The sequence below is a fragment of the Micromys minutus genome (genome assembly GCF_963924665.1).
Source record: "Micromys minutus genome assembly, chromosome: 29".
Lineage (NCBI taxonomy): Eukaryota > Metazoa > Chordata > Mammalia > Rodentia > Muridae > Micromys > Micromys minutus.
The window spans coordinates 13,531,718-13,665,815 of record NC_137964.1 but is presented as its reverse complement, the minus strand read 5'-3'; the positions used below and the strand labels follow the sequence as shown (position 1 = coordinate 13,665,815).

The window sequence follows — 134,098 nt, the reverse complement described above, 5'->3', positions numbered from 1 at the left end:
GTACACTAGGACACAACAATACACAAAGCTGTGCCCAAGAAAATAGGACTGTTTGAAACCCAGAACAAGCAGCTGAGGTGACCATTTAACATATTAAAGTGAATCTGGCCTCCAGCTTCTCCAGACCTCCCTCAGTCCCTGCCTGTTGCCTGGAAAGGCTAGTACACCCCTGTCCTCTAAGAAGAACTGTCCAGCTGATGGGTGGGAAGGGGGGCTGCTCTTCCCCCTGGGACTCTTCCCTATATAATCCAGACATTTTGTTTACCCACCCCTTGTTTTGTTCCTTTAGTGCCTTCGGCTCCTGGCTGGTTCTCTCTTCCTCCCCCTCTCCCTCTCAGCATATGGTTCAGGGTCATAACCACTCTGGACTTTTCCAGATGTGTCTGCCTCCAGCTATGTCTCCCTTATATCTATTATAAACTTTCTCCTTGGCCATACCCAAGAGCACTCATATCCTTTCTTTTCTTTTTTATTTGTTTTACAGTGAACAACCAGAATTGGTTTTAATCCCAGCACCAGGAAGGCAGAGGCAGGCAGATTGCTATGAATTCCAGCCCAGACAGGGTATCTCAAAGATGAATGAATGAATGAATGAGTGAGCATGAGAAAGAAAATCAAATATAGAAGATCCCACTACCATATAAACCAAATGTGGTGGCACACACATATAATTCCAGTGCTCCAGAATGGACGGAAGATCAGAATGTCATGTTGTCCTTGATTACATAGCAAATTCAAAGTAATTATGGTATACATAAGATGCAGAAAAGAAAAGAAAAAAAGAGATGAGGGGAGGGGCTGGAGAGCTGGATCAGTGGTTAATCTTCCTTGAGTCCCAAGTTCAGTTCCCAACACTAAGTCTACTGGTTTATACATGCCTGTGATTCTAGCTCCAGGGAATCCTTTTCTGGCCTCCTTGGACACACACATGTAACAAACACATAAATAAAAATAAATCTTGATGCCAGATGTGTGGAGCAACATTTGTATCCCAGCACAGGAGGCAGAGGCAGGCAGATCTCTGTGAATTTAAGACCAGCCTGGTCTACAAAGCAAATTCCAGGACAGCTGGGGTTACACACAGAGAAACACTGTCTCAGAAAAAAAAAAAAAAAAAAAAAAAGCTAACAAAACAAATCTTGAAAGAAGAAAAAGCTGGGCACAGTGATCTCAGCACTTAGAAAACAGAGGCAGGGAGATCTGAATTCAAAGCCAGCCTGGTCTACAGAGCAAATTCTAGGAAGGCCAGAAATACACAGAGAAATCCTGTCTTGAAAAGTCAAGCGAACAAACAAAAAGTTTTAAAAATCCAACCTCCAGCACCACACAAAAAAGTACTTTCAGCTGGGTGACGGCACTTTCATCAAGACACTTGGGAGGTGGAGGCAGGTGGATCTCTGTGAGTTTGAGGCCAGATTGTTCTATAGAGTGATTATAGTTGAGAGTACACAGAGAAATCCTGTCTTGGAAAAAAACAAAAGAAACAACAACAAATCAACTTTCAACTGGACAGAAGGGTTTTTTTTTTGTTGTTGTTGTTATTACTGTTGTTTTTTATATTTATGAGTTCACTGTAGCTGTCTTCAGACACACCAGAAGAGGGCATCAGATCTTGTTACAGATGGTTATAAACCACCATGTGGTTGCTGGGAATTGAACTCAGGACCTCTGGAAGAGTAGTCAGTGCTCTTAACCTCTGAGCCATCTCTCCAGTCTTGGATAGAACTTTTAAGAAAGATTCTATAAGGAAGTCAGCAACATTTCCAACTAAGGCCTTATAGACAGAAGGAAGCTGAGGAGGCAGGAGGGAGATTGCTGGCCTTGCAAACAGGGCTTTACCTTGAGCACAGCACCTACATTTAAAAAACAAACAAAAACTCTGGATGTGGTAATCCCAGCCCAGAAGACAGAGAAAGGTAGTTTCACTGGGGTTCCCTGGACAGCAAGCCTAAACATAACCTATGTAGCAAGTTCCAGGCCAAGAGAGAGCTCCTGTGGACACCTGTAGACCAGGCTGGCCTCACATAGATCAGCCTGCCTCTGCCTCCCTAGTGCTGGAATCAAAATCATCTACCTGGGACATTGGGACAGATTTATTGATAAGTTTTTTTTTGGCTGTCCAGTGTTTTATGAAATTCTAGTGGGGTCAGGACTCAGAATATAAGAAACATTCAGTAACAGGCTAAGTAATTCAGGAGTTAGGAGGCAGGGCTGCAGTTGGATGTTTTCAACGGTAGTTTTTACTCTGCTGAGCCTGCCACCCAGGGTCTCACATTGATGTTCCCCAACTCAATCATATTCTCCCTCCCAAAAAATATATTTTTCATAATCACATAGCTTCTCCCCTGCCCAGTAACTAAGTCATTTTTAAATACTAAATAAAGCCTCTTTATTATTTTCCTGATTAATTTTGTTTGTCTAGTTGGTGGGTTAATTAGACCGGTTGTGGTTTGTTTTTCCAACTTTCCCTTCTATTTCTTAAAATCCTGATTTTTTTTTTCTAGTCTGAGGTCTGGCCTCACATAGTTCAGGGGAACTTTGACCTGTGTAACCAAAGATGATGTTGGATATAACCTATAAACAAAGGATAACTCCTAGCCATCTGTGTGCCTCAGGTCCCAGAATACAAGGGTGACGGGTGTGAGCCACCACACCCTTCACAAGATATTTGAACAATGGTAGAAAATAGTCAGATCCGAATATTGCCTTCATCATTAATGAAGAATCAGAAAGTATCACAGGACCTGGTAGTTCGAAGCATGCAGAACATGTAACATCAAGCAATGAATGAAGAGCCTGGGGAGATAGCTCAAAAGCTAAAAGCATTTGCTGCTCTTGCAGAGGACCCGGGGTTCAATTCCCAGTACCCATATGGCAGGTTACAACCATCTGTGACTCCAGTTCCAGGGAAATCTGATGTCCTCTTCTCACCTCCACAGGCACACATACACTGCACATACACACTTACAGGCCAAGCACTCACACACAGAAAATGATAAATAAATTGAACATTTTACAGCAGTGAATGACGCAGCCATGGCAGCAAACCCCTCTAATCCTAGCATTTGGAAGACTGGGGCAGGAGGATTGTCCATAAATTTGAGACTAAACTCAGCTACGGAATAACTGCCTGTCTCAATATTCCAAAACAGATGGGCTGGAGAGATGGCTCAGTGTTTAAGAGCACCGGCTGCACTTCCACAGAACCTAGGTTCAAACTGTAGCTCCCACATAGTGGTTCACAGCCATCTGTAGCTCCAGTTCCAAAGGATCTGACACCCACTTCTGACCTCCATAGGCACGAAACACACACACGGTACACAGATATATATGTGAGCATAACACCTGTGCACATAAAAGTAACCCAAAAAGAGGGCTAGCAAGATGGCTCAGTGGGTAAGGGTGCTTACCACCAAACCTGACAAGCAGGGTTCAAAGTTCAATCCCAGGGACCCACATGATGGAAGAAGAGAACTGACTCCCATAAATTGTCCTCTGACCTACAAACACACACACACACACACACACACACACACACCAGTGCATGTGCCCCGTCATAAACACACAAAATAAAGTACAGAAAGAAAAATCCAAATCAGGAAAAATAAATGAATGAATGAGATCAGTGAGTGAATTCACTTTTGGGGTGCTGTTCTGCCAAGCATGTAAGGGACAGACCAAATGGAGAGAAATTCTAGTGTGCTCCCCATCTTCTCCTGCACAGGATCTGGCCTTGTCTCTTCCTCTACAGTAACACCAGGCAATAGTCAGAGCCTAGTGTTAAAAAAAAAAAAAAAGGAAACCTTCCCACTTCCTCCTGCTCTAAGGAAGCCTCCTCAGAGTCACCCTTTTCCGGGTTGATCCTGATCCAGTCTGTTCCGGTTCATCACCAGAGCTGCTGGAGTGTCATTAAACAGGCCAATAAATGAAGAATGGAGGTATGTAACAAACACACTTGTAATACCAGGAGTTGGGAGGTGGAGGCAGGAAGGTCGAGAGTTCAAGGCCAACCTGAGCTACACAGTGAGACCTTATATCAGAAAAGAATTAATTGATTTATTAATCGATTAATTTAAGGACATCTAGACTGACCTGGTCCTTATTTCAAAGTAAAAGGGGTTTTTATTGTTTGGTTGGTTGGTTGGTTTTTTAGTTTCTTTTTTTAGATAGGCTGCCTTCCAGCTCTCTATATACCCTAAGCAGACCTCACACTCCTGATCCTTCCCATAGGTCTTCTTCCCACACACTGGTTTAAATAAATAAAGTCTTTACCACCAAGACAGGCTTTAAAGAAAGACAAAAGAAAAACCAAGGGGGCGTGGAGTAGGGAGTGGGTCAGATAGCTCAGTGGATAAGGGCACACGAGAAAGCTTGTCAATCTGAGTGCGGTCCCAGAACTCATTTAAAGGTGGAGGGAAAGAACCCACTCCACAAGAGTGTTTTCTGGGCCTGGAGAAATGGCTCAGTGGTTAAGAGCACTGACTGCGCTATTTTCCTCTCTCCTATTCTCTCTCCCCCTTGTCTCCCTTGTCCCAATAAATCACTTTCACATGGGGGGGGGGAGGAAGCACTGACTGCTCTTCCAGAGGTCCTGAGTTCAAATCCCAGCAATCACATGGTGGCTCACAACCATCTGTAATGAAATCAGATGTCCTCTTCTGGTGTGTCTGAAGACAGCAACAGTGTACTCATAAATTTTTTTTTTTTAAAGTATCTTCTGACCTCCACATGCCACACACACACATGTGCACACATGCATGCACAGAGACATGCACAAAGACATACAGACCATAGACACACATGCAGTTAGCACATGCAAGAGTGCACACGTACACACTCATGCACTATTAAATAAATATTTAAAACTTAAAAAAAAAAGAACACTGTGAGTGGTAGCTGTCAGCGTGTGTAGGGACCATGATCTCTCTGAGTTCCAGACCAGCCAAGGCTAGAATGTGAAAATCTACGTTTAAAAAACAAAACAAACAAACAAAAAAAAAAAAATCATGTAGTTCAGTAGGACCTTGGACTCCTGACTCTCTTGCCTCCACCTCCCAAGTTTATAGATGTGAGCGGCCATATCTGATTTACATGGTGCTGGGGCTTAAGGCCAGGGTCTCATGCATACTAGGCAAGCACTCCACCACTGAGCTCCATGCTTCTGGGCTCTCCTCCAAGCCCTCTTCCTGTTCTTCAGACTAGAAGGCAGAGATACAGTAAGGCTATACGACCACCTGAAATTGTCACAGGCGCTGACTAGCTGAGTTTGAAATATAAAAGCAGGCAGTCCTTCTGGGCTCCTTGCAACAGCCACCGACTCATGCTCCAGCAGTGAGGCCTGATCTATCTTGGCATGTGCTCAGAAAAAGAGGGAGGAGCCTTGGCTGTGTAGACCATCCTGACACAAGGGCATTGACTATCCTTCTCCTACACTGGAGGACATGACCTTCTAACTGCATCTTCTCCGGCTGAGTTGGCAGACAAGCAGGTCAGCCATGGAAATCAGTGGTCTTCAGTCTTAAACCATCATGGCCCTGTCCCCTGACTGCTGGTTTCCTCCTGAGACTAGAGACATCCCCGGATTAGTGCAAAAGAGGGCAGTGGCAATGGCAGCAGCATCTTTGACGGCAATGTACCCATCCTGTTCCCGAGACTGCTTTCACTGTCTTTTCCCTAACATGGGCAGCTAGCCCAAGGGGCAGAAACCACCACAGTGGGAGAATCTCAGCGGGCAGCCTCTCTAGTAGGTCCTAGATGAGCAGAAGAGGCCTGTGCTGAGAGGCAGGACTCAAATGTTCAAGATCTTGACTTTGTCGTTGAACTTCCCAGATGACCTTGGGCTAGTACATTATCTCTCTGGGTTTCAGATTCTGAAACGGTAAGGAAGAAATTGGATATATAATCATTTTTATGCATGTGTCTATATGTCTGTGGTTTTGTGTGTATAGGTATATATGTATAGACCAAAAGACAACTTTGAGCATCACCCTTAGGAAAGCCATTTGCCTTCTTTAAGACAGCTTTGGCCTGGACCCTACAGATAAGCCTAAACTGGGTGGGCAACAAGCCCCAGGTGTCCAGTGCTGGAATAGCAAGGACACACTACCACCACCACCATAACTACCACCACCACCACCGCCGCCATACCTAGTAGTTTTTACATAGGTGCTGGGGATTGAACTCGTGGACTCAGGCTTGCAAGACAAGCCCTTCAGCAAATGATCCATGTTCCCAACCTAGATGAATGCTTCTTAACATAATCCCTTATAGTGGGCCATAATAATGCCTGCCCGGTCTACACAGTGACTTCCAGGCCAGCCAGGATGACTTGGTGAGACACTTGCCTTTAAAAACAAAATGAACATTCTAGGGTCTGGAGAGGTGATTCAGTGTTGAAAGCACTGACTGCTCTTCGCCAGTGCCAGAATTAAATTCTCAGCATCCATGTGGCTGCTCAGGGTGGTCTGCAACCCCAGTTCTAGGGGATTAGATGCCCTCTTCATGCCTCCGAGGGCACTGTGCACTTGTGATACCCAGACAGATGCACATGTAGACAAAACACACCATACAGCTTAATAAAAATAAAATACAAAAATATTCCATTCTATTTAATTCCAACTCTGGGAAGGCAGAGGCAGAGAGTGAAGTCTGGTTTACCAAGGCAACATAGTGAGACTAAAAATTAAAATGGTATTCAATTTGGAGCTAAAGTATGACCACCAGAAACCACATATTATGGCTTATGTATACACACAAACACACACACACATGCACACACACACACACAATAAGAATAATTATAAATACAATTTAAATTTTAAAAAGAGGATGAAAAATGGTGTTACACACCTTTAATCCCAGCACTCAAGAGGCAGAGATAGGCAGATCTCTGTAAATATGAGGCCAGCCTGGTTTATACATCAAAATCTAGGTCAGCCAGGGCGATATAGTGAGACCCTGTCTCAAAAAAAAAAAAAAAATAATAATCTTTTTGATCTAAAATTAGGCTCACACCAGTAATCCCATCATTGGAGGGGCTGAAGCAGGAGGATTGCTCTAAGTTCAAGACTAACGACTACATAATAAATTACAAGCCCGGCTCGGCTGCAGTGCAATATTCTGTCTCAAGCAGCAAAAACAAGGAAATCCTCTAGTCTAGGCCATGGTTCACATCTGTGGTCTTAGATGCTAAGGAGGCTTGAGCAGGAGGATCCCTGGAGCCCACACGGTTCAGAGAAGTTGGCTACATGGCAAAACCAATATGGAAAAGAAGAGAGGAGAGGAGAGGAAAGGGGAAGGGAGGGGAGGAGAGGGGAGGGGAGAGGAGGAGAGGAAAGAGGAGAGGAGTTTTGCCATTTCTATAAGCAAGGTTTGCAGCTAAGCTCTGAGTATCTTTCCATCTGCCTGAATAGAACTTCTGAAAGGTCTTTGAAAATGTACGCTCTAGCTTTTCCATCTGTTGCTTTGGCTGCTTTATACATGCCATGCCCATTGTGTGGGGGCCATACAGTCTGCTCTGTCATCTAGGGGAACAATTAGGTACCTGTCATGGAGACACACACCTGTAATCCCAGCACTGGGGAGGTGGAGGTGGAAGGGTGGGGCTACATAGTGAACCAGCTCTAACAACACGAGACATTGCTTTAAAAAAAGAATACCAATTACAAAATGGGTGTGCTGACTCACACCTATAGTCCCTGGGCTTGAGAGGTAGAGACTGAGAAATTGAAAAGGCTGTTAAGTCACCCTAGGCTCCTAGGCTACAAAACAACAGGTTGTCTCAAAATCTCTCTCACACAGGTACACACACACACACACACATGCTGTGCTGAATGTATGCCATCACACTAAGTAAATAAATGTATGCAATAAAAAGAAATACATACTAAACTGGCCTCAGACTAGTCTTGCTTCTTCTGATCATTGGGAATGATCATAGGCAGGCTGCTTTATGTCCTGCTCTGAGTGTGGGAGAAGGGAAGGGAAAGAGAAGGGAGGGGGAGGGGGAGAGGGAGGGAGAGGAGAACATGTGGAAGCAGTTCTCTCTTTCTACCCAGTAGTTCTGGAGAATTGAACTCAGGTACTCAGACTTGGCAGCAAGCACTTTTACCAGTGGATATACCTCACAAGGTAGATCACAAGCCCTGCAGCCTCAGCATCTTAATAGTGAGTTCCAGACCAACTAGAGCTACAAAGTAACACACTGGGTAGGAATCAAAGAAAATGGAATAGGAAGAGAAAAAAAAAAAAAAAAAAAACAAAAACACACTGCCTCAAATAAAGAAACAAATCAATTCTTTCCAGGAGGCAGAGGAACAATGTAGCCTGAGCTAGAAACTTCTTCGCAAATGAGCTATCTGAGCATGGGCCAAGAGCTTTACCAATGTAGATCTTTGGTTTCCTACAAGATTCTGTACTAAGACCACACCCTTTTCCTCCCTCTCTCTCTCTCTCTCCCTCCCTTTCTCTCTCCCTCCCTCCCTCCCTCCCCTCCTCTGTGATTTTGAGACATTATATTGCTTTATAACCTAGGGGCCTCCCGTGGCCTTAAACCCCTTTCAATACTCTATCTCTACCTCTCAAGATGCCTGCAAATCAGTTTGATGTTGAGTATCTTCCTTTAGCATTCTCTACTTCAGCTTTCGAGGCAGGGTCTCTTCTGAACCAGGATCTCACTGATTGGCTAGGGGGGCTGACTATCAAGTTTCAGTGGTCCTCCTCTTTCCACCTTCCCAAGGGCTAGGCTTACAGTTCTGCGGATTTTGGGGATCTGAACTGACGTCTTCATGCTTGTGCAATGAACTGTTTACCCACTGTACCGTCTCTTCAGTCCAGTCTCTACAATGGCAGTATGGAACTTGGAAAATAAGTGTCTGAAATGAAAATTTGGTTTGATACTTGAAACTCCCATAGACAGCCAAAGACTCCTGGGAGAGAGAGCTACAGTGTTGGGAACAGAGCAGCCTGCTGACCACAAGCAGAGAGACAGGTGCTTGGTGTGTTTAGAGCACTCCTAACTGCTGAGGATTGGTCAATTTCAGTCCAACTCAAGTAATTTTCATTCCTATATATACAGAGCAAAATCAAACATCTAATTGATAAACTAGGCATGAGGCTAGGGTAGAGCTCAGTAGGTAGAGTGTTTTCCGATCATACAGGAAGAAGCCCTGGACTCACAGAAGCTGGATGTGGAGATGCACACCCACAATCCCAACACTCTGAGATGGAAAAACAAGGCTAAGAATGTGAGAGTCATCCTTCACTACATAGTTCAAGACCAGCCCAGACTACCTGAATATCTTAGTTAGGGTTTTACTATTGTGAACAGACACCACAACCAAGGCAAGTCTTATAAAGGACAACATTTAATCAGGACCGGCTCACAGGTTCAGAGGTTCAGTCCATTATCAAGGCAGGAGCATGGCAGCATTCAGGCAGGCATGGTGCAGGAGGAGCTGAGAGTCCTCCATCTTCATCTGAAGGCTGCTAATGGAAGACTGGACTTCAAGGCAAGTAGGGTGAGGGTCTTAAAGCCCACACCCAGTGACACACCTACTCCATCAGGGATACACCTACTCCTCCAACAGGGACACACCTTCTAATAGTGCCACTCCCAGGACCAAGAATATACAAACCACCACACTGAGACATAAGGAATACTACAATGGGGAGCTGGGTGTGAGGGCACACACTTGGATCCCCAATACTTGGGCTGCTGAGGGTGGACTATGAGCTGGAGAATAGTCTGAGCTACACTGGTAGAACAATTTTTAAAAAACAACAATAAAGATAAGAAAGGAAGGGAAAGAGGAAGGGGGGGAGGAAACAGTCTATAACTTTCAATGGTCCACTTATTCACAAAGACATGACTCTCTCAGCTAGGTCCCATGGAAAAGTACCACAGCCCCCCCCCCAAAAAAAAACCCTGCACTGTTACACAGGGGAAAACAAGTGTTGAAAATATGAGCCCGTTGCAGGGTGTTTCTGATTCAAATCATAGCAGGGGGTGTCCCTGAAAGGAGGCCAGGCTGAGTTACCTGGAAAGAAATCCAAGTGGTCATAGAATCTCCTGGAAAGATGAGAGGCTTGGCATTGGCCCTTGTTCTGCAGAGTCAGCCCAGCTCTAATGCTTGCAGAGTACAAATCCCACTTGGTCATGTAATAGGAACGCTGGTGCTGACGCAGCATGCAGACGGGAGCCCGGGCTGCGCCAGAAGCAGGAGGGAGGCTTGGACATCAGCACCAACTCCTTGCTCTGAATATAGGGATGGGCAAGGACAAAAGGCACCTATTCAAGCCTAAGCCTTCTGTGAGTCAACATGACTCAGGAGCATGGAGCCCGGTCTCCTTCCCTAAAGTCTCAGAGCCAGGCAGGTGTCATCTCTGTCCTGTTGGGAGCTGGGGGTTGGTTGGTGGGCTGGATGGGACAGCAAGAGGAACTTGTTCATCCAGAATAGGAAACCCCTATGCAGTGTAGCAGCCCCAGCTGGCAGACTTCCAGCCACAGGCGATTTGTCATTTTGGGGGTTTTGTTTAGTGGAAACAGCCTTCAAACAGCCACACCATTGTTCTAGTGGGTATTCATGGTGATCTCTGGTGTTACAAGAAAAAGGATAACTCTTCTTCATAATAAAACCAGGAATGTGTGAATCCTTCTTCCTCTTCCTCCTCCCTTCCTCTCCCTTCCTCCTTCTTCTCTTCCTCCTTTTTTCCTTGAGAAAGGGTTTTTCTGTACAGTATTGGCTATCCAGAAACTGACGCTACAGACGAGGCTGGCTTAAACTCAGAGATCCACTTGCCTCTGCCTCTCAAATACTGGAATTTGTGTGTGTGTGTGTGTGTGTGTGTGTGTGTGTGTAGCTATGAATAGAGTCCATGGTCTCAGTCATGCTAAGAAAGTATATGGATACTCAACTACACTCTCCAGCCCCTCACTGGGGGATTCTAGGCAGGAGCTCTACCACTGAGCAACGCCCCCAGCCCCTCACTGGGGGATTCTAGGCAGGTACACTATTAATGAGCAGGCTCTCAGCCCTATGTGAAGCTTTTTTGTCTCCACACTAGAGAACTGGACAAGAGGGAAGTAAAAATTCTTGCCCTGCTTCTTCACCTTAAAAGGGGTCTGACGTGGCATAGGCTAACCTCAAACCCACTATATAATGAAGGCTCGTCTTGAATTCCTCCTGCCTCAGCCAAGTTCTATGCACCACACAGCTGGCCAGGCTGTGTGCTTCTCTCTGTCCACAGTGCATACTGCATAATGTGAATGGAAAGACGGCCAGGACATGGGGACTAACCTGGTAGCTCCCATAAACTCCTCTATGTATACAGCCAGGTATGATTATGGTGGTGGTGGTGGTGATGATGGTGGTGGTGGTGGTGGTGGTGGTGGTGGTGTGTGTGTGTGTGTGTGTGTGTGTGTGTGTGTGTAATTCTACCACTGAGGAGACTGAAACAAGAGAATTGCTAGCCTGGGTTACAGAGAGAGAGTTTCCATCTCAAAAAGCAAATGAAAAATTGTAAAAGGATGAGATCTACAAGCCTGATGAGTTCGATCCCTGGAACCAACTTGTCATAGCACAGGCACATGCACAGAACACACACAGAACACACACACACACATTTCAAATGTAATAAAACCATTTTCACGGGGCTGGAGAGATGGCTCAGTGGTTAAGGGCACGCACAACTCTGAGTTCTGAGAAACTGTCTGGCACCCACATCAGGTGACTCACCAGCACCTAGAACTCCAGCTCCAGGAGACCCAAATCCTCTGGCTTCCATGGGCTCCTGTGCACACATGCCCATACCCACACAACATGTACATATAGTTAAAAATATTTAAATTAAAAAAATTTTAATTTAAATTTAAAAGGAAAATGTTTAAAACCAGGTATGGTGGCATAGACTTTTAATCTCAGCATTTGGGGAGGTAGAGGCAGGCAGATCTCTGTGAGTCAGAGATTTATAATACTGCCTTGTCTCAAAAAACAAAATTTTTTTAGGAGCTGGGATGCAGTTTAATGTAGTATGCTTGCCAATCCTGTGCACTGGGTTCAATTCGAAGCACTGGACAAACAAAACAAGTTTATTTGGCTCATGTTTATTGAGGCCGGAAAGCCCAAGAGCCTAGTGGCTTGGAATCTGGTGAGGCCCCTCCCCCCACCTGCATTTTAATGGAGTCTCAATGGTTCAGACAGGATCAGTATGCTAGCTTGAATCTCCTCCTCTTTCTCCTCTGCCCCTGTTCCCCTTCATTGTTATTATTGTGGTTTTTGTTTTGAGACAGGGTCTGGCTCCACATAGCCTAGGCTGGTCCTAACTGGGATTCCAGGTGTGAGCCACCATTCTGGCTTCTCCTTTGGTACCACTAAAGCCAGCATCCACTCCTAATTCTCCCCTTAAAGGCCTCTCTCTACCAAACATTATCCACATATGGATTAGAGGGCTGGGTGTCTACCGTTGATTATAGCCAGAAAAGGCCTGATTAACCTCCAACAAAGGGCTTGAGTTTCTGACCTCAGCCCCTGTGTTTGAAAATGACACACCCGAGACCGAGTGGTTCAGAGCAAGCCATTTGGGATAATGCTAAAACAACATCCGGTGTTTTCTTGCCTTCTCCCCAGATCCTTTGAACGCCAGTTGTCCCATCCAGATCAGAAGAATGACAGGGAATCCTGGGGATTTTCTGGCTCTTTCTTGCCTCCTGGGAGATTTCCTGGGTTCCAGGGATGGGGGAGAAGCAGATTAAAAAAAAAAAAGTCCCAGAAGGGCATTAAGGGTTGCAGGCTTCAAGGTAGCTACCATCACTGAGGGAGTCACACCAGCCCTAAAACGATATTTATTACTCAGATATGGGGGAGGCATGAGACTCGAGTCTACGGTGGGCCCTGGCTGAGCCTTGAGATTCTTCAGCAGGAAAAGCTGGAGCAAGGGCAGTGTGGGGGCAGGCTTCTATTTCACTTGTTTATTCTTATTTTGCTTATTTTGGGTTTGTGTGTGTGCACATGCATGAAAACCAGAGGCTGAATTGTGAGACTCCGTTCTCACCTTCTACCATGTAAGTTCTGGGGACCAAGCTCAGATCGTCAGAGCTCCAGGAAGGAGCTTTTACTGACTGACCTATGTTGCTGGCCCTAAAAGTTTATTATATGTGTGAGTATGTTGTGATATGTGTATTAATATGTATGTATTATTGACATGCATACTGTGATATATGTGTGTCTGTGTGTATTGTGATATGTGATATTGTGTGTTATGCATGCTAGTGGTATGTGTATGTATGTTAATGTGTGTTTCCGTGGATGGTTAAAAGATTATGAAGTCAATTCTCTTTCCATGTTTAGATGGGTTCTCAGGATTTGCCAGATTTGCATGGTAAGGATTTTACCTACTGAGCAACCTCACCTGTTCCTGCACTAACTTTTGTGCTGTATTGTACTTATTATGTTATATTGTATGTATTGTATTGTGTTGTGTTGTATTATTTAGTACAGGGTTTCTCTGTGTAGCCTTGGCTGTCCACCAGGCTGGCCTGGGACTAAGATCTGCCTCCCAGTGGTAGGATTAAAGGCATGTGTCATCTCCCTGACCTTTCTTCTCTTTCATTTCATGTGTATTGGTGTTTTACCTGCATGTGTGCCTATATGGAGGTGTCACATCTTGGAGCTACATACGGTTGTGAGTTGTCATGTTGGTGCTGGGAATGGAACCTGTGACCTTCTAGGAGAACAGTTAGTGCTCTTAACCACTAAGCCATCTCTACAACCATTCCCTGCACTTTCTTTAAAATAGGGTTTCATGTATCCCAGGCTAGCTTTGAAATTACTCGGGAGCCAAGATTAACTTTAAACTCCTGATCCTCCTGCCTCAGCCTCCCAAGTCTTGAGACTGTATGTATGTACCAGCTGCTACCTTTTGTGTTGTTGGTTTGTTTGGGTTTGGTTCTGCTATAGTGTCTCTAAATGAAGCCCAGGCTGGTCTTGGACTGGTTCTGTCACTCAGGCTGGCCTTGATCTTGTGATCCTCTTGCCTCAGCTTCCACAACACTGCTGGTAAATGTACTGGGTACAAAGTATGACAATATGAATTTGATCCTTGGGACCCATATGGTAGAAAAGTCAGCACTAGAAGGAGTCCTCTGACTTCTATCTGTGCTCTGTAATGGGAGCACAGCTACATATATATAACCACACACAACGAAGAAACAAATGCAAGAAAACACAACAAAACCCAAGAAATAAAAAGATGTAAAATAAGGGTAAAGATTTGGAGATAACCTGGTATGGACCAGGCTTGTAATCCCAGCACTCAGGATTGCTGAGTCAAAAGGATCAAGAGTTCAAGGCCAGTGTGCGCTACATAGTGAGACCTGGTCTTAAATAAAATATTAATAAAGAATTGAGGTCAGGTGTAGTGTAGCAGGCCTTTAATCCCAGCACTCGGGAGGCAGAAGCAGGCAGATCTCAGAGTTTGAAGCCAGCCTGGTCTACTTAGTAAGTTCCAGGACAGCCAGAGCTATGTGGTGAGACCCTGTTTCAAAACAGAGAAAGAAAGATTTGAAAATAAAGGTAAGAGTCTGGAGATAATCAGGCAGGAGGGTTGGGGTAGCTTGGTGGGGGTGCAGGTGGATCATCTGAGGTGGTCAAAGGGTGGAGCATCCTGAGAGACAGGTAAGTGGGAGACACTTCAGAGTGGACAGCTGAAGGTTCCTGGGAACCTGTTTCTCTTGAAAAGAAGCTGGAGTCAGTTGCTGAGTCACTGCAGGAGGAGGGGCAGAGGCTAGAGAACAGGCTGCTGGTTTCCGGGAACTCCTGGAGTGGATGGGGGTAAAGGATCACAAAGACTCACCAGTCCACAGTCATCTGGGCCTGGAGGCCATGTTCTAAGGAGGCAGCCATCTGTCCAACCCTGAGGTTTCCCCCTCTAACAGCCCTAAACTGTATAGACCAGGGGCTGAGAAAGTGAAAATCTGAACTCCAGAGTAGACAGGTCCAGCATGGCTGTGGGATGGGAAAAGGGAACTGAGTTCGGATATGGAATAAGTGAGGACATTGGTCTAGTCTCTGGGCAGGGAAGGGAAGAGTCAGCAGGGGACTGGACCCTTGGGGACACTGAAGACCAAAGACAGAACATGAGGGGATTATTACCCTAGACGACAAGAGAACATTCAGGATAGTGGGGCTGACCTAGACTGGCGTTGGGGGTGTGGTTCAGCAGTAGAACACCTGCCCAGAATCCCTTAGTGAACAAAGTGGAGGGCTTGGCAGTGAAGTGTCCACCTAGAATCCATCAGGGAGGAGCTGTGAGCCCGGCTCAGAGGTTGAGCCTATTAAGAGCAAGGGCTGAGCTCCATGCCCAACGATGCAAAAAGAAAATAACTCAGGAAAGGAAATAAACCACCTCAGGTCCCAGAGGGATGAAGTCAACAACTAAGTTTTCTGAACAAAGGGACAGAAAAGAGATACAAGACTTGAACTCCAAGTGAACCTCAAGGAACAGCTTTTCTCTGACCGCTTTGGAGGAAGCCACACGGTAGTAAAGTGGCCTTGAGACCCACACAATTCCTCTCTCCAGCTCTGCTTCTAACATGGTTCAGCAAGCTTCTGGGGCTTTATCATAAGGAAGTAGGGGCTTGATCAGTTTGGACCTTGACTGTAGTTGTGTGATTTTCTTTTCTTTTCTTTTCTTTTTTTCTTTTTTTTTTTTTTTTTGAGCAGATGTAAAGAAACATCTGTTTGACTTAAGCTTAGTGTCATGGTACCTGTAATCGCTGCTATGGGGAAGTGTGGGGCTGGGAGGGGGTGGTCAGTCAGGAGGATCAGGAGTTCAATGTCAACCTTGGCCACGTCATGAGTTTCAGGCTGGCCGGTGATATATGAGACTTCCGAGAGGGGGTTTGGGGAAGACAGGTTTGGGAAGGGGGAGGGAGAGGAAGAGAGAGAAAGAGGGAGGGAGGGAGGGAGAGAGAGGCGTGTGACAGACTAGCAAGCAGGAAGACAGATTGCTGGAGACAGAGACAGGGAAAGGGAAAGAAGGTGCTGAGCAAGCTGGTCAGATGCCAGTGTGATCCTGGAAGCTGCTGGGCTGAACCCAATCAGGGCAAGATGGATGGCCGCTTGGAGAACGCAGAAGTTACCAGACTAGGCAATTGGACTGTCTCTTCTCTCTGTATGATCTGCAAGAGAAGTCCAGCCTGGAGCAGGGCATGGAAGTACAAAGGTGCCACTGAAGTGCCGGGTAGGAGAAGCAGGAGGATTACGGATTCAAGGTCATCCTTATCAACAGAGAAAGTTCAAGGACACATGAGACTCCTCTAAAGGCCAATGGCTGAGCAACACTGGAGAGACGGCTCAGTAGCTGAGATCACTGACTGCTCTTCCAGAGGACCTGGGTTCAATTCCCAGTACATACATGGCAGCTCACAAGGATCTCTTAACTTCAGATCTTGACACCCTCACACAGACATACTTGCAGGCAAAACACTATTGCACATAAAATAAAAAAGGAATAAAGAAAAAAGAATTCTGTAAAAAGTGGAGGTGGGCGGGGCTAAAGAGGTAGCTCTAACTTTAAGATCACTGCTCTTTTGGAAGACCTGGTTTTGAGTCCCAGCACTATATATATATAAAACTCCAGTTCCAGGAGATATAACAGGTTTTCTAACCTCCAAGGGCTCCTGCTTATACACGGTACACACATATATACTTAGGCACACACATATAAGTAAAATAAAAGAAAGAGACAAAGACAGCTCATGGTGGGGCAGGCCAGCCCTAGCTCTAAGCATGTTTCTCCATCTGCCAAGACTGAATTCCAACCAACTTGCACTGGACTGGCAGGGCCAATCTTCAGATGACAGACACTCAGTAGGGGTGATGCTACACATGTAATCCCCTGTGGTTTCGCAGGCTGTGTTAAAATTCTCAGTCTAACCCACCCAAGGAAGCTCACATCTGTAAGACCAGCCACTGGGAGGCTGATGCAGAAAAACTGCTTGAGGTCCAGGTCAGCCTGCACTGCAGCAGGAGATCTTGTCTCAGAGGCAAGGGAGTCTAGGAGTTTGCGTTCATCTCTGGCTACACAACTAATGTCAGGGCCGCACAAACTACACTGTCTTGTCTCAAAACAAAACCACAACCACAGAACCCCCTCAGTTAATTGCTCCTGTTTGCCAGAGGTAGGGAACCTTTTCCAGTTCTTCAATTTTGGTTTGTTTTTGAGACTGTGTCTTGTGTAGCATTGGCTGGCCTTGGATGGGCTGTATAATTGAGGGGTGACCATCTGTCTGCACCCCTGGGATTTCAGGTATGTGACAGCCACCTCACTGAGGTTTTTTTGTTTGTTTTCTTTTTTTGAGTCTATTTTATTTTTGTTGTTAATGATTTTAAAAATTTGACATTTTATCACACACACACACACACATGCTAAGAAAGGCAGTTTATAGAGATTAATTCTTTCAACTATGGCTGCTGGATTAAACGCAGGTCATCACAACTTGACGTCCTATACCTTTATCTATGGAACCCTTTCTCTGGCCCAAATTGAGTTGGGGGCTGAACATAGAGCTTTCTGAGTGCTTAGCAAGCCCCCTTAATCTTGGTTTTATTTATTTATGTTAGCTGGGTTTTTTTTGTTTTTTGTTTGTTTGTTTGTTTTACACGATTGTGCCACCACACTCTATCCCAATTCTTGTTTTATAATGCTAACCATCCCTTGTGGGTTAAAAGTCCTCGGTGAAAGCTGGGTGTTGGTGGCAGGTGAAAGCTGGGTGTTGGTGGCAGGTGAAAGCTGGGTGTTGGTGGCAGGTGAAAGCTGGGTGTTGGTGGCAGGTGAAAGCTGGGTGGTGGTGGCAGCATCGCATGCCTTTAATCTCAACAAGCAGATCTTTGAGTTGAGGCCTGTCTGGGCTACAGACTGAGCTCCAGGGCAGATGATACTGAAAAACTGTCATGAAAAACCTAAACCACCCAGCCAAATTGTCTTTCATGAAAATATCAGTAGAGGGGTTTAGGATATAGCTCAGTTGGCTGAGCGGCTCCTCAGAATTGTGTAAATCAGCAGTGGTGGCGTACTCCTGTAATCCCAGTATTGGGGAGGTGGGCAAAGGAAGAAATAAAGATCAAAATATCAAGATCGTCTCTGCAATGTGTTAAGTCGGAAGCCACCCTGGCTACATGAGACCTTGAGTAAAACGTTTTTTAAAAGGGGAAAAGCAGTCTTATGGTGAAAAGGTTGTTGTTAGTAAATGCTCTTTGTAAACGGCAAATGTCTGCAGGGACTGAAAATGTCGCTTCCACTCCAGTCTCTTGGGAACGGGTCCGCTTGACCTTCCTTCCCTTATATGGGCTGTGCCGGGGACTCCCTTTGTCAGACCAAACCTAGAACTCTCCACAAACTGACCCTCCCGGAGGAATGGAAGGGTCTGGAAGAGGGCGACCCCACCCCCAGCCCCAACTAGCACCCTGCAGTTTATGGCGACTGGCTGAACAAGCTACCCAATCAAAATTCTTCAATAAGAAAGGGGCGTGGCTTCGGTTAACACCCAGGGCTGACTCTCTTTTGAGCTCCTGCGGTGACTCAGCAGGAAGGCGCGGCTTGATGCTGCCCGGAAGTGCAGAGCTTGCTACATCAGGTCCTATCCTCTCCAGTGCTGTTCATGTCCTGGCCATCGAGGCTTATGGGGTCTAGTGGGAATCCCAACACCTGGCCCCTGATGTTATTTAATGACCCAGCAAAACCCTGGACCTTTCACTGATCTTTTGTTTCCTCCATTGGCACAGTAGGTAAGAACACTTCCCGGGGCAGTGCATGAGTGGGAAGACCCTGGAAGTTTGGAGTTTGACCTTACAGGAAGTCAATCCCAGCTGCCTTTTTTTTTTTTTTTTTTTTGTGCTATTTGCTCAGTCCTAAATGTTTGGCTCCCCTTTGGGTTGTCAGGCAGGTACAACAATACATACACAATGGAAGCTAGGTTACTGCACTTTGAAAACCTCATCAGAACTTCAAGTCAAACTCATGAACATAGGGACAAGGACATCATGTCGCCACGATGGTATAGATGAAGATGTGGGCCCCAAGGCTGTCGCGATGGCTCAGCAGGTAAAAACACTTTCTATCAAGAATGTCTGATACGGGTGTGGTCCGGAAGGAAAGAACTCTTGTGATGTGTACCACACACATACTCAAACATGCTTGTATTAATTTTGTTTTAATTAAGAGGGGCCTGAAGAGATTGCTCAGCAGTCAAGAGCACTTGCTCTTGCAAAGCACCTGAGCTCATTTTCCAGCACCCACATGGTGTGGTTCACAACCATCATAACTCTAGTACCAGGGGATCCAACGCTTGTGACCTTGGTAAACACAAGAGTATACTTGTGGTCAGCATATAGCCATGTATGAAAACACTTCTACAACAAGCAAAATAAAAGTCTACCAGTAAAATAAGAGGCTGCAGAGGTGGTTCAGTGTGTGAGAGTGATCACTGTGCAAAGTTGAGGACTTGAGCAGGGATTCCAGCACCCAGGAGTAAAACCAGACTGACCAGGAATGCCTGTAACTCTGGTACTACAGAGACAGAATGGCTTCAGGAGCTTGCTGGCCTTTATAGCCTAGCTCGGTGTTTGGGGAGAGACTCTGCTCCGAGGGAATCTGAGAATGATAGAACTGGGTGCCCTGTATCATCATCATCATCATCCTCTGTTAATTTTTCAAGGCATACATACACACACAGGCACACACAGTAATAAATCTCTTTGGGACAAAACAAGAAACCGGAACTGGTGGAGTTGTGGGTGTGGCTCAGTGATCGAGTACTTGCCTTCCATGAATTAGGTCCTAGGTTTAATCTCCAATCCTGCAAAAGTAAAACAAAGCAAGCAAGGAAACAAAACAAAAACAAAAAAACCAAAAAAAACCACCTAAAAACCCAAGCAAGCAAAAATGGAGTCGAAAGGAAGCATCAGAGAACAGCAGAGGCTTAAAGAGGGCAGAGATGAATGAGAACTAAGTATGACTCACACGTGAAAATGTATGGGTAGTGGCACACACTTTAACCCCAGCCCTCAGGGGGCAGAGGCAGGCAGGTCTCTGAATTCAAGGTTAGCATGGTCTATATACTGAGTTCCAGCAAAGCTAGGGCTATACGCAAAGGCAAAAACCTGTCTTGAAAAGCAAAACTCATGTAGAAATTCATGAGCAGGGAAAGGGAGGAGGAGGGATAGCTTTTCTTGAAGCTCAGGCTGCCTTAAACTCCCAACCCACCTGCTTAAACATGTAGGTGCTGGAATTACAGAGCTTTGCCATCATCAATTCAGACAGGGTCTCCCCACCACACACCCACAAAACCCCTGCCTCCAGGTATTTTGTAGTCTGAGCTTGCCTTGAGTGGTTATGCAGCTAAGGATGACCTTGAACCCTTGATCCCCTTCCTGTGACTCCTTTAAAGAGGTCATATCACAGGTGTATTTTACCAGAGGAGACTTTTGTTATTTTCTGGGTCTGTTCAGTTAGCTCTCTGCAGTGCGGGCGGTCCTGGAACTCCCTCAGCACGCCCTTGCTCAGCACCCCTAGCGCAGGCATTACAGACATGCACCACCATACCGTACTTCAATTCTCCTGGATCTAGGTTTGTGTGTGCATAACAGAATAGAGATGACCAGAAGTTCCTCTAAGGAGCCTGAGGCATGCCATGGTGATTCAGCATTTCCAGGCTCTGACGGGCCGTGGAGAACTGGATGATGCTCTTGGACCACAGCCTCTCATCATCTCTATGTCGGTTTTCTCCACAAAGTCCTTCCTGGAATCTTTCCAGCTGCCTCAGTACAGGTTCTCAAACAATGACCTCAGTGAGAAGATGGTTAGATTATGCTTTATTGACTTGGCACCTATGAACAGTGGCTATGGCCTCCAGGCTTCTTTGCTATTGCAAAGTGGAGGCTCTGTGCCAGGGCAGAGGAAACCAGAGAAGCTGCAGGAAGGGCTCTTGTCCCTGTCTTGGCCCCTGCAGCCCCCTTGTTCAGCAGAGCACCATCTGAGTCTAGGACCTCACCCAGCAGGGACAGTGATGATCTTCTGCAGTCCCCTGCCAGTCTATAGAAAAGAGCACCCCAACCCCTTCTGTCTCCCCACTTTTAGGAGTGAGACCAAGATAGGTCACTGGAAGGGTTTGAAGGCATTTACAGAGAGTCTAAGCCTCATGGATATGGGGAGAGAGAGGAAGTATCAGGGGTACAATATAATAATGAGTGCCCCCAAAGAGAAGTGAATCATTCTCCCACATTTTCTGTTTTGGCTGATCAAAACATTATATGCTCACTGTAGTGGGCCTTCAGCAGGTGACAACAGTCTCAGGCCATACAGTAAGGGGATACAGGCAGATATTGCATCTCTCCCATGCAAGGGGAGGAAGGGGCACCGGGAACTGGAGCTACCATAGGAAGGCATCCTGGAAAAGGAAAGGCAATTACCCATAGGCTCCTTTGATATGATATGGAGTACAGAGCCATCTGGGTCACAATGGCTGGCATAAGACACTGGCATCCTCACTATGGTCACAGTTGTGGACATCCCAGCGGATATGAGAGCACAGGAGCAAGGTGCTCTCATCTCCTCGGCATTTGACATTGTCTAAGAGGATTGGGCCTTGGCCTGGTCCAAAGTGGGCCTCCCCTGGGGCTGCCAGCGCCTGGCCACATCCCAGCTGACGACACAGGACAATGGCTGCCCGTAGGTCCCAGGCGTCATCGCAAACAGTGCCCCATCGTTGTCCTAGGAAGAGCTCTACACGCCCCTCACATCGGTGGGCTCCACTAGCCAGACGGAGGTGCCCTGTGTTGAAGATAAGGTCCTGGGTCAGAAGAGCCCATGGGCTCATGGGACCCAAGAGATGGCTCCATGGTTGAGGGCACTTGCCACCAAGCCAGATGACTTCAGTTCTATTCCCAAGAACAACTCTCAGGGTTGTCCTCTGACCTTCACGTTTGTTCATACTGTTTTGTGTTCACGTGTGTGTGAACACAGGCACGTACATACACTGTTACACAGACACAAATAAATAATGCTTGACAAGGTGATACACACCTTTGATCCCAACACTAGGGAGGCAGAGGCAAGTGGATCTCTGTGAGTTCCAGGCCAACCTGTTCTAATTAGCAATGGTCAGCCAGTGCTATATAGTGAGACCCTCAACAGACAGTCTCAGCCCTTTAGTCACAGGCTGTTTGCAAACTATGACCATGTTTTATTCTGTCCCGCCCCCCAAAGTGTACTGTCCCCTCTTCCACACCTGCATTCCCTGGGCTAATTTGTTGTTTGTTTTTCCCTGAGGTAGAGCAGTTGCATGTGGCTCAGGCTGGCCTTGAAGTTACTGTCCTCTTGATCCAAGTCTCCAGAATGCTGGGATGAAAGCCACAGGCCACCATGCCTTTCTGCATTCTCTCACTGTCTGCTTCAAGATAGGAGTCTCAACTCTTCAAGTGCCAAGTGGAGAAATATCTAGGTTGCTGTGGTGTTTTTAATCACTCCAGTTCCATCTTATCCCTTAAGTTTCAACCTTATTTTCAGTGGCAGTAGACACCTACCATCTCTGGGACGAGGACTGGGCATTCGAGTGGTCCCAGAACCATCCTGCTGGACCTGGAGTCCCAGCTCTTCTGGGCCTGGCACAGCAGGGGCACAAAGAGAGATGGCTGTCATGGTGGGGAACATGCTACCTAGAGCCAGATCATCTCTCCTAACTTTCCCAGCTTGTACAGAAAGACAGAAAGAACCGCCAACCTAAGGTAGGAGAGTGGAAGGGCCCCTAGGCCCGGGCATCATGTAAAGGTGTTGATACCACTATCTAAAGCAAGCAATGAACAGAAGGGATTGACAATGTCCTGCCAGACTTCGGGAACGCCTTTTTTCATTGGTAGCCCTGAAAAGTCAAAGGCTAGCTCTGGGAAAGCTGTCCGCCCCTCCTGCTCCCTACCAGTCACTAGTAGCTAGTAGGGAGCCTTGACTCAGCAGGGAGAGAGTGAACAACACAGCCCTTTATGAGTTGCATTGCACAGCACCAGTCCTCCTTCAGCCGCGCCCTATTCTCGCCCTGCAGAGAACTCGCCCTTCCGGTTACGCCTCTACGGATCAGCCGCGGAGGGCTGGGCATCCATCTACCACCGCTACGCGTAATACTTCCGCTGCAGTGCAGCAGGAGAGTGCCACGCCTATTCCTCCATTCCTCCTCAAACCCTGTCTAGCCCTCACCGCTGCGCCGGCTATGAGGCCCCGCCCGCAAACCCTGCGCTCTGCTTCCCTCTTCCCAATCTTAGGGCAGCAAACTACGCAGCTTCCGCTCACACTGCAGGGAGCTCCTGCGCACGACCCCACCCATGCCTCCTCAGGCTCAGCCCCAACCCCACCCACTGAGGCTCCGCCCCCACAGGATGCTCCTCCCCTCTCCTGACCCAGCCCCGCCCATATGTCTGGGCGCATGCGTACTGCTTTGCTCTCAGCCCTCCCCCTGCTAGCGCTGCTCCGCTTTTGCTTCAGATGGGCCCCGCCCACTCCTCGGACTCCACCCCTCCCGCGCCACAGCTTCACCTGCGCACAAGGCTCCAGCGTCTTCGTGATGGCCGCAGTTGTGCTGGCCCCAGCCCAGGTGGAAGCAGTCGCTGAGGCGGGCCTCGGTACCGGTGCAGCCTACGTTGTCCAGCAGCACAGGGCCTCGGCCATAGCCAAAATGACCAAGGCCCGTGGCGCCTAGCGCGGGCCCGCAACCCGCCTCGCGACAGGCCACGCGCGCGTCCGCGAAGTCCCAGTCATCGTCGCACACGGTGCCCCAACCCCCGGCGTACAGCACCTCCACGCGGCCGCGGCAAGGGCTCGGGCCGCCTACCAGTCTCAGCCTACCGCCTGCGGGGCACACAGGCTGGATGCCCCAGAGTGGATGGCCTGGGACAGCAGGCTCCCTATTGCAGCCCGCGCCCCACCCGTTCCCACCCAGTGCAGGACCCGGGCAGGACCACTTACTTTTCTTTCCCGAGGCCCAGGCTGCTGTGGTAAACCGCACGGTATCCCTGGAAGGCAGGTCACCAACTCCTGTAGCTGTGGGGACAAGGGAGCCTTAGAAGGGGGCAAGGCCATTTACCACACCCACACTTCACTTTGTCTCAGTCCCAGAGTCACCATACTGTCTGTCTAGTAATAAACACCTTTTAGAATTTTCCTCCCTGTTTGAGGCAGGCTCTCAGTAGGTAGCCTTGGCTGGTCTTGAACTCACAATGTAGACAGGGCTGATCTCAGACTCACAAGAGATCTGTCTCCCAAATGCTATGATTAAAATCTTGGTTTATTTGAGGCAAGGTCTTGCTGTGTAGCTTCAGTTGGCTTTGAACTCCAAAGCTCCTGCCTCAATTCAATACGACCCATTAATTTGTTGCTTCGGATGGAATCCTTGGGCTAGTTTGTGTGTGTGTGTGTGTGTGTTCTTGTTTATTTAATGTATGTCAGTATACTTTTGCTGTCTTCAGACACCAGAAGAGGGCATCAGATCCACTACAGATGGTTGTGAGCCACCATGCAGTTGCTGGGAATTGAACCCAGGACCTCTGGAAGAACAGTCAGTGTTCTCAACGGCTGAGCCATCTCTCCAGCACCTTGGGCTAGTTCTTGATAAACAAGCAGTAACCTGAGTTACACCCCTCAACTCCTGAATCTTAAATTATCATTATTGTAATTTTAATCACACAGTAATACCTGAAGATCTAATCAGATTCCAAACTTACCTCTAACCTTGAGTCCCAATTTGAGTTCTTTCACATAGGCTTTCTATCCCCCACCTCAGCAGCAGCCCCTAATTTAACTCAAGCATTTTAAAGAAATTTTTTGGAGCTGGAGAGATGGTTCAGCAGTTAAGAGGACTGACCTGTTCTTCCAGAGGTCCAGAGTTCAATTCCCAGCAACTACATGGTGGCTCACAACCATCTGTAATGGGATCTGATGCCCTCTTCTGGTGTGTCTGAAGATCTACAGTGTGCTCACGTACATAAAATAAATAAATATGTTTAAAAAAAAAAAAAAAACTCTTGCTGGGCAGTCATGATGCATGCCTTTAATTCCAGCACTCAAGAGGCAGAAGCAGGTGGATGACTGAGTTAGGGACCAGCCTCATCTACAAAGGGAGTTCCAGGGCTACAGAGAAAGACAGCTCTTATCTACCTTTAATTCTTCAGAGCTCTGGGTGTCATCCATGCTCCCATCCGCTCATCTCTTCACACCCCATCTCTACCATCTACCCCAAAGCCCTTTCCTGTGTCTCCAGAAGAGCTTCCTTGGTTCCCACCCATACCTGTCTCATCCCAACCCTTCCAGCTGGGACAGCGGGCTCCTTACCTGCTGGCTCAGTGTGCCAGGCCCAGTCTTCTTTTGTGACAGAGGGAGGCAGTGCTGTGGAAGTTGGAGGGCTTAGAACTAGAGCAGGAGAGAAGAGACAGAAGGGTCAGTCACAGGGCTAAGGGTGTCTTCCCCAAAGAGAACTGTAGATTCGGGGCTCGAATACAATGAGCTCCGCCCAGCTTTGAGCTCCACACAGCTTTGGCAGTCCGTCCTTTATGTGAGGTACACAGATGCATGCAGGCCTACTACATGCTTTCATTCCTGTGTCCAATGTTCTTCGAAGTCTAGTGTGTACAAAATAGAAAGGTGCAGAGCTTTTTCCACCAAGGACCCCCATGCTCATCTCCGAGGCTTTCACAGCAAAAAGACTCCACCCATTTTATGGTTTGGAATATAGTTCAGCTGGTAGAATGCTTGCCTAGCATGCATGAGGCCCTAGGTGCATTCTAATATCACATAAAATGGGCGTGGCTGTACATGTCTGCAATCCCAGCGCTGGAGAGATGAAGGCAGGAGGCTCAGAAAAGTAGGGTCATCCTTTAACTACTGAGTTCAAGGCTAGACTAAAATAAAAGACTGAGGAATATTTATCCTACAACATCAATAAAAGCGAGGCTAGAAAAGGGAGGGGGCAAGGTCAATTGTGATCCTGCCAGGGCTCCTGAGACCTCTCAGGACCTCGACTTTCCAGTCTGTAGACTGGGAACGATGGCTTCTGGTTTGCTACAAACCCGTTCCATCTAATAGAACGGAGTCTATTTGAGAAATGGTGTAATGGCTCCATGAGTCTTATTTGCTGGGCTATGGGTGTATTTAGCACAGTGGTAGAGTTTACATGCACAAAGTTCTGGGTTCGATTCCTCGGGATGGAAGAGGAGCAATAACCCATCTGTTAGGCTGGGTATGGTGGCTAGTGCCTGCAATACCTGCAACTAGGGAGGCTAGCCTGGGCTACAGCAAGACCCTGCATCTATTTTATTTTACATTGAGACAGAGTCTCACTCAGTAGTTCTATCTGGCCTTGAACTCAAAGAGCTTCCCATTGCCTCCTAAGAACTGAGATTAGAGATATATACCACTCGGCCCAACATTTTTTTTAGGCAGGGTTTTAGCCCAGGGGGTACTAGAGCTTGTGTGGGGTTGGAAATGAAACCCAGGGCCTCATGCATGTTAAGTAAGCACCCCATTAAATAAGCTACATATTCTGCTCCAACGTCTACCCTTAATTTGCTGAAAACACCTCCCAAATTGGAGAGGGTCAAATGGGGGAGGGGTCTATATTAGATCTTCAGGATTAGAGAGAGCTGAACAGAGGTCTGCAGTTAGGTCCTTTGCAAGTAATCTTTGAGGGTACAGTTCTAGAATACCATTGCTTTATTCTGAAATCATCCATGAAGAATACCTGGAAATTTCTAGAAAATTCTGGAGGCATTCCTAATAACAGAGGAAATACCATGATATTCTATGTAGCTACAGAAAAAGTGTGAGAATGAGTTATCTGAATTGCTTCCCCAGAGCAGGCCTGATAGTACAGGTCATTTCAAAGCCTTTCTGGAGAGAGCTGGAAATTACAGTTAGCCAAACCCCTGTTCCCACTCAGCCCTTAATTTCTTCCAGTTCTCCTACCCGACCTTTACACCTTCGAAAGGCCCCGCCCCTCTAGCCCGCCCCCGCCGCCCCTGGCACCTGCACAGAGCACCCCAGCATCCTCGTGGTGTCCACAATTGTGCACGCCCCAGCCTAGGCTCTGGCAGGCTGCTAGGCGGGGCTCGCCGCCTTCGCAGTGAACGTTGTCCAGCAGGATGTGCCCGGTACCATAGCCGAAAAAGGCGTTGGTGGTGGCAGCCAAGGCGGCCCCACAGCCCAGCTGGCGGCACACAACGGCAGCATCTGGCAGCCCCCAGTCATCGTCGCATACAGTGCCCCAGAGGCCACCATGCAGAATCTCCACTCGGCCTTGACATGGGCTGGCGCCGCCCGCCAGGCGCACACTGCCCTCACCTGGTGACAGTGGACAGAGAAGGTGGGCAAGTAGCATTTTACAGGGTTACGAGGAGGCGTTTTCATCTACCTCATTAATGTACTGGTCCTCCCCAGGGACAGCAACCTGGGCTGCGGGACCAAAACCCCATAGCAGAGATAAGTTAGCTAGCCCACCCCCTTGGCCAAGCCTTCTGACAGTCCAGAGAGTTGGATTGTGGGTCTCAGGATAACCAGAGTAGATTATGTCATCCTGACCTAAAAACCAGCCTTCTCTTTCTTGTCCTTGCTCTACTGGCTTTGTAAAATGTGCATGTTTGTCATGGACAGCTGCCCAAAGAAAAACCTCACTTTGTAAGATGTAGCTGTCACACCTCTTCTTCCACAGAGCCCTCCCTCACTTCCTGATTGATGGGACCTGCCTCATCTAGGCTTCCACCCTCTATCTGTCCCTTAGAAGGGCGTCCTTGTTCTACACTGCAGACATGACCTTGAGGCACTCACCCCCACTACCCTCTAGCCTACCAAGGGCCCACACTACCATGACTTACCTTTCCCATTTTGGAGGGCTGTAGGGGGTGCTATACTGGTCAACACCTTCCTTGTTGGGGGCTGTGTGTGCAAGAATTCTGTAGAGAAAGCAGGGTGGAAGCAAGGTACAGGATCTTTCTGTTCTTCGTGTTCACACACAGGACACCTAAGATACCTGCTTTCAAGACCAAAACCCTGGACTCTGGATATGGGAGCCACTATTTGGTCCCCCAACTTGCTATGAAGGTAAGGATAAGTTAATGCTGTTATTTAAGGGGTGTGAAACTGGGCTGGAGAGATGGCTCAGTGGTTAAGAGCACTGACTGCTCTTCCAGAGGTCCTGAGTTCAAATCCCAGCAACCACATGGTGGCTCACAACCATCTGTAATGAGATCTGATGCCCTCTTCTGGTGTGTCTGACAGCTACAGTGTACTCATATACATACAATAAACATATCTTTAAAAAAAAAGGGGGGGGGTGTGTCACCATGCCTAAGGCCCAGATTCTCTAGTTTTTGATGTGTGTGTGCATGTGTGTGCCCGCACACGCATGAGCATGCTTGAAAGCACTTGAGAGTGTGGGGAGAGTGTGGGGAATATGTGGTACGTCAATGTTTGTGTGTGGGGGTCTAAGATATTCATGCATCAGATTAGAGGCCCGTACTAGGTGCTCTTCATTTATTGATTTGTTTTTTAATAATTTTCTTTTAGATTTATTTCATGAGTCTATGGGCTTGGTGTGTATGTATGTTTGTATACCATGTACACGCCTAGTGTCTGCAGAGATCAGAAGCGTTCTAGATGGTTGTGAGCCACCTTGTGGATGCTGGGAACTGAACCCAGGCCATCTGTGAGTACTACTAGTACTCTTAACCACAGAACCATCTTGGCAGCCCCTTTCTTTTTTACTTTGTAGTGCCTACGAAATCCAGAAGAGGGCACTAGGTCGCCTGAATCAGGGATGATTGTGAGCCACCACGTGAAAAAGCAGTAAGTGCTCTTAACTACCTAAGGGACTGACTCTAATACCTTAAGCCCAAATCCTCATACAGTTGACAACCCCAGGGAACTTACTAGAAACATGAAATTCATAGACCCTACCTCACACCTGCAGAACCAAAAAGTCCAGGGTCCAAACCACAGTTGATGTTTTCGTAAGCCTTGCCGACTAGACATAATTGACTTTTGAGTTTCTGCTGCAGCTCTAAGCTCAGCAGACCTTACGATCAGGGCGACCCCAGTGGTCTGGTTCATAGGGCAGCGGGGGGCTAAGCCCAGTGTGATGCTACAATGCCTGTAATTCTAGCATTTAGCAGGTGGAGGGGGGAGAATCAGGTGGCCTATATGAGACTTGTGGCCTATATGAGACTTCATCTCAGATAGATAGGTAGGTAGGAAGGCAGGCAGACAGACAGACAGACAGACAGAGACAAATGGAGGGAGGGGAATACAGCTCATTGGTAAATCACTTGCCTAGAATCAGCCAGTGGCAGGTTGGGCATGTGGCTCAGTGGTAAAATGATTTCCTAGCATACACGAGGCCGCAGGTTCAATGCCTAGCCATCTGTGCTTCAATCAAGCCCCACATGGAACCCCGCTAGGTTCTCGCCCCCACAGCCCCACGCCCGTCCCTCACCATCACACAGGACTGCCACATCTTCATAGTGAAAGCAGTTGTGGACACCCCAGCCCCTGCTGCCACACTCGCTCAGAGAAGCTTCCTGTCCACGGCACTCCACGTTGTCCAGCAAAATGGGCCCTCTGCCCTGGCCAAAGGCAAGAGGCCGCGGCACCGGCAATGCCAGGCCACAGCCCAGCTGACGACACACCACGTTGGCATCTACAACGTCCCAGTCATCGTCGCAAACGCTGCCCCAGGAGCCGCTGTACATGACCTCCAGGCGTCCTCGGCAGCGGCTTGGGCCCCCTACCAGCCTCAACTCTGTAAGAAACGGAGACAAGCAAGCCGGTGCAGTGGGGAATCCGGAGCCCAAACTACGGGGTGCCACGGGAACCTTCTATCAAACTGGTGTGGCTGGGCCATGCCAGCTTGGAATATCAGTTGAGGGGAAGAGGCAGAACCTACCTGGGAAGGGCCGTAGACTGGGCTGGAGGGCACTGGCTGAAACAGAGAAGACGGGGAAGGACGTGAGTCTCTGCTCAGTTCCGGAGGACTGGTCTTTTCACACAGCTTCCTCTCCCCAAGGGTCTCACCGTAACCCCCCTGCTCGCTCTCCTCCAAAGGCCGCGCATCTCCTCTTCCCGGGACCACACTCCATCAATCTATCCCAGTGCTCCCCGGACCCATTACTCAACAGCAAAATCTCATGAGCACTCTGACGCTCAGAGTTTTATCCCCTGAGGCTTCTCAACAAAGCAGTTATAGCTTTTTCTCTTTTTTACGAATTCATTAATTTCTTCATCTTGCACACACTCCCCTCCCCCCTTCTCTTTTCCAAACAGGGTTTATCTGTTTAGCCCTGGCTGTCCTAGAACTTGTTCTGTAGGCCAGGCTAATTTCGAACTCAAGGGATCCACCTGCCTCTGCTTAGTGAGTGCTGAGATTACAAGGCACGTGCCACCGCTGAAGAAATAAAAATTTTAAATTGCATCCCTACGTATGTATGTGTGTGGAGAGCAAAAGATCACTGTCATTCATTGAACGTAGGTGGTTTTAGCAAGTGCCTTTATCCGCCAAGCTACCTGACTGGCCATTTTCGGATTGCTGTTTTTAATTTTAGTATGTGGGCGTTTTGTTTGCCTGCTTCTGTGCCCCACATGCAGTACCAAAAGAGACCAGAAGAGGGCACCCGATCCCCTGGAACTGAAGTTAACAAATGAGCCACTCTGAGGGTGCTGGGAATTGAATGTGGGTCCTTTGGAAGAGCGGCCAGTTCAGTGCTCTTAGCCAGTGAGCCATATTCTCCAGTCCCTTTTTAATTATTTCCTTTTTAAAGATTTATCTATTTATTATACATAAGTACATTGTAGCTGTCTTCAAGCACACCAGAAGAGGGTATCCGATCCCATTACAGATGGTTGTGAGCCACCATGTGGGTGGGATTTGCTGGGATTTGCACTCCGGACCTCTGGAAAAGCAGTGAGTGCTCTTAACCACTGAGCCATCTCTCCACCCGTTTCATGATTTCTTAAGATAGAGTCTCATAACCCAGACTAACCTGGAACTTTCAGTGTAGACGAGAATGACCTATCCTCCGGCTCCTACTGTGTGTGTGTGTTTGTGTGTGTGTACATTCATGTGTCATGCACATGAATGATGGACATGAATCCTGGTGTGTGCGTGGCCTATGACATGTGTTGAGGCCGTAGGACAACTTTCATTAGCTGGTTCTTTCTACCGTATGGATTCCAGAGAGACCTACCTCAGGCGCTCAGCACCCTTACTGCTTAGACAACTTTCCTGTCCTAGTTTTTTTTTTTCCCCCTTGGGTTTTTTGTTTTGAAACAGGGATTCTCTGTGTATCTCTAGCTGTAGACCAGGCTGGCCTCAAACTCACAGGAATGTGCCTGTTTTCTGAGTGTTGGGATTAAAGACCCATGCCACCACTGCCTGACTCATTTTTGTTGTTCCGAGACAGGGTCTCATGTAGCCCAGGCTAGCCTGGGACCTGATATGTAGCTGAGGATGACCCGTCTGTTTCCACTTTCCAAGTACTGGGATTACAAATATGTACCATCGTGCCTGGACTCACACCATAGTTGGACAGTGTGGGAAACTGAGAGCTAGAAAGAAGTAGCAGGGAGTGGCTGGGAACACTTACCCAGTGGGAACAGAAGAAGGAAGGACAGTGCTGGGGAGAGGGGTAAGGGAGCAGCACCCCCATCCCCAGGCTTCCATCCCCTGCTCCACTCATCAGGCTGGGGGACAATTTGCATCTCTGCTTCCTTGGGTGTCCAGCCAATGGATGGCCTTTCAGACGGTCCCATCAAGTATCTGAGAAGTCACAGCTGGAACATCTGCAAACTCAAGATCCTTCTTGTTTACTTCCAGCTGCACAGGGAAGGACATATCCACATGGGGTTGACATTCCTGGTGGAGGCAAAGACAGGTAGGTGCAAGAGCCAGGAGATGAATCTGGGCCGGGACGTGGTTCAGTAGAACACTTGCCCGGAATTCGCTATTGAGAATCTGGAGGTCTGGCTCAGCCGTAGAGAGCCTACCCAGAATCCCCTGTTGGAGAGCTGGGGGTTATTGCTTAGTGGCAGAGTCCTTGCTGAACTCACACAGGCTCTGGGTTCATTCCCAATACCACACAAGGGGAAGGGAGAAGAGGAGAGAAACTCATCATAAGGGGCTGCATTTGGCTGTAGCCATGCAGAGAAGACAAAGGATGTCAGATGGGTTCGGCAGGGCGCTGGGTTCCGACCACAGCAGAACCTACGTATCCATGAGTGTGGTTGGTGCCAAGGGCGGTACTTAAATAACCCAGTTAATTTTAAGGAGTCGTAGGTCTACATTTAGATTTTATTTTATTTTTTAATTTAATTTATAGTTATCACTATTGTTCTCTTGTTTGTTTTTTTTTTAAACAGAATTTCTCTGTGTAGCCCTGGCTGTCCTGAAACTCAGATATCTGCCTGCCTCTGCCTCTGAGTGCTGGGATCAAAGGCATACGCCACCACCGTTCAGTAGATTTTATTATCATTGCTACTATCTGTCTGTGTGGGTTGGGTCTGTATGTATGTCTGGGTATCTGTGGGCATGGGGGTGTGGGGGTGTTTGTGTGTGTCTGTGTGGGCCTGGGTATGGTGGTGGGGCATAGAAGTGGGATTCACACGTGTTAAGCAAGTGCTCTACCCAGCGACATGGCTGCTTCTTTTCATTGTTTAGACTGGCTCATGTAGCCCAGGCTAGCCTTCAGTTTGTTTTGAAGCCAAGTGTGATCTTGTGACCCTTTTGCCTTCACCTCCTGAGTGCACAGATGATGCCCCATTTTATGTTGGGGATTAAACCCAGGGCCTCCTGCAAGATGGGCAAGCACCCTAATAACTTAGTTAATTACCTTCCTACCCTTTTGGAGTTGTCTGTTTAATATAGTTTTACTATACAGCTCTGCCTTGTCCTAGAACTGGCTATGTCAACCAGGCTGAGCTTGAACTCACAGAGATCTGCCCCTGCCTTTGCCTCCTACATGAAGATCCTATATAAATGAGATGCAGAGAATAATTGTGGAAGACATCAGACATCAACCTCGGGTCTCCTGTGTATTTTATGTGTGTGCATGCCTGCAATGCCAGCAATCACACACACACACACACACACACACACACACACACACACACACACAGTAGAGCCAGAAAGAGTTCAGAGTTAGGCAGAAGGGATGGCTCAACAGTTAAGACCACTTCCTGCTCTTCCAGAGGACCCAAGTTCATTCCCAGAACTCACATGGTAGCTCACAATCTCCCCTAATTCCAGTTCCAGGGGAGCTGATTTGCTCTTCTGACCACCATAGGCACCAGCCAGAGACCCTCTCTCAAAAGTCAGACAAAAGAAGAAGAAGAAGAAGAGAGGAAGAGGAGGAGGAAAGTTATGGTGATTCACTGGCAACAGGAGGTCTGTCACAAGTTTGAGGCAAAACCTAGTTACCTACTGAGTACCAGGTCACCTTGAGCTACATATACAGAGACTGAAACCCAGGCTTAGCTCTCAATCCCCTTCAAAAAATAAGTAAGTAAGTAAATCGAGAAATCCCAGAGACAGGCAGATTTCTGTGAGTTCGAGAGCCAGCCTAAAAGAATTCCAGACCAGCCAGGGCCTGTTTGAAAACAAATACATGGGCTGGAGAGATGGCTCAGTGGTTAAGAGCACCGACTGCTCTTCCAGAGGTCCTGAGTTCAATTCCCAACAACCACATGGTGGCTCACAACCATCTGTAATGGGATAGGATGCCCTCTTTTGGTTTGTCTGAAAACATCGATGGTGTACTCATACATAAAATAAATAAATCCTTAAAAACAAGATTGTCTTTTTTTTAAAAAAAGAAAGAAAACAAACACACGACTAACTAATTAATAAATGAAAAAAAAAAAAAAAAAAAAAAAACTCCACCTGTGAATCTCAGTGACAGTTTACATAGGTTGTGCGCTCAGCACCCCAGATGGCCACACAGGTGTGTCCCTCTCCCTGCAGCCTTCGGCAGGAGTGTGAATCTAGGGCGTTGAGGGTTTGGGCCGGGGACAGATAGAGGCTGTTTTGGAAGCTGATGGGGCTCTCTGGACTCCAGATAAGGAGAGTCAGGAAAGAAGTGGGCAGGACCTGGCTTGCGCTTGCGTGGGCTAGAGAAGAGAAGCCCACCTTGGGGGTTGGCACGGGAGGAATCTGTAGAGGAAAAATGGTCCTGTGTAAGGACCCTTGGAGTCTGAGGTGCCTAGGGCCATTGTGCCCCTCCCTGGAGAATCTCTCCCCGGCTTTTGACTCCGCTCTGGCAGGCAGACAGCGCATGAGGTGAAAACAGATCTGGATGTGGACACAGGGTTTTCAACGTGCCATTCATGGAAGCCTAGGATAGCCCCCAGCAGAATAATCATCTTTTGTGTTCCTTCTGCCCTGACTGGGGACAGCTGGGACACGGGAACCAAGAATTTTAAGAAGGATAGCAGCTACCAGCCAACATTTTCTGGTGGGGATACATAGTTTCCCGGGCCTTCCCATGGCTCGAAGGCCATCCACTTATAAGGGTCTCCCCTCCCCCAGCCGGTTCCTTTCCCTCCCTGAGGGATCACTATTTTCCAAGGCCCCTACCAGACTTCCTCAGCTTCACCTATGTATTCCCTGATTCTGCAGCCTGGGAGCTGGAAAGAAAGCCACTTTCCCCTGGTAAAAGCCTGCAGAGCTGTCAGACCCCAGGCAGCCTGACTCTTTCCATGCATGCTCAGGGAATAAGGCCTCAGCCCCACAGCCTTCAGCTTCAAACCGACTCCTAGACTTCAGTCCTGTCCTATTCTCAGGGGACAGAAGTAGAGGTTGCTTCATCCCTGGCCATGGATTTTGTTTCTTTGTTTGTTTTTGAGAGAGGCTTTCAAATGCCTATGTAGCCAAAGACGACCTTGAACTCAGTTCAAACCTCCCATTTCCACCTCCGAATGCTAGGATTTTTGGCATGTGCCCCACCACATCTGCTCTGCAGGGTTCTTTTAGATATTTGTTTTCTTCTTTTATGGGTATAGGTGTTCTGCCTGCAGGTATACATAGGCACCACATATATACCTGGTGTCTGGGAAGGCCAGAAGAAGGCATTAGATCCGTTAGTGCTAGGGTTATAGACCCATAGGAATTGCCACGTGAGTGCTAGGAATCGGACCCTGGTCCTCTGCAAGCGCAGTTGTTCTTCACTCTTGGCTCAGGGTTCTTGACTGTTCTCAGAATTCCCTTTAGTCCTGATGGATTGGGTAATGAGAGCCTGTCAAACCTCTTTTCTTACTTGCAAAATGCTCTCTCATATTCTTTCCCTTATACTTGTTGCCACATTAAAGCAGTAATGTTTATAAAAGGTTTATAAAAATCGGTAATGTTTATAAAAGTCTTCTCTAATGTGCTAGCTATGGTTACAAATGCCCCGAATGCCCCCGTCTGCCCTTCAAAACAACAGCCAGATCTCATTCCATAGTTATACATGGCATAGGATGCTCCGGAAACATTTGTTGATTGGCTGATTGAAATTGTGGCTATGAAGTCATGGTATGAAAGAGAAGGGGCTGGAGAGATGGCTCAGAGGTTAAGAGCGCTGACTGCTCTTCCAGAGGTCCCGAGTTCAAATCCCAGCAACCACATGGTGGATCACAACCATCTGTAATGGGATCGGATGCCCTCTTCTGGTGTGTCTGAAGACAGCTACAGTGTACTTATATGTAATAAATAAATTAATCTTTAAAGAAAAAAAAAAGAAAACAAACAGAAGGTCTCAGGAAGTGAATTGGCTGTGAAGGTGATTGCTGCCAAGGCTGATGACCTAAGTTCAATTCCCAGGACCCACATGTTGGGAGGAGAGAACACTCTTGCAAGTTCCCTGTGACTGTCACTTGTGCATGCCTGCACACACATAAATTAATTAATTAATTAATTAAAAAAGAAAGGTCTCTGGAGATCTTCAAAGGAAACTGCTATCACACACACACACACACACACACACACACACACACACACACACACGCCTGAAGGATTCATACCTGTAGGGATGTTCTGGATTCTTTCTGTCCCTTGGTCTCCAGATAATCCAAGTTTCAATCACTGCCTCTGCTCCGGTAACTTTAGAAGGGGGAAGGGCCCCCCAAATGCAGACCAACACAGATTTCTCTTCTTTTCTTTCCTTAGCTAGGAGAGAACAGGCAATGTCCTTGGCCATGGAGCTGCTGGTGGCCCCAGCCTGTCCCCACCTGACCTTTGGGGCAGAGAGAGGCTAAGGGAGAATGGAGGTGGTCCGTAGAGTTGTGAGCAGCCCCAGAGGACGGCACCAAGGAAGAGGAGGAGCCAGGAGGCCAGGTGGCCCCTCCCTCCCCTGCCAGCCCTCCCTCCAGGCTCAGGTTGCGGAGAAACCTGAATGGTTCTCTCCCCCTTTGCAGGGGCAGCTCAACATCAGGCATTGGTGATGAAGAGGCAGCCTGGGTTACATTGTGAGATGAAAGTTATCCTCAGCTACCTAGTGAGACCCTCCTCTTGTAGCATAAAAAAATGAAGGTGGGATCGAGGTAGGGGAGGGATCAACATTCAGAGCAAGCAAGATGGCTCAGAGGGTGAAGACATTGGCTGCACAAACCTGGCAAATTGAATTCAATCCTCAGACTCCACAGAATACAGAAAATCCAGGCCTAGGGACACACCTTTAATCCCAACACTTGAAAGGCAGAGGCAGGTGGATCTTTGTGAGTTTGAGGCCAGCCACATCTACATAGTGAGTTCCAGGACAGCCAGGGCTATGTAGAGACTATGTCTCAAAAAACAAATCAAAATAAGACACCAACCAGAACAACAACAACAAAACCTTGTTTGACTAATTAAAACTTTCCCCCTTTGTGTATTTGCTTGTATATATGCCTGTGTTCACACCCAGTGCCTTTGGGGGTGAGAGGAGGGTGTTGGATCTCTTGAGACTGGAGTTGCAGACAGTTGTGAGCTGCCCTGTGGGCGCTGGGAACAGAACCTGGGTCCTCTGCAATAGTAGCAATTTCTCTAACCCTCTCTCTATATTTTATTTATGTATACGTGCTGTTAATTTGATTTCTCGGCTCATGCCTGGACAAACCACACCAAATCAACACGGTTCCACGTGGAGAGGTTTAATAGAACAGGGACAGGACAGGGGTCAGGGTCAAGGGAAGAGAAGAGAAAAAGAGGAAGAGGAGGAAGGTTTTTGTTTGTTTGTTTAAACAATTTATTTATTTTAGATTTATTTATTATGTATACAGTTTTCTACCTGCATGTTTGGCTGCAGGCCAGAAGAGGGCACCACCAGATCTCATTACAGATGGTTGTGAGCCACCATGTGGGTGCTGGGAATTGAACTCAGGACCTCTAGAAGAGCAGGCAGTGCTCTTAACCACTGACCTATCTCTCCAGTCCCCCCCGGTTTTGGTCTTTTGTTGGGTAGTGACGTCACTTGCTCCCAGGTGAAGGTGGGTTTTTGAACCGATGTCATCTGGGAATGCTTTGGCTGTTTCCATGGCGATGGATGTGCCAGGTTCCTGTCACCTGTGGGTGGAGCCATCGCGGGGGTGGGGGGGAAGGGGTTATCCTAATGCCAACAGTATGTATGTGTGCCTGCATAAGTTTATGTGCATCTTGTACCTGCTGGAACTGGATTTACAGATGGTTGTGAGCTGCCATGTGGGTGCTGGGAACCAGACCAAGGTTGTCTAGGATCATCAGACCTTCTCACTACTGACCCTTATCTCCTGCCCTTTTCTCTGTGTAGCCCTGACTGTCCTGGAACTCACTCTGTAGCTCAGGCTGGCCTCAAACTCAAAGATCCCCCTGCTTCTGCCTCCAAGTACTGGGATTAAAGATGTGCATGCTACCTGCTGCCACCCTACTACTCAAATATTTATCTTTAAAGGGTTATTTATGGTAAGTGTGTGCAAGTGTGCATGTGTGTATATGTGTGTATATGTATGTGTGTGTCTGTGCATGTTTACATCTGTGTATATGTGTGTGTCTGTGTGTGTACATCTGTGTGTATATGCATGTGTGTCTGTGTATGTATTTGCGTGTGTGTCTGTGTGTATACACATGTGTGTGTGTCTGTATATGTGTGTGTGTGTGTATGCCCTGTGCAAACGAATGTTTGAGGAGGCCCAAAGAGGTCAAATCCCCTGTAGCTGGAGTTACAGGTGATTTGTAAACCACCCGATATGGCCACCAGGGAATGAACTCAGGTCCTCTGGAAGAGCAAGAAGTGAATTACTGAGCTACCTCTCTATAGTCTTTCTCCCCCTTCCGTGGATTCCGGGGATTGAGTGCAGATCCCTAGTCTCTATGAGGCAGGCACTTTTATCTGCCGAGTCATCTCCACAGCTTCCCTTGTTTCTTTGGAGACTCCCTCTTTCTACATAACCAAGGCTGGCTTCGAGCACGATCCTCCTGCTTCAGTCTCCCAAGTACTTTTCAGGATTTCAGGAGTGTGTCATGATCCCAGCCTTACAAATCTCTGGCTTTTTCCCCTCCCTGTGGTCCTGTTAGGGAGGTTACCCCAGTTGAGGGAGGAATGGGGATGTGAGTTCAAAGCACAGGTTAACGCTGATTGGCCACCTCCAACCTTCCTCATTCTGTTCCCAGCACAACTAGCAGACAGACTGTGGGTAACAGGCCTGCCAAGGCCAGGGTCCCAAGACTTGGACCATCAGCCCTTCTGTAATTCCTGCCGGGAGAGGTGCTGTAGACACCTGCGTCTAATAGCCATCCATTCCCTCCTCCCAAACCAGCACTGGCCACATCATGTTTGAGCATTGCTAATTCTCTCACACACCAAGGCCAACACCACCTTAGCCTAACGTCCTCAGGGTCCTCCTGCCTGGCCTCACCAGCCTGCTAGGCTCATCTCCTAGGATTTGGGCTTGAGGAACTAAGCATTTCTGCAGGCCCTGCAGGCCCACCCGAGTGTCCTCCATCTTGGCTCCTTGCCAACTTCCTATAAGATGAATGGAGGGAGCATTGGCCCTGAGATGTATTCAGGTGAATAATTTGCCCTTTGATATCGGTGCCAAAACGTGCTAAAGACAAAGCCTGCACAAGGTCCTGGGCTTCATTCCCAGTGTCTCAGAAATAAAATAAGAAATCAGAGAGGGTTAGGGTGGTAGCCTGCCTGTAATTTTAGCCCCCAGTGGGCAGAGGGAGGAGGATTCTGCAGTTTGTTTGAGACAGGATCTCACTATGCAACTCTGGCTGGCCTGGAATTGACCTCAAACTCACAGAGATCCACCTGCCTCTGCCTCCTGAGTTTATGGAGTTTTATGTTTGTTTACTGTAGCTGTCTTCAGATACTCCAGAAAAGGGCATCAAATCCCATTACAGATGGTTGTGAGCCACCATGTGGTTGCTGGGAATTGAACTCAGGACCTCTGGAAGAGCAGCCAGTGCTCTTAACCACTGAGCCATCTCTCGAGCCCTTGTTTGCTTGTTTGTTTTTGAGATAGAGTCTCACCATGTAACCCTGGCTAGCCTGGAACTCACAGAAATCCACCTGCCTCTGTCTCCCTTGTGTGTGTACCTTCACAGCCAGCAGTGGGAGAATTCTGATTTTTAGGCCACCCTAGGATACACAGTAAGACCCAGTTGCCCTCCGTGCCCAATAGTTTACAGAAGTATAGCCACTGGGGGGAAATGTTGAGGCCTAGGAGGGTGGCAAAATATCTGGAGGCTGAGACAGAAAAATTACTCTAGCCCAGTTCTAAAAAGTAAAACAAAACAGAACAAAAGTTATAGTCAGGTAGCATAGTTGATCCATCCAAAGTAAAAGAGAAAAAAGAAAGAAACACTGAGGCTGGAAAAATGGCTCAGTGCATCAACGCACGCGCTGTATGCCCAGATAGATGAGTTGGACCCCTGGGACTCACAGACGGAAGGAGAGAACTGACTTCCAAACGTTGACCTCTGACCTCCACATGCATGCTGTGGCGTATGCACACTCCCTCCATACACACAAAACAAACTTAAAAAAAACATCAGTTAAAATAAAACAAGATGTGGTGGCTTATACCTTGCGATCCTGGTATTAGAAAAGCTAAGCTAGAGAAATTGTTATATATTTAAGGTCAGCCTGGGTTACACAGCAAGCTCCTGTCTGAAAGTTCAAAAATCAGTATTTCCCTGGTAGAATAAATACCATGACCAGGAATGTGTGTGGGTTTTTTCTCCTTTCTTTCTTCTTAGAAAGGAAGAAAAGAGAAAGAAAGAAACAAAAGAAAAGGCTGGAGTTAAATTTTATAGGGCTTACCTATCATCCCCCTGTGAGGGGCTGGGGGCCTGACTCTTTGGTAGAGCATCAGGAAGCTCCACAGGGAGGAAAAAAACTTGAATAGGAGCCTGGTGTGGTGACATGTGCCTTTAATCTCTGGAGGCAGAGGTAGGCAAGTCTCTGAATTTGAGGATGGAGCAAGTTCCAGGACAGCCAGGGCTACCCAGAGAAACGCAGCCTTGAAAAAAAACCAAAACCAAACCAAAACAAAAACCCAACAACAACAACAAAACTCCAAAACAAAAACAAAACAAAAAAACCCCTAAACAAACAAATTAACTACAACAAAACCCCCAACCAACTGAACAAATAAAAACCTTGAATAGGAATCACGTGGGGGCATCTTTCCAACTAGAACCCAGATTCTGATCGTTGGTCTAATAATGTGTTGATGATGGGCTTCACCCGGGACTGAGAGGAGGAGAGGGAATTCAGGTGGGAGCGTGGTCCATTCAGTGATATAAGAACACCGGTGGGGTCAGCTCCTTACTCTGCGCCCAGCTGTACTGGATCCAGGCAGCACCATGAAGCCAAGTTACCTCCTCTTCCTTTGTTTCCTGCTGTGCGGAGGACCTGAGCTGAGCTGTCCCCAGACTCTGTGGCTTTTGCCGGATGGCACTCCCACGCCGGTGGGGTCCTCATCACCTGTGAAGGTGGAGTGTAAGGAAGCTGAGCTAGTGGTGACTGTCAGCAGAGACCTTTTTGGTACGGGGAAGCTCGTGCAGCCCGGGGACCTCACGCTTGGTTCGGAAGCCTGTGAGCCCGACGTATCCGTGGATACTGACATGCTCAGGTTTAGCGCCCAGCTGCAGGAGTGCGGCAGCAAGGTGCAGGTGAGGCGCGGTATCCTTGGGCTTGCTTAGGGGAATAGAAGATGGGAGGTGGTCAGGGGATGGAGCTGTTTAAGGGATAGGGTTGTCCCCTTTCACCGTGGCTAGGAGTGGTTATTGAGGGAAGATGGTTCTGGTAGGGACTGGGTGAGGTGACGGCGACCCAGGCTCTACTGGTGAGTGAGTGGAGGGCGGTGGAAGTATATGTGATCTTGGGACCACTCTGATTCGTTTTCCCCTCTGGTTTGTTTTGATTTTTCTTTTTTTTTTTCTTCAAGATGAGGTTTCTCTGTGTAGCCACTGGCTGTCCTGGAACTCAGGTTCCTTTGCCTCCTGAGACTAGGTTCTCATTCCGACTCTTGACTTCTGAAGCTGGGTGGGTATTGGAAAGGGACACAGAAAACGCTTGCCAGAGGCATTTACAAATCCTGCCAAAGCCACTCCTGCCTAACATGTGCACACAATTCCAGCACTTGGGAAGTAAAAGAGGCAGGAGAACTGGAGTTTAAGGACAGCCTCGGCTACATGTCTCTGGACAAAAAACATAAAACAAAAACAATAACAAGCTGGACTTCGTCTCTGATAGAGAAAATCAGTACGGGTGCCGGGGATTGAATCCAGGGGCCTTGCATGTTCAAGACCAGCAACTCCACCATTGAGTTACGTGCACCCTGGACTTGGCTTTTTGAGAGAGGGTCTTAGAGTAATAACCCCAGCTTCTGCTGGGGCTGGGTTTACAGGGGTCCACCACCATGCCTGGAAGCCTTGGCCAAAAAGACGTATGGGGTAGAGGGCATTATGACCATCTTTATTAACATAAAGACCTCATTAAGCATTTCAGCCAGATTGCTAAACGCAGCTCATCTAGCAAGCGTAAGGCACCGAGTTTGAGCCTAGCGTCACAAAACTAGGGTGTGGTGATATGTGCCTGTAATGCAGCACTCAGGAGGCAGAGGCTGTAGAACCGGAAGTCATCCCAGATGACATAGCAAGCTTAAGGAGCTCCTCGGCTACATGAAGGCCTGTTTAAAAAAGGTTCAACTGTGGTGGGGTGGTTGGTCCAAACACATGAGCAGGTCAGCCTTGGATAACTCTGGCTGGATCCTGGCTGTTTCCTCACCTCTCAATCGATTCCTCCCATACCTTCCCGCTAGCTGTCTATATATAATTCTGCCTTGGGCTCACAGGGTCTAGGATTGTGCTAAAACATATAATGGGAAGATGAGAGTGGGGCTGGGGGGAGGGGTGATTCCACGCAGCTGTAGGGAAGTTGTCATCTATGCCAGGGTATGTTTCCCTGGGGTGTAGCTGCTTTAGAGGTCACCCACACTTAGTGCATAAGCCCAGTAAACTCATAGGTATCCTAAAGTAGTTTGGTCTCGTACACTGGTTTCTAATTCAACTAATCCTCTTTGTGAGTTTGAGGCCAACCTGGGCCCAACCTATTTCATAAAACCAATAGCAGCTGTTAAGCTCTTTTTTTTTTTTTTTTTGGAGAGAGGGTTTATGTGGCTCTGGCTGTCCCAGAACGGTCAACCAGCTCGCCTCGAACTCCGATCTACCTGCCTCTGCCCCTCCCAAATAACTGAGATTAAAGGCATATGCCACCACTACCTGGCTACTGTTCAACTTTTTAAAAGCTTTGATTCTGATGTGTGCCGGTGTTTGCTTGTGTGTATGTGTACCCTGGGGGTGGCTGTATCCCCTGGAACTGGGGTTGTGGACAGTTGTGATCCACTATGAGTGCTCCTTATCACTTGGCTTGCTCTTTGTAACCTAGATCTGTAACTTCTTTACTGGCCAGCAGAGGGCAGGCTGACCTGGGCCTTGTCTGCCTTCCTAGGCCGGATTCCCGGTACCCTCCCACGGGGCCAAGCAAGCATCCACAGGGTATGTGGTTTGGATCTGATTAACACTATTGCTTCGTTTCAGGTGACTGAAGATGCCCTGGTGTATAGCACCTTTCTGCTCCACGACCCTCGCCCCATGGATGGCCTGTCCATCCTACGGACTAACCGTGTGAAGGTACCCATTGAATGCAGATACCCCAGGTCAGTGTGGGTTGCAGATATAGCTGCCTCCAAGTAGGATGTTTGCTAGGACAAGGACAATTTTTTTCTTTTTTCTTTTCTTTTCCCCTGGCTGTGCTGATAATTGTCCCATGTGTGAATGTTTAGCCTCCTAAGGGAAAATCTGAGTCCTTTTGGAGGAGAGAGAGGAAGTCGGGACAGGCTTCTATGAAGCCCAGGCTGGAATTCAGATCCTTCTGCCTCCCCCTCCTAAATGCTGGTGATATACCTCAGCCTCTCAAGTGCTTGGGTTAAAGGTATTTGCTGCCACTGCCCGGCTACAACAGCTTTTTAGGTGGACTCTAGGTGACGATCTCTTGTCCCAGTGTCGAACATCCCTGGCCATCTTACAGTCTGGCCATGACTCTGTCCTAATATCATGCCTCAGCCTCTCCCTCTCTGGAATTACAGGTATGGGTTATGTCCAGCACCGATTCCTCTTTGAGCTCTAGACTGGGACACTTCATTATGTCTGCTTGTTCTTTTTTTTTTTTAAGATTTTTTTTTTTTTAAGATTTATATATATGTGAGTTCACTGTCTCTTCAGACACACCAGAAGAGGACATCAGATCCCATTACAGATGGTTGTGAGCCACCATGTGGTTGCTGGGAACTGAACTCGTGATCTCTTAACCACTGAGCCATCTCTCCAGCCCAACTGTTCTCATATTCGGTGATCCCCTGTCTCTGCCTTTCTGAAGTGCTGGGATGATAGGCCTCTGTACTACAATTATGTAGGGGCAGGGCTTTTTGGTTTTGTTGACTGTTATGTTTTTGTGACAAGGTTTTACTATCTATACTTTATACTTGGTTAGCCTGGCATTTGCTTTGTAGACCAGGGTGGCTTTGAACCTGTGATCCTCACTGCTTGGGCCTTCTGAGTACAGGCACATGGTCTGTGATGTACGGGGGATGAAAAGTATGCTAGGCAAGCACTCTTATTGTCCCCAGCATGTCCTTTTTGAAATGGAGTCTGAATGGGGCACTCCTGGTTTTGCCTAGGCCTCTAGAATCTGGGTGTTAACAGCCCTGCCACTTCCGGCTTTCACCAGGGCCTAAGTTTATGAGATACCGGATTCCAGCTTACTAACGGAGCATCAGCCCTGTTTATCCATCTCTGTCTCCACGGTTGCTGTCTGGTTGCTCTTAGACATTCAGAGGGTTCAGGAACCAGCCCAGCCTTTGGGGACCTTGGCTCTGCTACTGAGTTTTATCCATCAGAGATTTCTGTAATAAGGTGTGATAATATCCCAAAGCCCACACAAATGGCTCCAGGATCGGGTTATGTGGAAGCAGCAGGCGTTTCTCTCACAGGCAGGGCAATGTGAGCAGCCACCCTATCCAGCCCACCTGGGTTCCCTTCAGTGCCACCGTGTCCTCAGAAGAGAAACTGACTTTCTCTCTTCGCCTGATGGAGGGTGAGTGGCAGGGGTGGGGGGTGGGGTGGGGGTAGGTAGGGGGGATGGAGGAGTTGGTAGCGGGGATACAGCTGCCTCCAGGCTGTCTCTAGCCCTTCTCTGTGCCCCTTCAGAGAACTGGAGCACTGAGAAATCGTCTCCCACCTTCCACCTGGGAGAGGTGGCCCACCTCCAGGCAGATGTCCAGACTGGAAGCCACCAGCCACTGCAGCTGTTTGTGGACTACTGTGTGGCCACGCCTTCACCTTCACCAGACCAGAACCCCTCCCCTTTTCACTTCATCGTGGACTTCCATGGGTGAGGCCTGGCCTACTTTCTAGGGAGTCGTTTTATTGTTCTTTGCTTTAAGTATCTTATTAGCATTTACTAGCAAGTGACTTGGCTGTGTTATGACATTTGCTTGTGTGCATTTTGGTCAGATTTACCCTTTTTTTTTTTTTGAAGGCCACTGACTTTATTAATTTAAAAATCTTATAAAGACAGTGACTGTTTTTGCCAAGAAGAAAAGGAGCCAAAGGGTATCCAACAGATAGGGAGGGAGAAAGGGACCAGGAATCCATTCAGCAAAGCTGGTAACTGTTGCCATGGAACTGCAGGGAGAGGTGGAAGGGGAAGACATGCAAGGTCAAGAAATCCAGAAAAGTTGAAATGCTGAGGGGGGACAACTCCCAAAGACCCTGGAGTACACAGGAGGTGAGGGTGAGAACAGCAATCCTTTCCTTCATGGAGGACAGGGAGGAGCCCCGCCCTGCTGCAGACTCGGGAGACTGTGCTGAGGCTGGGGGACTGAGGGGTCCCCAGAGAACATTACAGGAAGGCATCACACCATTCTCGAAGGCACCCAAAGCGGTCCCGGGACTGCTTGGCATTGGTACCACATGCGTCTTTTAGCCATTCTCGAAAGAGGTCTTCATCTTTCTTTAGCACCAGAAACTGGCCAAGGACCACATAAGCTTTGTCAAAGCCCCTTTCTTCTAGCTTCTTGCCCAGGACTTCATCAATACCAGCCAGGCTCCCCACTGGCTTTTCCTCCATGGGCTCTGCCAGGAAGTCTTGGTATTTTAGGGACGTTGTCATCTTGATCAGATTTAACCCGCAGCTCCAGCTCTGGTAACGGCTTCTTGCGCCACTCCCAATACCTCAAGCTACTAGAACGTTCTTCCCCTTTTTATCTTTTGCTCTCCTCCTGTTGATCCTTTCTCTTCACAAAGTTCTTCTACTTTGTTAGGGAAAAGGTCCTTGTCTTAGTCCTTTCTGAGTGTTGGGATCACAAGCGTGAGCCACTCTGTCCGGTGTGACTGCTAATCTTGGTTATGAACTCGATACACTTGGAAAGGGGGGGGGCTCAAATGAAGTAACTCTGTGGGCATTTTCTGAGTTACTAGTCGAGGTCTGAAGTAGGAGGATCCAGCCTTCTAGAGCAGGTAGGCCTGGGCTAGAAGAAATGTAACTGGCTGGAGAGAGGCTGGGCCAGCAGTTAAGAGCACTGGCTGCTCTTCTGGAGGACCCTAGGTTCAATCCCCAGCACCCAATCCTTAGACAGCTCACAACTGTAACTCTATTTCCAGGGCAACCAACACACATGCAGGCAAAGCACCAATGCACAAAAAAATCATTTTTTAAAAAAATGTAACTTGAGCAAGCCTTGAGTTGCTTTCCTTCTGGTCTGCACTTCAGTCCTGAGTTCCTGACCTAGGTACCTAAAGTTCCTACCTTGGCTTCCACCGGTGATAAACTGCAGCCTGTAAGCCAAACAAATGCTTTCCCTGAAAGTTGCTATTGCTACTGGTCAGTTTTTTATTAAGACAGGTTTTGTGTGTGTGTGTGTTGCCTTGGCTGTCTGGGACTTACTCTGTAGACTAGGCTGACCTCGAACTTAGAGATCTGCCTGCCTCTGACTCCCCAAGTGTTGGGATCAAAGGTACGCACCACCACCAGCTTCTATTGGTCAATTTTTAAACTGCAGCAACAGAAAGCAAACGAAGATCCCTGGCTTTCTTTAGTAACGAGGTAGCCTTAGTGGCTTACTCTCTTCACTTCTTCCCTTCCAAGTTGCCTTGTGGATGGTCTATCTGAGAGCTTTTCAGCCTTCCAAGTCCCTAGACCGCGGCCAGAGACTCTGCAGTTCACGGTGGATGTATTCCATTTCGCCAACAGCTCCAGGAATACGGTAATAACTTTGTCCCACAGCCAAGCGTTAGCCTGAACCTCTAGTCCACCTTCATGTCCCTGCTGTGCCCACGCTTCCTTCCTTTAAGCAAATGGCTTACCACGGTGGAAATTAAGGAAAGCAGATGAAGCTATGGGTTCAGAGAGGCTCTCACAGGTAAGGGTTTGTGCTGCTTAAACCCGAACTGGGTAAAACTGGAGCTGGAGAGATTGTTAGTGGTTAAGAGTCCCGGCTGCTCTTTCGGAGGACCACAACCCACATGGTGGATCACAACCATCTGTCACTCCAGTTCTAAGGAATCCAGTGTTCTTTTTGGTTTCCTTAAGCTCCAGGCATTCGTGTAGCACACGGACATGCATGCAGGTAAGACACAATACGATAATAATGATGATGATTATAATAATAGCTGGCACAAATACAGGAAAAGGTAAATAGCTGGGTCATGCATAATATTAATGTCACCGCTCCAGAGGCAGAGGCAGGTGGATCTGAGTTCAAGGCCAGCCAGGTTTACAAGTGAGTTCTAGGCCAGCCAAGGAAACCTAGTGAGACCCTGTCTCCTTCCCACCAACCCCTAAGACACCTAAGACAAGTTCAGTCCCAAAGCATGATGGGATGGCTAAGAACCTCCTGTGGAAGACTGGACTTAGCAGGAGCACAGTGGGTCCTGGAACTATGAGTGACGTCTCAAAAAAGGCGAAAGCCAAGCTGTGCCTAGAACTCTGTAGTAGTGCTGTGGAGACAAGGCTCTGGGCTTGATCCCTAGCACCATAAACACAAACCGGGCCAAAAGTTAAATTTTAATCAAGCTCTTCATCTCGTCTTTTTTTCTAAGACTGGGTCTCACTATGTATCCTGGCCGGCCTGGAGCTGAACTATGTAGATCAGGCTGGCCTTGAACTTGGGTCTGCCTACCTCTGCTGGGACGAAAGGCAGGTACCATCACTGCCTGGGTTTTGTTTTGTTTTTGTTGAGACCAGGACTTATGGCTATGGCTGGCCTGAAACTTGCACTGCAGTCCAGGCAGGCCTTGAACTCCGATCTGCCTGCCCTGCCTCCTGAGTGCTGGGCCATCATGACAAAATTCAAAAAGTCACTGACACCTCTTCAAACTCCGCCTGCTCACAACTTTCAGATTTACATCACCTGCCATCTCAAAGTCGCTCCAGCTAACCAGATCCCTGATAAGCTCAACAAAGCCTGTTCGTTCAACAAGACTTCCCAGAGGTGAGGAGACCAGGCTCACAGCTGTGTAGGCACCGGGAGGCTATTCATATATTCTCTGTGAGCTAAGTAAGCCTTTTGTTACTCAGTTGGTCTCCAGTAGAGGGCGATGCTGACATCTGTGATTGCTGCAGCAATGGCAACTGTAGTAATTCAAGCTCTTCACGGTTCCAGATCCATGGACAAAACCTAGCTTCTCGAAACCGCAGGCACGGTATGTCGCAGGCACGGGACACTTATTCCTCTTCCTCTTTAAGGCATCTGCTGTCACTTGCCCTCCATTGAGATGGCTGACATAGAGAATGTCTTTCTGGCTCTGATAAGATACTGAATCTCAAGTGGGAGGATGCTTTCCTATGGCTTGTGTGGGGTGGTTCTGCCAACCCTTAGATTCTCTCAAGACAGTATGGTGTAGAAAGACTGTGGATGATCAGGTGACAGCATTATTCAATCCGAGGCAGAGCAAATTTTGAATCCTTGGGAATTGGACTTGAGAGCTGAGAGTGATAGCTTACATCTGTCATCCCAGTCCTGGGGAGGTTAAGACAGAAATCATAGTTCAAGGACAGCCTGGGTTACATAGGGGAAACCCTGTCTCTCAAAACCAAACATGAAAGGCTCAGTGTTAAGAGCCCCTGCCTAGAATCCCCCAGTGAGGGGCTGGGGGCGTGGCTCAGTGGTAGAGCCCCTGCCTAGAATCCCCCAGTGAGGGGCTTAGAAGTATGATTCATCCAGTAGAGCTCTTGTCTAGCATTCCTGAGGACCTTGGTATGATTCTCCAGCACTAAACACAAAAAAACCTTCCCCATGTTCTGGTCTTTCATAGTGACCGATGAAGCAGACGTCACTGTAGGGCCCCTGATATTCCTTGGAAAGGCAAATGACCAAGCTGTGGAGGGCTGGACCTCTTCTGCTCAAACCTCTGTGGCTCTTGGGTTAGGCCTGGCCACAGTGGCATTCCTGTCCCTGGCTGCTATTGTCCTTGGTGTCACCAGGAAGTGTTACACCTCTTCCCACCTTGTATTTCTTCCACAATAAACTCCATTCTGAGTATGTTAGTGCCTTTGTCTGAGATGGGGCGGGGTGGGATTGGTGGTGGGTGCATCGGGGGCAGGGTGACTGGACATCACATTGCACATGTGTGCTAAATGACATGCAGTAAGAACAGCTGGACCTCTAATGAGCAGCCATCTAGATAGCAAGAGGCTAAGCTGATTTGTATACTTCAGTAGTTCCTGCTTTGGTCAACATACCTGACCAGGAGTTGCTGTATGATGTGACTTCAAGGAGATCAATATGGAGATGGGAGCTGTTATAAAAAGAGGCTGTTAGGCCCAGCCAGACTGACTTCTTAGGGTATCAAGGAATCTTGTAACGCTGGCCCCACAAATCTGATACTAGTGGGGTAGGAATGGAAAGGGGACCTCTTGTTCCCTTTCTTCAGGTCAGCAGATGGAAAGTTACCTGTCTAAAGCCAGGAGTGGTGACTCAGGCCTTTCATTTCCTCCCTTGGAGGTAAAGACAGAGGTAGGATCAGGAGTTCAGGGTCGTTTTTGGTCTTTAAGCAAGTTGGAGGCTTTTCCTAGGGTGAATGCATGACCCTATTTTGGATAAAACGGCGATTAAGAACACTGCTGCTCTTGTAGAAACTAGGGGCTCAGTTCTCAGCACCCACACAACGGCTCTCTCAGCAATCTATAACTTCAGTTCCAGCAGATCCGATTGGTTCTCCTGACCCCCGTGGGCCCCAGAAATGCACATAACGTGCACACTTTAGTGGGAGCAAAGCACCGATAGGCATAAACATAGGTGCTGGAGAGATTGTTCAGGGGTTCGTATTTGCTCCACTTGCAGAGGACCCGATTTCAGATCTCAGCGCTCACATCCTTTGGTTCACAGTGTATGCTGGGGTCCATGTGTACCTCCAGCTCCAGGTGATGTGATGCCGCCCTCTGGCCTCCATGGGCACCTGCGTGCATGCGGCCTATATGTAGAGATACACATATTAAAATCTTAAAACTATATAAATTTAAAGCCGAAAAAATATTGTTCCAATTAGGTTGTTAAAATAATTATAGTTCTGGATAGTCACCGAGAGGGGTGCGGTAGAATTTCTGGGGGTTCATGGTTGTGGGGTCTTTGGTAGCTGAAGGCCTCAGGAAGGGTGACTGGAATTTCCTTTTTCACTAAAAGCTGCCTCAGCATCTCTTTATTCCTAAATCCACTGGGAAGAGTTACTTCCCTCCTTCAGGGTTTGAAACCCCACTCAGTGGGCCGACTACCACTTTGCTGAGCTGACAGTCTTTTTGTGAGAGAGGGCTTTGATACATGCTAAGCAAGTGCCCCCCACCACTGAGCTATACTTCCAGCCCCCTTTCCTTTGAGACAACATCTTTTGTAGCCCAGACTCATAGCTGAGGACAACCTTGAGTTTCCTGTTCCATTTGCTTCTTTCTCCTAAGAGCTAGGCCAAGTACTTCTTCCCATGCTCCAAGGACGCACCAAGCTTGGCAGCTGCTCAGCCTTTCTAACAACTTGACGTGACACTCAAGGCTTTAATGGGCCAAATGACCATGTGCCCGCTAGGCACAGTCATTAGGTGTAGGCCTATGGGAACCAGAAGATGCCGGAATATAGCGGTTGGGAGGGGGCGTCACACTCAAGTAAGGTGCATGACTCGTTTTGGGCTGGAGCTGTGGTTAATCGCAGAATGCTTGCCTAGCACGCACAAGACTGATTTCTCCGACTTTTTGAGATGGGTATCTCTCAAAACCAAGATTATCTTTAAACTCCTGAGTTCCTCCAACCTCCACCTCTACCTCCTAAGAGTTAGTATCATAAACCTGTGTGACCACAGGACTCTAGGTGTCTGAGTAGATATAGAGCAAGATTTGATAGTCTAAGGAGGGGAAGACCCTGATACTCAGGTATTGTCCAGAAATGTGACTTATAGCAAAGGCTGAGGAGGTGTCAAAGATTAGATCAGGCTGGGGAGATGGCTCAGCTGGCAAAGGTACTTGCTGGCAGATAGTTCAAGGCCAGCCAGGTCTACAGAGTACGTTCCAAGGGCTACACAGAGAAAGCTGTCTTAAAGAATAAAATAAATGTATTTTTGGATGCAGTATTTTTGGAGGACTTGCCGTGATGTATAAAAACCTGAGTTAGGTACCAAGGACCCATATGGTGGAGAATCGACTGCTCCAAGTTATTGTATGACTGACCTCTCTATATGTGACCCCCATATATAAAAATATGCAGAGAAATATTTTTTCAAAAAATATGAAGAGGGTATGGTTGTGAGCCACTGTGTGGATGCTGGAAAGCAAACCCAGGTCCTCGGCAAGAGTAGCCTGCTAAGGACAGAATTGGGCATTGCATTTCCTGAAGCTGGAGTTCCAGATGGTTGTGAGCTGCCCCATATGGCTGCTGGGAGCCAGACTTGGGTTTCCAGAAGAACAGAATGTGCTCTTAACGGCTGAACCCTCTCTCCAGGCCCCAATAGGCACTGTTCTGTGAGTGTGACCCCCCCCCATATTGGAGACCATTTCTTTAATGAAACTCTATCTGTTCCTTGTCCTCAAGTGTCTGAATGTTGTAACCGGCTGAGAATGTCTTTCATTCAACTCTTTCATTTCCTCATAACAAAGAGGAAGTAGCTGTGCCTGGGGTACAGAGGAAGTTCCACAAGGATTTAAGCTTCAGGTGGAGCCAGCTGATCTTCAGCTGAAAAAAGCTCTCTCATCCCCAGGAGAGGCAGCTTCCGCCAGGGAGACTTAGACAATTGAAAAGATCATTAGCCTGGTAGAGGTGGTGCATACCTTTAATCCCAGCACTTGAGAGGCAGAGGCAAGTGGATCTCTGAGTTTGAGGCCAGCCTGGGCTACACAGAGAGACTTTGTCCTGGAAAAACAAAAACCCAAACCAAACCAGAGGGTTATGGATAAACGGGAAAGGGTGGAGTCTTTGCTCCGGCTGTATGATCTCCCTTAACTGATGAGGATGGTAGATTATGCTCACTTAGGGCCGAGCTACATGTTCCCAAGAGAGACACATCAAAGATGGAGAGGTAGTGATTAGCTTGTCATTACTCAGAGATAAAATGATGTGTAACCTGGGCTGTCGAGATGGCTCAGAGCTTGAGGACCTGAGTTCAATCCCTGGTTCCCAAACAGCGGAAGGAAAAATGTCGCATCACCTCCACACATGCACACACACAGAGAAAGGTCCTATTTTGAGACAGGGTTTTTCTACATAGTTCTGACTGGCCTGGAACTCAGATCTGCCCACCTCTGCCTCTCAAGTGCTGGGACTAAAGGCAGGCACCACCACTGCCCATATTTATTTATTTTTATTGGTTATGTTACTTAATTACTTTTTTTTTGCAGATTTTTATCTCATACTGCTTTATTTTTCTTTCTTTTATTGGATACTTTAAATTTGCATTTCAAATGTTACCCCTTTCCTAGTTTCCCCTCTAGAAACCCCATATCCCATCCTCCCTCTCCCTGCTTCTATGAGAGTGCTCCCTGACCCACCCACCTATACTTTAGCATTCTTCTAAGCTGGGACATTGAGCCTCCACAGTTTTTTTTTTATTTACATATAATTTTATGTTTCTACTCCATCATCTCTTTTGTAGCTTAATTTATACTCCTCAGAAATATACCTCGCCACTTTGTTTACTAAGAAATTTTCTTTAACACTTAAAAAAAAATTATTTAAGTATGTGAGTACCCTGTCACTATCTTCAGACACCAAAACAGTGCATCGGATCCCATTACAGGTAGTGGTGAGCCACCATGTGGTTGCTGGGAATTGAACTCAGGACCTCTGGAAGAGCAGTCAGTGCTCTTAACCACTGAGCCATCTCTCCAGCCCTCTTTGACACTTTAAGAATATCTTATTTCATGTGTGCAAGTGTCTTGCCTGCATGTGTGTCTGCACCATGTCCTCACAGTGCCTGAAGAGGCCAGGGAAGGGTGGCCTTGGAAATGGAGGTACAGACAGTTGTGAGCTGTCATGTGAGTACTGGGAACTGAACTCAAGCCCCTCTACAAAGTAGCAAGCACTGTTACCACTGAGCAGTCTCTCTCCAGCCTCTCAAATTCTTTTAATTCCCCAGCCAAACCCCAGAGGGAATCTCATTGTGTAGCCCTGGCTGTCCAGGAATTCACTCTGTAGACCAGGCTGACCTTGAACTCAGAGATCCACCTGCCTCTGCCTCCTGAGTACTGAGAAATTTATTAGCTTTTAAGCTTGTTACAAGTCACTCTTTGGGCAATGTTAGACATGTGGTGTTTTCTCCACGACCTTTAGAGATGTTAACTTGACACATTTTGCCGATTCTATACATATACACATATGTATATATTAAGTTTATTAATATCATATTATATATGTATATACATATATTCAAGTCAGAGATTCTTTGTGTAGCCCTGGCTGTCCTGACACTCACTCTTATAGGCTAGGCTGGCCTTGAACTCAGAGATCCACCTGCCTCTACTTCCTGAGTGCTGGGTTTACAGATGTGTACCACGATGCCCAGCTCCATTTTAAAAAATTTAATAAATCTAACTTTGTTTCATACTTGGCTCATCCTAAAATTCATTTCTTGGTTAAATCATGAACCCTGGTTTTGCCTAGGTCGAGAGGTCTCTGAAATGCTAACCAGAGAGGTGTGGAGTTGTGTCCCTCTAGCTGAAGACAATTTCAAACTAGTCAGGTCCTGGAGATATAGCTCGGTTTGTGGAGCACTTGCTAGAAAAGAATAAACTCTGGGGTCCCCAGGAAGGCCTAGTGATGTACAGCTGTAACCCTAACAGTCAAGAGGTTGAGGCAGGAGGGTAAGGGGTTCAAGTCCACTTTTAGCTACACAGGGGGTGGGAGGTGAGCATGGGCTCTTCCTGACCCCAAAAGCACCTAGGAAGGATGCTGGCCAGCAGCTGAAGGTTATCTTGACTTATGTTACCCAAACCTCCTTTGTCTTTAGTGTCTCTGGCAGCTTCTTACATTTGCCTTTGTCCTAAAGGCCTCAAGCACATCCTACAGAAATGCTTCAAGGATGGGTTGAAAACTCCGCCTCTCTGCTTCACGGAAGCCGGAGGGAAAGGGAAGTTGGATGCAAAGGAGGGTCATTAAAATACTGCAAATCATCATCATCTAGAGAGTGAAAATGTCAAAAAAATCTTGTTTTAAGCCTCAAAATCATATAAGCAACATTATACAGACTGAGTAGGTTGTATAACTATGTACATATATATGCAAATATGTAACTATGTAAATATACATTATATAACATATAATATATGTAACCTAAATTATAAAGGGGTCATGGGTTTAAGAACAGAGCAGGGGAAGGTGCTTGGGAGGAATAGAAGGGAAGAGAGAAAGGCAGGGGAATTCTATGGTTATATTTTAGTTTCAAGGAGTAAAAAATTAAAAAAAAATCTTGTTTAATTAATTTGCTTAGATATTAGAAAAATAGGCTAGAATTGTGGCCCAGAGGCACCATCAAACTAGTTAAAAGTCAATCCATGGTGTAGAAAGCAATTGCATTCTTACTGAAAAGAATTTAAATACGAGGTGGGGGTGTTTTCTCCATTTTTTTTTTTTTTTTTTTTAAGGATATTTGGCTGGGAAGTGAATTCAGTTGACTTAAAGCAGGTTTAGAAAAAACAGTTTTAATTATGTGCTTATGCACACAATTCAAAATATGGGCAAAACAAACTGGGTTACATCCTGAGGTCAAGGCCAGCCTGGCTACATAGGAGACAGTTGTCTCCAAAAAGGACTGATTACACCTAAACTGTGGAGATGAATTAACTACGAGCACAAGGCCATCAAAGTGGCTCACTCAGCAGATGGAGAGACTTGTCACCAAGTCTCATGCCTCTAGTTCGATCCCTGGACTCATGTGGCAGGAGAGAACGGAGGGACACGTTTTCCACCGTCTACATGCATGCTGTGGCATGACCCATCCCTGCACAAAGAAATAAAAAATATGAGTCCTTATCTGGGAGTTTATACTTGCAAGATGGAAATCAGCAGACAGGAGTTTAATACTTGGAGGGCTGGGGATATGGTTGAGTTAGAGTTTGCCCAGCACACGGGAAGCCCTGGGTCTCCATCCCTCTGCACCCCTCCCCACTCCTACATAATGCTGGGAACAGCAAACAGTACAGGTCTGCAATCCCAATGCTCAGAAGGTAGAGACCGGAGGATCAGCAGTTACAGGCCATCGCTGAAGCCAGGGTAACAAATCCCCTACCTCCACTAAGAGGAACTAATGTGGAGCTTTTGGGGACAGCTGTGTTTTCCTTGGGGCTGTGAAGTCATTAAAATCTTGCTGGCTGTATAGGTTATACGTGGGTCCTGGGTGGCTACCATTGGCACCAGGAAATGCCAGGTGCCATCCATTCATCAGAAATAATGAGCAAAGCAGCTGTGTCTTATCAGACTGTCCCTCTGGAGTGTCAGATGGAGACCAATTAGCAGAGGCAGGAAGCAACACAATTCTGCCTTTCCAAGCAAAACAGTGGCAAGCAGCCCCGCTCCTCAGTGACAGTGCGAGGCCAGGCCTCCCTGGCTTCTCTGGCTGTGTTCATCTTTTCTGCTGGGTGAGCTGGGAGCAGGTTCTGGGAAATGGGACAGGCTCTGTCACACAAAGTGGACTTTTAAGGACTTCTTTTGCAAATCCAGGATCTCCTGCCTACTTGTGGCTCTACCATTGAGCCATACCACCATATGCAGAGGCTTAACATCTTCTAATAGATTATTTTATTTTTAAATTAAAAATTTGTTTCTTAAGACTGTGCTTGTAAGCTCAGCGATTTAGAAAACAGAGGCAAGAGGTTCAGGAGTTTAAGGCCAGCCTTGGCTACATAGCAAATTTAGAGCCACTCTTAGGTGCATGAGATCCTGAACCCTTCGCCCCCCCCCCCCAAAAAAAAGGTGAATCTTACAGCTGAGGATTCATTAGTAGCAGAACAGTTGTCTAATGTGCTTGCATTAACTTTGATCCTCAAAACGACAAAAAGAAAAAGCAGGGGTTGGCAATATGGCTCAGAGGGTAAAGGCGTTTGCTGACGAGCCTGACACCTTGAGTTCGATTCGTGGAACACACATGAAGATGGATGCAGAGAACAGACTCCTAAAGTTGTTCCTTGACCTCTATAAATACACCCACCTCCAGAATATACACACATCACTATAAAAAGAATATAATAATTATTAAAAATCACACCCGTCAGTAATTAATGAAGGAGTATGTTAGTAGAAGAAAGAAGGAAGGCTGGGTACCTTCACATCTGCTGGTGAGCTTTGGTTCAGCCCACTCAGCTCACCAGAACTACATTTCCCAGAAGGCCCTGCGCGAGGGGGACATGCGCAGCGCGGCGCTTGTAGGCTGCGACGCCGAGTTTCACTCTGGCTGCCTCCCCGCTCGTAGTCCGAGATATACTCGGGGGTTCTTCCCAGGCCGAGCCGGAGCTGAGCCTGGAGGTCGGCGGTTCTCTCAACCTGTTCCTTCTGCTTCCCTCAGACTCGGTGAGCGGGACGGGCGGCCACCTGCTGGCGCCCAGGCTGGGGTCCTGAAGGTGGGTGGGTGGGTTGAGGAGAGGGGGCTATTGAGCTAAGCTGAGACCGGAAGGGGGCGGTCGTGCGAGGGAGGGAGGGCCGTGCGGGCGGGATGGGTGAGTCCTGGGGGCGTTGGGAGCCCTGGGCACGGGGTACCGGGGTCCTGGAGGCGGGAAGTCGCAGTTGGGACGCTTTGAGCGTTGGGGACAAGGCTGGGTGTGGTGAGATCCCTATTTTTGCAGAGACAGGGGTCGCATCCCTGGCAGTTTGAGTCCTATAGGACCTGGAAGGGCAGTGAGGCTATTGCTAGCCTGGTTCCCTTAGGGGACAGTTTCAATTCTGGAGCGTTTGTGTGTGTGGGACGCTTCATCCAGGCGATAGTGATCCACCACTGGCCGAGAGTTGGACTTTGGAGGCGTTTGCCTTACATTCTCGGTCTGTGTCAAACTGGGTCCCTGGGGCACTTTGGGGTGTTTCTGTTTTGAAGCCCCGTTTTTCATCCTATTCCACAGACAGCTGCAGGGTTGCCCGCGTTAGCGTTGCCTCCACAGTGGCATATATACGAATGTGTACACAGGCAAAACCTTTAAGGAACTCTATTTTTCCATACCGCCTTAGCCTCTTTAAAGTTCTAGAGAGCCCAGCGATGTGTTGTACGTTTATAATCCCACGATTTGGGAGTCAAGGGCTTGAGGGTAGTTTAACGCTTGCCTGTGCAGTCTAACAAGATACCATATTACACCCCTCACCCCCTTCCAAAACGCGTTAGCCAGGTATGGTGATTTATTCCTGTAATTTCAGCACTTGTGAGGCAGAAGCATGAGATTCAGGAATTCCAGTCCAGCCCTAAGCTATATACTGTGGCCCCTGCTCCAAACAAACAACAAACGAACAAAAAGCAGTTCTGTGATGTAGACTTCCCAGTAGCCAAGAAAATCAGGGTTGACTTTAGCTGCTCAGATATGTAGTTTCTTTGCTTATTTACTATGTGACTTTGGTCAAATTTTTATCCTCTCTGGTGTGTTGATTTCCTTCATGGACTGTCCTGTGGGACTTGTTTCTGAAGTCCTCATATGGGCTTTTCTGGGAAAGGGCTTAGTTGAGTGGGCTGAGAAAGACTCCCTACCTTCTGCTCCCTGCCCAGGCTGTTGGAAAATAAGCCTGGTAATTTCCAGTCGCCAGCCACAGCACACGGGACCCAACATCTGTGCACTCATTTTCTCTTGCCGTTTCTTCATTGAAGACTTAATCATCTTTTTGGCAAAGGTACCTCGGAATTGGTGTGGCTGAGTCAGCAAGCCCTCAGATTTGCCGGGTTCTTGTTTGCTATTCATATCAAGATGGGAGCTCAGACAAGTTATTGCTTCTGAGGATCTGGTGCCTCCAACAAGAAGGGACAGTTTGGTGCCAGCCCTTCAGTGAAGAGGAGGTGAGAGCCATGGGGGGAAATTAACCTTGCTGCTTTTGAAATCTGGTTTTCAAAGGAGAAGGTGGGTGTGGCCATTGAAGGGAGATGGCTTGGTCCATACAGTGCTTCTTTGGCAAACAGGAGGGTCCAGATTTGCTCTCCAGAACCAAGCCAAGAAACCTGGCACAGTGGTGTGTACCTGCAGTTTTATGCCAGGGAGGAGACGGGTGAATCCCTGGGGTTTGCTAGGTGGTCAGCCATCTATTTGGTGAGTGAACAAGGTTGATAGCACCTGTGGAACTGTAACCCAGGCTGTCCCCTAGCCTTCAGGAGCCCCCATGCATCTGTGCGCACACACACACACACACACATGCTTTTACACAGACAAGTCTATAATGAAGCAGGCCGCATGGGCGGTGGGATTCTGGGGTTCCAGGAGTGAAATGAGGCCTGGGAGTTGATTGTTGATTGCCAGTCGTTGCAAATAAATTCATTTGGCTCTTTGCCATCACTGCTTCTGTCTAACCAGTCCTAGAGGATGTGTCCTGCCTCAGACATGCTCCGTGGGCTGGAAACAGCTTTGGTAAAGTGCTTAGCCAGCATACAAGACCTGGGTTCAAGCCCCAGCACTTCAAAAACATTTATTTATTTTTTTATTATCACTTAAAAGACAAAACATTTATTGTTGCGTGTGAGCCCTGGTGCACGTCTGAAGATGACAGGGCAGTTTGCAGGATTCGATTCTCTCCACCAGGTGAGTTCAGAGATCTAATAAGTCAGGTGATCAGGATTGGCAGTAAGTGTCTTTGCCTGCCAAGCCATTTGACTGGGCCCTCTCAAATTTTTTTTTCCTTAAAGAAATATCACTTTATCCCTGCTGCACAAACCTGGCTACCTGATCTATCTCTGGATAGATCCAAGGTGGAGGGAGAGACTGGATTCCCGAAGACCATCCTCCCGACTTCACTGCTCCATTTCAAACACAAGCCCATAGTCACACAATAATAATAAATTTAAAAGAAAATATGCCTGACAAGGTGATGGATGCCTACCATCCCATACTCAGGAGACTTAGGCAGAACTGCAAGTTTGAAGTTAGCCTAGGGTATGTAACCAGTTTACCCTTGCATGGTGTTGTAAGCTGTGATCCCAGCACTCAGTAAACTGAGGCAAGGGTTCCTGAGTTTGGGGCCATCCTGGGATATGTAGTGAATTCTAACCCAGCCTGGGCTACACAGATATCAACTCAAAACTGAAAAAACAAAAAACCAACCAAACAACAAACCCATGATTTATAGGCTAGAGAAATGGGTCACTGTTACTGCATTTGAACTAGAAATATTCATTTGTTTGCACAAACCTCTGCTGGGTGCCAGACAAGAGCTCTGTCTTTCTGGCAACTCGTTGGGTAGAAGCACAGATGCACCAGTTAGTAACACGGTGTGGCGGATGTGTGTAGAGAGAGCCGAGGTGAATCATGAGGTGAACCCCTCTCCTCCAAGAGGAGGTAGGGTCAGGAGGTCTTCTGGAAATGATGGCCAAGGCAAGCTATAAAGACTATGGAACTGTGAGGTGAAAGGACTGTAAAGTCTGAGGAGCAGAAGGCAGGAAGTGTCAGCATTTGCATAGTCAGGAACCTGGTGGGGAGGGTTTGGCCTGGCTGCTGTAAATGGTGCAGTATTGGCTGGAGTGACTGGAGGGGACAGGCTGGGAATGTGGGCACAAGGCAGATGTTCCTGAAGGCTTTGCGATGTCCCCCAAAGCTGTGCATGCACTGGAACCTGGTCTCCCTGTGCCTGTGCTTTTATACAGCCTTTAAGGGGTAGATTCTAGGGGGAGGGAGATGGTTCACTGGTTAAGGACACTTCCTGATCTTGCAGATGACCCTAATTCCATTCCAAGAACCCATGTCAGGCCGCTCACAGCCATCTGTAACTCCAGCTCCAGGGCATCCAGTGCCCTCTTCTTGTCTCTGTTGTCACCCTTCTGAATATGGCGTGCAAACATACAGTAGTAAATCTTTATGTGTACTTATTTATGTTTATTTGTATATATGTTGGTGTGTGTTTTAGAGAGGTCATTCGCTTTGGGGCTTTACTCATGAGCAGATTAATGCTCATCTTGTGCTGAGCCCTAGGTTCCATCCCCAGTGCTGCATAGGTGTTGTTTCAAGCCTGTGGTTCGTGCAGGAGGTGGAAGCAGGAGGAAGTTCAGAGTCATCCTTGGGAACCTGATGAGTTCATGGCCAGCTTGGGGTACATGAGATCTTGTCTCACATAAAAAACAAACAAAAACAAAAAGTTTCTTTCAGCTTTTAAAAATTATTATTATTATTTTTATTCTTATATATTTATATGTTTGAGACAGGGTTTCTGTGTAGCCCTGGCTGTCCTGGAACTCACTTTGTAGACCAGGCTGGCCTCGAACTCAGAGATCTGCCTGCCTCTGCCTCCTGAGTGCTAGGATTAAAGGCCTGACCCACCACTTTCTTTTAGTTTATAAGTTACTCAACATCACAAATCTACACCAAAGCTCTGGGGCCTAGAAAGATTTTAGCAGAATTCTGTGAAGGATAGAAAGTGTTTTCTCCCTGTTGGGCCATCAAAGCATGGTGTTTAAACCGGGCCTTGGGGCTCAGATGTAACTCAGCGGTAGAACAGTTGGCTGGGGTCAGCCAGTGAGGGGTTTGGGCATGGGTCAGTTATACAGCCTTGTCTAGCACAGTCAAGGATCTGGGTTCCATTTTTAGCACCAAAAGAAATAATCTTTTAAAAAAATTATTTATTATATGTATGTGAGTTTACTGTCGTTGTCTTCAGACACAGCAGAAGAGGGCATCGGATCCCATTACAGATGGTTGTGAACCACCTGTGATTGCTGGGAATTGAACTCAGGACCTCAGGTGCTCTTATTTCTAATAGAAAATATAGGTGGGGGTTGAGGAGTTGACTCAGTGGGTAAAGTTCTTGTACACAAGATTGAGAATGTGAGTTTGGGTCACCAGAACCCCTGTAAAAAGTGGGTGTGCCAGTTCATGCTTGTAATCTCAGTGCTGGGAAGGTAGAGACATCAGGTCAACCCAAGGGGCTTGCCAGTCCTGATGATGTTGAGCTCCAGGTTCAGTGAGAGAGATCCTTTCTCAAGAAATAAGGAGGCCAGGACTGGAGAGATGGCTCAGTGGTGAAAAAAAAGCACCTGCTGCTCTCTTACAGGACTGGAGTAGAGTTTCCAGCACCCACATCGGGCGGCTGACAAAAGCCTCGAACTCCTGGGGCCTGTCTTGTGGTTGCCATGGGTACTGACTGACACACAGATACAAAATCAGTCTTTACTGAGGTAACAAGGTGGGGGGTGCTTGAGGAAGACACCTATTGTGAACCCTTGACTTCCATGCACATGCCCCACACCCACTCCTGCATCTGCATCCACACACACACACACACACACACACACACAGCTCTGGTTGGGTGAGGAGAGTTTTTGGGTGGTGGAGAAAGAACGCTGATCTTCAGTCAGATCCTTTTTTTGGTGGTTTATGACCGTCCTGTCCAGAATGGCCTGGAATTCTCTAGGTAGTCATGACTTTGATAACTTTGACACTCTTGCCTCTGCCTCCAGAGTAGTGGAATTTGACGTGTGTGCCACAGTGTCATGACAGCTGCCAGTGTTGCCCTACAGAATGTGAGGTGCGTTCTGCAGATTGTGGGGAGGGGAGGAAGGGACAGGTCAGAACAGGACAGTTGAAAGGGCTCATGTTGCACCTGTATTTGAGGTAAGTCTAGGAGAGAAGAGTTGGTGAGGCCAGCTGGGAGCATGCGCTTATGAGTATGGGAGATGGAAGAGCGGAGACCAGATACTGGCTCTGGCTGTTGTTGATCGAGCAGGCTAGAGGCAGCCGTGGCCGCTGTGGACCGAAGGTTCAGAGGGAGCAAGGCTCTGTGGCTTTCTCGAGGTGGCCTGAGGGGAGCCTGGGAAATCCATGGGACAAAGGAGAACTAGAAGGGAAGCCAGCATGCTTTCAGACTGTGTGTGTGCTTTCTTAGTATGTGTGTATATTAATATGCTTAATTATTTAGCTAAATGTGGAGGTCGGAGGGCAGCTTGTAAGAGTTGGCTCCTTCAGCCAGTGGATCCTAGAGCCTGAGCTCAGGGTTGGCGGCCAGCACCTTTATCTGCTGAGTCATCTCATCACCCATTATGGTTTGAGACACTCTGATGTAGCCCAAACTAATCTCACCCCCCCATATATATTTGAAGATGGCTTTGGCTCCTTTGTATTTTATCTGTGTGTGGGGTGCAGTCGCAGGTGCTACAGTATGCATGTGGAGGACTTCATGAAGCTGGTGGTACATTCCTTCAATCCAAGCACTCAGGAGGCAGAGGCAGGTGGGTCTCTATAAGAGGCCAGCCTGGTCCACAGAGCGTGTTCCAGGACAGCCAGGGCTACATAGAGAAACCCTGTCTAAAGAAAACAAACAGAAAGTGATTGGCCTGTCTCTGTCTCCAACTGTGCCCTCCCCAATCTCGATCCTCATGTCCTTACCTCCAAGTGCTGGACAAACTGGTATGCATTGTTGGTTTCAGTCTTTCTTCAAGTTTGTAATTTATAGTTCTACTTTTTTGAGGGGGAGTTTAAGGCAGTCTTTGTAGTTCAGGCTATCCTTTAACTCGCAGTCTCCCTGCCTCCACCTCCCAGGGGCTGGAATAACTTACAGCGCTGCACCAGTGCCTGGTTCCACACCAGTGGGGGCTTTTCCCCTATAGAGAAGTTTGTTGTTTTTATAGGTATTGGGGATTGAGCCCAGCACCTTGTGTGTGCTAGGCAAGTCCTCTCCCACTATGCCAGGCCAGGCCCACAGCCTCTTACTAGAGGATTCTAAGTCAGCATTCTGCCACATCCCTCGCCCCTTGCTGGGTGATTCTAGACAGGTGCAGTACTGGGGGCATACCCTTACCTTTTAATTGGATGAACCTAGGCAAATAAAATGCTCTACCACTGATCTTACTCCCAGCCCCTCCCTAGGGAATTCTAGGTAATTGCTTACAGTTGAGCTAAGCTCCCAGCCCTTCACTGTGTGTTTCTAGGCAGGTGCTCTACCTCTGAGTCATGCGCCCAGCCCCTCATTGGGGGATTCTAGGGAGGTGCAGTACTACTGGGTCATGCTCCTAACCTCTAATTGGATGATTCTAGGTAGGCGCTGTACCATTGAGCCATGCCTCCCAGCCCTTTTCTGGGGATTCTAGGCAGGTGCTCTATCACCAAGCCACTACTTCAGCAGTTCCTAGGGTCTGACTGGAATGCAGTCACTCCTGTTAGTTTACAAACTGTTTTTGACTCGTGGCAGCAGATTTGTAACTAGAACACTCGAAAATACTTGCTCTTGGTGTTGGCATGAGGCTTGCTGTTTCTCCTTATGCTGGGCAGTCATGGGAGCCATGCTACCCTAGGGCACTTCCAGGGCCTTAGTACCCCAGCTGGCCTCTAACTCACAGATCCGGCTTGCTTAGTTGGGCCCCATGTGGTTTTGAGCAGCTTGCTGTTGGTTTTTTTCTTTGCTTTGCTTTCTTTTGTTCTGTGCTAATTATAGAACCCGGGGCCTGTGTGTGGTAGGCAGACACTCTACATTAAGGTATACTTTCAGCTCTTGAGCCTGTCTTGCAGTCCAGTCCCTTGGGGCAGAGGCAGGAAGATTAGGACTTCAAAGTCCAGCAACTTGTAGAAGTCAGGTCACCAGGCTGGACCCCATCCCCCATCCCTGCAGAACAGTAAAACAGAAGGAAGATTACAGGTCTGCAGTCAGAGGACTGTTGTAATCCCCAGGCAGCACCTGGGTGGTTTGTTTTTCTTGGAGTTCAGGGATGGAAGGAGGTGCTGACCAGGAGTTGCTCTGATGAGTTGATCAAACTTCCCCCTACCCCCACCCCTTTGTGAATCCCCACAGGGGTAGGAGCAGCTGTGCACAGCAATGCTTCTGGGCGCCGACTGGCTTGGTTTGGTGGTGAGCTTGACCTTTTAAATGTGTTTGACATTTTGGGTAAGTGCTGTCACTGAGCTGCATCTCCAGCAGTGTTCTGTATGTTAGAGATTTTTAAAAATTGGTTTTGTTTTTGGTTTCCAAGACAGGGTTATTCTGTGTAGCCCCAGCAGCCCTGGAACTCTTTCTAGACCAGAGTGGCCTCAAATTCAGAGATTACCTGCTCATGTCTCCCGAGGCCTAGGATTAAAGGTGTGCACCACCTGCATCTGGCTAAAAAAAATTTAATCTGTGTATGTATTGAGTGTATGTGATTTTAGGTTCATGTACCTGTGTGTGTGCATGGGAGGCTAGACCAGGATATTGGCTGTCTTCATCTGTTGCTTTCTGCCTTATTTCTTGTCTTGAGACAGAGTCATTGACTCAACTTGGAGCTCACCGCATCAGCGAGGCTGGTCAGCCAGCTGTCTCTCAGGATCTGTTACCAGTGTCTGCCCTGCACTGTTTACTTTACACGTGTGCTGGAGATTCAAACTTGGGTCCTAGGGTTGCAGAGCAAATGGTCTCACCCACCTAGGCATTTCTTCAGCCTCCGATTATTTTTATTTTACATTTATTTGTATTTTAATTTATAAATTTTACTTGTATGTGCATTGGTGTTTTACCTGCATGTATGCTGTGTGAGGGTGCCAGTCCACTGGGACTAGAGCTGCAGACAGCTGTGAGCTTCCATGTAGATGCTGGGAATTGAGCCATCTCTCTAGTGCTTTGTTTATTTTAAAGGAAGAAACTAATACTTTCTTACTTGAGAAAATGTGAAAAACTAGGAGCTGAGGTTAGGTGTGGTTTGTTGGCAGATAGTATGTTAGTGGGAGTATCTGGGCTCCACCCTCAGGATCAATTTAAAACAGTTGTTTAGTCTGTGTTTTGCCTACATGTATGTATGTATGTGCTCTGTGTGCATGCCCAGTGCCCTTGGAGGATCCCCTGGAACTGCAGTTACAGATGTGAGCAGCCATGTGGGTGTTAGGAATTGAATTTGGGTCCTCTGAGATAGCAGCCCATGCTCTTAACCTCTCTCCAGCCCCCTCAGCACCAGTTTTTAATTCTGTGGTTTGGTTTTGTGTGGTCTGGTGCTCAAGTTTGAGATCCAGGGTGGTGTGCATGTGAGGCAGTGCTTCACCCTGTAATTTCACATCCCTAACTTAAAGAATCCTGTTCTTCCCTACTGTGTGTGCACTCTCCACGTGCCCACGGTGCGGCATGCACAGATGTGGAGGTCAGAGGACTCTGAGCTGCTTTCGACCATGTGGGCCCCAGGGAACGAGCTCAGGTCATCTTAACAGCTCCTATTTGTTTGTTTGCTTTAAATTGGATTTTCTAATAAAGTAAAACAATTTCTTGGTTTTGTGCTTGGGTCTAACGGTAGGTTTTCTCAGCCTCTGAAAAGTCTGTTCGGGTCTCTGCTTACAGGTGTGTTAAGTCTGTCACTGCCTGGGTGTGAGGTTTCAGACCCAGGTGCCTTGGAAAGCACCTACCTCACATGACTTAGAAAATGGCTGAAAGAGTAACGTGTGTAGGGCTGGCTGCGTGTGGTAGCCTGGGCCTATAATCCCAGCTCTGTGGGAGGCTGAAGCAGGAGGGTTTTCTAGAGTTCAGGGCCAACCTGGACAACAGGTGAGACTCCGTCTTATAAAATCAAGGGCTGGACTGGTGGCTCAGATGTTAGAGTGCCTGCTGCTTTTCCAGAGTATCTGGTTCCTAGTCCAGCCCACAGTCACCTGTAATTCCAGCTCCAGAGGCATCTGAAGGCTCTGCAGGAACCAGGACTGACCGATACACATAAAAGCATAAATTTTAAAGAAATTTAAAAGAGCTGAGTGTAGTGGCTCATGCTTACTACATCAACATACATACATACATACATATACACATACATACATACATACATATACACATACATACATACTAACATCACTTAGAGGCTGTAGCAAGAGAATTGCCTAGACTTCAAGGTCAATTTGGAGCCAGACCCCATCTAAAAAAACTCCATTATTAGGGCTGGTGGTATGTAGTTCAGTGGCAGTCTGGGTGCCATCCCTAGTATTAAGAGAACTTCCCATATTGTTTAGTATATTTATATTGCCTCCAGATTGAGGCTTTTTCCCACATCCAATTAGTGTAATTTCCATAATTAAGAATACCCTAAATAGCCCCACCATTAGGTGCTGAAACAAATTAGGTTTTTGAAGTGTGGCTTGGTGCTGGCTGGGGCTGTGGTAAGAGAATAGGCTCATGGACACCGGGCTCCCGTGCATGATTGTAGGGTTCCAGCAGCAATCTGGTGGGCCTGTGTAGGCACCAACTCAAAAAGCCCAGTCCCTGGTGTGTGTGGGTCTCCCCTACATTTTTATTATATTCTTTGTATGTGCATGTGCGTTATAGCTTGTGGGTGGAGGTCAGAGGACAGGAGTCAGTTCTCTTCTGTTGTACGAGTCTCGGGGATCCAACTCAAGTAACCAGGCTTAGTGACAGGTATCTACCCGTTCAGCCATCTCACTAGCCCCGTCTCTCCTCTTTGTCCTGGGGTTTAGACCCTCTGTGTTGAGGGACATTTGAAGTTCTGTAGCCCCATCTAGGAGTTCGTAGCAGCTATTCCCTCAAGGAGACTGACTAAATAAAGGACATGCAGGCTTGCTGGGATGCTTGTGGCCTCTGTACTAAAGGAGACAGTGGAGGGGAGTCACCTCCCTTGTGATAATGTGGGCCAGAGGGCTCAGGAGGAAGACTTAGTGGCATATGGAAGGATCTGCATGCTTGCTTAGTGAGACACCAACAGAATCAGTGGCTGATGGCTGGGAAACACAGAATGTTCTGGAACTTGCTAGAGTCAGCTGTGGCTGGGCATGAGGTCCCAGAGGTGGAGAGATGGTTATGAGAGGACACTGGCCAACTGTAGAGGGAGGTGGTGGTGGACCCAGGATTTGCTGTGGCCTCACCATCACTGAAGGCTGAAACCAGTACCTTGGACTGTACCCCTGGCTGTTGTGCAGAGCTCTGGAAGTTGGTTTATCTGAGGATGGACACATACCTGTAAGCTGCAGGCCCTGGCTGCCTAAGCCATGAGTGATGCTTTGGGAGTCACAGGCTCTGATGTCAATGTCTGTTTATACCTAGGTTATAGGCACTTTAAATTGTAGATTCTGAGTGAACCAGCCTTGCCCAGGGTACCCCAGGTCTCATCCTCAGGCAGTGTCTGGGCCTTTGTCGGAGGCCTTAAGGGCTTGGTGGCCAGCCTGGCGTCCAGAGGTGCTCAGTGTCCTCACAGGCCAGATTTGCTCCCTGTGTTTGCATACTGTGGCCTCCTTTCCCTCTGCTACCTGAAGGGTATTTGGTGAGTAGGCAGCAGGAAGGCCAAAGTCTGGGGTTGAAATCTGCCTCTGGCCTGTGCTGGGTGGATACTCTGTGGGCTAAAGGCATCCTCTCGTGTAGCTCAGGCTGGCTTTGAACTTCTGATCCTTCTGTCTCAACCTTTCAGGTCCTGCGATTACATATGTGTTCCACTACACCCAACTTTAAAGTGTATATGATAGTGTGTTACTCTCTCTTAGGAGGGCGCATATGGAGACCAGAACTTGATGTCAAGATGTCTTCCTCAGTCCTTTTCTGGAATTTACTTTTTGAGACGGTGTCTCTCGCAGACCCTGGAGCTCACCTGTTTCATTTCAGCTAGGCTAGCTGGCTAGCAGAACTGCATCTGCCTGTGTGCACACTTCCAGGCCTAGGTTATAGACACACTACTTTTTTGTGTAGGCTCTGGAGGTCTGAATTCAGGTTCTCCTGCTTGCGTTGCAAACGCTTCTCCCACTGAGCCATCTCAACAGCCCTTAACAGTTCTGTCTTGTCTGTCTGTCAGTCTGCCCATCCATCTGTTTTGAGACAGTCTCTATGTGGTCCAGACCAACCTCAACCTCAAACTCTGTGCCTCCATCTCTGTAGTGTTGGTGTTTATAGGCGTGTGTCACCACACACAGGTGGGTGCTCTCTACTGTCTGGCTCAGTTCTCATGATGATAACGTCACATAACTGTCAGCATCTCCATTTTCTCAACAAAACTAGGGAAGCGGAGAGAGCAAGGACTTCCAGAGACAGTGGAGCCTGTGCTTCTTGGTTTTGACCTTCCTATGACCATGGCCTTGGCCCTCTCTCAGCTCTGAAGAGTAGCGGAGTCTAGGAAGCTCCAGAGCATGCTGCCGTATGACTGAGCACTTGGGAAATGGAAGGAGTTTGATGGGAGCTTTGGGAGCTGGCTGTAGGAATCAGGAGTCTGAAGGGAGCACTTGTCAGTTCAGGGTCCAAGAGCTGGTGCAGGACTGTGTCCTGGCAGATCTCTTGTGGGACAGCTGTGGGCACATTATGACATCATTGTCTCCAGCTGTGTTCTAGCCTAGCCTGTGTGGAAAGCCCTCTGGGTGCTTGGCCAACAGCTGTGAATAGGGTGTTGGGCTGTTGTCATGTGGTGGGGTAGGAAGACTTGGGACAGGATTGTTTCTGTGTGTGTTCATGCTCAGTAGAGTTCTGCTTGGCATAGGGAGGGTGTGCAGGGTCATGAGCTCATGTGACACTGGGGGATTCTAGGCAGGTGGTGTACCACTCAGCCACGCCCCCTGAGTCACGCAATTTGAGCAGGAAGGATGTAAGTTCTCAGGAGAAGATGGAGGGGAAAGGGAGACAGCTCCTGAGCAGGGCATAGGGAGGGCTGTGGAGACAGCCAAGGGACGCTTTAGGGGTTTGTTTATTTATTCATGTTTTTTGTTTTTTCAAGACAGGGTTTCTCTGTGTAGCAGTCCTAACTATGATAGAGACCAGGCTGGTCTTGAACTCACAGAGATCGGCCTGTGTCTGCGCTGAATTAAAGGCATGGGTCCCCATCACTTAGCAACACTTTAGTTTTTTATCTGGGATTTCTTGTGGTCAGTGATAGTCCTTAGCTGTTCTTATTTTCGTGTGGTATGTATGTGCACAGGTGCGTGTGTGTATGCCTGTTTGTGCATGCAATGGTCAGAGGAGGACTCGGTGTCTTTTTTCACTTTCTACCTGACTGCTATGAGACAGGGGCTCTTACTAAACCTAAAGCTTGCCATTTTGGCCAGGCTGGGTGGCCAGCAAGCATTTGAGATTACAGATGCAGGTAGCAAGCATGCCCAGCTTTTCTGTGGGTTCTGTGGGTCTAAACTTGGTCCTTAGTTCCTCTAGCAAACTGTCCATCTCCCCAACCTATGTTAAGTCCTCCTAAGCTACTGCCTCAAGGTGTCCTGGAGCCCTTGTTCTGAGCTACAGAACATCTGTGAGGGTACTTACTGTAGCGGGGGTCACTCTGTCTGACAGAAAGGTCTGGATTGGGAACTGTGAGGCTCTTACACAAATGCACAGCATCATCGTGGCCTTGTCCACAAAGATTTGGGGTGACTTAAAAGTTACACTGCGTGCTGGGGGCAGGGCTCAGCAGAAAGGAACTGGGGTGTGTGGTATGTGTAGGTCTTTTGTGCCCATGTCACTACATGCAAAGGAAGGAAGGACGGAAAAAAGCTGAGCAGAAAGTAGTAGAATTGGAAGGCAATGACTGGGCAGACCCCCACCCCACTTGCACTGTGCCCCCATCTGGGATATTCGGAATGTAAGGAACAGGAATGACTTCTAAACTGTTTTCAGTGATTCTTTGTGAATTTCACACTGAGCACCCCAGTCTCACACATCTTCCTGTTCTTTCGTATCTAACCCTTCGCCCTTGCAACTTCCCCCTCCAACATAAACTAAAAAATAAAAATGAAAAATAAGCAAAATGTATGTCATTGTGGAAGCTTTAGTGTGTCACAGTGTGTCCCACAGTGTAACCTCCTGTCTAGACAGCTTTACTTTAACGTGTTCATTGCCCCGAGTCCTCAGTCTAGTTTGAATCTTCTGGCTTCTGCTGTAGTACCAGTGCTGGATCTTTGGGTCTGCAGGGCCACCCACCCCTTTGACACGCTCCAGCAGTTCAGAGATGGGGTAGATGTTGGGGTGGGTCAACTCAAAGCCTGGTTCTGGGCCTGGGTGGTAGCTGAGTTGGTCAGCCTGCCAGCTCTCCCTCACCCTCACCATCAGGGTGGACTCTCAGCACTGCCCTGGCTAGATCACCCAAAAGCCGAAGCCAGCAAGGGGCAGGGCCAGCTCTCCCACTCTCATGCCTTTGGGCCAGCTTACCCTCACCCATGTCACCAGGACCAGCTCTACTGTGCCACCCAGGGCCCAGGTGAGGGGGAGGCAGCTCTCACGCCTTCCAGCTGGCTCACCTTCTCTAAGAATGACTTAATTGTCTTGTCTGCTAGATCGAGAGATAGGGATCTAGAGTTGACCCAAGGTATCCTGAAGGTGGTAGGGGAAAGCTGGTTTTCAGGCACCAGGCAATGGTGGCACACTCCTGTAATCTCAGCACTTGGGAGGCAGAGGCAGGTGGGTCTGAGTTGGAAACCAGCCTGGTCTACAGAGTGAGTTCCAGGGCAGCCAAGACTACACAGAGAAACCCTGTCTTGAAAGGAAAAAAGAAAAGTTAGATTTCTTTAGCTACTGACAAGGTCCCCGGCGTGTGAGTAAATACTGTGCTTTTTTTTTTTAGGTCCCCTGAGGTGCTGGGCAATGAACCTGAACCTGCAACCCAGAGTGCTGTGAAGTCTTCAGAGAAAGCAGAAGATGGCCATGGCCCCAAGCTCGTCTCTGCCACAGGTGTACCCTAGCCACTCGGTGGTGGCTGTGTGGGAATGGCAGGATGGCCTTGGCATTTGGCACCCCTACAGTGCCACTGTCTGCTCCTTTATTGAGCAGCAGTTTATCCGGCAGAGAGGCCAGCATTTTGGACTGGGGAGCCTGGCCCATAGCATCCCCTTAGGCCAAGCTGACCCCTCACTGGCCCCTTATATCATCGACCTTCCCAGCTGGACTCAGTTCCGCCAGGACACTGGTAAGACCGTTCTGCCTCATAGAGGGTGAGCCCTTGCTTTGTGACTTGGTCCTTTGGTGCCCTTTACTTTGTGAGCCTCTGTACCCTGCACTGCCTGGCTTTGGGCTGGGTATCAAACTAGGTTTTAGGTTATGGCTGTGACTGACACACCTTCCATCCCTATTCTTTACATGAACATATCTGATTGGAGCATGATTTAACTAATAATAGCACCCAGGGCTGGGCATATAGCTCAGTTGACAGTGCTTACCTCTCACACAGGAAGGTCTGGGTTCTAGCCCCAGCACTGCATAAAACCCTTGTTGAGCACATACCTGTAATTGTAACATCCTGAAGGTGGGGGCTGAAGGGTCAGGAGTTTAAGAGTTCTAGGTAAAGCTGGGATGCACAAAATCTTGTCTTAAAAGAAACCAGCCATTACCTGGGAGGAATGGTCCCTGGAGTAATGACGGATGTGTTAGGAGTACATGTGGAGGCTCTCTTGGCTCCATCCTCCAGCAGACTGGCTGGCATGCATTAGTATGCTGTGGTAGTTTCTAGAATCTTCTGTTTGTCTGTAATTCCAGTACTTGGGAGGCCGAGGATGGAGTATTTATAAGATTTTGAGACTAAATTGTCTAAAGACAGGGAAAAAGAAATTCTTACCAAGTGTCAGTCATGTTTGACAAGAAGCTGCTAAACTCTTTTTTATAGAGGGTGAGCCCTTGCTTTGTGACCTGGACCTTTTGCACCCTTTCCTGTGAGCCTCTATACCCTGCGGTGAAATCTGGTTAAAATAGGATCTTCTAGTTTTGAGTCACATAGCCATTTGACCATCTACCAACAGTGATGCTGCTGAATGATTGTTGGGAAAGACCTGAGGCTGGGGATGTATCTCAGTGGTAGAACCCATACCTAGAGTATGTGAAGTCCCTGGGGTCCATCTTCAGCAACACAGACATGTACAGACACACACATACATAAACAGATGCAGATGCACACATAGACACACCTACACCCCAGACATGCCACACATACCACAGACATATGCACACATGTAGGTACAAATGCAGGCATGTACAGACACACACAGACACAGATATACATACTCAAACATGACGTATCCACACCATGGACATACCACTGACAAACACATCACAGATGAATACACACATACAGCATAGACACATGCACACACACAGATATAGACATACATAAACAGATGTACATATGTAAACACAGATGTATAGACATGGCATGGGCAAGACACACATGCAGGCATAGATACTGAGACATATACAGACAAACACACATACAAATACAGTCAACCATGCAAAACACAGAAGCACACAGACATATTGACACCATGGACATGCTGTGGTATCACATGGGCACTTACCCACAGGAAAATGGGTGTGGCTGTGCACACTTGCAGTGTCAGCATGTGGAGCAGCAGGAGGATTCTCATTTATGGGTCTTGGTTCTTTTCTACAGGCACCATGAGGTCTGTGCGCAGACACCTGTTCTCACAGAATTCTGCCCCAGGCCAGGGCATTGTCTGGGAGTGGCTGGGTGATGACGGATCTTGGATAGCCTATGAAGCTAGAATCTGTGACTATCTGGAACAGCAAGTGGCCCGGGGCATCCAGGTCGTGGACTTGGCCCCACTGGGGTATAACTACACTGTCAACTATGCCACCCTAACCCAAACCAACAAGACTTCCAGCTTCTGCCGGAGTGTGCGACGCCAAGTGGGGCCAGTTTACCCAGTGACTTCAGACATCGCTGTTCCACGTCAAATGGGACTCATCTGCTTTTGCCAACAGTGCCTCCATGGTAGCGGAACTGGCCCTGTGTCAGGTCGCTACCGCCACTCCATGACCAACCTGCCTGCATATCCTGCCCCCCAAGCACCCCACCGGACCACCACTGTCTCTGGGGCCCACCAGGCCTTTGCCCCTTACAATAAACCTTCACTGTCTGGGGCCAGATCTGCACCAAGGTTGAACACCACCAACCCCTGGGGTGCAACACCTCCTGTTCCAGGCAACCAGTCCCTGTTCCACTCCAGCCTCTCCCACCTGGGGCCACAGCTCCTGCCCTCAGGACCGTCCACCTCCAGTGGAACCAGGTACCTCCCACTGGGAACTTTGTTTTTACCCAGGTGTTGTCTTTTGCATACTCTACCTGTGTGCCAAGCCTGTCCTTGGTTTCCCACTTCGAATTCCCATGGAGCTACCATGCCATGGCACTTTGATTGTTGAGTCCCAGTACCCCTGGGATCAGCAGTCTTTTAATCTTTTTAATTTTTATGTATTTTGAAGATAGAATTTCATGTAGCTCAAGGTGGCCTCAAAATCCCCTGTATAGCTGAGGACGATCTTGAACTTTGATTCTCTTGTCTTTACCTCTCAAGTGCTAGAGGATTAAACCCAGGGCTTTGGGCATGCCAGGCAAGCACTGTACCAACTAAGCCCAGCCCCACCTCTGCTTTTGTTTTTTTAAAAACAGACATATTCTGTAGTCCAGGCTGACCTTCAGGCTTCCTGCCTCAGCCTCAGTGTTGGGATTATAGGCCATTACCCACAACTCAGCAGTCCTTTCTCAGGGCCTTAGGGTGCAGCAGACCTTTGCCAGGGCTTAGTTACTGCCTGAGGGACTCTGCACCCTGAGGATACTTTGAATAACTTGATGGCTTCTGCATTGTGCCTGGCAGTGCAGATATGGGGTGGAAACAGCAGCTCTAACCCTGAGCCCACAGTTGGGTTCTGAGGAGCCCCAGGTGGGTGGGAAAAAATAGAGCGCCCGAGGAAGGTGATGATGTCAGAGGCCCATCTGAACCAGGCGGTGTGCTTTTCTGTTTGCTTGAGGTGCTAGAGATGGAGCCTGGGCTCTGTGCTCGCCCCCTGGACTACATTGCACTGGGCCCCAGCGTTGCTTGCTGAGCTGCTGAGGCTGGCCTGGACTTGAGTCTTTTTGTTTCAGTTTTCCAGGTATTGGGGTTATAGGTCATGCCCTCATGCACAGCCAGGTGGAATTTTGCTGTTGTGGTTTGGTTCGGTGTTTATTTTTTAAAGCATGTGGTGGTTTGCCTGTACTGTGTCTGTGCACATGCATCCCTGGTGCCGAGAGAGGATGTTGCATTCCCTAGAACTGGAATTACAGATGGTTGTGAGCCACCGTGTGTTGCTGGGAATTGAATCTTGATCCTCTGGAAGAGCAGCCAGTGCTTTTTAACTGTTGAGCCATCTCTCCAACCTCCAAATCAGATCATTTTTTGTTTTTTAAAGACATATATCTCTGTGTAGCTTTGGCCATCCTGGAACTCTCTTTGTAGACCAGGCTATCCCCAAATGATCTGCCTCTCTCTGCCTCTCTGCCTCCTAAGGGCTGGGATTAAAAGCATGTGCCACCATTCCCATCTTTAGATGGTATTTTTTAAAAATAATTTTATCACCTTTGTGTGTGTGTGTGTGTGTGTGTGTGTGTGTGTGTGTGTGTGTTTGAGAAAGAGTGAGAAAGAGCAAGAGCAAAAGTGCAGGTGCCATAGTGCAGGGTGTGAGTTCTACCATGTATGGGTCTGGGATTGAACTCGGGTCATCAGGCTTGACAGCCATCTTCTTTACCCACTGAACCATCTCACCAGCTCTGGTGTTTTATGTTTGTTTTTAGAAAAAGTCCCTGTATTTCAGGCGGCCTGGAATTCTCCATCCTCTTTTTTTTCCCCTCCTCCCATTAGAGCCTTCGGCAGTCACTCCACCATCCTCAGCACCGCCACACACACACACACACACACACACACACACACACACACACACACACACACAAGTGCCTGGTACTCACAGGAATCTTAGAAAAGCTGGTAGTACTTTCTAAACCCACCTGAACAAATTGGAGCTGCCCAGGGAGCTTGTGACATAGGCAGGAATGAACATCAGAGATGTCTGCAGATGAGGACCTGCAGGTTGGCTTAGCACTAGCATGACTTTATCTGGAATCTCCCTTGCTTGGGGCGTGACTCAGTGGTAGAGCACCAGCCTAGAATACCCCAGTGAGAGTCTGGGATGTGGCTCAATAGTATACCGTCTGCTTTGCGTGGTACCTAGGCGCCTGTCAGACTCTAAAAAGAAAAGCGGTTTTGTGGGACACACAGGCACAGAGGCTGGCTTGAGTGTGAGGAGGGAGTCTGCTAGACAAGGGAGAGCAGAGGGCCTGCGTCACCATCCTCCAGGCGTCTTTGGCCAGAGTTGGGGCATGCATACGTCCTCTGGGGCGTGCAGGTCTATCTCTGGGGAGTGGGAGTGCAGACAGGCATCACTGGGCCCTGTGCAGGACTGAGCCTGCAGGGCTCCCCAGGGTGTCCCTCTCTTGCTACTTAGGCTCAGTGTGTGGGTCAGTCCTTGAGGGAATGGGATTCTGCAGTCATTCGAGGACACTGAGGCAGAGTTTCAGCTTTGTTGAATTGCTGAGTCGAGGTAAATCTTTCTGTTTTGTTCTCTTTTCCTGTCTGCCCTCTTCCTCATCTCCTTTCCTTGTGTTTTTTTCCTCCCCATCCCCTCCCTGCTCCTTTACTCCTTCTCCCTGTCCCAAGTAAAAATTCATTCTTAGCCTAGCCTGGCCTAAAGTCTCCTGTGTAGCTCAGACTGCCTCACATTCTCAGCCCTTCAGCTCATGAGCCACTGGGGAGGCGACTCAGCAGAGCTCTGCCTGGGGACTCGGGATGAGTCAGACTTGGTCTTGGACTTTTTCTCCTCAGATTGGGCTCCTGTAGGTTGGGGCCTCTCCTCCCCATGTCCAGGGCTACAGACATTGCTAGGACTCTGGCAGGCCAGGCAGATGATGGAGGTCACTGGGCCATTGCTGCTGGGCAGGTGCTGCCTGTTGTTACTTTCTGGGTGGCAGGAGACAAGGGGAACTGGGCCAGCCTGCTGTGTTGGTTGGACAGCTTCAGAGCAAGCTGTCTGCCTCCCGGCATAATCACTGTGCTTCCCTGTCTCCTTAGTCCTTTTGGGGGCTGGGAGGGGCATCCTTTCACTTGCTCGAACCTATCCAGTCTGAATTAGCAAACGTTTACCCTTATCTTTTCAAACTAAAATATTACATGTATGTTTCGTACGTGTGGGTTGGTGTGTGTGGAGGTCAGAGGACAGCCTGTTGGAGTCAGTTCTCCCCTTCCACCACATAGGTCCTGGGAATTTCACTCCGGGCCCTCAGGCTTGGTGGCATGTTGCCAGCCTCCCATATCTGATTTATTCTGTGGCCTTCCTCAAGCGCTCTGCTCTGATGGGTTGTAGAGCCATGGGGCTTAACTAACCCTCTGGTCTCTTCCCCCAGCTGGCACTGGGAGAAATGCAAACATTTGGCCCCTTGTTCTCCCCAGGGGCTGTGGTAACAGGTTTTACAGCCAAGGGAGGGTCAGCAGCACTAGGTGAGAGTTTGCAGAGCTGTCTGGAGGGAGGCAGCAGTGGTCAGGCAGGGCCAGACTGAACAGAGCACATTCTGGGGGAGCCTGCTGCTAAGCCCCGACTGAGAGTGCCACCCCAGGCTTTTGTGGAAACTCGTACCCTTTCCATAGGTTTTTGTTCTCTAAAACACGTGTGGTCTCCTCACTCTGTGCTCAGTGAAACTGGCTGTGCCCCCTGGGAACATGCACTCCAGACAAAGCTGTGTCATTTGTAACTGAGCTTCTGGGTATAGCAACATTTCCTCGTAGCTGAAGTTTTATCCCTTTAAGCAGCAAAACACATGCTCTAATGAAGGTGCTGGAAAACTTTCCAAATGTGTCATGCTCACACCCATCGCTGTAAAGCCGGGCGGGACAACTTGCCCAGCATTTTGATGAAGGGTGGTGAGAGGGCTGGCAGCTTTGGAACATTAGCCAGGTGTGTCCAGCCTGTGCCCCACAGGCTTCATCTAGCTGAGGACAGTCACGAATGTGGCTTAACACATGATTGTATGTAAGAAGAGAGAGTGTATGTGTGCTGTGGACATGACATGGTTTATATGCACATAACCTACTCAGCTTGTTTTTTAAAAAAAAATATTTTTAATATGTGTATGTGATGTGTGTGTGTGTGTGTGTGTGTGTATGTGAGACCAGAAGAAGGTGTTGGATCCCCTGGGACTCGAGTTACAGATGGTTGTGAGTCACTTTGTGGGTGTTGGAAGTTAAATCTGGGTCCTCTGGAAGAGCAGCCATGCTCTTAACCATCCTCCCAGCCCCCGACTATAGTTTTTATATTAATCTTGTTGATGTATTTTTGTGTGTGTGCACAAGTATGCACTGGCTTACCACACTGTAAGGGTAGAGATGAGAGGATGGCTCTTGACGTTGCTTCTCCCCTTCCAATATGTGGGTGCTAAGGATCAGGCCAGGTCCTCAGGCTTTATCAATTAAGCCTTCTCACCCTGCCCCCCATCTTCCTCAATCCCCACTCCCCCCTTTTTTTTTGAGACAGGATTTTGCAGTGTAGTCAGCTGCCTTGTATGTAACTCAAGTTAGCTTGAACTCACAGTCCTCCTCAGTCTCCAGACTGTTGGAATCACAGGCATGAGCCACCACACCCAGCAGCATCTGCTGTGTTCTCGCTGCTGCTCTGAGGGGCCCCCCTTCCCCACTGCCACTGCCCTGGGAGTCTGGCCGCCCTGCCTGTGTGGTTAGAACGGATGCTCTGCGGTGTTCCCGTTTGTGCCATGTGTCCTTGGGGCAGCCACTGTCCTGTTAGAGATTATGTTGCAGGTCCAGGGTTTTTCCTTTTATTAAATTTTATTTAATTAACTTCTGATTTTTTTGAGGCAGGGATCTCACTGTGTAGCTCCGGCTGTCTTGGATTGCATTTATTTACAGAGTTCACCTGCCTCTGCCTCCTGAGGGCTGAGGTGAAAGGCGCGTACTACCATGCTCAGCTGCTTTAAAATACTTCTTATTACATTCATGTGTGTGTCCACATGCACACATGCACAGGCATACATTGTGCCATGACACATGTGTGCAGGTCAGAGGGCAACGTGTAGACATCGGTTCTCTCCTCCCACCATTCCCCGGAGGCAAGGCTCCCTCCCTTGCTAAGGCACCTTGCTGGCCCCTGAATTCTCCTTTTTCTCCAATGCTGCTGTGGATCTTTCAGTTCAGTGAGGGGTCTGGGGCCGGCTTTGTCTTTTTCTGCACCTGGAAGACATGAGGGGTCTTGAGATTTTTATATTGGGCTTTGTATTCGTCACCCTATGGAAGCACTGGGATGGGACCTGGCATGCCACTCTGTAGTGTCACCTCAGAGACTGCCACTGTTGTTCTGTCCAAATTGGAGCTGAATGTAGCACAAGTCCAGGGTGGGGGATGGGGCGACATTGGATTTCCTTTGACTTGAGCCTCGTTCTGCCTGTATGGAACAGTGAAAGTCAGGATGGGGAGGAGGCTCTGAGATTAAAGCTCTTGGTTATTCAGTGTAAAGATGGGGAGTTCAAAGCCCCTGAAAACCACAAATGCCTGCTAGGTGTGGCTCTCCTGGAATTTCATCCTCAGAGCCAGGTGAGGTGGCTGGCAAGCAGCCATGTCGGTGAACTCTGGGTTTGATTGAGAGATCCTTCCTCAATGAATAAGGTAAAACAATTGAGCTTGATGTTGGACACAATGTCCGAATGCCTCCACATACATACAAAAACACACCTGCACACATGTGCACATCACACAGAATCACAGTCCTTGTCTCTTATTCTCAGCTGCATTTGTTATGGAGTCCAGCTTTCTCTCCCCATTCATGTGTCTTTCTGGTGAGGGGAGACCTGGGAATGGGGAAGTAGCCAGGGACCCCATCTCTGTGTGGCCGTGGGCTTTCTCCCTAGACAACCTTATGTTGGGAAGCTGCAGAACCAAACTTTGGTTTTTCTGGCACTGTTGGTTCTGGGCTCAAGTTCATTGCTCCCTGGAGAGGTAAAGTGGGTGAAGGCCATGGTTGTTGTGTTTGTTTAGTTTTGTCCTTTCAAGCAAGGTCTTGCTATGTGACCCTTCCTGGCTTGGAATTTACTATGTATGTCTTGTCTCAACCGTTGGGCCGTCTGCCTGCCTCTCTGGTGCTGCCTGGAATGCTGGGTTTGCAGGTGTATGGCATCATGCTGGGCTGAGTGCCCTCACTTACACATGGAGCATCTGAGTGGCTCCCACCACAGATGAACCTCTTGAGAGGGTCAGGGGAGAGATGTGGGCAGCAGCCTGCCTTACGTGCTGAGTTCAAGAACAGCCTGGGATATGTATGAGACTACCCAAAGAGGGGCACATGGGCCCTGGGCTATAGCTAAATTAGCGGAGTATTGCCTAGAGAGTCCTGGCTTTAATCTATCGATGAGTAAATGGGGTGTGGTAGTGTACACCTGTAATTTCAACACTCCAGAGTTTGGAGGCTGGAGTTGAGGGTCATCTTCAGCTACTCTGTGAGTTCTAGTCCAGCCTTGACTGCATGTTACTGTAGCTGAAGGAAGAAAGAAGGGAAGGGGCAGAAGCAGGCTTAGGGAGGGATGGAGCTTTCAAGCTGGGTAGCATCAATAGCCGAGCTCTGACTTTATCGGCGCACCCATAATGTTCTCAGCCTCACCTTCTTTAGGGCTGAGAATAGAGGGGACAGGAAGCCTCACCACATGAGGTTATCTTATTTGTAGAGAACATTCAAGAAACTCAAAACAAGGTGTTTTTCCAGACAGGGTTTTACTGTGTAACTTTGACCGTCATGGAACTTTGTAGACCAGCTGACCTCAGACTCAGAGATCCACCTGCCTCTGCCTCCCAAGTGCTGGGACTAAAGGCTGTACCATCACTGCCTAGCAAATAAAACCCACATTATCACTCAGGCCAATCCTGGGGCAATGCTGTTTCAGGCCCTGCAGGAGGCCCTCCCTTACGCCCAGTTCCAGTTGGGTGTGTGGCTTCCCAGCTGGATGAGATCACCAGCTGCCTGCAGCTTCCACACTCCACTCTGATCTGTGGCTGGCTGTGTGGCAAGTCTGGGGCAGACCCTGGAGGCAGTGGCTGGTATGCCCGTAGCTGTGCAGGAGCCAGATAGTGCCTATTCTCGATGCCGAGTGCCTTCCGTGTTCTGGCCCTGAGGAGTGCTCTGTGTGGGACCGCATGTGAAGGTTTTGTAATCTTTACATTTCATCATCAGAATGGGCAGGGATACATGAAGGACCCAGAAGGGCCTCGGGTGGGAAGGAGGAGCTAGTAGGAATTCAGGCCCTTAGCCAACTGTTCTTGAAGTAGAGTTCTGCCAGAAACCAGAATGTCTTGCATGTGGTGTTCCTGTGTGATGTATTCTAAGGATTGTTCTAGGGATTGAACCCAGGGCCTCACCCATGTTGGGCAAGACTCTACCACTGAGCTACAAACATGAGTCTTTTACATTTATGTATTTTGTGTGTGTGTGAATGCATTTGTACACATACCCTTGTATCTGCTGATTCATGTGCACTTCAGGAGTGAGTTCTCTTTCTCTACCACATCAGTTCCAAGGTTTGACCTCGTCAGCAAGTGCCTGTCCCCACTGAGCCATCTCACCAGCACCCCAAGTTCTCTTTTTACTTTGAAACAAGGTCTCAGCAAGCTGCCCAGGCAGACCGTAAACCTCCTTGTATAACTCAGGCTGGTGTTGAGCTTGGTGACTTTGGCTGGCCTGGAACTTGCTACATAGACCAGCCTCATACAGAGATCCACCTGCCTCTGCCTCTTCCTACTTGTTCTTTCTTTTTCTTTTCTTTTCTTTTTTTTTTTTTTTTTTTTTTGAGATGGGGTCTCTCATTGAACCTGGAGCTCACTAGACTGGCTGGCCTGGAAGCCCTGAGGATACAGAACTGCCTGTGACTTCAGGTTCCTCTTGGGGCCTCTGTGCACAAGCGTACGCACACACATACACACTTTCAAGATATGACTATACATACCCACACACATGCATAACACATGCATACAGTTAATACTAAACTCTTTAAAATTTTTATTTTTGTGGCTAGAACTCAGAGTTTGCCTTACACACAGGATAAGCACTCAAATCCATAAGCTTCATTTTGGTAGGAATTCCACGGAAATAGCGTCGGAACTTTCTGGTTGCATAGTGTACGATACTGACTTTGCCATTGCTGCCAGTGTTGGTGGTCTCTATTACTTGTTAAAATGACCCGCCTGCTGCACTCTGTGTGGGCAGGCTTTCCTGTTTTATTTCTGTTTCTGTCTTTTTGAGATGTAGGCTGAACTGGCCCCTGGGTGCCTCTGAACTCATTATATAGACCAGGCTGGCCCTTTGAGTGTGCCATGATGCTTAGCCCAGAGCCTTCCTTAAATTTCTTTTGCATGTATTTATTAGTGTGTAGGGGGCACAGGTGCCACAGCCCACAGGGGGTAGTTTGCAGGAACTGGTTTTCTGCTTCCACTCTGGGTTCTGGGAATTAAACTCAGAGTGGGCGGCTCTGTGATAGGAAGTGCACACAAAGGGTTGCGCCATCTCATTGGCCCTAATGCTCCGTGCTTCTGTGTGTGTGTGTGTCCCCTATGAAAGTGACAGTGACAGAATGCCTTTTTAACATCCACATGAAACCTGGTTGAACGCCTTATCTTCAGAATTTGTGAACCCCCTGGGGAAACAGCACTCAGCCTCCACCCACAGGCTGCTCAGAGAGTGCGGCTGGGGAGCCTCCCAGGCCTGCTGTGGCACCGCTCACTGAGTTTGCTCTCTTCTCTCCTCAAGTGCCTCCTTCCCCAGCGGTCCCTCCTCCAGCAACCCAGGGAGCGCCCCCACCACTGTGCCCGTGCAGATGCCAAAGCCCAGCAGGGTCCAGCAGGCGCTTGCAGGTAAGCAGTCCTAATAGACTGTGACCCAGGCTTACTGGGGAGGGAGTGGCGGAGTGAAGGCCCCATCTCCCTTTGAATCCTCGGGGGAAATCCAAAGTAACTTCTTGAGGATCAGTGCCTCTTTTGGGTGATTGGTATATCCCACCACCCCCTCAGGGAGCAAGTCTAGGAGCCTCTCTAGCCCTGGGTGTGTCAGGCCTGGTGGAAACCTTTCTAGCATTTACATCCAGTTGAACTGTAGTTGGAACATTTCCTTACAGGGCCCTGAAGGGAGTCATGAGACCTTTTGGCCCCAGTTAGGTCTTATGTGTGTGTGTGTTTTATGATTTGTTTATTGTGTACATGTACGTACCAGAACGATGTATGTGAGTACAGATTCCTGAAAAGGCCAGAAGAGGGCATCAGATTTCTTATAACTAGAAACGCAGACACTTACAAGCTTCCTGGTTTGAGTGCTGGGAACCGAACCTGCAAGAACAGTGAGTGTTTTTAACTGTTTAGCTGTCTCTCCAGCCCCTAGGTCTGGGCATTTTGTTTTGGTTTTTGTGTCTTGTGAGTGTGCATGCAGGTGGACCCAGAGGACCTCCTCGGCAGCCAGTCACCTGGTGTTTTAAATTAGTCTCTCATTGGCCGGGGACTCACAGGTTCTCCTAGGCTGGCTGACTACCCAGCCAACTAGCTCCAGGGATCTGATTGCCCCTGCAACTACAAATGAACACCACTGGCCCTAGCTTTTTCTATGTGGGCTAGCTTCTTCCCAGGCCTTAAAAGCTCTAAAAATTATATTTATTTGTGTGTAGGAGTGGTGGTGGACAGGCTGTGGGAGGTCAGAACAGCCTGTAGGGGTCAGTTTTCTCCTATCATGTCCCAGGGATCAGACTCAAGTCGTTGGGCTTTGATGAAGTACCTTGTCCTACCAGCCATCTCACTAGCCTCCTGGGTCTCCCCCCCCCTTTTTTTTTTTTTTTTTAGTTTTTGAGACGGAATTTTTTTTGTGTATCCCCAGGCTATCTTAGAACTCACTCTGTAGGCCAGGCTGGCCTGGAACTCAGAGATCACCTACCTCTGCCTTCCAAGTACTGGGATTAAAGGCCTGCGTGCCCAGGCTGGTGGCAGATGGCTGTCCATTCTCGGAGAGCTGCCTTCAGAGGAAGTGTGGGTGCCCTTGGCTCTGGGAGAGACTGAAGATCTCTGTAACCGTGCTAGTACTTTATCAGGCCTTCTTTGTGGGGAGCCACTGAGATCATTTGTCATTTCTGGGGTGTGTGGAAGACAGGCTGGAGATGACTCAGCAGTTAAGAGCACCTGGGCTTGGCTCCCAGCACCCCCGAGACAGGTAAACAGCCCTTGAGACTGTAGTTCCAGCATTCTCTCTGACCTCTGTGGGCACCAGGCACACACATGGAAATGCACATCTGTGCAGGCAGGCTCTCATACACTGCAAATACACTGCATACACACTGGCAGCTCAGGAATGCCTGTGACCCCAGCACCCACTCTGGCCTCTGTAGGCACAAAGAGACACTTAATTAAAAAGAAATATTATTTTATTTTTTGAAAAAATTACTTATTTTTGAAGCAGGGTCTTACTACGTAGCTAGCCTTGAACTCACAGAGTTCAAGCTTCTGCCTCCCGAGTACTATGGTTAAGGGGATACGCCACCATACTTGGCAAGAAAAAAATATTTTAGATGAAGACAGAACAGTGCAATGGCTCTTGGTCCTTTACAGCTGATACAGGGGAATTAGACAGCTGAGGCTGTGTTCACAGTAAGTAGGTCCCTTGGATAGTTGCACTGGGTGGTTAGATGTTGTAAGCTTGTGGGCAGGGAATTCACATGCAGCCTGGCCTCCCCTCACACCTAGGTAAAGTCTATCTCAGCAAGGTGCAGGAGGAGGTTTAGATTCAACTATTTGGAAGGAAGAACCTTTCAACGTGGCATCCGGAGAGGTCGTGTTAGGTAGGAAAGGGTCACCCTGCAGGGCTGGCTGCTGGACAGTGCGGAACCACGGCAGTGATGAACAGCGTGGTCCTTGGTGTTCCTGTTTCATCATTACGTAACTTTGAAGTGGGAACTCTTTGTTTTTGAAACAGCATCATACAGCACAGGCTAGCCTCAGTGTTGTCTCAGTATAGCTGAGGATGAGCATGAACGCCCAATCTTCCCGCCTCCATCTCTTAAGTCTGGAATTAGAGGGCTGCACCATCATGGCCAGCTTATGCAGTGTCATGCACCCTGCCATCTGAGCCGCATCCCCACACAGAGCTCACTCTTTATTCCTACGTAGGTTCTTGTGTGACTGGAGTGGCAGGGCTGGACACAGTGTCAGAGGGGCAGGAATCATGAGCCGTTCCTGGGGCTGATGGTGGTGGTCCAGGGGATCTCTGTGCTCCTCTGACCACGCCTCCTGCACAGATAGACTGTCTGGGATGCCGGGCGGACAAGAGTGGGTCAGAAGCATCTTTATCCTGTGGGGCTCATGCTGAGGTAATGATACCAGAAAACAAGCCTGAGGGGTTTCACATAGCTAGGTGGAGAAGCTAGGTGGTGGTGAGGTGGGTTCTCTGCCAGCGTGCACAGTGATGCCCACCAGCTGAGAGCACACCTGCTCAGCCCCTGGGATGTGAGGGACGCACCACTGTGTTGTGTGTGACTAAGTACCTGGCCTGAGACCCAAGTATGAAGTGCTTTTATTTGAATGTATGGATCCACGGGTACAGTTCTCACGGCAGGTGTATAGTAGGGATACGTGAGGCGTCCACTCACATTGCACACTGTCAGGAGGCAGAGCTCTCTGAAGAAAAGCTAATCCATCTCTTCCCTTTTGTCTTTCTGCCATTTGCACCCCTTGTCCGATTGCCACAAAACCCCATTTCCTGTGGCAACTACATTTGTGCCTAGGAACATACTTAGAGTGGAGTGCCCTGCTCTGGTGCCCCACCCAGTAGGTGCTCCACCCTCCTAGTGAGAGGCCGTCACACAGTCCCCAGCCTGCCTCTGCTGTGCTGCCCAGGTAGTGCTGGCCTCTGCTTCTGTGCCCAGCACAGCCTGCTCATTACCTAGTTGAGAGCGGTGGCTCTGGCTGCTTCTCAGCTCTTCTCTAGTTCAGCCTATCCTTAACAGGAATGGGGTGTGTAGGGGCTGCGCCAGCTCTGGAGGCCTGTTCAGAGGACCAGGGAAGCTGCTGTCAAGGTGGCTAAGAAGCCAAGGCATCCATTCCTTGAAGGAGGGCCTTTGGAATGAGACTAAGATCTGGGAGAACTTGTATGTGTTTCTGATTCTTTTTGGGGGGTGGGGGGTGGGGTGCAGTGTGGCAGGGACCAGGACCTCCAGCAAGAGAACAAACATTCTTTCCCAGGAAGTGTCAGGTTACTGGAGAATGCAGAGAGGGGACATCCTCAGGGGAGTGTCCATCTAGGGAAAGTGTGGGTCCCAGTGGGGTAGTCCTGTGGAGACAGGAGCCCGGCCAGGGTCAGCATCAGTTCCTTTTGCCAATTTTTTCCAGTAGATGAAAGAAGCCACAGTTGGGGACTCCGGGGTTGCTTTGGAGCAGTGCCACTTGTGCAGTGTCACTAAAGCTGTGTGTAGTTACTTTACCCCTTCTTGTGACAGAATACCAGACAGAAAGAGCTAGGAGGAGAGGAAGGAAGAATCAGGTTTGTTTTGTCTCGGTCTGAGGACGTGGTGGGAAGGCAGCTGGTCACATCACATCCGAGTCTGGAAGCCAGAGAGAGGAGTACCGGCAGCCTGGCTTGCTTCCCTCTGTCAGTCAGACAACAGCCCAGGGGCAGAGGAGCCCGCAGTCAGAGGCTCTTTGCCTCAGTTAATCCAGTTAATCTGGAGACTCATGGATGTGTTCGGAGGCATGTCTCCTGGTGGTTCTAGAGCCTGTCAGGTTGACACAGTGTTAGCCATGGTCACACACAGTCCAGAAGGGCTGAGGGCAGCTGGTGGGTAGCATCTCACTAGAAGCCAAAGGGCACAGCGAGGCCAAGTGGCTCTAGCAAAGGATCAAGGGAAGGCCCGGCTCTTGGAGCCAGCACTCCTGGGACTGTCCCTGTTGCCACAGCTTGGCTGCACCCTGCCCCCTGCCACGTTCCTGTCTTTTCCTTCCCTGCACCTGGCATGGGAGACACCACTCAGGAGGCCCCTGGGCTGTTCTGCCCTTGCCACCATCCTGTCCCCTACTTTGTCCCTACAGACTGTGGGCACAGGCTTGGCAGTTGCTTATGCAGACTCCTGGGGAACGTGGAGTCCAGGTTCTCTGGCGTCTGGGCTGGAGCACTGCATTGCTGGTCTGGGGAGGCACTGGTACCCTTCCAGTGATCAGAAGGAGATTTTGGTCTTGACGGCCAACCACAATGTCACCACTTCACTCTCAGCAGGGTCGTGAACACCGAGTGTGAAATGCCTCCTTCTAACGTTTGTCCCCTCTGCATGTCTGATCTCGCACCCGTGCAGGCATGACGAGTGTGCTGTCAGCCATTGGACTCCCTGTGTGTCTTAGCCGTGCACCCCGGCCCACCGGCCCTCCTGCCTCCCGTCCGGCCTCTAAAAGTCACAGCTCAGTTAAGAGGCTGAGGAAAATGTCCGTAAAAGGTAGTTCTGGTTCACACACACTCTCTAGCCCTGCTCAGCTTCCTCCAAATCTTGCTGCCTGGACTCTCTTCTTTGCCCACCATGGCCCTTTTCTCCTCCTGCATCTCTTCTCCCTGCCCTGTCTGCCAGCACAGGTGGCTACTGGCATTTCTCAGTTGGCATTGTCGGGTAATGGGCTTGTCACTGAGGACACGGAACTTTGCAGTGTTTGCTGCAGATTGTGATCCTGCTGTCTCTTCAGGGGGCCTCACCAACCTTGAACTTTGATCGTCTTGCTGGCATCTCCCACCACGTCCAGTTCATGTAGCGTTGAGTATGGAACCCAGGGAGGGCTCTATGCATGCCAGGCAAGCAGTCTGCCCGCCAAGCTGAAAGTCCTAGTTGTCTGCACACACTTGAATTCTGCTTCTGTGGAGGCAGATCTGTGAACTGCACAGGCTGGCAGCTTCTTAGTGTACCCCATTTGGGAAGGATCCAGACACTTGGCCTTCTTGGGTGTAGGTGCCTCTCCTGGCATCGATGTGGCTGGCCTGCCCACTATGGGAAATGCTGGTAACCGAAGCTCCTTTCAGCTCTTGAAAGCTGTGTGGGCAAGTGGGCAGCAACATGCTTAGCTGGTCTCAAACAGAGGGAGATGAGGTGCTGGAAGAGGGTTCCCAAGACTTCTGAAGCCACAGATCAGTTTTTGAAACAAACTATTGCTGTTTTCCCAAGACTACTTCAAGACATTGCACCACCAGGCCTGACTGACTGGGCTCGTGTAAGGCTCCCAGATCCCTCCTGTGGAAGCTACAGTGCTGTTGACCTTTTTGTTTGGTTTCTTTACCAGTGGTCATAGTGTGAATGTTTGCAGGGATTGCGAGAGGTAGAGGTGTGTGTCTGTGTCTGTGTGTCTGTCTGTGTCTTTGATGAGTATAAGCCAAATGAAGTGTATATAGTACCCTCTGCTGGTTTGTACATCTCCCCAGGAGCTAACAGCTGACACCTCCTATCAGTTGACAAATTCTAGGGTTTCTGAGGTGGTCAGATTTGGTCATAACATATGAATTAGACAAGCCCTATGTCCCCTGATTCCAGCTTCTACACTAAACCACCTTGCCATGTGGCTGTCACCTGCTTCTCTGCACTGGAGGAGTCCTGTGGTCCGACTCTCAGGTTATAAATCTGCGGCCTTGGGCTGAGGGCTTCAAGATGGCCTCTGGCAACAGTGGAGCCCTGGTGGGGTGGCTGCTTCATCCCTACATTATTCTCCCCGGTCCCTTTCTGCCCCTTCTCTAGCTCGGCTGAGACTCTGAGAACTTGCTGCTTACTCTGTTCTGACTCTTTTGCTCCTTGGAGAGTTCTGGTCCCTAGCTCAGGGACCCTAAGCCCCATGCACAACCAGCCACTTCCAGGATCCCTCAGTTTCTGAGCCCAGTGAGCTTGTGACCCAGATCCTCCAGTCCCAAGGTGGGAGTGAGGTATGACAGCATTCTCAGTGCACACAGATGCTCACGTTGCCCCTCCCATGCCCGCTAGACTGGAAACTACCTCTCACTGACATTTCTACGGAAGTGTTGACAGTTGGACAGGCAGCATCACCTCCTGGGGTCTTTGACACCTCTGGGGTGCTTTCCTCGGGGACATTGCTCAGGGGTACATGCTGGTCTGTTATGGATCCTCTGCTTCTGTGAACCTCCCTTTTGGACCAGACTGTCTGTAAGCAGGTAGCTGGGTCAGGTATTGGCATCCTGTGCCTGTGCGGAGGCTGCCCTGTCTCTCAAGCTAACTCTCCTGTCTCAGCCCTGCTAACCTTTCCTCCTCGAAGCCGGAACTTCTGCCTGCCTGCCTACTTCCTTCCTCCCCCAGCATTGCTGTCCCCTCTTGCATGCCCGGGACGGCACTCACATCCCGCTCTCTTCCAGAAGGGGCGCCTAAGCCCGAGCCGGAGCAGGTGATCAGAAAGTACACTGAGGAACTGAAAGTGGCCCCTGAAGAGGTATGTGTCCTAGGAGGAGGGTCTTCGAGGGGCTCACACTGGTTCCGGCCACTCATCGATAGATAGACATCACTAAGAAGAGGTGGCCAGAGCCCACTCTCACCTCATGGCCAAGCTGAGGTCTTGAGCAGTGTGTTTTCCCCTCAGGCCTGTCGGGAAGGCATGCCTGTCTGACTCTGCTCAGGCCAGCTTTGTGAAGGAGCAAGGTGCCCTTGTCTAAGGGACACCCCTTCCCCTCTGGCTCTTGTCTCTAGTAAGAACCATTGGATTGTTCTTTTTGCCTTGTGGCCTGTGGTTTTTGGTCACCTTTTAAAGGACATACCTGTGTGGTCCTATCCTATTCTAGAATAGTCTCTGGGTTGACTTGATGGCCTAGTGTCCCCTTCTTCTGACCGACCCAGGATTTTCTCCCTCTCACTGGATCGCTGTGACCCGTACAGTGGGTGCATGGTGGCAAGTGTGTGCTGTGTGCCCCCTGCAGGACTGCATCATCTGTATGGAAAAACTGTCTGTGGCCTCCGGGTACAGTGACGTGACTGACAGCAAGGCCCTCGGGCCCATGGTCGTGGGTCGCCTCACCAAGTGCAGCCATGCCTTCCACCTGCTGTGCCTGCTGGCCATGTATTGCAACGGGAACAAGGTACCACAATCGGTCTGGGTGGGGCTGCAAGGACCTGTCCCCATGGCCCCTTTTAAACCTACCGCCTCAATATGGTGTCATATACCTGTGTACTTTGGAAGTTGAGGCAGTAGGAACATTAAGTTCTAAGACAACCTGAGCTATAGAGAGAGACCCTGCCTCGAGAAAACAAAGAAGTAGCCAAGATATCTCTGGTGCTAGTTCGGCAGCAGGCTGAAGGGCAGCTGCTCAGCCATGGGGTGACAAGGCTTGGGATTGCTCCTGACTAGACCATACAGACCTAGGCTAGGGGCCTGGCTCACTGGTAGAGCACTTGCCCTGGGTTCTACTCACAGCATCAGAAAAAGATGTTTCAGGCTGGAGAGATGGCTCAGTGGTTAAGAGCACTGACTGCTCTTCCAGAGGTCCTGAGTTCAAATCCCAGCAATCACATAGTTGCTCACAACCATCTGTAATGAGATCTGATACCTCTTCTGGTGTATCTGAAGACAGCTACAGTGTACTCACATATAATAAATAAATAAAAATTTTTAAAAAGAAAAGAAGAAGATGTTTCTGAGTGTGCATCTGGGTCCCTGAGCCTCACCCAAGCTTTAGGAACATGTCCGACAGGACTAAGTACATGGTCCCTCCAGCTGGCTTGTGGGCTTTAGGGCTGTCTCCTACACACTGCTTCTTCCATGGATGTCACTTGCACATACCTTGAATGAGAGTCCTGAGTAGTAAGCCATGCGAGGATGAAAAGGCTCAGGACCACTCACATGGACACCTGCTTTCTTAGCACTCAGGAGGTTCATGCAAGAGGCTCGGGTGCAAGGCTAGCCTGGCCTGCGTTCAGACTGCCTCAGACAGACGAACAGGGCAGGCTTGTAAAGGAGCTTCCAGAACAAGTCTAATCCCCTTAGTCCATGTAAAGATGGAAGGACAGAGCCATAAAGTTGTCCGCTGACCTCTACACGCACATGCACACGCAGAAACACACATTAATAAAGAAGCAGCTAAATCAAATGGACAAAACCACTGCATCTGTCTAGGGTCCACTCCTCACTGCAGGCTGCCTGCGTCCTCACACAGGGAGAGGCCTCAGGCCCTCGGCAGCTGACACAGCTGCTGTCCTGTGCAGTTTAGTCAGGCTGGGCATGTAGGGGTGGGAACTAAGTCACACAGTAGTCATTGAGGCCCACTTCCTTGTCCCTTCTGACAGCCATGTGCAAAGAGGTCTGTCTGTCCAAGTGACTAAGTGGGACTTGACCCTCATTTTCCTGCCACGTGCTGGTCTGCTGGTGTCTTACCAGTTGAATGGGACTTCGTACACAGTGTAGCCTACAGTGCACCACTAAGGTCCAGGTTCCTTGAGGAGAGGCTGCTTGGGGTCAGAGTCAACCGTGCTGACCTCTCCTGCCATCTGAATGTGGCTCTCCTGTGGACTTGGCTCATTCTGTCTCATCCACCTTCTCTAGGACGGGAGTCTACAGTGTCCGTCCTGCAAAACCATCTATGGGGAGAAGACTGGAACGCAGCCGTGGGGGAAGATGGAGGTGTTCAGATTCCACATGTCCCTCCCAGGCCACGAAGACTGCGGGACTATACTCATTGTTTACAATATCCCCCATGGCATCCAGGTGAGGGGCCTGGCCAGACTCCCCATTCCTGAGCGCCCCTCTTCCCGCCCAGCGTGCTCTCACCATCTGCTCCCGATACAGGGTCAGGATAACCCTGCCTGGAGGAGTGCTGGGGTGTTGAGTAATGGAAGAAGTCCTTAGGCCCCTCTCTGACTGAACAAACTCTCCCATAGGAGGAGTCAGCTGAGCTCGTGTGGTCTGTACAGATCAAGCTTAAAACATAAAGAGCATTGTGTTGGGGCCGGAGAATCGGGGCCCCACGAGTGTGCTGTGTAGGTGGTGGGGTACAGGGCAGGAAGGCTGAAGAGTGGGGCAGGCCTGTTGTTCCTAAGGGACTCAATTCCGAGGCTCCGTGTGAGAAACGCGATCCAGGGGGTCTTGAGGAAAGGTAGGCAGAGCAGGCATGCCCGCCCTCACCTCTGGTAGATTCAGAGTCTAGGGCAGAGGAGGTTGCCGGGCCAGCCGCAGTAGTAGGTTGAATGACTGTGAGTCCTGGCACAGGAGTGGGCCCAGCTTAGAAGGCTAGGCTATGGCCAGCCACAGGTCTGCCATCACATTGTCACATTCCTCTCACAGGGACCCGAGCACCCCAGCCCTGGGAAACCATTCACTGCCCGAGGCTTTCCCCGGCAGTGCTACCTGCCAGATAGCCCCCAGGGCCGCAAGGTAAGTCCCCACCCCTACACCGTTTGTTTCCCCTCACCAGGGACCCACCATGTTTGGGGAGATTTGGCCTAAACAGCAACTACAGAGAGGACAGCCAGGCTCCAATGCTGGGTCAGCATGGTGAGCGGACACAGGAAACACTAGGGACACCTGCCAGCGTGGGACTTCAGCAAGGACTTAGAGTTGAGGAAGAGGCCTTATAGAATAGCTGACTTGTGAGCTTGGATATAGGCCTGGGGAAGGGCAGGGCCCAAACCACAAGGATGAGGAGGCTCCAGCCCTGCCACAGGTCAGGCATTCTGAGACCACAGCAAGGGTAGCTCTCCTGGCTGCTCGGTGTGGAGTGCTTGCCTGGTGTACACAGATCTCCATAAACCGAGCACAGTGGCACATTTCTACAATCCCAGTACTTGGGGGGTGAAGGCAGAAGCATCAAGACTTCAAAGCCATCCTCAGCAAGGCCCTAACCCCTCAAAAAATAAAGCCCAGTGCTCGCTCCGGAAGCACATAGAGTAACATTGGAACGATACAGAGAAGATTAGCATGGCCCCTGCGCAAACATGACACGCAAACTCATGAAGGGTTCCGTGTTCATAAAAAATTAATAAAGTATAAACTCTTCCAGCTACTGTGTGATGAGCTGGACTTGGGTTTTTTTTTTTTCTTTTATTTGGGGTATGGGACCATAAGGGCTGTGCATGGCTTTCATGTGGAAATGGTAAGACAGCTCTGGAGTCCTTTCCCTCACCATTTTGTGGTCTGAGCATCCAGCTTGTTCATCAGGTTTGTGTAACCCACTGTGCCATCTTGCTGGCCTTATCTCTGTCCCTTCTGAGGTGGCATTCCCAGATAACTGCTCCACCACTGAGGTCCACTCTTTGCCTCAAGCTGTGTGTGGAGGAGCAGGAGGCCTGCGGGGGAGAGAGGGAGGCTGCTGGTCTAGTCAGATCTGCAGGGAAGGCCGGCTCGGGTAAAACCAAGGTGGAGAGGGCTGGGCTGGGTCAAGGCTGGTGAGAAGTGTCAGTACCTGATCCTGCACAGGTCCACCTCATGCCAAGCGCAGTGTGGCAGAGCAGAGCCCTAGTGGCTGTCAAAGGAATGTCCTTCCCTCTTTCCGGCAGGTCCTGGAGCTCCTGAAGGTGGCCTGGAAGAGACGACTCATCTTTACTGTGGGGACGTCCAGCACCACGGGAGAGACCGACACTGTAGTGTGGAACGAGATCCACCACAAGACTGAGATGGACCGAAATGTGACCGGCCATGGCTATCCAGACCCCAACTACCTGCAGAATGTCCTGGCCGAGCTAGCTGCCCAGGGAGTGACCGAAGACTGCCTGGAACAGCAGTGACCCTTCAGGCCCGCCTCTGGGGTGGGCAGGAGGGTGTGCCTTTGCTGAGAGGCAAGAGTGTTTGTTGGGTTTGTGTAGCCCACTGGGGTTGCACCTCCTCCTAAAGTTTGGGCTTCTCTTTGCCACCATCCTGTCTGGGTTGGGGTCTGCCTGGAGAATGGGCACCCTTGGTATTGTACTTGTGGAAGCTTAAGCTGGAGCTACCTCAGTGCAGGGATGGGAACGGCCCTTCCAGCCTCGGGTGGGCTGGTGACCCAGCAAGGGGTGAACAGGGACTACCATACTCCCAGCTTCTGGTCAGCTTCTCATACCTCAGATTTTATTTGCAATAAAGACCCTATAGCCAACATGCATCTGTGGAGAGGTGTGTGTATGCGCGAACATGTGTGTATCTGATGACGCATGAGCTCCTGTGGTGGAGCAAGAGCCATCTTCGTTGATACTTATTCAACTCAGGAAGCGAGGACAAAGGCACATGTATGCTCCTTGCTGTGAGGTCCCTAGCATGGTGGTCCTGTCACAGCAGCCACCCCTTATTCTTATATAGTGTCCTTTCCTAAGTGCTCTTCACACAGGGAGGGTGCTGCCTCTGTGTTTCCCAGTAATGAGCATGCTTGGAGGTGTAGTGACTGACAGGGGCCTTCTGAGGCCTTCCTCTTAGGCCCTGGCTTTTGAGACTGGGTCTCATTATTTAATTCATATGATCCTCCTGCCTCAGCCACTGCAGTCCTGAGATTACAGGTGTAGATTACCACACATGACAGGTTCTTATTTTTTCCCTTATTTTAGTCATTTTCACTTCCTGTTGTCCTCTGCCATTGCCCCCGCCCCCCTTCTACTAGACTCCCTCTTCCTAACAAGCCCTGTCCTATATTCATGTCCTGTGTTTGTGAGCTACGTGGAAAAGGGGTTTACAGCAATGTGGGTAATTGGCCCTGGGCGTACCACTGGAGAGAAGTGACTCTCTCTCCCCAGCAATCACTAACTTTCCGAAGCTCCTCAGGGAGAGGTGTGGTTTCTAGTCCCCTCCCTATACGTGGCAGTGTTGCTAGTCCTCCCTGGGACTTGCACTGACACAGCATGTCATAGTGCTCCAACCTCTGGCTCGTACAGTCTCTTTCCCCCCCTCTTCCTCTTCTGATTTAAAAGGACGTTTTCAGGTGGCCCTAAAAATATTGTGAGTTCAAGACTCATATAAGCCCTGGGGAAAAGGCCATTGGTTTCCTCAGCAGAGCCTCAACTCAGCTGCACCCCGGACACCAATCTTATGGTGCCTCAGGACAGCAGTTTGGGATGCATCCCCAAATTCCATTACCCCCCTGGTCTTGTACAGAGTCTTAGTGCTTTACCATTGAAGGCTAGGGAGATTCAGGGAGAGGATGCCACAAATCACACACCTGATGAAGGGGTAGTATCAGAAGAGGAGCTGTTAGAGTGCAGAAGAACACATCAAAAAAAAAAAAAAAAAAAAAAAAAAAGGCAGGGGAGCCAGAGAGAGACTCAGCACATGCTGCTCTTCCAGAGGACGGGGCCCAAGTTTGAGACCAAGCACTCCTGGCAAGCAGTTCAGAACCGCCACAGGACACCAATGCCTTCTTTACACATATGCACACATGCACCCATAAAAATATCTTTTTTTGTTTTTGTTTTGTATTTTGAGACAGGTTTTCTCTGTAGCCCTAGCCATCCTGGAACTTACTTTACAGACCAGGCTGGCCTTAAACTCACAGGGATCTTTCTGCCTCTGCCTCCCCAGTACGAAGATGAAAGGCTTACACCACCAGCTGGCTCTTTTTTTTTTTTTTTTTTTTTTTTTTTTGGACAGGGTCTGGTGACATGGCTTGGTAGTTAAGTGTAATTAATCGTTCTTGCAACAAACACGGGTTCAGTTCCCAGCACCCACACTGGATGATGACTAACGACTACCTGTAACTACAGCCCCAAAACATCCAAAGCCACTGACCTCCAAGGACAATGGCATGTGCAGTAGACATAAGAACATGTCTGAAGTGAGGCAAATGACCGTCAAGTACCTGAAACAGTGCTATGTGATTGGTTGGCAGTGTAACTCAAAACTAAGGGAAACAGGCCAGGCGCTGGGACCTGATGTCCTTAGCCATCCAAAGGACAAGGTGGGAAAGCCTCCACCAGTTCAAGGAGACAGAGGAGACAGCACAAAAGCAAGCATAAACCTAACACAGCAAAAAGAACTGCTTAAGTACAGGGTGGGTAATCTGGGCATTTACCCATGGCTGCCGGGCATGTAAAACATTGCCACATTGGGATCGGTTCCTCAAAAACTCTCATGACTGTTGAAGGTTTATTCCCAGGGATCTACGGAGGGTTGTTTTACGAGAACATGCCTGCGCAAAAGCTGTATGCAAATATGTGTAGCAATGTACCTAATAGAAAGTAGAAACAGCCCATAAAAAAACAGGGCTGGTATCTGCACGTGATAGTACATTCATCCTAAAAAATAAGCCACTCATGTCAGAGCCTGGCAAGATGCTGGATGAAAAAGGGCCATTTGCCTATTCAGAGGTCGAGGTGGGAGGGTGCTGGGTCGCAGTCCCAGGCCGGCCTGAGTATTCTGGTTAGTTTTCTGATTGTAGTGGGTTTTGTTTTGTTTTGTCAAACTGACAAAAGCTAGATACATTCGGCAAGACAGAACCTCACATTGAGGAAACAGCCACCAGATTGGTCTGTGAGCAAGTGTGGGGCATTTTCTTGCCTCTGACTGACATGAGAAGGCCTAGCCCACTGAGGGCAGTGCTGCCCCTGGGCGGTGGTCTGTGCTATTTAACAAAGCGGGCTGCAGACATCAGCTACAAAGTTCCTTCCTGGCTTCTGCTTTAGTTCCTGCCTTGAATTTCTGCCCTGACCTCTCAGTGATGCAGTGTGACCTGAGAGTTGGAAGCCGAAATAACCCTTTCCTCCCCGGGCTGCCTCTGGTCATGGTGTTTTCTCACAGCAATAAAAACCCCTATTAAAGATACTGAGCAATGGGGGCATGGTGGCACAGGCCTTTAATCCCAGCACCCTTGAGGCAGTGGCAGGCAGATCTCCGTGAGTTCGAAGCCAGCCTGGTGTACAAAGCAAGTTCTAGGACAGCCGGGGCACACAGAAACTGTCTCAAAAAAAAAAAAAAAAAAAAAAAAAAAAAAAAAGGAAAGGAAAAAAAAGAAAGATACTGAGTATCTTCGATCTCCAGGTCATCCATTGTGAAAAGAGAGAAAGTAGTGTCTGCAAGCTGACCTCTCACCCCGACCCATACACCAAGGCACTCCTCTGTGGTAGTGTACCCTTCCTCCCGTGCTCACAAATACATAGGATGGACAACAAATTAGCATAATCCAAGCACAAGCCAGGCCTGGTTGTACAGGTCCTCCAGCTCTGTTTTATAAGGCTGAGGCAGGAGGGTTGCAAGTTCAAGGTCCTGCTTGGGTAACAGAGTGCCCAGCCTGGGCGGCTTAAAGAAACCCTGCTTTAAATTTAAGAGAGGAAAGAGAAGGGTGGGGACCCCGGGTCCAAACTACAAGTATAGAGAGATAGAAGGCAGATCTGGGGTTGATGGAGGAGTGGGCAGAACCAAGGATTAACTATTTAAGGCAGTCTTCCCATTTGAGATAATGAAAAGGATTTGGCATTAGTATTGGTGGCTATACAACTTTATAAATATCTTTTGTTTTAATGTAATTAATTTACTCTTTAATTAATTATTTAATTAAAATACTATTTTAATTTATTTACGTAATTAGGGGACTACACCCAGGGCCATATGAATGCCAGGTAATTGTTCTCTCATTGAGGAACTATCCTGAGTGTGAATCTTACAAAAATACTCAAAACCACCAACCTAGGACTGCTAGGCATTTGTCTAAGATACCTTGAGCTCAGGGGTGACTCAGAAGTAGTGTTTGCCTAGAATCCCCCAGTGAGGGGCTGGGGGCATGGCTCAGTGGTAGAGCCCCTGCCTAGAATCCCCCAGGGAGGGGCTGGGGGTGTGGCTCAGTGGTAGAGCCCCTGCCTAGAATCCCCCAGTGAGGGGCTGAGGGTGTGGCTCAGTGGTAGAGCCCCTGCCTAGAACCCCCCAGTGAGGGGCTGGCAGTATGTGTGGTGGTTTGATTGAGAATGGCTCCCATAGGCTCATATGTTTGAATACTTGGTCCCTATTTGGTAGAACTGTTTGAGAAGGGTTAGGAGGTGTGGCCTTGTTGGAGGAAGTATGTCACTAGGGGTAGGCTTTGGGGTTTTTTAAGCCATTTCCAGTGTTTTTTCTCTGTTTCTTACTTGAGGATTGGTATGTGAGCTTCCAGGTACTTCTGCTGCCATGCCTTTGCTCGGCCACCATGGACTCTAACCCTCCAAACTGTAAACCCAATTAAATGCTTTTTTTTTTTAAACAAGTCGCCTTGGGCATGATGATTTGTCATAGCAATAGAAAAGCTACTATGCCAGTGTGGTTGCAAGGCCCTGTGTACCGGCCCAGGTCTTCAAAACAAACAAAAAAGACACACGCAGTTCAAGGCTGGGGCCAAGTTGCCAAGTTACCTGCAGAAGCTGGCAATGCCCATCTGTGACCCTGGCACTTGGGAGATGAAGACAGGAACATCAAGACTGCCAGGCGGTGGAGGCACATGGCTTTAATACCAACATTTCAGAAACTGAGGCAGGTAGATGGATCTCTGAGTTCAAGGCCAGCTTGGTCTACAGAGTGAGTTTCAGGACAGCCAGGGCTGCACAGAGAAACCCTGTCTGGAAAAGCCAAAAAGAAAAAAAAAAAAGTTCAAAAGTCATCTTCCGTTACATAGAGAGTTTGACGTGAGAACCTGTCTCACAGAGAAACAAACAAACTTGCAGTGACATAGAGTAAGTCTCAAACGGTTTACATAAACAAGGGCTGTTCCAGAGGGTGGGTTCTTTCACTGGAGAAGGAAACAAACATTCGGAACTGGGAAAGATGTGTCCCCACGGGGCACAGGTTACATGGAGGGCAGTGTCTGGGAGCTGCTTTGGGGCTGGACCAGGTCAGGGCCAGCCTACCATACAGGCTCTCCCCTCTCCTCGCTTCCTGGATGAGGTCGGATGGCCAGAGGGTGGCTCCTGGCACCCTGAGTTCAGGAATCCTAGGCATGCGGTTCTGGGCCCAGATGGAGGAGGGGAGTCTCCCTCCCAGGGCCAGGGAGTAAGGTGGTACCACAATTTAGACATCAGCTTTGGGGTGGAGGTGGCTGGGGGCGAGGGGCCAAGTGGAGGCTGACCCTAAATGGCTGCTCTTCCTGGTTAGCTCTGGAGTGGAGCCCCCGAACAGAAGTCCACTTAGCCCCTCCCGGTGATGGGCTGGGAGCAGGGAGGGGTGAATTCATATTTTCAGGTCTTTCCTGCTCTCCTGGCAGCCCAAGTGACCAGCAAGTGTAGGCCAGAGGTGTTGGAGGTGGGGTGAGACAGGACCAGCCCCTGAGCCTGGTCAGCCTTGGTTAAGTGCTGTGGCAGGCATGGAGTTCAGCTGGAGGCAGCCTCACCCTTGGTGCCTGCTTCTCCTGGTACTTCTGTGGCTTCCCCAAAGCCTGAGTCTAGGTGAGTGGAACTCTTGCAATGGATGCTCTTAGCCAAACCGGAGGCCCCTGAGGTTCTGGGAACCCATTCGACCTCCCGGACTGGGAGAGCGGGGGAGGGGAAAGGGAGCCCCACGAAACTGCCACACTTATCTCGATTCTCACCTTTGTCCCCCATGGCTATAGACCTGATTCCCTACAAGCCGCAGATAACCGCCTGGGACCTGGGAGGGAAGGTCACAGCCACTACGTTCTCTCTGGAGCAGCCTCGGTGCGTCTTTGATGAGCACGCCTCAACTAATGACACCATCTGGCTAGTGGTAGCTTTCAGCAATGGTGCGTGGTGAGGACTTGGGGTAATGGGGTGAGGGCACAGGCTGAGGGGAGGTGCCCGAGGTTCTGGGTGGATGACAATATTGACTTTGTCTATGGATGTGGGGGACAGGGTTGTAGACTGGCCAGGGATGTGTTGAATGCAAAGTGGGCAAAGCCCGTCCTCTGGGATCAACAGGGACCGCCTTCTCCTCCTTTTTTTTTTTTTAAGGCAGGGTCTTCTGTAGCCCAGGAAGCCTTAAACTTCTGGGGGCTTGCTGCCCCCACCTTCCATGCACAACCATATTTAGTTCATGTGGTACTGGGATAGAGGCCAGGGTTTATGCATTGCTAGGCAAGTACTCTACCAAACTGTTAAATCACAGCTTGCCCGTTTGAGACGCTGGTCATTTTAAGACAGTGCTTCTCGACCTTCCTAACGCCAACACCCTTTAATACAGTTCCTCATGGTGTGGTGACCCCCAACCACAAAATCATTTCACTACTACTTCATAACTGTAAGTTTGCTTCCACTATGAATTCTAATATAAATATCTCATATGCGACCCTGGGTTGTTGGATTCCCCAAAGGGGGGGGGGTCGCGACCCACAGGTTTAGAACCACTGTCCTAAGATATTCTGTTATGTCATCTAGAGAAACCAAGCTGAGGCTTTTCAGATCGCTTCCAGGGACAGAAGCGGTCCGCTGCTCTCTATTTTTTTTTTTTTTTTTAAATAAGTGTTCTGCGTTTGTTTATTTCGTGTATGTAGCAGTCCAGATGTGTTCACGGGCAATTCGGAGGACAGCTTGAGGGAATCAGTTTTCGTCTTCTACCATGTGGTCCTGGGGATCAAACTCAGGTCGTTAGAGTTGGCCGCAAGCGCCTTTAACCGTGGAGCCATCACACCATCCATTCTATTAACATACTTACCACAGCCACAGCCCCCAGCCCCTGCTCTTGCCTCTATCTGTCCCTTTCTCCTCCAGCCTCCAGGGACTTTCAGAACCCAGAGACCGCTGCTAAGATCCCGACCTTCCCACAGCTGCTGACTGACGGCCACTACATGACATTACCCTTGTCCCTGGATCAGCTGCCCTGTGACGACCTGGCCGGTGGCAGTGGGGGTGTCCCCGTGCTTAGGGTGGGCAATGACTTCGGCTGTTACCAGCGACCCTATTGCAACGCTCCCCTCCCCAGCCAGGGCCCTTACAGGTGGGTTGTCAGGAGCCCCTGCTCTGGGATTGGGTGTCTTCAGGGAGGAAGGTGGGACTTCTTGGTCAGACCCTGTCCCCTCTGCTTAGTGAGACCTCAAAAAGACCTTTCTTTCTCCCTCTCCCCATCCCTCTCCCCCTCTTCGGTGTCCATCACGAGATGAAGAGTCCAGGTGCCCTCAGAGAGGCTCCATAGTGGGAGCCCAGACTGCAGGGTGAAACCTCCCTCGGCTCCTTTATCCATGCAGGCAACAGCATCTTCCTCACAGCCGTTCTGTCCCGCCCCCTTCCCATCAGCCACTAGTGCTGGCTTCCCTCCATCGGTCCATTGGGCCCACACTGCTTTCTTCCCAGAGCTCCCACCCCTGAGAAATTGCCTAGTGCCAAGTCTTCCCTCCCTCCCTCTGGGCCCTCAGGGGCTTCCAACAGGCCCTGGCCACACCCTTAACTCCACCCACATGCCTTTGCCAGGGCTCTACCCTCTTTCAAAATGGTTGGCCCCACAAATTCCAGAAACCTAAACTTCTATTTTGTTGTACTGGTATTGAGCCCAAGAGTTTGTGCGTTCTGGGCAGGTGCTCTACCACTGAACTGAATCCTCAATACTTGTTTGTTTTTTTTTTTTTTTTTTTTTTTTTAACCTTTTATTTTGAGACGAGATCTCGCAAAGTCGCCAGGCAGCCATTGATTGAACTTAGACTTCTCTTCCCTTAGCCTTTGGAGTACCTAGGATATCAGGCCCGTGGCACCACGTCCACTTGAGACATCCGAGTCTTACCCTTGTCCCTAATGCTTTCCTGTCTTTTCAGTGTGAAGTTCCTTGTAATGGAGGCCGGCGGCCCACCCAAGGCTGAGACGAAGTGGTCTAATCCCATTTATCTCCACCAAGGTAGTGCTGGGGTGAGGGGGGTCTAAAACTAACTCTAACCCAAACCTGAAACTCTTGCGGAAGCAAGGTGGGATCTGGGTCAGCTACATCATAATGGCACCAGACTTTTTTCCCCTTAGAACTAGACACTGAATCTTATGCACACTGGGAAGTACTGTATACCACCCCCTCACTGGGGGATTCTAGGCAGGAGCTCTATACAGAAGTATAATCACAGGTTTCTTTTTACTTTATATATTGAGATGATTTGACTAAGCTGATTCTGAATCTACTCTGTAGCCCTCGATGGCCTTGAGGTTCCCTTCCTCGTCCTCCCAAGGAACAGATTACTGGTGTGCCCCACCAGTTCTATCTACCCTTGCTTGGGTGCCCAGCCCCAGCCTCATTCAGCCCCAGGTTCTCTCTACTGTGTGCAAGGAGAAGAGCCCAAGCATCATCCTCCACCTAGAGGCCATGTTGGGGGTGGCACTTGCTTCAGAGTTGGGCAATTGCATAGGGTGACAGATGCCTGTCATCTGAAGGGCTTCAGTTCCAGGCTATAGGGAGGAAGATGTGACAAGGTGAATCCTGAGATCTGCCTGGTGTATGTGGGCCTGTGTTAGGGAACTGGAGGGGAGGGAACAGTCTAGAAGGTGAGTGCAGTGTAGAAAAGGTTGGAGCAGTGGCTGATCCAGGCTGGTGGAAATGGACAAGAAAGATGGGCTCAGGAGGCTCTGTGGGGCCATGGGACAGTCAGCCTTGGGGTGGGTAGGCAGCCTCTGATCGGTTCCTATGTGTGCAGGAAAGAACCCTAATTCCATTGACACGTGGCCCGGTCGGCGCAGTGGCTGTATGATTGTCATAACTTCCATCCTTTCTGCCCTGGCCGGCCTCTTGCTCCTGGCTTTCCTGGCAGCCTCTACTACGCGTTTGTAAGTGACAGCAACGCCCTGCGGGCACCTCTTCCACCTGTCACACGACCCTTCCCTGCCCTGATCCCTAGATCCTGAGAGTCTCCCCTGACTTCAGCAGTTCTGAGCTGGCTGATACCCTTCCAGGCAGTGCGAGGGAAGTTCCAGTCTGCGTCTGTCACTTGGGTGGCAGGCAGATGCGACAGTAGCTCGTCTGAAGGCAGGGACAGGGTTCTTCCTCTGGGCTTTGTCTTTTCTCCATGAGGCCCTGGAAGCGTCATGGTAACTGCCACCAGGGTAGGTTATCCGGGCACACCTGGACGAGGTGCCTCTCCAGCTGCCTCAGAGGGAAGAGGGACTGGGGAGAATTTAGTAAGGAAAGTGCCCCCTCCCCCGCACATACAAAGAGTTTTAATCCCCAGCCCTCACATCAAATCCAGATGTGGTTGTGTGTGTCTGTAACCTAACTCATGGGGAGGGGCGGGGGGATCCCTAGAATCTGTGGGCAGCCAGCCAATAAAGGTTTGAATTAAAGACCCTGTGTCAAAAAGGTAGGACAATATTGGCGGGATGGCTCAGTGGGTTAAGCCCCTTGCCACCAAACCTGATGACCTGAGTTTGATCACTGAGACCCACATGGTAGAAGTTGTCCCATGTCCTCTGTACACACACTGTGGCATGTGCACCTCCCCCCCCAAACAGATAAATTTTTTTCCTTAGAGGTAAGGTACAGCAATCGAGGAAGACACTTAACTCAATCCCTGTTCTCCACACAGGCACATGCATGTGTGTGCACACAGACAGACAGACAGACACACACACACACCCATACACTACATTTCATCTACCGAATAAAAAGGAGGGCAGGTTAGGGAACAGGCTGAGAGCTGAGTATTCTGGGAAAGGGGCTCAGATATAACATGGTATCCTCTGATGAGGGATGTAACATGTCCCCCCTCTTTCTTCTCTCCCGTGCAGCTCCAGCCTCTGGTGGCCCGAGGAAGCCCCCGAGCAGCTGCGGATTGGCTCCTTCATGGGAAAACGTTACATGACTCACCACATCCCCCCCAGCGAGGCTGCCACACTGCCAGTGGGCTGTGAGCCTGGCCTGGACCCCCTTCCCAGTCTCAGCCCGTAGGCTGGTCTCTGTAGCTGAGGGGCAGAGAGCAGGTTCACAGGTCCTGTGGGGCAGGGGGTGGGACTTGCTTCTTCACAGCCCTTTCTATCTGCCTGGCTGTTTTACCTTCTGATTCTGGTTCTGTCCCTCACTGGGCCTCTGTCTGTAAGTGCATTTACAGACGGTCAAGATCAGCTTGGGCTTACTTAACTTCCTTCATGTAGGGTTGGAGGAGGTGGCCAGCCCACTCTCACCTTAGCCAGACTTCAGAGAACCCAGGAGGAGACAGGTAACACAAGACTGTGACCCCCACACTTAGGAGGCTGAGGCAGGAGGGTCGTGTGCTCCAGGCTAGTCTGAGCTATATAGCAGAAGCCAGTCTCAAGCAAAATACCAAACCACACAACCCTGGGAGGAGGGCTTGTTGGGCACTTAGTGGGTTGGGCTGGGCCCATCATGGGGCTTGGACCATCTTCCATCCCACCCAACAACCAGAGGTGAGCTGCAGTTGCAGAAGGGCCAGTCCCTCAGTCTTTCTGAGATGGGTCTCACCAACATACTGAGTGTAAATGGTTATTAACGACTCTCGGCTACCTATCCCGGTCCCTGTGCACACAGAGAGATGGCTTGCACACTTCTCTGCTCGCTCAGCATCTTTTACTGCTCACGTGCCTTTATGTGCCATATACAGTGTTAGACACGGCCTCGGGTTGCAAAGCTGGTAGTGACTTTGGAGGACTCTACCTTGCTTTGAATCTCAGACTGACACCTGTCCAGATGTGGGATCTATTCCTGTTGGGGAGATGCCATGCCCTCAAACTGTCCTCAGGGTCAAACTCTCCCAGTTAGTTACCATAGTGGGCTCCTTGAGACCCACAATACACTTATCAAAGCAAAAGAGCTCCAGGACAAAGCCAGCATTTCCTGATACCACCACGTGGGGGCGCCCGTGAGATGTAGCCACGTGGCAGCCTGGCCCTGCGCATGCGTGCCAGTTTACTGCTCCATCTGCATTCTTGTCCTCTCAGGGGTCAGGGAAGAATGTATTCCTGCTCATTCAGGCCAAGCCCGTAGAGCTACCATATTGTTCTCTTTAACGGTGACCCTTGAAGCTTCATTCGACTTTCCTGCCCACACTGTTGAACCACCCGACCCCATGTCCTTGTCTGATCCAGCTCTTTGGAAGTTAATAAATGTTACTATGGCAGGAGCGTTGCTCAGGCTGGCTTTACGACAGGAGCTTGTGGTGGTGCCCTGGCGCTGCCTCTTATGGGTCCCTTGATGGCCGCCGATCGGTGCTTTTGGAGTAACAGGGAAACCTGCTCACATTTCAGGATCAAGCAGCCACAGCGACTCTCCCTCCTGGCATAGGCCTCCCTGGCTGACCTCTATCAAGTCAATGAACCTCTGCCTCTGAGCCCTATTCCCCATCTGCCGAACTCCCAGCATTCAAGTGACCCCTGGAGAGATAGGTAGAAGCTGCACCCAGCCAAAGGACCCAGTGGCCAGAGAAACGGGTGTGGAGCAACTTTTGAAACGGGATTAGATGCAAGCCCAGGGCCCTGTGGGCCAGGAGACGGCTAACCTCCATTGGGTCCCAGCACCTGTGCTTGCTTCCGTGGACCGCTGATATTTGCTGAGATAAAAGATGAATGAAGGGCGGGTGAGATGCCATCAAGTCAGCTGACATGAGTTGTTCCCACGTGGGAGGAGAGAACCGGCTTTGGCAAGTTGTCTTCCGACCCTGACCTCTACAAAAATAAGGCACGCGTGCTCCCCTTCACCGCCTTCCCACCCCTGCGTCTTCCGCACCCCCTCACCTGCAAATACAAGATAAGTAACAGATTTTTATTTTTAAGGTGTAGAAATAAATCCTCTCAGGGCTCAAGGATCAAAGAATCCTTAGACTTTGTGACCCTGGTGCCCTGTGGCTTGCTGTAGGTACTTTTGCAGTCTGTGATGCGACCCGCCGCCGCCACACGGGGGCGAGAGTTTGCTTTTGCAATCTCTACAGAGCAGTGACTATAAAGAAGAAATGGGAAAGGGCAGGCTTGGTGGCACTTGCAGGGTGCAGTGGAGGGGGTTAGGGTGGGAGTAGAGGGGGCGAGGAGGAGGCAGTGGGGGGTGTCAGTTGGGGCCCTGAGGCTGGAGAATTACTGTGATTTTTGAGGCCAGTACTCTGGAGATGGATGGGGAAGCTGGACTATCGGGAGTTCAAGATCTTTCTCCTACACAGTTGGAGGCTAAGCACATACACAGAGAAAGGATAATGGACATCTTTATGCACCAAAAATAAGTGTACCAGGGAGAGTTCTAGCAGATTCCCAGAAAAAGGAGTTCTGGAGGTGGGGCATCCGTGTGTGTGTGTGTGTGTGTGTGTGTGTGTGTGTGTGTGTGTGTATAAATAAAAATTTTTTAAAAGATTTGTTTGTTTTATGTGTATGAGTGTTTTACCTGCAGGTACGTGTGTGCACTGAATTTGAACCTGCTGCCCACAGAGGTCAGAAGAGGGAGACAATCCTCTGAAACTGGGTTTACAGACAGGTGTGAGCCCCTGTGTGTGGTTGCTGGGAGGTGACCCAGCATCCTCTGCAGGAGCAGTCAGTGCCCTTGACGGCTGGCTGAGCTGTTGCCCCAGTCCAGAGACTTGTTTTCAGTCGTTGATCAAGTTTCATGAAGGTGTTACCAACAACTCAAGGGACATTTACATCCCTAACTGCTTGAACTCTTCCAGCGTCCACCAGCTGACGGCTGGTGAGGAGGCTCCTAGGGTGAAGGTGCTGCCAAACCTGTCAGATTGAGCTTGGTCACCAGGGCCTCCGATCTCCACTCACTGCGCGCAGGCGCACACACACACGTTCATAAACGTACATACAAAATAAACGCATTTAAATTTTCCTTTAAAATTATGCCTGCCCATAACATAAACTAATCAATTGCCTCTCCTCACGGGTAATCAACCCCTCCCCCCTCCAGTGCCCTAGAGTCTCAAGACTCAAGTATCAAGATGGCAGGCTGAAAATTAAAGACCTTGCTGTGGCTCTTCCCTTCTCCCTAGAAGGAGGAAAGGGGCAAGCAAGCGGGGAGCCTTAAAATCAACCAGTTTCCAGAGCACAGCAGCATGCTACTCGCGAAACAGCTGGCCTGGCGGGGAAACGCAGACTGGATGTCTCAGACACTAAAGTCACTTGCCGCCAAAGCTAGGAACGCTGAGTTTGGTTCTGGGAACCCAGGTAAAACCGAACGGAGCACAAGCTCACAGGGTTGGCATCTGACCTCCATACGCGCCAAGCCATCGCCAACCCCTCTCCCCTGCAGAATAATAGTAATGTGAAGGTGGGGATGTTGGAGCCATGGCTCAGCAGCTAGCAGCTCTTCCAAGAGGACTCAGGTTTGCTTCCCAGCACCCAGATTGGCAGCTCACAACCAGCTGGAACCGTAGCTCCAAGGGAGCCAGGCCTTTTATGATTACATTGGGCAACCATAAACACATGTACATTCATGCACAAGTAAAAATTAAAAGAAAAAAACTGATCCAAGTGTTATTGCACACACCTCTCTCTGAGCCTAGTACTCAGAAGTACTAGGCTAGGGTGGGGGTGGGGTAGGGCCAAAGGATCTCTATGAGCTTGAGACCATCCTGGTCTACACAGCAAGTTTCAGGGCAGCCTAAGCAAACTAGTGAGACCTTGAGTACTGGCTGGTTTTGTGTGTCAACTTGACACAGGCTGGAGTCATCAGAGAGGAAGGAGCCCCAGCTGAGGAAATACGGCCATGAGATCCAGCTGTAAGGCATTTTCCTAATTAGTGATAAATGGAGGGCCCAGTCCACTGTGCGTAGTGCTATCTATCCCTGGGCTGGTCCTGGGTTCTATAAGGAAGCAGACTGACCAAGCCACGAGGAGCAATCCAGTAAGTAACATCCCTCCATGACCTCTGCATCAGCTCCTGCCTCCAGGTTCCTGCTGTGTTTGAGTTCCTGTCCTGACTTCCTTTGGTGATGAACAGCAATGTGGAAGTGTAAGCTGAATAAACCCTTTCCTCCCCAACTTGCTCTTTGGAGATGGTGTTTCATTGCAGCAATAGACACCTTGACTATGGGGCTGGAGAGACAGCTCAGCGGTTAAGAGCACTGAATTCAAATCCCAGCAACCACATAGTGACTCACAGCCATATGTAATGAGATCTGATGCCCTTTTTGGTGTGTCTGAAGACAGACACCTGAAGCCCAGGTTTCTATATCTAGCAATGAAGAATAAAACTAAATTAAAAAAAAAAAAAAAAAGCCGGCCTCAGTAGCGCAATTCAATTCAGCTATTGCTCACTGGTGCTCATTGTCATGGGTTCCCTGCTGTCACAGCCCTGTGAGGACTTTGTTACCACCATGGGATCACATGGCAGGAGTGAACTAATACCAAAGGAAAGCGTGTGCCTGTCCAAGAGAGTGGAGAAGATGTAGATCCGCAGTGCTGGCCGCTCCCTTCAGCCGAGAGAGTGTTTTCATAGCCAGCCAGTGGCACAGGGTGTTGGCAAATTCCTGTTGCATGAAGATAGATTCCCGCCTCAGGTCACCTGGAGGCCATGGCCAGAAGCCACCTGTCATCTCCTGCCCTAGGCTAGGCTGGCTGAGGTGTCACAGAATCCAGTGGTCCTGCCCAGAACAGCTGCCGTTCTGCTGGGCCCCATCCAACCCAGATGGGACGTTTTGCCCCAGAGTTCCACACGACAGGAGCACTAGACAGTCCCCAGCACTCAACCTTGGGATGAGTCTCTAGCACCAACCGGGTTGTAAAGAGGGTTTTGATTTTGTTTGGACATAGCAGGACAATGTAGCCCTGGCTGGCCTGGAACTCACTATGTAGACCAGGCTAGCCTTGATCTCTGAATGCTCTTGCCTCTTGAATGCTGGGATTAAAGGTGTGGAGCAGCTGCTTTTGTTCTTTCTGAGACAGGGTCCTGCTATGTAACCCAGGCTGGCAGCCAACTTGTGATTTTCCTGCCTCCACCTCCCAAGTGTTAGGATTATAAGTATTAGCCACCACACCCAGTAGGAAGTATTTTATTTATTTATTATTACTCTATTGTGCTACTGGGGGCTACATTCAGGGCCCCCTACCTGGTAAGCAAATGCTCTACCACTGGGCCACACCCCCAGCCCCTCACTGGGGGATTCTAGGCAGGAGCTCTACCACTGAGCCACGCCCCCAGCCCCTCACTAAGGGATTCTAGGCAGGGGCTCTACCACTGAACCACACCCCCAGCCCCCTCACTGGGGGATTCTAGGCAGGGGCTCTACCACTGAGCCATGCCCCCAGCCCCTCTCACTGGGGGATTCTAGTCAGTGTTTTACTACTGAGCTATTTCCCTATGTCCCTAATGCCAAGAGCGTCTTACTAAACGATACCCAGGGATGCTATATAAGGAAATGCCATGGCACCCATCGGCCGGCAACTTCGTGGCTCATCAGTCAAATACAAGTTCTCTGTGAAAAAGGAAAAACATCCAGGATTGGAGGGCGGGGCAGGGTGGGGGTGGTGACTGCATCATGATCCATCAGTCAGCAGAGCACAGCTGTTAGAACACAGGGTGGGAACAGACCTCAGGCAAACTCCCTCCCTCTCTCCTCTGGCAGCAAAGGCCCTTGCTGCTGAGCCCTGGGGCACACATTCAGTCCCCAGAGCCCACACGGGGAAGGAGAGAACCAAGTCCTAAAAGTTGTCCTCTGACCTCCACACACATGCTAGGGTATGCTCACAGCCCCCTTCCTCTAGCGCACACATGATAATGTCGTGCAGTAAAGGTTGCCTTGTGGTCTGGAGAGGGATAGCTCAGCAGATAAGAAAATCAGCCGCTCACAATCATTTCCAGTGCCAGGGATCTGATGCCTTCTCTGACCTCCCTAGGCAACAGGCACACACGGTGCACATATATACATTCAGGTAAAACAACCGTTCTCATGCAATAATTTAAAATATCTTTGAAGACATGTCTATATTTTTACTATATTTCGGCATCAGGGAGGTTAAAGAGAAAGATTACTTCAAATTTTAGGTCAGCCTGGGCTTTGGAATAAAAACCTTTGTTTTGACAAAGAAAGAAAAACAAAAAGGAAGGAAGGAAGGAAGGAAAGAAGGAAGGAAGGGAAAGACACATGAATATGTGCTGTGGAGGGTTTAGAGGTCAGAGGTCAGACAAGGATAAGCCAGAGCTACTGAACCCCATCCTTGACCCTGCACCTCCCTTCCTTTCCTCCTTGATGTCCCTGAGTCCTGTGGAGAGAGTCTTGGGAGCAAGACAGGAAAACCCACACCCGCCTCTCTGTGACACATTTGCTGTGTTAGCCCCACCAGGAAGCTCTGCCCATCTCTCCTGGCCTCAGTTTCCCCTCTGAGAGGTGAACATTCAACCCAGAAGATGACCAGCACTGTTTGGCATCTCATACTGCACCCTTGGCCTCCCAAAACGCCACTCCTTCTGAGTGACACAGGCCAGAGGACCCAGGAGAAAGACAAGAATGTGTTGCCCTGGCAACCATTCTTCTGCCTGGCTTCCCTCCAATGAGGGACAGAGAGGAATGTCCCATTAATCAAGCTGGCCTCTCCCTTCCCCTCTCTCTCTATGCTCCTGAATTAAAATAATCCAAGTTCCTCAATGTGTTTCACAGAGCCACTGGGCTTGGCTTGACCTGCTCAGCCCCTGTGCCTGGGGCTGTGTCTCCATTCCTAAACCATGGGGCCAGGGCAGGGGCGGAGCCCTTGGGAGTAACAGGGAGGAGGGACTGGTCCTCCAGACATCTCTGATACCTTTTCTGGAGGCGCCCTCCACTAGACATAGCTTGAGCTAGCTTAGAAAGTCCAGTGCTAGGGAGAGGCACAGTACAGCGGCAGTGGGAATCCGATGAGGCTCATGGCCTAGCATTGCAGGTGGGGCCCAAAGAGGCTTCCTGGAGGGGGCACCAAGGGAGCTGGCTTCAGGGAGGGTTGGAGGAGGAGAGGTGGGGATTGGGTGTCATTACTGATTCTGTGAGGTGTCATTACTCCCAGCCCCCAGCACAGAGACACATACACATAGTAAAAAGTAAACAGACATCTTGGGGAAAAAAAAAAGCCACCAGTAAAGTAGGTAAGAGAGATAGCCTGGGACAAGGCATGGACTGGCCTAAAGCTACCCCAAGTATTTGGGCAATGTGAAACCATCCATGTGTGGTGGGACTGCTTAGGTTAAAGATTATTAGAAAAGACTAATAAGAAGGTTAATTAAAAGGTTGATAAAAGGCAGGAAGGTAAGCTGGGCGTGAAGGCTCATGTTTGTAATCTCAGCACTTGGGACGCTGAGGCAAGAGTCTGAGGCTGACCTGGGCTGCAGTGGAAGAGTCTGAATATTGTCATGTCATTGTTTGCTTTAGTCCATCACCGTTTGGTGTAAGGGCGTGGCTCACAGAGAGCACCTGCCTAGAATCCCCCAGTGAGGGGTTGGGGGCCTGGCTCAGTGGTAGAGCCCCTGCCTAGAATCCCCCAGTGAGGGGCTGGGTGCGTGGCCCAGTGGTAGAGCCCCTGCCTAGAATAACCCAGTGAGGGGCTGGGGGCGTGGCTCAGCGGTAGAGCACCTGCCTATTTTGCATAAGACTCCAGGGTTCAATCCTTAGCTTTTGCAAAAAGATCAAAATAAATTAAGCATTTGATGAGATGCAGGAAGACATAAACTAAAAAGGTGGGTTGCACCGCTCCTTGGGAAACAGTATTTCCCAGGGTACACCCCACCTGGCTCCTCCTAGGGTGCTCCTGGGTGACTGGTCAGACTTAGTTAGGCTCCACCCTCTGTCCTCTGAAAGCACCTCAGTTTCGAGCCACTGGAGGAGTTTCAGTACAGAAGGCCCAAAGACTTCAGAGAAACTGAATCGCAGAGCCTGTTAATGGTTTGAAAGTGAAATGTTCCACACTCAACCCTGGTGACTGTGTTTGAGAAGTTGTAGACTTTGTAGAAGGTGGTACTTCACCAGAGGAAGCAGCTGCCTGGGGCATGCTTTCAACAGCATAACCTGGCCGTTCTCCTAGCCCTCTGTAGCTCAATTGCCCAGGCCGATTTCAAACTAGAGTCAAGTCTCCTGCCTCCAACTCCTGTGATTATAGGTATAGGTATGAGAAGACAAAACAGGGCCCCGTTTTAGTGTTCTTGGTACCGTTATTTTTGTTGTTTTGGTTTGGTTTTGATTTCTCAAGACAGGGTTTCTCTGTATAGCCCTGGCTGTCCTAAAACTGGCTCTATAGACCAGGCTGCCCTCAGACACAGAAATCAGCCTATCTCTGCCTCCCAAGTACTGGGATTAAAAGCATTTGCCACCACCACCTTAATTTTTTTAAAAGGTTTGATTTTTTTTATTTGTATAAATGTTTTGGCTGGATGTATCTGTGTGCCACAGCATGCCTGGTGCCTGCAGAGTCAGAAGAGAGCATTGGATCCCCTGGAATTACAGACAGTTGTGAACTATCGCCTGGATGCTAGGAATTGAGCTTGGATCCTCTATAAGAACAACAAGTGCTCTTAAGTGGTGAGCCATCTCTCTAGTTCCTCTTTGTATTTTGGAAGTAAAAAACCTCAGGCTAAACTGGAATTTCCTGTGTAGTCCAAGAAGGGCTCAACCTGGGAGAGATGAGATTTCAGGTCTGTGTCATCATGCCTAGCTTTTTTGTTTGTTTTGTTCTTGTTTTATAGCTTTTGATTGATTATATTTGGCATGCTGGAGATGGAACCCAAAGTCACTCTCCCATACCCCCTCACTGGGGGATTCTAGGCAGGGGCTCTACCACTGAGCCACGCCCCCAGCCCCTCACTGGGGGATTCTAGGCAGGGGCTCTACCACTGAGCCACGCCCCCAACCCCTCACTGGTGGATTCTAGGCAGATGTTTCACTGCTGAGCCTAATGAGACAGTACTTTCTAGTTTTTGGTGGTGGATGCAGGAAGCTCTCCCGGGACTTCGGACTTAGGAGCTGCTCATCATAAGAGACACTCCGTACTGGTAGGGTTTGAACCAGCTTGTAGTAGAAAGACTCAAGACCTGAGTGAGGTCCAGGAACTCTGGAGCGTTTCCCACTTGACAAGGGCTTGGAATAAGGGGCACCGAGTACTCAGTTATTTCTTTCTCTCTGGGCCCAAACAAAGTCCTTAGCTCTCGATCTTTGGAGGGTGTGAGGCAAACTCAGTCAACCCTTGCAGGCACACAGTTTTCCTGCATACCTCCTCAGACTGTGGGTGTGACGGTTGCCATGGAACTGCGTCTTTGTTTGGTGATGTAGAGTTGGGCGAGTCTTTGGGAGTATAACTATTTAACCTGTATGAGGAGGTAGCAAGTGGGGAGCCCCATCTATCTTATTATGAGTCACCCCGAAAGGTACACAGTGAGAAAGGTCAAAAGGGGTAGACGTTTCCTCAGGGGCTTTGTGTGGCCACTATTTGGCCCCTTTGGAGACCTGGGACCCCTCACACTGGTTCTCACTGGTGCTTGGTGCTTTGGGACTCAGAAGGGAAGGTGGCATATTATTCCAGTCACCCACCTGATGCTGTAAAATAAAAGGTCAGTCCCAGGCCAGAGCCAAGCACACAGAGCAGAGAAGTTTCCACATTATCGGCTACTGGACGAATCCATTTGCCAGACCTCAGATCAGCACTGGGGAAAGCCTGGGGGAGCTAAACAAGCCGGCCTTTGCTCTCTGCTTAATGGAGAGAGAGCTACCATGTTGTAAACTAAATCTGAAATGTCCCCACAGGCTCACGCCTTGAGGACTTGGTCCCCAGCTGGTGGTATTGTTTCGGGACATAGTGAAGGTGGGGTCTAGCTGCAGAAATAGGTCACTAGAGGTGGGTCTTTGAAGGTTATCTAGCCCCAGCCCTTTCTGCTTCCTGGCTCATCATGATATGAACAACCTTATTATGCCTTCCCACTGCTAGGAACCGAGGTGCTCCCACCGTGCCTGGTATTTATGCAGTGTGGTGTGTGTGCATGCGGACATGTGTGTGAGTCTGTACACACACACAGACAGACACACACACATGCACACACTGACACATAGACAGACACAGACACAGAGACACACAGAGAGACACACACACAGATACAGGCACACACAGACATACACACTCTCATGCACATACTGACACACAGACACACACAGATACAGGCACACACAGACATACACACACACACACAGATACAGGCACACACAGACATACACACACACACACAGATACAGGCACACACAGACACACACACACACACACAGATACAGGCACACACAGACACACACACACAGACATGCTTGCACACACTAACACAGTACAGACACACACACACAGGCACTCACTGACACACACATACAGACACACACACACACAGGCACTCACTGACACACACATAGAGACACATACACACACTACTAATAAGCAAAAAGAAGAAGAAAGGTCAGATACGGCAGCACACATCTATAATCCCAGCACTTCTAGGCTGAGGTGGGAGGGAAACTGGAGCACCATTCAGAGGTTCATATACCAGTTAACTTGGAGTGTGACACACAGCACCAGAACAGAAACAAGAAAGACCCAGGTTAAAAAGGTGGGAGTCAGGCACAGACTCGTAAAGTCGTCCTCTGACTCCACACAAGAGCCACAGCATCCACACGCCCCCTCACATTATACATACACACTCACAAAGATAACTAATTAATGGGCACACACATTTTAAGAAAAAGCATTGCTTTACATTTTCAGTTCTGGGGCCTTTGTTATGCTGCGAGGTAGCTGACACCAGGGTTTCTAGTTGCCGGCGGTAGGCAGAGGTGGGAGATGGGAGCAGGAAGAGAAAGAAATGAATATTTGCCTTGAATTAGACATGGAAGGGAAGCGAGCAGCAGCTCACCAAGTGTTGGGAGAGCGGGTGCTTCCTAGAGCCAGGGTTAACGCACCGTGAGGACGAGGGTTACTGCCGCCTGCGGCCTCTCATCCGTGTGATAAGATTAGGCAGGAGGCTGACCTGCCCGTTGTAAGGACTTGAAAGAGGTGAACCAGGTCAGGTTTTGGCAAGGAAGGAGTGGCCTCCCCTCCTTGTTGTTATTTTGTTGCTCTGATTTGTTTTTTGATTTTTGATCCCACCTCCCCCTAGAGACAGGGTTTCTCTGTGTAGCTCTGGCTGTCCTGAAACTCACTTTGTAGACCAGGCTGGCCTTGAAGTCACAAAGATCTGCCTCCCAAGTGCTGGGATTAAAGGTGTGCACTACAGCCCAGCTTTGTTTGTTTGTGTGTTTGTTTAGACGGGGTGTAAAGCAGCCCAGGCTGGCTAAGAAGCTACGGTGAACTCCTCCTCATCCCCCTGCCTCCACCTGCCAAGTGCTGGAATTATTCCTGTGAAGCACTGTCTGGCTCCTAGTTCTGATGACTGCCTTCAGCTTCTGAGAGAGAAGGGGGAGGGGAAGAGAGAGAGAGAGATTGCACATGTGTCTATGATATGTGAGTGTGTATGTCTGTGTATGAATGTCTGTATATAACAAACACATACACACATATTTATGATGCTGAGGAAGGAACGCAGAGCCATAAACAAGCCAGGAAGGAATTCTATCATTGAGCTACATCTAAACCTATTTCTGTCTGCCTGTCTGTCTGTCTATCCTTCTGTTACTTATCATCCGTCTATGACTATATATCTCCCCATCTATTAGCCCATTAATCCATCGCCAGTCTATCATTTTGATTTGATTTGTTAGCAAGTTCTCCTGTAACCTCAGCAATCAGAAAAGAACACCAAGAATTCAGGGTCATCCTTGGCTGTATTCTGAGTTTGAGGCCAGCTTAGAGAAAGTGGGGTGTGTGTGTGTGTGTGTGTGTAAAATGTCAGTCCCAGGGCATTTGCTGGAACAAAGCTTTGCCCTTCAGCTTGGGTGATGTTGGAGGGACACCTACCTTTTGTGTGCCTTGTCTAGAAGGTGAAGGCAGTCCCTCCCTCACAAGGGGACTGTGAAGTGCTGGAGTGGCCACGACCCAGGACAGGAAGACAGGATCTTTATGGGACAGCCCACACCCAGACCAGTCTGCTCCATACATGGCCCCTCCCAGCCTAGGCCCTTGTGGAGTAGGGTGCAGGTGTCCTGGCTTGTCTCCCTCATCGGTCTGCTCTTTTCGGACCCATCCCTAGTGATGCTGAATCCCCCAGAGCCTGTCACCTCAGCCCCTGAACCTGTCCAACCAGTTTTTGGGGAGGAGGGGTCACCCCAAAGTAGCAGCCTCTGGTAGCAGCCTCAGGCTGAGCAGCTGCACAGTTCACAGACCTGAGGGCAGGACAGCAGCTGGAAGCTCAGCCCAGCCATGGGGCGCCACAGGAAACAGCTGCTGATGCTCCTGCTGTTGCTGGTGACTTGTGTTCCTCCTGGGACAGGTCTGGGTGAGTGAGACTGGGGTGTGGGGGTACCCCCCACATACTCAGCCCTCTGTAGGATGGAATACTTCCTTTGAAGCTTGGGTGCCTCCTAACCCCCTCCCTTGGTTGTGGACTGGGTTCCTGGATGCCTCAGGCAGTCAGCCTACCTCACATGTGACAGATGGCTGCCTGCCCTTCAGTCCCCAAGAATCCTTCTCTTTGGATTCTCACACCTACATTTTTATTAATGGCTCCTAATGTCTCCTTTCCATGTCTTCATTCCTCCTTCCTCAAATTAAGAAAACATTAACTACCTATAGTCTTCTGGAAGACAAAAGACTTTCTGTGTGTGTGTGCATGTAGTATGTAGTGTGTGTGTAGTATGTAGTGTGTATGTGTGTTTGTGTGTATGTAGTGTGGTGTGTGTGTAGTGTGGTGTGTGTGTAGTGTGGTATGTGTGTGTAGTATGTAATGTGTGTTTGTGTGTAGCATGGTGTTTATGTAGTGTGTGTGGTATACTGTGGTGTATGTGTGTAGTATGTGTGTAGTGTGGTGTGTGTGTGTAGTGTGGTGTGTAGTGTGTGTAGTGTGGTATGTGTCTGTGTAGTATGTAGTGTGTATGTGTTTGTATGTGTAGTGTGGTGTGTGTGTATGTAGTGTGTACTGTGGTGTGTAGAGTGTGTGTGTGTGTGTGATGTGGTGTGTGTGTATAAGTATGTGTGTAGTGTGGTGTCTGTGTAGTGTGTGTGTGTGCAATGTGGTGTGTATGTATAGTGTGGTATGTGTGTAGTATGTAGTGTATGTGTTTGTGTGTGGTGTGTGTGTGTACTGTGGTGGTGTATATAGTGTATAGTGTGGTGTGTGTGTGCAGTATATAGTGTATGTGTAGTGTGTGTGTGTGTGTTTGTATGGTGAATGCATGCTGTGATACTCATGTAGAGGTCAGAGGACTACTTTTGAGAACCAGTTGCTAGAACCTGAACTTGGGCCTTCAGGCTGGGCAGCAAGCGTCTTTTCCCATCTTGCTGGCTCAGTTTGAGCAGCGGTTCTCAACCTTCCTAATGCTTTAACCCTGCTATGCTGTTCTTCATGGCGTGATGACCCCGGCCATAAAACTATTCTTGTTGCTACTTCATAACTGTAATTTTGCTATTGCTATGAGTCATAATGTAAATATTTTTAGAGACAGAGGTGTTTCAAAAGGTTTGCGATTCACAAGTTGAGAACCACTGGTTCAGAGGCAGGAGAAATCCAACCTACACCCCTACTCCATGCCAGATGCTTTGGAAAGGATCTAGTCTGGGCCTTTGGAGATGATTAATTCTATAGGAATTTTTGTTTTTCAGACAGGGTCTTTATATATAGCCCTGGCTGTTCTTGAAATCACCATGTAGACCAGGCTGGCCTCAAACTTACAGAGATCCATCCGCCTGTCTCCCGAAAAAAAGGGCATTACAGATGGTTGCTGGGGATTGAACCTCTGGCAGAGCAGCCAGTGCTTTCCAGCCTGAGCCATCTTTCCAGCCCAAAATTAAATTTCAAAAGGATCTATACAGCTAGTCAGTGCCCAGCGCATTGTGAAGCTCAGAGGACCAGCAGGCCCACCTCAGGTGTCAGCGTCCAGGGACCCGCCTGTTTCCACCATGTCTGGGATCGAACATGGGTATCAGCACACTCGGCCGTTTGTGTCGACGCTGGGGTTAGAACTCAGGTCCTTCAAGCTAGCTAGGCAACCGCTTTTCCACTGAGCCGCCCTGAATTGATATGAAACATCCACAAAAGCCCACTTCGTTTTCCCAACTGTCCCAGTGTTAAGGGCTTGCGGTAAACATTAAATGGGCTGTTTAACTTTTGATCGGCCCCCGCGGTCTCACTCCGCTCTAGTGTGAAGCCGAGACTCTGTCACACGTCTGCAAGCCGCGCCCTCCGCACGCGGTTCCCTTTCCCAGGCGGTTCACTCCGCCCGCCCTGCGGCTTCTGTCCGGGGTGGATTCAATTGCCCCGGGTGTTCCGTTCCTCCCCCGCCCGGCACAAACATGACTCCAAGGCCCAGTAGCTTACCAAACAGGTTTATATATTAAATTCTCAATCCACAAACCCACACAATAAGCTTACATCCAGTGGACGAAAATACAAACTACTCTTCTATATGAGATAAAAATACCCACAGAAACCCTTAAAATATTCATATCTATCTATCACCAATTAAGACCACCTGGATCTAGATCCTTCTTCTCCAGCTCCATCTTAATTTACCTCGAAATTTCCGACTCCTGCCTTCACTTCTGCTCCTCGACCTTTCCCCACCTCTCTCTCTCCTGTCCAATCATGTGTCGCCTTACTGATCATGTGACCACAATGAGGTTGGAAGATGGTAGGAGGTTGCAGGAACCAGTAATGCCTTTGAATGAGCTATCCTCTGACCCCACTAGATGGTCTGTGCCCCAACCTGGGGTCTCAATCCAGGGGACATTTGTGTGTGTTCCCCTCTGTCTCATCCATGTCCATGTCCTAGCCCCCCTGCACCATATGGGGTGTGTATGTCAGCCAGGTAACCATGGGCGTTGGTACGCAGGGACTTTCCATCTTTTCTTTGAAACAATGTCTCATTGGCCAGGCCAGCCTTCCAATCAGCTTAAAGGATTCTCTAGTCCCTGCCTCCCATTTCACGGTCCCAGTCACCATTACAGGCGCCCCACAGGTGACCTGCTCTGTGACTGGCTTTTCACAGGGGTTATGGACTAAACTTACGTCTTCATGTTTGGGAGGGAAGCACTTTGCTATGAACTCATCTCTCCAGCTCCTGTTCATGTCTGTCAAACAAACCGGTGTGCACCAGGTGGCTTGAGCAGGAAGGACAGATACCCAGAGCCTCTGGACAAGCCCAGCCTAGGGTTCCGGATGCCCCGAATCTGAGCCTCCTGAGCCTCCCTCTGTCACCCCAGCAACACAGTGCCACCCCTTCCCAGTAGGCTATCAAGACCGGGTCCAGCCACTCCACAGCCCCTTCCCACCCTCACCCCCCGAACATCTCACCTAAAGATTCCTTAAGTTTGGATCTGGTAAGAGGGCTCAGCGGCTAATGACACTTGCCGTCAAGCCTGATGATCAGAGTTCGAGCCCCAGGATGCACACGGTGGGACCCAACTCCCGAAAATCATCCTTTGACCTGTGGCATGAGAGAGAGAGAGAGAGAGAGAGAGAGAGAGAGAGAGAGAGAGAGAGAGAGAGAGAGAGAGAGAGAGAGAGAGAGAGAGAGAGAGTGAAGAGAGAGAGAGAGAGAAGAGAGAGAGAGACGGATGGACAGACACACAGAGAGATGGGGAGAATAATTAAGTAAGTAAGCAATTAATTAAATATGGTATAAAAAGCGATTCCTTAATTTCCCCCATTGATCTGGGGCTTTGGAGACAGACTCGTCCTCCCTTGGTTGAGGTTGGACTGCATTTACCTCTGCCCTCCTTCCCCACCCTCCACAGAGAAAATGGACTATGTCCCCCGGCTCTCCAGTGCCATCCTGGAGGGGAAACTCACACAGTCTACCTTCACGCTGGAGCAACCCCTGGGCGAATTCGAGAATATCAACCTCTCTGACCCAGACCCCGTCTGGCTGGTGGTGGCACACAGTAACGGTAAACATAGTTCCTTTCTCACTGTGAAATGGGCATGCTGGCATGGGGTCTAAGAGGTCTAGTGGGCGTGGGGAGTTGGGAGGGAGGTATTTTGGGGGATGTGGCTGAGCTATCAAGCCTACTAGGATGGAAGTGGTTCTGCCTATGTGTTGGCTGACCCCCCAGTGCCGCCTCTAGCCACCCAGAACTTTACCGCCCCACGGAAGGTAGAAGACAAGCATGCCCCTGCTTACTTTGACAACAATGGCTACTACTTCACGCTGAGGGCCAGCTGGGTACACTACAAGGGCGGCCAGAATGACAGCCGGCTCCGGGTCCTCCGTGTTGGGAATGACAACAACTGTTCCTTGGAGTCCCTGGGCTGTAACTCTCCTTTGCCAGGGGCAGGCCCCTACAGGTGAGCAGCAAAGCTCAGGGAAGACTTTCGCTGAGGTCCAGTGGAATGGCTGGGCTCCCTCGGGTTTTTCCCCTCCCTCCCTCCGTCCCTTATTTATGTCTGTGGTGCTAGGGATGGAACTTGGGTCCTGGAAGGGCTAGATATATACTCTAGTATACCCCCAACCTTTCACTAGGGGGATTGTAGTTAAGTCCTTACACAGTTCTTTTTTTATATTTATTATTTTAGACGAATGGCTATTTTGCCTTCATGTATGTCTGTGTACCACGTGTGACTGGGGCCCATCAGAGGAGGTGGTGGGCCTCCGTGTGGATGCTGGGAATCGAACTTGGGTCTTTTGCAACAACTCAAAGAGCTCTTAAACACTGAGCCCTCTTTCTTTCTTTCTTTAAAAAAATTGTTTTATTTTTAACTATGCTCATGTGTCTGTGAGTGGGTTTGTTCATATAGATTATGGTTCCCCTAGAAGCCACTCGTGTCTGGTTCCCAGGAACTAGTTGAGCTGACATATGTGTTAATTGATGAACATCTCTCCAGCTTCCTGACATCTTTTTAAGGTAGCAGTCTCCCCAGCTCAGTGCCCATATTGCCATGGGAGATCCTGACCATGCAAACAGATTGTCCCTTCTCCAGACCAGATTCATAGGTGGAGACCAGCCTTGGTCCTGTCTTCCCTTACTACATGTTTGAGGGATCTAACACACACACACACACACACACACACACACACACACACACGCCCAATGAACATGAAGGCTACTGTGAGTCACACAGCTCGAATAGGTCACAAATAACAGGCTCCCAGGCACCAAGTCTGAGGGTTTCAGGACCACGGGGAGTCCCACCACCAATGCTGGTCTCCTGCTCAGAGTGAAGTTCCTGACGATGAATGCCAAGGGACCCGTGGCTGAGACGATGTGGTCCAAGGAGATCTACCTGCAGCAAGGTAGGAGGACATAGAGCTCAAATAATAGCACGCACGCATGTGTGGGTGGGGGGGAGGTGTCGTCGCTAAGGAACCCGGGGACATCACGGGGCTGGGGTCTCCCCCTCTCAGGAAGCGCAGCACCACCCTGCTCTCTGCAAGTATCCCGGCCCTAGCTGCTCCTCCATGATTCTTACATGTCCCTAGCTTGAGCTCAGGACGGTTGATCTGGAAGTTGCCCAAAGGCCCCCTTCTGGGTTAAGTAAGTTCTTTACTGCTCGCCTGTGCAGCCCAGACATTCCGAGGTGCTCCAGGATCCCAGAGCAAGGGTACTGTGGTCATCATTGCCTTCTTGTCAATCCTACTGGCCATCCTGCTTACGGTCTTCCTCGTGCTGGTCATATCCGCTTGGTGAGTGGACTGGCTGGTGCTGCCCTGACTCCCTGCGGTAGCCCTCGGTCGCTTCTTGCTGCCTTCTGAATGAAGTCAGTTTCCCTGAAGGCTGGGCGGGGTTGACTATAAAGCCTTTCTTCCTTGTCCGCATCAAAGGCCTGGTTTCCCAGCGGTCGCCGCCTGCCCCCTCGCGGCCATAACCGGAATTGCAAGAGGGTAGTGAGCAATCACTCCCAACAGTGAGGCCCTGCAGGTAGGGAGGTGAATTGCGTTCAGGCGGAGCCTGCTCAAAGCTTTTGCTTTGACACCTCAGGCAGAGATGAAGTACTAGGAGCTGGCACAGAACTTTCCAGAAGACATCCCACGCCTGTAGGGATTTGCAGAGGCATTTCTGGGAAGGGCAGGCTTGTGGGGATGCAGTGGGGGACCTTCGGAGAAGGCTGTATGCCAGCAACGGAGTGTAACCAAGAGAGACTTGGCTACAAAAACCTTTTAAGACAGCGGTTCTCTACCTGTGGGTCGAGACCCCTCTAAGGGTGAATGGCTCTTCTACAGGGGTGACATATCGGATATCCTGCACACCAGATAGTTCCATTAGTGAAATTACAGTCATGAGGTAGCATGGAAAATAATTTTAAGTTCGTGGGTCACCACAACTGGAGGAACTTAATGAAAGGGTCTCAGCATTAGGAAGGTCAAGAAGCCCGGGTTTAGAGGATCTCTGTGTTTAGGGTAGGGCAGGGCACTAAACAGGTATTCCTGGAGCTATTAAGGCTAAAGCCTGGGGGCTGGCAGCCCAACAACGAACTAGGCTGGAAGGGTGGCTCAGTGGTTAGCAGCATGAACTACACTTAGCCTGTTCAAAAATAATGGAATACAAGAAGTAAAACAAAACAACAACAACAACAACAACAAAAAACAAAACAAAAAAAAAAAAAAACAAAAACAAAAACAAACCAGCCAAAGGCAGGGAAATGAGATGTAGTCAGTGAGACCACATGGGAAAGAGGAGCGGAGAGACCCAATGACTCTCTATGTCTATCTTTAGTATCCGACTAGGTCATGACATAAGGTTAAGTTTAAGGATAAGTTAAGGATTGTGTCACTGTTGCAGCAAATATTAAAAAGTAAAAAGTCTTTTATCTCTTTACCGGTCCTGAGGTCTCATTCCTCAGGCGGGACCCTGATATGGAACCACACGCACCTCTGCAGCCTGGTCCGAGCCACCACGGCCCAACTTGTCCACACAACTCTCTTCCTTGGCGGTTCACTATCGCCTGTTCTCCTCCTCTGTCCCGGGGTATTTCTGTACCCCAAAATCCCACACAAACACAACTCTACAACTCTCAATCCACAAACCCTCTACACAATAAGATTACATCAAATAGACAAAGGTACAAACTGTCCTTCATATAAGATGCTAGACCTATAAAATCCTTAATGTCCATAGCTATTTAATGCCAATTAATATCACCTGGGTCTAGCTGGTCCTTGAGAAACTCCATGTTGCCTCCACGACCTTCACCCTCCAACCTCTGACCTCCTCATACCTCACAGCCCTCTCTACTTCCCTCGCCCCGCCCAGTCACTGGCTTTCCTTTATTTTACTAATTAAAATGGGAAGGTTCAGTTGGAGTCATATGACAAGGCAGCCCTTCTTGGGGAAGTGGAATTAACATTAAAATACAACAGCTTTAGGACAATCACTGAGCCATCCTTGTGAAGGTGTGGCCCCAGCCATCACTGACCTTTCCTCCTTGTCTCAGGAAAATCTCCCTCTGGCTCGCCTGAGGCTCCTGCCTTTTTCTTGCCCAGCACGAGATTTGTGGGGAATTTCTTAGGATCAAGTGTTTTATAGTCTGGAGTCCAAGGGAGGGGCATTGAGTGTCTCTTCATTCCTGGGCTGGGGGTGAGGCTCAGGTGGTAGAATGCTTGCCCTGGTGTGCATGAAGGCACCCCAGTACTGCTTAAACCAGATGTGCGTGGTGGTGCACACCCGTAATTCCCGCACAGCAGAGACAGCAGGATTGATCATTTAAGGCCATCCCCAGTCACATAGTGAGTTGAAGGGCCATCTGGGCTAAATGAGACTCTGCCTTTAAAAGAAAGAATACCTTCATTCTTTTCAGTAGCTTCTTACAAAGGGACAGGGAAAACCAGACATGATGTCACAGGCCCTTAATTCCAGCACGAAGAGGCAGAGTCAAGAGGATCTCTATAAAGTTCCAGGCCAGCCTTGTCTACAAGCGAGTTCCAGGCCAGCCAAGGCTACACAATGAGATCTTGTCTCAAAAGAAAACAAACGGAAATTTTCATGAAAGGACAGAAGAGCTGATTTGTAAAGTTTTTATGGTTTTTTGTGTTACACTTGATTTATTTATTTTGTATTAAGAGCATGCACACAGCACAGCACACATGTGGAAGTCAGAAGATAACTTTTTGAAATTGGTTCTTTTTTTTTTTTTTGACTATGTGGGACTCACGGATTGAACCCAAGTCCTCAGGCTTGGTAGCAAGCTCCTTCACTCACTGAGCCATTTCACTGGCCCACATGTGCTCCTTTACACACATGCTACCCCCCCCAAATAATAATAAAAATAACAACAACAACAATAGTGACAGCAATAACAACACTAATTACCTTAAAGGATCTTGTGTAACCTCCGCCGTGGCTTTCTAGAGCTTCAAACCATTGCGCAAGTGACATGGAATCTGAGCTGCCGGACTGGACTCACGAAAGAGAGCTCAGTTATTCCTCTAAACTCCCCACATCAGGTCGGTCCCTGGAACCCACAGAAAAGCAGACACAGAGTTAGGGTCCTTCACTGACTCGCCTCTCCCCCTTTCTCCCCCAACCCTCTGAAGCTGCTCGAGCACTTCCCTGTCCAGCCCAGAGGAGCAAGTGCGCATGCGGCGATATCACACGCACCACACGGGCAGCGTCCCGGCCGAGCGGAGCTCCTGAGTTTCCGAGGTCTTTCTCCAGGGGCCAAGCTGCTGAGCCCGACCTGGGGCTCGCCTGGAAGCTTCTGGAACCCTAGGGATGTGTTTTCAGTTCAAAGCTTGGGTTAGTCAGTTTTTATCAGAAATAAATGTCACTAATGTGTCATACTTTTACCTCCCACACCTCCGACATTCTTTGTGTGTGTGTGTGTGCCTTCTTGTCTGTGCACCACGTGTGCAGGTGCCTTTGGAGACATTAGAAGAAGGCATCAGATCCCCTGTGGCTGGTGTTATGAGCAACTGTTATGAGCTGCCGAGTGTGGGTTCTGGGAACCGAACGTAGGTCCTCTGCAAGAACAGCACATACAGACAAGAAGGCGCCCCTTTCCCTGGCTCACCTCCAGGGAAATACCCCCATCTGTTTCTCAAGAAGTGCCATTTGCATGAATGGGTGTCGATAAAGGGATGGCTCAGCAGTTAAGAGCACTCGATGCTCTCGGAGAGGATGGAGTCTAGTTTTCAGCGTTCTCTTAGACGACTGTACCTCCAGGTGATCTGTTGCTCTCTTCTGGCCTCTGCGGGTGTCTGCACTCCTGCACACACCCACACAGGCACACATATGTGCGAGTAAAATGAATGAAATAGAGCTGGATGTGATGGAACATACTTTTAATCCCAACATGTGGGAGGCAGAGGCAGGTAGAGCTTTTGTTCAAGGCTAACCCGGTCAACTTAGTGAGTTCTAAGACAGCCAGAGCTACAATGAGAGATCCTGTCTCCAAAACCCAAACCAAACCAAACCAAAACCTAATGAAATCAAAATGAAGAAGAGGAGGAGGAGGAAGAAGGGGGGGGGGAGTTGAGGAGGAGAAGGAAGAGGAAGAGGTAAAAGAAGAGGAGGGGGAGGAGGGAGAAGAGGGGAAGGAGGATCAGAAGGAGGAGAAAATAATGGTATAATTTGGAAACTGTGCCTGGTGCAATCCACACTTCCAGAGAAGCCCAGACAGGGATGGGGGATGGGGGCAGGACACACAATACTCGAAACTAGTATTGACTTTTCCCAAAGCAAAACAGATCCCAACCTCTAACCTAGTCCAGGCCACACAGGACTTACCGTCATTACCCACACCACAGATGATCTCTTGATTTCCCAGGTTGCCAAGGGTGCTGATGCCGGAGACAGTGCGGGCAGATGTTGGAAAGACCCACAGTGGAGGCTTCCTGGAGCAAGGCCACCTGTGCCAGGTGGACACTGGCAGGTTGCCCAGACCAAAGCAACAACATGTTTCTGCCCGGCAGGCAGTTTAGGGACAACAAGACCTGAGGGGAGGGTGGGTGACAGCTGATGCCACAAGGAGAACCTCACCCAGTGAGGCAGGAAGTCAGGGATGGTATGGCTGGCTGGCCCGAAGTAGTTTACGATCCTGAACACATAGATAAGGCGCCTCTGTAAAGGAAGCTCTCAAATGATCAAATAGTAATTTGGCTGGGAGACAGGAAGGCTTAGAGAACAAACAGGATTCCACCCAGGGCTCTCTATACCCAACTCCCCTTCTTCAGATGGAATCTCACGTAGCCCAGGCTTGTCTCCAGCACACCGTGTAGCTAAAGATAACCTGGAACAGAGTCTCCTGTGACCTCTGACAACCCAGCATTTTCTTTCTCGTTTATTTATTTTACTCGTATTCATGTTTTGCTTGTATGTATTATATTTGTGTATGTCTAATCCCTTCAGAGATAAGAAGAGGGCGTGGATCCCCTCATACTGGAGTTAAGGATGGTTGTGAGCCACCATATGGGTGTTGGGAGCCGAGCCTGGGTCGCCTGCTAGAGCAGCGAGCGCTCCTAAACACTGACCCTTCTTACTTTTCTTCTTTCCTCCCTTTCTTTTTCTTCCTTCTGTCTGTTCTTCCTTCCTTTCTTCCTTCCTTCCTTCCTTCCTTTCTTTCTTTCTTCCTTCCTTCCTTCCTTCCTTTCTTTCTTTCTTCCTTCCTTCCTTTCTTTCTTTCTTCCTTTCTTTCTTTTCTCTCTTTTCAAGACAAGCTTTCACTATTGGCCCTGGCTGGCCTATAACTTATCCCTGCATTCTAAGTGTTGGTACCAAAGGCTTGAACCACATACTCCTTTTGGCTATTATTCCTCCCTTCCTTCCTCCCCTTCCCTCCCTTTTCCCTTCACTCCCTCCTCTCTTTCTTTTTCTGGACAGGGTTTCTCTATATAGTCCGGGCTATCCTGGAACTCACTTTGTAGACCAGGCTGGCCTTGAACTCAAAGATCTGTTTCCTGAGTGCTGAGATTAAAGGCGTGCACCACTACTGGCCTGGCTCTGTTACTGTTTTTTGAGACTGGAATTCTCTATGTACCCCATCCTGAGCTATGTCCTCAGCCCGTTCACAGTCTTCTCACTGGGTGATTTCAGATGCCTGTTTACTCATTTTAGATCTCCCCACTACCCACATCCCCAGGTAAAAAGCTAGGATTGAAACTGGTAGTGGCAACACACACACACACACACACACACACACACACACACACACAAGTGTAATCCTAGGAATGGGAGGTAGCAGTGACAGGTTCTAGGTCAGCTTCTGCTACATAGGGAGTTTGAGACCAGCTGGGGTTATAGGAAATCCTGTCTCCAAAAAGACTAGGGGAAGGGCACTGGTGCAGGGGACAAGTTGGCAGAATGCTTGTCTGTCGCACGCAGAATCCTGAGGTCCATAAACAGCATTGCCCAGTCCCAGAGTAGTGATGCAGGCACTTGTCTGTAATTTGAGGTCAGCATGGGCTGCATGAGACCCTGTCTTAAAAACAAACAAACAAGGGAGCTGGAGAGATGGCTCAGTGGTTAAGAGCACTGACTGCTCTTCCAGAGGCCCTGCGTTCAATTCCCAGCAACCCCGTGATAGCTCACAACCATCTGTAATGGGATCTGATGCCCTCTTCTGGTGTGTCTGAAGACAGAGACAGTGTGCTCGTATATAAATAAAATAAATAAACAAGTCATTAAAAAATTAACAAAAGCAAAACAGAACAACAGCAACCAGAAGGGAAATAAGAGGGCAAACGTTGAATAAAGTGGCCCTTAAAACCTTCGGCTTGGTAGATGTTAATCCACGCCCTGAATGAGCAGGTGGTGAGAGTGTTTACAGAGAGGAGGGAAGTGGGTGTCCTAGGGCTGCAACCCTTGAACCCCAAGTATGATGGGTGTACACAGTAGTCATGGGCCAGGACTTATCTGGGTGGTGGAGAAACCCTCAGAGAGAACCAGATGGAAACCATGTCCACTTGTGTCGTTTTTCCCTGGGATGTCCCTAATCAGAAGCCAGACTCTTGGATGCACAGTAAGGCAAGAATGCTGTCTTAGTCAGGGTTTCTATTCCTGCACAAACATCATGACCAAGAAGCAAGTTGGGGAGGAAAGGGTTTATTCAGCTCACACTTCCACACTGCTGTTCATCACCAGAGGAAGTCAGGACTGGAACCCAAGCAGGTCAGGAAGCAGGAGCTGATGCAGAAGCCATGGAGGGATGTCACTTACTGACTTGCTTCCCCTGGCCTGCTCAGCCTGCTTTCTTACAGAACCCAGGTCTACCAGCCCAGGGATGGCACCACAATGGGTCCCCCCCCCCCCCCTTGATCACTAGTTGAGAAAATGCCTTACAGCTGGATCTCATGGAGGCATTTCCCCAACTGAGGCTTCTTTCTCTGTGATTAACTCCAGCTTGTGTCAAGTTGACACTAAACCAACCAGTACAAATGGTATTTAATTTTTTCAATTTCTTTGAATCAGGAAGGGTCTCACGTAGCCCAGGCTGTCTTCAAACTTCTCATGTAGCTGAGGATGACCTGAAACTTCTGGTCCTTCTGCCTCCACCTGTTAAGTGCTGAGATCCCTGTGGGGATGACATCATGCCTGGTTTATACAGGGCTGAGGTGGGAACCCAGGAGTCCTGCATAGTAGGCCAGCAAGCATTCTACACACTGGGCTACGTCCCAGCCCAGGTTTGTCTTCATTTTCAAATGTATTTATTTAATTTTTTATGAGAGCTAGGGTTGCAGGCACAAACCCTCATGACAGACTTTTTCAAGAAGAAAAAGGTTTTGAGGATGGCCCTCTGCCTCCGCTGGCTCCTGATGCTGCTACTTATCCCTATCTTCTTCTTAGCTGCCTCAGGTCAACCCACTGAGCATAATCTGCCCCATCGTGCACCTGCCCCCGTTCTGAGGTCCTCCCATCAAATCCTGGGCAGGTCCAGACCATCTATGTCCCTGACCAGATGGATTGCTTTCGACCCTAGAAATACCATCCCTTACCTTGGGATCTTGGCCAGAGCTGAGTCCAGAGTTGACCTCAGTCACATGAGGAGAGCCCACTACAGTGTGTCTGACAGTGTGTGTGTGTGTGTATGTGTGTGTGTGTGACTGGAACCCAGAGTCTAATATATACCAGGCCAATAAGATATGCTTGAACCACACTCTTAGCCTCTCATAGGGGATTCTAGGCAGGAGCTCTACCACTGAGCCACGCCCCCAGCCCCTCACTGGAGGATTCTAGGCAAGTGCTCTACCACTGAGCCACGCCCCCAGCCCCTCACTGGAGGATTCTAGGCAAGTGCTCTACCACTGAGCCACGCCCCCAGTCCCTCACTGGAGGATTCTAGGCTGGGGCTCTACCACTGAACCACGCCCCTAGCCCCTCACTGGAGGATTCTAGGCAGGGGCTCTACCACTGAGCCACGCCCCCAGCCCCTCACTAGAGGATTCTAGGCAGGGGCTCTACCACTGAGCCACGCCCCCAGCCCCTCACTGGGGGATTCTAGGCAGGGGCTCTACCACTGAGCCATGCCCCCAGCCCCTCACTGGGGGATTCTAGGCAGGGGCTCTTCCACTGAGCCATGCCCCCAGCCCTCTCTTTTTAGTTATTTCTAGACAGGGTTCTCACTATTGTTTTCTGACTTTGCTTTGAACTCACTCCACAGGCTAGCTTGCTATCCTTCTGCTTCCGCCTCCTGAATCTCCAGTTGGATGCCAGCCTCACCTGGAAATGATGATTTTAAATGGAGATGTCCACTGATGTCCTAGGAACTGTGTATTCTGTGACAGATCCTGATAACGGGTAGGTGGGAAGAGCCTGTGCTGTGGCTGTTTTTCTGTCTGTGGGATCCCTCCCTCCATTTCCACATTTCACTGTGTCATGTCCCTATTTTTAACCCTGACCATGGGAACTAAAGGCACTTCCCAAGAGGACACTCTCTGAGCTGGCTGTTCCAATACACTCAAATTCACATAAAAAAGCTGGATTCTGTCTCACTGAGCCCAGAAGGGGAAAGAAAGAGTAAACAGACAAAACTCAGTGGGTGAAGACTTTTACTGTTGATCCCAAAGACCTAAGTATAATCCTGAGACCCACATGGTGGGAGGGGAGAATTGATTTCCTCTGACCTCCACAGGCATTCCATGCCATGTATGCACATGCGCAAGAATGTGCACACACACACACACGCACACACACATGCACACACACGCTTACTCGAATGCATGCCCACAACGTGTGCATGCACACACGAATACATGCACACCCGCACAGGTGCATAGATACAAATGCAATAAAAGCTTTAATAATTGTTTATTCTTTTGTGTGCATGATGCACACACGTGTGTGTTTACCATGATGTTCATGTGGAAGTCAGAGGCGCTTTGGAGAATTGGTTCTCTCCTTCCACCGTGTAGGCCTCGGGGATTAAACTCAGGCCACTAAGCTTTATGGCTGCACATTTGCCCACCAATAGATCTCCCTGGCTCCAGAAGTAACTTATAATCCATTTCCGGCCAGTGAGCACAGAGAGGGTTCCTTCTGGCCTTGTCCATTCCTCCAGGCACCCAGCTTCCCGTGGGAGCCAAGTGTGCTAAGTACATACCCTTCGGAGCAGGAGGCTAGGCAGCCCCATCCCACTGGCTCTCACAGGGGTGTATCTACACCCCTGACCATTTTCTTAGATTTTATTTATTTGGTGTATAATGGGCAAGTGGGAATCAGTACTCTCCTACCATGTAGATCTCAGGAACGGAGCTGAGATCATTAGGCTGGGTGGTGTCTTTACCTATGGGGGCCATCTTGCCAGCCCCCACCTCCTTTTGGCACTGGGCCTGAGGCTCTTCTAAGAATACCAGCTTCTTCAAATAATCTGTGTGCCCTAGGACATGGGCACCCATGGAAACCAGGACTGGATGAGAAGTGTGAGGAAGAGAAGAAGGGTACTTCCTGCTCTGACCCCAGAGTAAACTCAAGGGGGTAGTTTCCACGCTGGGCACACAAAGTGGCAGGGATGATATCCTAACAGCGAGGTCACTCTAGACCACCGTGAGGATCTTGCAGGAAGCTTGGCCCAGGCTGAAGGGTGTTAACCTTGCGAATCCTGGGGACTTACAGGGTCGCAGTCACTCAGTGTGCCAGAGGCCATATTTTCCTGCTAGGGGAAGTTTAAGTTGTCCAGAGTCAGCTCTGACATCCTGAAGTCACCAGGACGGTGGCTCCTGGCTCTGGTACAGCCCCTACTCTTTCACCTACTGGACTCTGTACCCACCTCTTGCCCCTGATGGAAGCTCCAATCCTTCTCAGCTAAGCGTTGCCTTTTGGTGGCTGTTCATGATCTGTCCACCCCCAGCCACTTGTCCTGAGTCACAAGGACCTCTGCATGATGGAGGGGCCATGGGCTCTTTGGGCATCTTTGGCAGTGTTGATCAAGGGAGGCAGCAGAAAACAGAAGGGGATGCTTGGACCGCCCTTGTCAACCACCATTCATTATTTCAACCTAACCCAGAAGTCCAGACAGTGATGGGGGGATTCAGTCTGGATATCTTGGCCCTGGTCCTGACTTCTGGTCTGGGTCAGGATGGAATAATTCCCATGACTAGTATTATTTCATAAATGAAAAAGAGGCGTCCTGTATGCCAGAGAATGGGAAGGACGTGACGGGGACAGGGGCCCACGCAGGGGTGTGGTGGTGAGGGACCCACACTGAGCTATGTAGTGAGACCCTGTCCCAAACAAAAGAGGTGGTTTAGGTTTAAGATTACATTCTGCTCTTGCAGAGGACCTGGGTTTTGCACCACTCAAACTTGGTGGCTCACAACCATCTGTAACTCTGGTTTATGGAGATCTCATGTCCTCTTTTGACTTGTAAACATTTTTAAGTTTTATTTATTCCATGCATGTTATGTTTATGAGTGATATGTCTTCATGCACACCAGAAGAAGGAATTAGATCCCATTACAGATAGTCGTGAGCCACCATGTGGGAATTGAACTCAGGACCTCTGGAAGAGCAGTCAAGTGCTTTTAACCACTGAGTCACCTGTCCAACTGATGTCCTCTTTTGGCCTTTGCAGACACATGAATACAGGTGGTACACACAGGTATACACACTGGGATGGTTTGGATGAGAATGACCCTGTAGACTCATCTGTTTAAAAGCTTGGTCCTCAGTGGAAATGTTTGGGAAGAGTTAAGAGGTGTGGCCTTGTTGAGGTAGGTGTGACCTAGAGTAGGTGAGGGGTGGGTTTTTCGGTTTCAGAAACCCACAGCAGGCCCAGTGTCTCTCTCATGACCTGTGGATCAGGATGTAAAGTTCTCAGCTACTACCCATGCCTATGATGGTAAAGGACTAACTCCCTAAAACTGTTAGCAAGTTCCCAATTCAATTCTTTCTTGTAAAAGAGTTACCTTGGTTACGGTGACTCTTCACAGCAATAGAACAGCTACTAAAGCACACACATGCACATATTTAAAAAACTAAATTCGAAAAAAGAAGGTTGATTGTGAACATAATGCCGTGCCTTTAATCCAGCACTTGAGAGACAGGGTGGATGTCTGTGAGTTCCAGGCCAGCCACAGCTACACAGTGACACCCTGTATCATATATCTGAGTTTATGGGGGATGGAGGAGGAAGAAGGAGCAAGGAAAAGGAGAAAAAGGAGGGAGGAGGAGGGAGAGAGAAGAGAGGGGAGGAGGGAAGAGGAGGACTGAGCTACATCCAGGGTGCTGGGTACATATTGCTGGTGTCAAGAGTATATTACAGTGGATGGGAGCCTGGAGGGGTCTGCGTGGCAGGCCTGAGAGCCCCTTTGGGTTTCCAAATCAGTCTGGGAGAAAGCCATGGCACGGTGGGGAGAGGGACTGGTTGCTGGTGGGAGGCAGGACTGAAGGGGCCCTTGGTGGGAGTCTCTGATGCTGGCTTTCTCTCCTCCTTAGGAAAAGCCACTGCCTAGACGTTGGAATCCCAGCCTTGGGTGATCTTGTTACCTCCCTGGACTTCACTCCCCGACCTCCTTCCACAGTGGAAGAATTAAGACAGGGCGTCACCTCTTTCTAGAAGGTTCAGGAGGTTAACGAGGACAAAACACGTAACACCACTCAGGGAATGAAATTCTGGGAAGAAAGGAACCCAAGTCTGGGCCACATGCCAAGGGTGGGGACAGCACCCCTGTCACTCAGCCTGTGTCCGCTGGGTCCCAGGGCAGTTTCTGAGAAAGTTAAAGGGACGGAATGGAGCATTCAACAGGGGAGAAGAGTCCGTCCATTTTCTCAAGGCACCTGCACAGCCAGGCCTGCTAGGGGCAGTGTCCTAGGCAGGGGCTGGTTCAGGGTGGCTTAGTTATCTGCAGCTCGCCTGCCTTGGAGTTAAGGCTCAGCAGCCAAAGTGAATGGAGAAGCTGGCTGAGGACCTGACTAGTCGATCCATACATAGCCAGGCCTAACGTCCCAAGACACTTAGCTTTTGTCAACTTGACACAGCCCCTCACTGGGGGATTCTAGGCAGGGGCTCTACCACTGAGCCACTCACTGGGGGATTCTAGGCAGGGGCTCTACCACTGAGCCACGCCCCCAGCCCCTCACTGGAGGATTCTAGGCAGGGGCTCTACCACTGAGCCACGCCCCCAGCCCCTCACTGGGGGATTCTAGGCAGGGGCTCTACCACTGAGCCACACCCCTAGCCCCTCACTGGGGGATTCTAGGCAGGGACTCTATCACTGAGCCACACTCCCCAGCCCCTCACTGGGGGATTCTAGGCAGGGGCTCTACCACTGAGCCACACCCCTAGCCCCTCACTGGGGGATTCTAGGCAGGGGCTCTACCACTGAGCCACGCCCCCAGCCCCTCACTGGGGGATTCTAGGCAGGGGCTCTACCACTGAGCCACGCCCCCAGCCCCTCACTGGGGGATTCTAGGCAGGGGCTCTACTATTGAATGCATATCCCATCCTTTATTTTCTGTTTGTTTTGAGACAAGTTCTTAACTTCTCAGACTGATCCTGAACTCACTCCCTGGTCCAAGTAATCCTTGAACTGATTATACTTCCTTCTCTTTCATACTTGAAACCCAGAGAGGCTGAGTAACTTACCTACAGTCACACAGCAAGCATGGGGGTCAGCTTTGATGCCTTGACACGGTCGATGGTCATCTGGGAAGAACATCTCAGTGAGGAATTGTGTGCATTGGTTTGGCCTGTGGGCATGTCTTTGGGGAGAACGTCTTAATTACGTTGATTGGTGTGTGAAGATTTAGCCACCAGCAGCATCATTCAGGGGGTCCTTAATGGTGCAAGAGGAGAGAAACAGAGCTGCTCACAAGCAAGCATTTGGCTCTTCATTTCCTTTCTCCTTGACTGTGGCTATGAGGTGACTACCTGTTTCCAGCTCCTGTCCCCGAATCTTCCCGACTCCTAGCTTTCTCTCCACCACCGTGTTCTTATCCACTGTGCTGGCTGCTCTTATGTCAACTTGACACAAGCTAGAGTTGTCCAAAAGAGGGGCCCTCGGTTGAGGAAATACCTCTGTGAGATCCAGCTGGTAACTAGTGATCAATGGGAGAGGGCCCAGCCCATGGTGGGAGGGGCCATCCCTGGGCTGGTGGTCCTGAGTTCTCTAAGAAAGCAGGCTGAGCAAGCCATGAGGAACAAGCCAGTAAGTAGCATCCCTCCATGGCCTCTACCTCAACCCCTGCCTCCAAGTTCCTGCCCTGTGTGAGTTCCTGTCCTGGCTTCCTTTGGTGATGAACAGCAATGTGGAAATGTAAGCCAAATAAACCCTTTCCTTCCCAGCTTGCTTTTAATCGTGGCGTTTCATCGCAGCAACAGAAGACCAAAGTCAGCTAGCTACCTTTTAGGACTTTCTCTTGTCTTTCAATGTCTCCAGTCCCAGTTATGGGGTCTGCTTCCTTTTCAGTGGCTGTCAGTGACACCGCCTGGCTGCCGTATGAAGGAAGGGAAAAGTCAGGGGTAGGCGATCTTCCCTCTGCTGTCTTAGTTCCTTGTAATGGTTTGAATGCAACGTTCCCCATAATCCCCAGCCCTTGGATGCTGGATCCCCAGTTGGTTGTTACGTTGTGGGAAGTTTATGAGTCTGGCCTTGCTGGAGGAAGTAACATCACTTGGGGAGGGGAGCTGGTTTTGGGAACTTAAAGACTTAAGCCATTTTGAGTTCATACTCTCCGTCCCCTGCTTACAGTTTGCGACGTACTCAGTGGCTGCTTTGGCGGCCACGCCGGTCATCTGCTTGTCCTTGCTCTCACTGGCCGGTCCATCAATCTTGTTGCTGAGGTGTTCCTCTGCTTGTGCTGGAACGAACTTCTTTGGAATTCCAGCACAGACCGAAGCTCGGCCCCTCTCCAGGAATCTCCCACACCCCTAGCACCATATTGGGACTGCTGGGACATCCAGCCTCTAGGGTTGAACAACTA

At 49.2% G+C, this 134,098-nt stretch overlaps 6 protein-coding genes across 8 annotated transcripts; 4 read left to right on the top strand and 2 right to left on the bottom strand.

Moving 5' to 3' along the window:
• Window positions 1-21,511: 21,511 nt before the first annotated feature.
• Window positions 21,512-31,833, bottom strand: SSC4D (scavenger receptor cysteine rich family member with 4 domains; the record flags this gene model as incomplete). Its single annotated transcript, XM_080941234.1, has 10 exons — window positions 21,512-21,828; window positions 22,581-22,658; window positions 23,581-23,892; window positions 24,010-24,084; window positions 25,372-25,449; window positions 27,061-27,375; window positions 27,906-27,983; window positions 29,522-29,827; window positions 29,972-30,007; window positions 31,668-31,833. The coding sequence occupies 10 exons, from the start codon at window positions 31,831-31,833 to the stop codon at window positions 21,512-21,514; spliced, it is 1,761 nt and encodes a 586-aa protein (XP_080797360.1).
• Window positions 31,834-40,879: 9,046 nt separating this feature from the next.
• ZP3 (zona pellucida glycoprotein 3) lies at window positions 40,880-49,104 on the top strand (the record flags this gene model as incomplete). Its single annotated transcript, XM_080941314.1, has 8 exons — window positions 40,880-41,188; window positions 43,118-43,240; window positions 44,573-44,672; window positions 44,786-44,969; window positions 46,725-46,842; window positions 47,978-48,069; window positions 48,156-48,280; window positions 48,893-49,104. The coding sequence occupies 8 exons, from the start codon at window positions 40,880-40,882 to the stop codon at window positions 49,102-49,104; spliced, it is 1,263 nt and encodes a 420-aa protein (XP_080797440.1).
• Window positions 45,480-45,761, bottom strand: LOC308439487 (barrier-to-autointegration factor-like; the record flags this gene model as incomplete). Its single annotated transcript, XM_080941315.1, has 1 exon — window positions 45,480-45,761. The coding sequence occupies exon 1, from the start codon at window positions 45,747-45,749 to the stop codon at window positions 45,480-45,482; it is 270 nt and encodes an 89-aa protein (XP_080797441.1). The 5' UTR covers window positions 45,750-45,761.
• A 7,376-nt stretch (window positions 49,105-56,480) lies between the features above and the next one.
• On the top strand, window positions 56,481-93,035 carry DTX2 (deltex E3 ubiquitin ligase 2). 3 transcript variants are annotated; one of them, XM_080940720.1, is made up of 11 exons: window positions 56,481-56,613; window positions 57,910-58,072; window positions 70,682-71,023; window positions 72,497-73,133; window positions 81,727-81,830; window positions 86,294-86,431; window positions 88,336-88,409; window positions 88,891-89,049; window positions 90,510-90,671; window positions 91,248-91,337; window positions 92,459-93,035. In XM_080940720.1, the coding sequence occupies exons 3-11, from the start codon at window positions 70,756-70,758 to the stop codon at window positions 92,684-92,686; spliced, it is 1,860 nt and encodes a 619-aa protein (XP_080796846.1). In that variant the 5' UTR covers window positions 56,481-56,613; window positions 57,910-58,072; window positions 70,682-70,755; the 3' UTR covers window positions 92,687-93,035. The 3 variants fall into 3 exon arrangements, with proteins under 3 accessions (XP_080796846.1, XP_080796848.1, XP_080796847.1); XM_080940721.1 differs by lacking the exon at window positions 56,481-56,613 and adding an exon at window positions 56,621-56,663; XM_080940722.1 differs by lacking the exon at window positions 86,294-86,431.
• A 5,093-nt stretch (window positions 93,036-98,128) lies between these two features.
• Window positions 98,129-103,727, top strand: UPK3B (uroplakin 3B). The gene is made up of 6 exons (XM_080941378.1): window positions 98,129-98,263; window positions 98,428-98,577; window positions 99,542-99,767; window positions 100,576-100,655; window positions 101,437-101,566; window positions 102,524-103,727. Exons 1-6 carry the CDS (start codon window positions 98,182-98,184, stop codon window positions 102,681-102,683), a joined length of 828 nt encoding a protein of 275 aa, XP_080797504.1. The 5' UTR covers window positions 98,129-98,181; the 3' UTR covers window positions 102,684-103,727.
• An 11,288-nt stretch (window positions 103,728-115,015) lies between these two features.
• On the top strand, window positions 115,016-123,379 carry LOC308439318 (uroplakin-3b-like protein 1; the record flags this gene model as incomplete). Its single annotated transcript, XM_080941043.1, has 6 exons — window positions 115,016-115,091; window positions 118,547-118,699; window positions 118,877-119,096; window positions 119,966-120,042; window positions 120,312-120,432; window positions 123,280-123,379. The coding sequence occupies 6 exons, from the start codon at window positions 115,016-115,018 to the stop codon at window positions 123,377-123,379; spliced, it is 747 nt and encodes a 248-aa protein (XP_080797169.1).
• Window positions 123,380-134,098: the final 10,719 nt, after the last annotated feature.

Coding starts and splice junctions, on each gene's coding strand:
- DTX2 (XM_080940720.1), top strand. CDS start 70,756: ATGGCCATGGCCCCAAGCTCGTCTCTGCCACAGGTGTACCCTAGCCAC. Junction 89,050..90,509: donor TGTATTGCAACGGGAACAAG/GTACCACAATCG, acceptor CACCTTCTCTAG/GACGGGAGTCTACAGTGTCC. Junction 90,672..91,247: donor ATATCCCCCATGGCATCCAG/GTGAGGGGCCTG, acceptor TTCCTCTCACAG/GGACCCGAGCACCCCAGCCC.
- UPK3B (XM_080941378.1), top strand. CDS start 98,182: ATGGAGTTCAGCTGGAGGCAGCCTCACCCTTGGTGCCTGCTTCTCCTG. Junction 98,264..98,427: donor TCCCCAAAGCCTGAGTCTAG/GTGAGTGGAACT, acceptor CCATGGCTATAG/ACCTGATTCCCTACAAGCCG. Junction 98,578..99,541: donor AGTGGTAGCTTTCAGCAATG/GTGCGTGGTGAG, acceptor TTTCTCCTCCAG/CCTCCAGGGACTTTCAGAAC.